Source organism: Muntiacus reevesi, chromosome 3, assembly GCF_963930625.1.
Source record: "Muntiacus reevesi chromosome 3, mMunRee1.1, whole genome shotgun sequence".
Lineage (NCBI taxonomy): Eukaryota > Metazoa > Chordata > Mammalia > Artiodactyla > Cervidae > Muntiacus > Muntiacus reevesi.
The window spans coordinates 126,342,195-126,486,373 of NC_089251.1; the positions used below are offsets into that span (position 1 = coordinate 126,342,195).

Here is a 144,179-nt window from a genome sequence, read left to right on the forward strand (position 1 = left end):
TCAACGCACAATTTCCCCTGTTCTCCCAAGATAGTTTATTCGAGATGGGGAACCCAAACCCCTAGACCAAGGAGTGTTAGCCTTTCTGAGCACTTGTTCTCCCAACCCCAGGACACCAGGCATGTTCTGAGGAGTCTTCTGGAAAGTGTGGTCTGATTCCTAGGAGGTAGACTGTGACAGGTGATGGAGAAATGGCTTAGCCACCACCTGTGGTGTTGGCGAGAGGATGATGGCATCAGAAAAGCCTGATGTAGGACTTCTCTGGTGGTCCAGAGGTTGAGGATCTGTGCTTCCACTGCAGGGGATTCAGGTTCGATCTCTGGTCAGGTAAGTAAAATCCTGCATGCTGTGCAGTGTAAAAGATAAGCCTCATCTCCCTACTTCGGTACTTTTGGGCAGAGGAGCCTGGTGGGTCATGGGGTTCATGGGGGTCACAAGAGTCAGACATGACTTAGCAACTAAATCACCCTTAAAAGGATTTAGTCCAAGTGTTGATTTTATGCATCCTTTCTCCTATCAACCTGTACTTGTGTAATGCGAGAGCTGGCAAAGTCCAATCTCTATTTCTCCTTGTCTTTTTTTTTTTTTTTTTTTAACACAAATGAATTATAAAACCATGGGAGCAAACTAAATGACATATTCTTAAGTCAATACTAAGTAAGGATGTGTGTGCTGTGTCTGGCACATAGAAGGATCATAACTTTTCTATTTTTCTTCCTAATATCCTTTTCTTCCTCACAACCCTCTGTATCCTGTTGTCCCCTAGTATACAACTATCCCCCCCATCACATATTCTGCAACAGTGAAATGGGGATTCAGGTCACTTTTCCCAGCACAAATGTATCCTTCAAATCAGAAACAGTCATTCTGTGCTGTCTACTATGAGCCCACCTTGACTAATGTCAATTAAAACTTTCAAAATCAGAAATATCTTGTCATGTTTCTTCAGTATTTTGTCATTTTCGCTCCCTCTCCCCTTTTCAATCTTAAAGCAATTCTCTTCTCTTCTTCTTCTCAATTTCTTCTCTTTTGTCTGTCTCTGAGGACTTCAATTTTCAGGGTCCTTTCCTGCTTTTTGAGCTCAGAAATCTTCTTTGATTTCCCCTCCCAGAGTGACTTGCCAATCCCTCCAGAGTTCACAGTGCCCCCAGGATCTAACTCCCACCCCCCTGGTCATCCTGCCCAATGAAACCACACTGTTTGCTCTTCTGATACTGCAGCTTCCTCACCAATCAGAGGAGAAGAATGCGCTGCACACCTCCCTTACTTGGAAACGTGACCTTGTTCTGGGGGACATGTGATGATCATTTCTATTACAAGGATGACTCTTATGATCTCATTACACAGGGCAGCAGCCCAGGCTGTCTGAGAACTTCCTCAGCCTGCTGTGGAGATAGAAAACAGGTCTGAGATGCCCCAGGAATTCTCTTTCCACGTGTGCCTTCTTACCTCTGCTGCAGGTTCACACTGTTTCTGTTTTTCTCCCCTCTCAGTTCAGTTCAGTTCAGTCGCTCAGTCGTGTCCGACTCTTTGCGACCCCATGAATCGCAGCACGCCAGGCCTCCCTGTCCATTGCCAACTCCCGGAGTTTACTCAAACTCATGTCCATTGAGTCGGTGATGCCATCCAACCATCTCATCCTCTGTCGTCCCCTTCTCCTCCTGCTTTCAATCTTTCCCAGCATCCTCAAATGAGTCAGTTCTTTGCCTCAGGTGGCCAAAGTATTGATTGGAGTTTCAGCTTCAGCATCAGTCCTTCAATGAATATTCAGGACTGATTTCCTTTAGAAGGGAGAGATCTCCCCTATCAAGTAGCTCCAAAATCTAGTAAGACTTTGCTTTATCAATCATTTTCTGACAAGTGAGAACTGCTCCTTTTTGTTGAGCAGTATGTCCCCTACTGTTCTGAGAAAACCATGGCCCCCTTTCAGACCCCCACGGAGCGCTACCTGCTGTGACCTCTACTGCATCTGCTGGTTCCTTGATCCCAGACCTTCACAGTGGGAGTAGTGGTTCAGTCGCTGAGTTGTGTCCAGCTCTTTGGAGTTTGCTGGGCTCCTCTGTCCGTGGAATTCTCCTGGCAAGAATACTGGAATGGGTTACCATGTCCTTCTCCAGGGGATCTTCCCGATCCAGGGATCAAACCCCATTCTCTTACATTGCAGGAGGATTCTTTACCGACTGAGCTACAGAGCCTTTCTATTAATAATGTATGAAGCCCCTTGAAGACATTCTCTCCTGTATGGTCCTGCTGGTTTTTTCTCATTTATCTCACAAGACTGGGGAAGGATGACTGCTTTGCTAGGGTCTTGGGCTCCTCCTCCGGAGTCCTTCCTCTCCCCTTCTCCTCAGAGTGGTAGCAGATGTGGGAATCATTCAGGAGGGACAAGCATACCTGCCGCATGAAGCAGGGCATGTGTAGTTTGCCCAACTCTTTCCTGCCTGCAAGGAGTTTTCTCCTAGTTAGGGAGCAGGAATGACAGGTCCAGATGACTGGGGCGACCTGGACAGCAAGCACCTGGGTCCCCATTTTCTTTCAAATAAAAATTCTATTTTCGGACCGTGGGCACCGAGAAGATGCTCAAGCTCATGCTGGATTTTTGAGCCAGGGACACCTGGAAATCTCAATCTCCCGACCCCCAACAGTGACATCTACCTTACTCTCAGACGTGGGGTGAGGGATGGCTCCAAGGAAACCTCCCTCTGTTGGTGGCAAGATTCAGTCTCCCTGTTACCCCTTCAATAGTTGGAATGAAGTGTCTTCAGAAAGAGGACAATGGGAAACATCTGGAGGGACTTGCAGCCCCCAAAGTTTCCTCTTTCTAGGTCAGATCACCTCTGCTGGTTCGGTTGCCCAGGCCCCGCCCCTAGTTCTCCAGGACGTCAGAACGCCCAGCCCACTGGCGGTAGTAGCTCCTTAAGCTGTTGTCCACCTACTGGGTTTTTTCACCTTCACCCTTTTCCTTCTTTTAGCAATCACTCCTCCCTACCCTAGTTCTCTGCAGAAATTTACCTCTACTGAGCCTGCCCAGACTTTATCTGTTGAAATAGCAATGCGCCAACCCCATCTCACCCCAGGGTTGCATACCCCTTCTCCTCTCAAGTCCTTGAGCTTCTTCAGAGCTGAGCTGCAAACTTATAGTCAATCTCCTGACAAGTTGCATCTATTTATTTTTTGGTTATTTTCTGGGACTTCACCTCTGCCATGATGACTCTGGTTTGTTTTCGTCACAAGATTAGCCCTAGCCTTTGGAACTGCACGTAGTAGAAGCTCCGTAAGTGTGTGTGTATTGGATGAAAAGTTCTAGGGCGGCTCTGGGAACTCAGCCAGAGGACAAGTCAACCATTCAATGTGTAGAGTAAGATAATCAAAACTGCCCCAGGGAAAGGCTTCAAAGGCCGGGCTTGCAGGCGTCTCCGGCCCTAGGGGACCAGTGAGTAAAGGAACCCACACATTTTAATGAAAAATTTTTTGGAGGGGGGAATGAATGACTGAGACAGTGTGGGACCTGGAGTGTGCACCCGCACATTTAATGAAAATTTTTTCAGAAAGGGGAAGGAATGATTGAGAGACTGCGGGACATGGAGTGTACCCAGCCTCCACACAGAGGAAGCAGCAGGAAAGAAGGCTATGATGCTCCAGAGGGTGCAGCTTAAGCCAGGAGGCTGGTGCTCGCCAGCCACCACATCTCGCACCTCTTGGCCTGGCCAGCGCGACCCAAAGCACGACAGTACATCCCCCTTCTCCTCAGGCCTTCATGCCCCCAGGGCGAAGGCCAGGGCTTGGTAGCTTCAGGTACCGATATCATGAGAAAAGCTGGGATTATGTGGAGAGACATTTGGCCTCCTGGGGAAGCTCTGAAAAACCTGCTGGCCCTGGACGCTGAAGGATGCAAGGGTGGGTGGACCAGTCCTTTAGGGCATCGTAGGCTGAGGGCCCAACCCCCCACGCCAGGCTTGAGGTTGCAAAAACCAAGAGAGGCAGCTAGGAGTGCACCCTACGATCCCTGAGGTCGGATCCTCGCTGTTCCAGCCCAGAGAGGCCACAAAGAGGGCTTGCGTAGCACCCACCTCACCTGCTATGGCCCTGGAAATAATTACCCTATTAGATTTGTGCCCTGAATTGCCCCCTCCCCTTTAATCAGGCAGAATCTCTTTAAGGGGCTCCAGTGGAAGAATCTTACCTCTGATGGTGCAGGTTCAAAGCGCAGAGAGGATGGGACCTGCTTAGCACAGTATTGGAGGGGTGAGGGTGGGGGTGAGAGGAACTCGGACCAAGAGACAGGTCCTGACCATGTTGAGGGGGATGGGCTACAGAGTCCTATCCCAGGACTCTTTCCTGAATGAGCCCAAGGGTCTCTGCCCTCAGAGGAGAGAGTGCTGTAGGGCTACCCGGAAGGAACCTGAATTTGGCGACCCCCATCTCCAGCCAGCTTTCCCACAAGGGACCTGGAGGCTTGGAGTTTTCTATTTCTCAGCCATGGAGTAGAGCCCCCTCCCCAACCCCACCCGCTCCTATGCAAAGCAAACGTCTTCTTGTTACCCACCCCCCACCCCGCAACTGGGGGAGTTGGCCTCCTGGAAGGCTTCTAGGGTCTTCCCGCCACGCCCTTCAGGGCACCTCTCTCGGGGAAGGGGGAACGTCCTTGGGGCCAGTCGACAGGGTTTTCTGCTCTCTATCTCTGTCGCTTCACCCAGGAGTAAATGAACCCCCACCCCACCCTTGGAACACGGCTTAGCCAGTTTCGGGGCTCCGCCGAATGGATTTTAGTCCGGCTGCTCCTGGAAGCATCCGATGGAAGAGAAGGGCGGGCAGTTGTGTGGGGAGGCGGCGGCCAGAAGAAACGGGGGCCGTGCGATGAGTTCGAACGAGTCTGCTTGTGAGTTTGTGTGTGTGTGAACGAACGAGTGCCCAGATGCGAGGAGGACGGGAGCGGGGGACATCGGGGCTCTGTCGGGGCTCCAGGACCCCGGCGCGCAGCCGGCTCTGGGTTCTGGGAGAGGCCTGGTGTAGCCCGGAGGGCTGCGTCTCCTCCGGCCGTCCCTGCAGCGCCAGCCGAGGAAGGGGCGCCCGCGGCGGGCAACGGCGGCTCCTCGGCTCGCTCCCCAGAGGCGCTGTGGGAAGAGATGAGGCATCCCCAGTACTTTCGCTTCGGGCCTGATGGATGCGACCGCACACCGAGGGTTGCGTAATTAATAAAGATTACGACCGTTTTGTCCAAACATCCCTCTTAATTAATGGAGAGGAGGGAGCGAAGGGTGATTCATTGGCATTTGGGAAAGTCCCTCGGCGGTGCGGGCTTTGCGGTGTGGAGGGGGCCGCTGGTATCCAGGCCACCCCCGGACCGAGGCGTTCTCAGTCCGGATCGAAGTGTCCCCCAGCCTGCACCCCCTCACCGCGTCGTCTCGGGGACGTGCTCCCCGGGACTCAACAGCCCCCTTTCTCAGGCCGCAGCCACTCTAGGTCGAGGTGGCCCTCCTCTCCCTCAAAGGATGCGTTTGGGACCTCGCGGGCACGCCTCTCTCTCTCTCCTCCGAGTTCGCTCCCCGCGGCGCCGCCCCATCCCGTCCGGGGAGGACTTCCAGGAGCCGGGATCGCTGATCCCTGGGCTCGGCCGGAGCTGCCGTCGGTGCTTCGCAGGGAGAGGGCTGTAGGAAGGAAAGAAGCCAGTTCCGAATCCCTAAAGCCAAGTGCGCGCAGAAAATGCCGGGAATTCACCCCTGCATGGGAACGTGCGGGTATGAGTGTGTATCACCGTGTAAACACATCTAGAGATGGCTGTTTGTGTGTCTGTGTGGTTAGTATGCCCATATGTGGATTTCTATGTGTCTGTGAGTGTGCGAACCTGTGTGTTAACCTGTGACTGTGTGTGTCCCCGTGGGGGTCTTCTATGTCTGTTTCTAAGTATCTTAGTGGTGCGTTTTGCCAAAATACCGACCCCCTCCCGGCCGACTCTCCACCTGCTACAGCCGGCGGAAAACAGTGCCGCCTCTCTCTCGAGCTTCGCTGCATTAAAACCCTCCAGCTTTAGCCGGAAACTTATTTCCTCCTAGTGGTGGGGGGGGGGGGGGGGCGGGGAGTAGTGTTCCCTCCCAGCAGGGGCTGGGGGCCGGCAGGTGGGGGACGCCGAGTGGCCTCGTGGAGGGCCCAGGAGCCGGGAAGCGGCTTCAAAGGTTTGGGGAATGACTCTTCGGCCTTTATTTATGTCCCTATTAATATAATATCCATCATGTAGATATTGATCTTTATCCTTTAAACTGATACGCTGGGAATCAATTAGCCATGCAGATTACATTTCCTACATATCCAAATGTTAATCTTTCAGACTCTGGGCCAGTGATATATATTTTTGCAGCCAGATAGTATTAGATTTCGTTTAGAAATGAAAAGAAGAAGAAAGGCTTTCCGAAGCTCATTTCTCTTGGGGCTACTTGTCTTAACTCTTGGCCCCAGGCAGGGCGTTGGGGGTCTGGGGGCCAGCATGCCTCTTGCAGGATTTTCCGGGGGTGGGGTGAGGAAGAAAGGCCACTAGGATGACCACTAGGGGACCCGGGACAGTTTTCTGTGACAGGACTCTGGGCAGTCCATTAGCCCTGGGTCTGCACTTCTATCGAACGCTCGCTCCAGCTCAAACTTCTCCTGGCTGCCTCCTTTCCATCACTTTCAGAGTATGAAATGATTAGCTTTCATCTTTTCAGAGATTCCCCTTAGGGTTCTTCTGACTCTAAACTTCTAAATCAAAGATTTTCTTCCATTCCTCAACCCCAAACCCAAGGCTAGATTAACGGTCTGTCTCCAGAAAGAGAAACTTTGTTTAGAAGAGGAAAATAGGTGTTTTCCGGCGGGGAAGGGAAATGGAGAGCAAGTTTAAGACCTAGAAAGGAACTTGGTGTCCGTCCTAGTATCTAGAGATCTGAAGGGCTGAGGTAACCAGTTTTGGTTGTGGTGAATTCCTTTTCTGTTTTTTCTTCTTTCTTCCTCCCTCCTCCTTTCCTTCTCCTCTTCCTCCTCTCCTCCACCTTTGAAAGGAGGGGTGATCAGGCTGTACCCCAGGGTGAGGGATCCCTCCTCCCCTCATGCCAGGGGAGCTTCCAAGGGGTGGAGGTAGTTGGGAGGCAGACTGCAAGCAACCCTCTTCCTAAGAATCTCCCTCTGATCCCTACCCGTGCTCCCCAGGGCTTTAGCCAAATCCCCGAGACTGTTGCGTTTTCTCTGCAACTGTCCCCACCCCTCGACCGGCTTTGAAAACCTAGGGACCGCAAGTCCCAGACTCACTCACAGCGCCACTGCCCTAGGCTCCCGGTACCTCACTGTGGCTCAGCTGGAAACCCTGGGTTTGAACAGCCTGCCAGATATCTCTTGCTCCCTGTGTCACCCGCCTCCCTCTTCTCCCTGTGAAATCCCCCTGGGAGAGAAATTGCTTGTGGGCTTGGAAGGGATTCAGGTCGAGAGGCAGTCACCACTGCCTGCCAGCTTTGCAGAACCAGCTCACCGCGTTGGTGCGGAGTCTGAGAGAGACCTGGCCTGATCAAAGCGAAAGGCCTATTAGTCCACCCTGCTCTGTTCCGATCCTGCCCCAGGACCCCCCACTGACACTGCACACACACACACACACACACACACACACACACACACACACACCTAACACCACACCATCTGAACTCACAGTCCAGGCACCCCCCCTGGTGTGGTCATTTGCTTTTCTTTCAGCTCCCGATGTCAAGGAAACCCCAAGACCTCCTGCTTCCCTCAGCGGTCATGGGCACATTCCCAGCCCTGCTATCGCACCCCACTTCAGACCCCCCACTTGGCCTGTGCATCTCCTCTCTTCCTCAAGACCCAGGCTGCTCCCAATAATACCCCCTTTCCAAGACCTCTCAATCTTTACGTCCACCTACCAGGATCCCTTCACATGGGGTTTGCACCAGCAGAGCAGTTACTGGGACTTTCCCTTCTAAATTTCAACAACACCTCCCACCCAGCCCGCAACACACTCACTCTTTCCTAGTTGGGCAGGACATTTTTTGAAAGTTAAAGAGTAGTATTCTATGAGACTCTTCTCCTGAACTCCCCGCCCCCCCCCCCCCCACACACACACAACAGACTCTGGCATCCTGCCTTCCTTATTTGCATAAAAAATAATTTTTGCAGAACCAAATGAACATGGATAGGAGACCAGTTGCTGTGACATTCATTCTCTCCTTCCCTCACTGCCTTTCAAAAAATACTTTTACGTCTGTCTTCTTTTTCTCCCTTATTTTTCCTTTCCTTTTTTTTTCTTTTCGCACAAGCCATATGTTCTTTATTGAGAACCCATTTTGGGGCAGCTCCCCCAGCTACAGGGGCAAAACCACTGCAGCTGATCCACTCCACGTTTCAGTGAGACGCCCACATTTCCATCTAGTCCCTAAATCCGACCCCAGCCCAACCGATTTTCTGACAAGGGAGAAGAGAGGCGTCACAGCTTTTGACGAAAAACTGCAGGGAGCCTAATGACAGTCGCTAAGTCCGGCTCTGAGATAGGCCTCAGGTTTATTCCTGAGCAATCACCAATCTGGTGTCCGGAAGAAATGCGTGGGCAGGACCTGGCATTTTGATTTCTTCCTGCGGAACATGTCTCAAGAATTGATGGTTTCCCATTGCATTTGCTCAAGCCTTAGGACTACCTCCTGAAACGCCTGAGACCCAGCGGGAGGTCAGATGCCTTCCCCCAGAGGTTACTCCCTCCAGATAAGGCAAAAAAAGATCCGGGTGGCAGGCACCCTCCAGTTCAGGCACATTATTTTATATAGATCATAATTTCCTCTTAAGGCCTGTGTCCAGACAGAATAAGGTCATCGTCTCTCAGAGACCCAAGAAGTCCATAGGTCATGAAAGACTGTGGCCTGGGGCCCACAAGTGTGGGAGCTGTGTTCTGGGTGTCACCTGGCCTGGGGCAGATTTCACTTGACCTGACTGGACTGTGGACCCCTGCATCCAATCCTGCCAGGAGGGAGAGCTTCCTAGGAACTGGGCATTGTCCTCCCCTCCCCTGGAGCTGGGAGGGGAAGCTGCTGTCTATTTCACCTGAAGGGCTTCTGAAACTAGGGGTGCCGGAGGAAGCAGTGGTAAGTCATAATCTTGTTTTGGTTGAATTATCCTACCCTTGTCCTCAAGGCTCCAGTTTCATCTTGCACATGCACAGATAGTGGGGGTGGATACCCTCCTTCACAAAACTGAGCTACAGACTCTCTGGCTGCTTTCTGGATAATTTGTCAGCAGAAATGATGCTGCCTCCCAAACCTGGACTCGGGGCTGCACGGCGCAGGCACTCGTTTTCCAAGTCCACTGCAGGGTCACTCTTTGCCAATGAGTAGAACGGGGACTCGGTGGTCTATAGGTTCCCGGCAGGGGTGGGGCCTGGTGGAGACTCCTTTCCTGCTGCAGGAGTCAAGGGATGGGCTAGCTTTGGCTTCCAGAGAGACTTTGGAAAGAAATAAGGGGAGGCCCAAGCTTTCGAAGACAGGGAAGGAGGGGCTAGAGTGTAGAATCAGGTGCCTTCTTGAGAAACCAGGTGGGAACCAGTAACCACTCTGCCCTCTGGTGACCAGCGCTCACGTGATGGGAGACAGCCTCCCTCCCCCCTGACCCGTCCCCCTCCCCCCGTCTGACTTGACTGCAGTGGGCATCCCTGACCCCGGAGTCTCAACCAACACCGCTGCCCTGGCCCTCCCGAGTCAGACTTCAGGTCTACCAACCTCAGGGAATTTGGACTCTGGGGAATTCGGAAGTGATCCCGCAGCCTTACAGGCCCAAGCACCTGAGGATGTCCTCCAACCCATCTCTCGGTCTTCAGGTTCCTCTAGCTGTTGCCAGGGTGGGGAAGAGTTGAGTTAGCTGGTGGCATATAAACGCCAGAGCGCTCTGGTGGGCGGGGGCGGGGGGAAGTCCAGGAAAGAGAGATCCCTGGGCCACAGGTCCCCACCCCACTCTCTCTGGTTTCCATTTGTACATTTTTATAGCAAGGGGTGGTCGGTTTATGGATGTGCATGCTGGCCGGGCACCTATGGGCATTCAAAATCAATTTCAATCAGCAGTATCCCCATTCAAGGGTTCTGCCGGCTCTACAGTTGCGAGGAGGATGCAAAACCTGGGAGAGTGTCTTTGGCTTCATGCCCCTTCATGGATCCGTGGGCCCTGGGAAGAGAGAACGTCCTGGGAGAGAGTGTTGGGTCCACGGGGAGAGCTTGAAGACCGAGCCCTCGGCTCCGCGACAAATGAGACACAGCCCTGGCCGTTCTTTAAGTTTTTTACACCGTCATTGCCGGTGGTGGGGAGTGGTTCCCCGGTTCCTTTTAACTGCGAGTTGAGTTTGCATTTCTCCCATGAAATGCACTTTGGGTACCTCCCTCCTCCAACAAGAACCAGGGACCCTAGAAGGTGTTCTTGCTGCTCCGCTCAAGCTTTAGTGGCAGAAAATTTGGAAAAAGCCCAGCTCTTGAGAAGTAGCGTAGGAAACAGGACACAGGCTTTGGTGGCCCTCAAGTGTGCAAGAAGGAAGTGAGAACGTTTTCCCCCTGACGAACTGAATCATTTTGTGTAAAACCAAGTTAAACAGGGCTGCATGCTAATCAGCATCCCTCCAGTGTAATGCGAATGCACGGGGCCTCCCCCCTTGGGTGGGTGAGGGGGTGTCCAGACTTTTTCTGGTGTCTCCATTGCCCATCTCCCATTGCTCAGAGGGTCAACCAAACCTTTTGACTTTGGGCTGAGATGAAAGCTGCCGGCTTTTCCCACTTGCGAGTGGAGTTTTAAATAGCCGGCTCCCACACAGTTGAGCAGCTCTACTCCCCCCAACCCCCCATCTTGCCTTCTTAGTTTGACTTAATTAGGGGGTGGAGAGTTGGGGTTGGTGGAGGGGGCTGAGTTCACGTAAAAACTGTCAAATGAGTTGAGGGGGGAAAGGACAAGAGAGGATGGAGAACTCCAACACAGAAAAAAAATCAAAAATCGTAAAAGGAAAAGGGGGAACTTGAAGCCCAGAAGTCATTGTTTCCTTTATTTCAAAGGGAAAAACCTGCCCGATTCTCATCCTTTTGATTGATTAAGGCCCTGAATACCTCGCAGGCCCAGAGTGACAGTCTCTGAATAGACTCGAGCGAATAAAGCGCAGTGCAGAGCGCGGGGCTGGCACTCGGGGGTGTGAAGGAGGCGAGTTCGCTGGCACTTACCAAGTTATAAATAAAAGCCTATGCACAATAGCACCTTCTCTAAGGACAGACAGTCTTTACAACACTCCTGGCGTCATATCCTGCTGGGGACACTTCAGCTCCTAGCCAAGACTTTGCTCCTTTTATTTTTCCAGCAGTTTAGTCTGAATACCATAATAAATTCCTGAGAACAAACGCTGCAGCCGGGCAAAACTTTAACATATAGATGAATCTCTGCCGGAGCATTGGGGGATCTGTACCTCTAGATTTAGAGCTGGGGCTTCTGAGAGGGTTTTTTTTTTTTTTTTTTTTTTTTTTTTTAAATCAAAAAGAGGAGATAATTTTCTTTCTCTTCCCCTTCCCAGGCTTCCGGTAACCAGGACTGGGGCCTCCGGCCACTACCTAAGTAAGCTTCAGTGTCCCGGCTGCCAGACGGTGAAGACAAAAGAACTTATCAGCACATCCTGGACTCTTTCTGGGAGGAACCCCATAGGGAAGACCCTCATAATAAGCCTAGGCCAAGGGGCAGGGGCCAGAGGAAGGAAGACTAAAGAGGTCTGGGTCTCCAATGCCTTCTTATTGGAACTGCGCCCCCTTCATTGGCTTTAAGCCGAGAAAGATCGGCGAGAGGCAGAGCCACAGGTAGAAAACCAGAGACATAAAGACACATAGAGAGACAGAACGAGAGGACGAGTTAGAGACGGAGGCACAGAGATACAGAGAGACGAGGAGACGGAGAAAGAGAAAGTCAAGGAGGGAGACATACATGGAGTGACAGATAGACAAGCACGGATCTCTGATCAGTCTCGGCATCTCCTCCGTACTGTCTCCGCCGGTTTCCCTGGGTCTACCCTTCTTTCCCCAGGTTAGAGGCGCAGCGCGGGTCCCTCTCCGGGCCGGCCGAGGCTTGGGCACCGCCGGGGATGGGAAGAGAAAGTGGCCGCTGTCGCCCAATCAGAGCGTATCTCCGCCACCCGGGACGGTCTCCCCGTCGGCCAATCGCAGCTCAGGGCTCCTGACCAAGCTTTGGGTGAAAGAACTAATAAATGCTCCCGAGCCCAGATCCCCGCACTCGGTGTCGCGACGGGAGGAGACTCAGGCCGGCCACGCTCCCGCCCCCGCCCCCCTCCCCGGCTCGTTGCCGAGCTCCGAGCCCCCTCCCCAGCGCTCCCAGCCGCGGGGCCGCCGGCCCAGACTCGCACCAAACTTTTCCGCCCTGGGCTCGGGATCCTGGACTCCCGGGGCCTCCCTGCCCAACCCCTTTCCCCGGTTCCACCTCGAGCCTCTCTTTGGACGAAGAGCGAGCAGCCCCCCTTCCCCGGGTCCCTCCTTTCTCTCCAGCCTTTTTGGGGAGGGGCTCTCCACGCTCGGGGGAGTTGCCTGGGGTCGCCAGCGCCTGTCTCGTCTATTTCGCCTTCACCTGGATATAATTTCCAAGCGAAGCTGCCCGCAGGATGACCACACTGGCCGGAGCTGTGCCCAGGATGATGCGGCCGGGCCCGGGGCAGAACTACCCGCGCAGCGGGTTCCCGCTGGAAGGTAAGAAAGGGCCTCTGCGCCGCCCAGATCGTGGGTCCGCTGCCAGGCTTCTCCACCCAGCCGGGGTCCCCGCGGGCCCCTTCGGCGCGTCCAGGAGCCCATTCCCGGGGTACCCCCATATCAGGAGGGAACAGTCGGGCGAGATCCCCTCTCGATTTTCTCTGGGTAAACGAAGCGTCCTCTCTCTGTAACTCCTGCCGGAGCTTGGCGGCCAGGCCTGTTCCTGGGCCGGTATGCTTTCGCCTGTTGTTTTGGAAATGCCTTGGTGGGGCAGGGATCAACCGGCTTTTGAGCACCAGCAAGCAACTTCTCAGCATTTTGTGCCCCCGAAGGCATCTCAAAACTACCCCGGCCTTTCCTGCATTCGCTAAACTCTTGTTAATTCTGGAAGGATTTTCTTAGAGGGTGCAAAGTTGTGGTGGCGCATGCCCGTGCAGAATCGTGCTGGGAAATTTTTAGTATTAATTGATTCCTTAATTAGGGCCCCATTTATCTCCAGCTTCATCTGGAAGTTTCCACAACTTGTTTGGGGGACTGCCTTTCAGTTAGTCTGAAGGTTCTGGACTCCAGGGAGGCAGGAGACCTTGCAAGTCCTTTTTAGGACTTTCTAGATAGTTTGCGAGGTTGGGGCGCTCGAGCTGGGATGCTGACTCTGCCGGCGCCTGGGCTTGGCCCTCAGTCTGAAATAGGATGTATTATTAATAATAACCAGAGCACCAGAGGAGGCGAGGGGCCTGTGAGCAGACTGGACTGTTGTCTCTGGCCCGAGGTGTAACAGGTGACTCGAGCTGACACCTGCGGCTTGCTTTCACTTGCTTTGACCTTTGGCTGCGGCACTCCTAGGCCAAAACCCAAAGGGTTGTCAACTCCTCCAAGTCTCTTAGAAAGAAAGACGCCCCAATTAGACAGGGTTTAATGCCAGCCGCAGAAGGCCTGGGTGAACTTCTCTCTGCAGGGAGGCTGTTCCTTCACCAGCCTCCTGGTCTCCCTCCCTCCCCCACCCCTGCAAATTGTCCCCTTTCTTGGGTCCAGAGGGAAGACAGGTTCACTAGAGTGAGTTTATTTTGCCCTGGCTGCTCCTCTCACACAAGATTACATGCCCTTGAACTGCTTAACAGTTTGAACAAGTGTGGTTGAAGTAGGGTCTCAGGTTGGGAGCCTGAATGTAGCAATTTCAGTGCTAAGGCTGTAACATGCGGATTGGCCAGAAGAGTGTGAAACTGGGGTTCCTCTTTTGGGCTGCTCTCCTCTCTCCCCAAATGATCTTCCATTTGTCTCTCTTCTTGCCTTCTGTTCCCAGTGTCCACTCCCCTCGGCCAGGGCCGGGTCAACCAGCTCGGAGGTGTTTTTATCAACGGCAGGCCACTACCCAACCACATCCGCCACAAGATCGTGGAGATGGCCCACCACGGCATCCGGCCCTGCGTCATCTCCCGCCAGCTGCGTGTGTCCCATGGCTGCGTCTCTAAGATCCTATGCAGGTATCAGGAGACCGGCTCCATCCGCCCTGGCGCTATTGGTGGCAGCAAGCCCAAGGTGAGCTTGGCCTGGCCCTGGAGGCCTCCTGCCTGTGGGGCCTGGAGTTAGCGCAGAGTGGGCAGCGGGAAAGGACTACCAGCTGGGAGTTTCTGAGGTGTTTTTTTCCCAAGTCTGGGAAGGTGTGTGTGTATGTGTGTGTGTTGGGGGGGGGGGTGCCGGTGGAGAGAAGGGTCTACAATGCTGTTTGAGTTGGTACTCCTTGGTAAATGCTAAGGAAAAACTCCAGCCTTTTTGCAAAGGAGATAAAGCATTTGTTTTTTTATGCCTCAGAATCCTGAAATTCTCATCAAACTGTTCTACTAGGCAGACACCCAAAGCATGCAAGCTGTCGGTGCTCACCTGTTGCTGGCTTCTTCTCCAAGTATCTCCCCAGCTCCCAGCGACTGCACTGCCCATTCCACATTTAATCCAAGGAGCCACTTTTGGCCTTTGGATGGTTTCGCTCCCAACTCTTCTCCCCAGTTGCCTCCAGTCCCAATTGTCTTCAAGGAATCAAAAGCTAGGGTGATTTGCTTTCTTTGTAATGAGCCGATGACTTGGCTTTTAAAAGGCAGTTTGGTGCTATCCTCAAATTATTTTGGTTCTCCTTACAAAAGGATAGAGAATCACACCGGCTATGACTGAGTGGGAGGGGATTGCCTTCAGCTGTCCTTTTTTCTGGATGTGGGGAAAATCCAATATAATTTTCTGGTTGCCACAGGGCAAAACCAAAAGGAGGGTTCTGGTAAACTGAAAATTTCCAGACAACTGCCTTTCCTTGCATGTCAGCCTGCTTTGCAACCTCTCTAAGAATCTCTGGAAACTCTTTTTCTTGGGGGGTGGGGGGGGGTGGGCAGGAATAAAGAGCCTGTCTTTCCAATTATTCATATTTGCTACCACTCTGACTTTTATTGGAGACTCAACTTTTGTGTTTCATTTTGCTCTTCACTTGAGCTAAAACCTTGAGTTCCTTTGGAAAGGCCCAAGTTACAGATTTAACCTGATTTCTTCAGCTCCTCTTTCAAGCCTGCCTTTTTTAGTTTCATTTTCATGTTGATTAAGAGTAAGGGGTTGCCTTTCTTTATTCCCAGGATCAGAAAGTACACCCCTTCCAAGAGGTCATACCTCTTCTTATTTTATCCCAACTGTGAGAGCTGATGTGGGGAGGAGAGGGTTGGGATGGTTTCCTCTCTGTCCCTTTTTAAAGTACACTGCTCAGAGAGTTGGGGTCCTTTTGCTAACCAGGGGAAACTTGCCATGGGGCGCAAGAAGGAGCATCCCGCCAGGCCCAGAGGTGGTGAGGCTGCCATATCGGGCCCAGAGGACTGGGTACCAACGCCGGTCTGCCGGTTCTCTTAAAGCAGGTGACAACGCCTGACGTGGAGAAGAAAATAGAGGAATACAAAAGAGAGAACCCCGGCATGTTCAGCTGGGAAATTCGAGACAAATTACTCAAGGACGCTGTCTGTGATCGAAACACCGTACCCTCAGGTACCAGGCGCATCTGCGTCTTCCCAAGGCGAGGCGTCAGTCGCTATTACGCGGGCGGGCCATCTGAACCATAATCACCCCCCAGTGATCGATCGGGACGATCGGGAGGCGGTCCCCCCTGGGGCTCTGAGATATTTACGAACTAGACGTTTTATGAGGGAGTGATCACCTGCTTGTCCTGGGGTTGAGAGACCGCCGCTCAGGGCTCCCCAAAGAGGGTTTCCGTCGAAGGGGCAGGGCAGGAAACGCGAGGCGGAGGCCGAGCGTTTATTAATATTGATGTTCCCTTTTAAAGAGAAACAAATGTTTTGGTAACCCTAACCGAAGGGAGATGGGGCCGCGCCAGCCGAGGCTTCTCCGTGCGCGCACGGGAGGGGAGGCTTCGGCAACGGCCGGGAGATTTTTTTTCCGGGAGAGTCCCAGGGACCATCCGGCGCCCCCGGCGGCCAGGGGGAGGCGAAGGAAGAAGAGGGGCGAGCGCAGGGCGAGCGCGAGGGCGCGCGGGTTTGTTTTTAATTAAAAGGAAACTCCCTCCCCACCCCCCACCCGCGAGAACGAGATATTTCAGAGCATGGATTTGTTTACCAGACTGGAATCTGGAAAAAATAAGCGGGGAAGAGTACATTTTCTTTTGATTTTTACAATAGGAAACGATTCTGCAGTTGAAATTTAAACCCTTTATGGTCTCAAAAGAAAAGAAAAAAGTCGAATTGCAGGGGACGGGTCCGCTCTTGTTCTTCCTGCCGTACCGCGAACCGCGGGGCGCAATGCCTTCGGGTTGGGGTGGGGGTGTGCCGGGTGGGCTGGCGGGAGAATTCTCTGAGGCTGGAGATCTAGAGACCTGACTGGAGTCAGGAGGGAGGCTTCCTACTGGGGAGAGAGGACCGGTACGTTGTTCCCGGCCCCTAACCCGGAGGTACGAGCTTTCCAGGCTCCAGTCTCCGTGATCCTAGAAGACGATTATACAATGAGGGGGTGGAGGGAGGTTGAGTGGGAGGGTGAGGAGGGGTGTAGAAGGACATGGATGCCCAAAGATGCAGGAGGGGGCAGAAGCAAACGGTGCAGGGCAGGCCTTTTTCACCCCCACTCCCATTAGGGGCTGGGGAGCCCCTTCCAGCATGGTCCTGCAAATCTCAGTCGTTTGCGCCACCTTCTTCCTCCCGCCTCCAGTGAGTTCCATCAGCCGCATCCTGAGGAGTAAATTCGGGAAAGGCGAAGAGGAGGAGGCCGACCTGGAGAGGAAGGAGGCAGAGGAGAGTGAGAAGAAAGCCAAACACAGCATCGACGGCATCCTGAGCGAGCGAGGTAAGCGGCGGCGCGCTGGGCGGCGCCCTGCGGGCCCTCGCCTCCCGGACTCCGCGCTCTGAGCTTGCAGGCTTCAGGGCTGCGCCTCGCCGGCTCATGTCACGGTCCCTCCTCGCTAGTATCTGCTGCACCCGGGTAAGGGCATTGACGAGAAAGACCCGAGATGCACCTTCATTGAATCAAAAAATCTTCTCTCTCTCTCTTTTCTGTTTTATAAATCTTTGTTCCGCACCACTCACAGCCCCTCGGAATCTAGAACTACAAATTGCGGTCTGGCTGAGGGGCTACCCTCTTGCCCGCAGGCTTGCAGGACTGAATCTGAGCAGTTTGGGGCTTGGGGGGCAGTCTTCGAGCCTCCCGAGGTTAAAGGAACTTTTTGCGCCCTTAGGAAAGGCCCAGACTCTCCAAAGAGCTTTCATGATTGGGGACAGGGGGTAGGCAGGGGGGAGAGGAAGAGAGACTCAAAACTCTTGAAGGCAGTAGGTTCTCAAAGTTTCATCACACTGATTGTGTACGTCGGTGGTTTTCCTTTGTTTTAAATTGGTTTTCAAGTGCGGTAGGGTTTGAACTGTGTGTGTCTGGGAAGAAAAACAAGCCTAAGATCTCGGTTACAAGCCGAGGGGCTCTGGGATCTCGGGTTCGCAGTGTGGGCGCACTTTGTCTTCCCAGGGGTGTCTTCTCCTTGGCTGGGATCTGTCAGCCTCAAGAGAAAACCTCCCCTGTGGAGCCTTAAGTGTAGCCTTGGGGTTTTCTTCAGAGCCCCACGGAAAAAGTCAACCCCGTGGGAGTTGAACGGGGGGATCTCTGGCACGAGGAGAATCTCCGCAGTTCTGCCTCTCAGCACTTTTGGCCTGGGGGATGGTTGCACCTCTTCCAAGGCCCAAAGAGGTGCCCGGCGTCCCGACCCACGCATGGCCTTCCCTTGCTGGGACTGAGACTCCTGAGGCTGAGTGGACTTTTGAGTTGACCTAGAAGGGCAGGCGGTGCTCCAGGTGGGCTTGGAGCGATCACCCACTTGGATCTGAGACCCCCGATGGTGGTGTCCTGGGTAGTACTGTGGGTCAGGAAACTGGCTGCTTCTTTTACTTCCATTGCTCAGCTCCAGCGCAGACCACTGGCCCCCCGTAGCCGGCAGCTTTACAAATCAATACAAAATCTGGACACAACCTCGAAGAGACACAGACATTACAAATCCAAACCATAGATTGTAGGGCTAAACTGATGCCTAGGTGCTCTGGCACACGCAGGCAATCAAGATATAAAAGTCCAGGGCAGGGTGAGCGGAGAAGACACATACCCTGTGGCTTCCCTCCTTTGAAGCAGGGGTCTCACACAGACTCAGTGTAAGCCCTTCTTTTTGGAGGGGTGCCTTTCTGCCCTGGTCATTGAGAGGATGCCTGACTTTTAGTCCCGGTCTAGCTGCTGTATTGGAGGTGCTGGGGAGGGAGGAAGGCGAGAAGCCAGCCAACCCCAAACCCACCGGGACCCTGCAGGCAGTGAACCCAGAGGGAGGCTTGGGAAGGGGGGTGGAGGCGGCCAGGCGTCGCTACTTGTTGCTGGAGGCGCCTGCGCCGAGGCTCCACCGCTCCCTCACCACACCGGCAACCGAGGGCCCAGGAGACAAAACGCCCCAAATGAGCTGGTCAAACATTTGTACAACTTTTCCAGCTTTTACAAAGAAGGCCTTCTCTACACAATCTACACTTGGAGATGAACTTGGGAGACAAAGCCGGGAGAGTCCATTGAAACTCACACTTTAGCTCGGCCCAGACAAAGCTCCCGCTCGCAGCAGCTTGATGTGAACAAAGGAAGGCAACCTTTTTATAATTCAAGGAGAAAAGAAGAGAAAACAGCCCCACAAAGGGCCGAGAATAGACATTATGGGCTTGCAATGAGGGATGAATTATTCAATGAGCCCCAAGAGCTGCTGCGCCAGGAAGTTTTATGGACTCTCCAGCCGTGGAAAAAGTGGCCATTTCACCTACAAAATGTTTCTAGCCTTTCGCGCGTCTAGCAGGGACTGCTGCCATTCAAGGGCAATTGCTACCATTTTTAAAAGCAGAGTATTCTCCCCAGCGGGGCTGAACCGTTGAAAACACACACATACACGCATCTCGGAGGCTGAAGTCTAATTTAATTTGGGGTTGTCAAGCAAGAGGCTGCGTCAGTCTCTTCAGCGCCTCTAGCTCCTTTTCCAGATGAGCCCTGGAGGGCAAGAGGGGCCCAGAGAAAGGACAGAGTGGAGTGGAGTTGGAAGGGAAGTTTAGAAATCTCAAAAAAGAAAAAGATTCCCTGTCGTTTGGGCAGCAAAAGTCGCAGGCTGCCCGGCTCGGAAAAGAGAATGAATGTTGATAAAGGGGTCTGAGCTCCCAGGCGGGCCCGAGGAAGGCCGTTTGAGCGTCCTGAGCAGAGCGGCGCGCACTCTCTGAAGCTTCCAGATTCCTTTTCGGCCTGCCGGCTGTTGCTAACTGGCTCTTCTCGGGTCCCTCTTTCTACTTGTCAGAGACTAGGATATAGGGTGAGAGGCACCCTGAAAGGGGTCAGAACAGCTCTCGTTCTTCTCCTCGGGGTCGCGTTCTTGATGGCCCCATTCACCTTCCCAGCTTTGCGTTGCCCCATCCAAGAAGAGCGTGGCGGACCGACCCGCTGCAAGCGCAGGCCAGTGCGCCCTGGCCCGCGGCAGTCTCTGCGCGCCCCTGCTTGGATCTGCACCTCCAGCTGTTTTGCCAGGGTGGAAGGAGAGGGTTAGGCGGCCAGGAATCCCGCACCCTTCCCAGGACCTTCTTCACTCCTCTTCCTTCCCCTCCCCAGTCGGCACCGAGAGCCGACCGGGCGCAGCCGGAGGAACCCAGCCCCGGTCGCGGCAACTGGGGGGCTGTGGGCACGGCCCGCGCCGCGGCCACTCAATGGGCGCCTCTGTTCCTCCCCCGGCGCGGCGGAGCGGGCCCGCGGGCGCCGCCACAATGGGCACGGCCCCCACTCCTGCGCCCTGAGCCAAAGCGCCGCGCCGCGCCGCCCCCTCCCCTGCGCTCCGGCCGGCTCGAAGCTTAGCTCGACGGGCTGCAGCCGACTCAATTGCCTCCTTTATGTCCTCCTCACTTTCATCTAGACACAGCCCGCCTCCCCCTCCTTCTTCTCTTTTTTCCCCCTTCCTTGCCTGAGGCTCACATTAGTGAAATTTCTGCAACCTCCCCCCATTTTTTTTTTCTTCTTCTTATTTTAAAGAAAGCCCTTAACACAAAAGCGGTGACTAATCAATAGAAACTGCTCCTTCATCAGCTCCTCCCCCCAGCCTCCTCCTCCTCCTCCTCCACCAGCGGCAGGGTGACGCTTTTCCTGTTTGTGAGTTTTGGGAAACATTTTTGCTTTGTGCCGTAATGGAATTAGAGGACAGATGAGGACTGTAAATGGACACGCGACTGCAAGACTCGCGCTTAAATATTTAGATGCAAAGTTACAATTACTGACTTGTTGCAGCAGCTTTGAAGTGGCAGCTCGGGGGTGCAGGGGGAGAGAGGCCAGATTGCCAAATTGATGTTTTGATTGGGGCTGGAGATACACTTTCATAGGACCCTAACCCTTTTTAAGAATCACCAGTGAGCGTGGGAGGTTTGCAACAATTTCAAAGTTTGAGCCAAGAGACCCAAGCATAGGTCGGTTGGAGCTTACCCTTCTTTTATATCGATCCCTTTCAATTTAACATTTATGAAAAGCACTGTTTTGTTTTGTTTTGTTTTATTTGAGAAAGTAAAAGTGACAAGTTTTGCTCGAGTTTGCAAACCTGTGAGCTTTTCTAAAATTAACGAAGACGACGTCATCTTTTCAGCGGGGCATAGGATAAAACAATTCAACACGTACTGAAGTTTTAAAGGTTCTGGAACGATTTCGTTTCCTGTGGGATCATGAACATTTTATCATTAATGGGAGCAGTACTGAAATCGAGGGGAACGAAAGGCAGTTTCGTGTCTCCCCCTCTCCACCCAACCCCACCAGTTAGCAGGGAAGGACTTTTTGGCGCGAGGCAAAGGGCGGGGGGCAGGCGGGGGCGGGGAGGGGGGAAAACTTTCCCACAGATTAAAATCATGAGCTATAAGATCTTAGGTTTGTGGCATCGGAACCTTTATTAAAGTGGACAGCCCGCTTTCCATTTGTCAGAATCACGAGTTTGAACCCCATGTCGTCTCTTGTCTTTGGTGGGTAAATTTCATGTTTTTTGAAGCCCTTAAAATACTCAACAAGGAAATATCACCCATTTAAAAATCTATGGGAAATACCAGAACTTGAGTTAAATTGAAACAGCACGCTGTGTTCTTTTCGAGGAGGTAACGGTAACGATTTTCCCGCTGGACCGATTTGAAAGGAAGCAACCGAGATCAGATTGTAGCTTTCTTTTTCGCTGGTTGGTTTTGTCTGGTTGACTGCTGTCGGCTTACTTTATAGCCTTATTGAAAACATGCAGATTTTCTAATTAATGCTTGAAATTGTATGTTTATTTTGAAGTTTGATTTGCTGGGTGATAGCACCGGAACGGAGACGTTGAGGCTTCAAGTGCGTAATAATTACTGAAGGGTCATTTAAGAGTCCCCAGGGCTATGCAATAAAACCCATCCGCGCGGCGAGGTGGAACCAGCAAGTGCGCCTGGGTTCAAGGGGTGGAATATGCGGAAATTCATCAGGTGAATAGCAGTGTCGCCACCGAACTCAGATTCAACGTTCATGAGTATATGTATTTTGAGAACAACAACAAAAATCCTTCGTAACCATGAGGTTAAGTGTTAACGTACGCAGATAGTCAATAAATGTTAAAAGCCTCAACAACAGCAACAAACAAATGGTGAGAGTTTCCTCAGGGTTGGGGGCAGAGAAGGGTCTGTTTGGTAGGGTCCTGCTCCCAGGTAATTTATTTATGCGGGTAAATAAAGATTAAAGAACCATTAAGAATGTACATATATAACTAACAAGACAGTAAAAGGCAATTAAGCAGTCAGTGTAATGCCTTATCTCACTGGCTGCTCTGGGGTTGTTTTACAACAAGGAATTAAAATCTGAAAAGGAAGTTTTCAGCAGCTCTGGCCAAATATTGATTAAGTAGCTGTTTGTTGATACCATTGTTACGCATTAAAAGGCCAGGATCGCGGCCTCTCAGTGGCCATCTTCCATTGTGAAGGATTCTTAACCACTGAGATCAAAGCGGGATCATTTCAACTTATCTGTCTTGGAAAATCCCCCTTTTCCTCTGAAACCTCTAAGGAGGATTGACCGAATTCTCTTTAAGAAATAGGAACCGAAACCAGTTACATGTCCTAGGTTTGTAGAGAAGAGATTCATGGGGTGTTTTTAATTATCCTATGGTGATTTCTTGTTTAAAACTTAAGCTAAGATGGTGAATTTATCATCAAATAGATTCTCCTTGGCGGGGAGGCGGTGGGAGGCATGGAAGCTAAGATCCCAGTGTCCACTAAATTTCTAAATATGGAAGTTTTACTGAAGTTGCCTTCCAAGCTGGAATGATGTAAAGGCAAGATGTCAGAGTTTTATGTAAAACTAGGTGGGGAATAATTAAATACACAGGAAACTGGGAGTTAGATTAACTGCATTTCCCTACATATGTTTCCACAATTTTTTCTGTTTATGGATGGTTAGATGAGTCCCATGTATATTTTTAAACCTCCTACAATGTAGGAGCAGATATGTGTTTGTTTGTGTGTGTAGTTTGTGCATCGTTAGAGTTTATTTATAAGTTGGTCACTATGAATTATGCTGGCAGTAAACTATACCCAGTTGCACACACACACAGAAAGGTTTATTTGTCCTGTGGCTTACACTTTCTAGAGTCATCAGAATTTGAAGTAACAGCACAGCTTCTCAATTCATACTCAGCACTGCTGTTGAATGCTAGGAAAAATATTTCCCTGAATAATTTTATTACTTTTTTGGACTGTTGATTTTTCGATGAACTGCTAGACTTTTTTGTTTTGTTTTGTTTAAGAATTCAATATATTTGGAAAGATTTTTCTTTTATTATGAGAGCTAAAATTCCTGCAAAGGCTCTTTTGGAAATACCATCTCTGTGCTTAATTTGCAAATTCCAACAAATCACTCTAACTGAGGTTGTGAAATTTATGCCAGATTCGGCTTTGGATATTCAAGTGAGCATCATGGATCTGCCTGTGGGGGGGGGAGGCAGTTTTCTGAAGCCCTTTCTCTGTGTTCATTTCACTACTAAATAATTGTGCTTAGAGACTTATTTTTATTTTATTTTATTTTACTATGTCATTCACTCTTGAGCAAGATGAATCTTGACATACAGAGTCAGAATCATTAGTGAGTATTTTCTAACATTTTCTATTATAATTCCCAATTAATTAATAATCTGTCTGTGCTCAGATATCCTTTGAAATAGTCCCAATCCTTGTGCATTGGGACAACTGCCTGAAATAGATTAAGCTGCAAGTGTGAGTCAGTGCAGATTGATTATGACTGCCTTGTCCTGGGTCCAGATGCAGCACTTGAGAATTCTTTGCTTCATTTTTCACGTATATGTGTATTTCATGTTTCACGTACATGTGGAGTGAAAGTGACTGTCCCCTCTTGGATATCAGGCTATGTGTTCATACACTGCCAGGGGGATGCAGAGTCATCCTCTGAGTGGAGCCTGACCTCAGTACCAAGGCAGAATTACTGACTTTGACAGTGGGCTTATTTTAATTATATCTCAATAAGGTTAGAACAAATATTTGATGTTATTGTTGAAATAAGAAAGTGCTGGCTGCCTTAGCTGGAGAATTGTGATTGAAGAAAGTGAAAGGGAATTTCAGAAGTTGCTATTCTCTTGGAAGATGCACACCAAAGTGGGGACAGAGGATCATCCTCTACTCTGCTGGGAATGGTTTCCTCACCCCATTCGTCCTGCCCTCGGGTGGAGAGTGGCACAGTTCTGCTTTCAGCTTTATGTTGTGGTATTGGGCCAAATGCTAACTCCAATAGTGTTGAACTTTTGCTGGAATGGGGTCATCTCTTTCCTAAGAAAGCATCCTCTCACATTGTCTGTGATGGAATTATGCCCTCAAATGAACAGAATATACTTTCCAGTTTGTATCTGGAACATGTAGTTATCAAAATGCCCGTTAGGATTATAAAACCTTTATTTAAGACAGATGAGTTAGAAGTTTCACCAGTGTCAAAGGGAATTATGAAAACCATGGAAAATAGTTGTTGAAGACAGTTGAGCAATAAAAAGGCTTTATGAATTTTTATCGTCAAATTCAGTTTTTCTTCCTTCCTGATAAAGACCAAGGAGACTGACATAATTTCTGCCACAGAAATGGCCACTTCTCTTCAAAGAAGTAATTGTATCTTAATAAAGGATAATGGTGTAAAATTTAGAATTTGATTTGGTGTACATTTGTCCTAGAAAAAAATTCCTGAGGAAGAGTTTTACCTTAGATGTTGTATATAACAAAGTTCGTAACATTTAAATTTTAGCTGCAGGATTTTAAGTAAAAAAAAAGCAAAACAAAGAACCCCTTCTCTCTGTGGTGAAGCAACTCTATCAAAGTAGGTAGTCTGAGTTTTTACTGCAGTGGCTGGGAAACGAAACTTCCCCAGTAAAACAAATTGGAACTCATGACAGGCAATAGCAAACCAGCCATGTTTGTCTCCCTCAACCCAGTTAGTGATTTCTTGATTCTTATGTACTTTTATTTGGCCAGCTTTACTGTATCTATAATAGTATATTAATATAAACTTTTGATTCTAGGAACCAATTTCCCACTCGTTCTGGATCTGATTCCATTGGATCTGTTTTAAAATAGCTGATCAAAATGCTTTGTGACAAGAGTGGAAGACTCTTCTTGGCGGACTAACATAGGTTTGAGGGAGAGGAAATACCACTGACTTTCAGCATTAAAAATTTTCAGGATCATATTGGAATTCAAATCGCACAGCTAAGGAGGCTTAAGTGGAAATTTAAAAAGATTTTATAATCAGATGGTAGGCATATTTCTGGAAACAACTGCAGAATTCGGTGTGCTTGGCCTTATGTCATTAGATGGAAACAATAAGTATGTTAGGATAGAATAACTAAGAAAGGAAAGTTAATGGCTTTGTGCAATTTACCTTACAACATGGAATTGGTTTTTGTATGCTTTCACAGTCAATATGGTCATGTACAAATTTACATTTTTTACAGAAAGCCTGGCTTATGATTTTTACAAGTACACAGATAAAGGAGAAGTACAGCCACCATACTTATGTCTTTTTTTTTTGGCAAGCTCTAATATAAACTTTAACTTACCCAGTCAATAGGCACTTAGGCATTGTCTGGGGGTATTAGCATAGTTTTTATTTCTTTTATAGGGTTTATCTTAAAACAAAAATCTTATTTTTAAACAGTTATAGACCCCTAGAGTCTATTTTCAAACACATATTAAAAAATTCTTCCAGTATTCAAATATATTATCATGATTGAGAAAATCTTGGCCTCAGGGTGTGTGTGTCTCCCAGTTACCACGGTTGAGCTTAACCTGAACTAAAGAAAATTAATTGGTCCAATTCATTTTATTATATAAAAAAAAAAAAGCAACAGGTTCCTTCTTTCTGAATCCCCACTTGGCTGGTTTCCTGACTGAGGTTCACTAATACAATTGAGTGTTTCTTGTCTGACTTAAACACACCCCAAAGTCCCTTTTCATGTCTTTGCTTGCCTTTAAAAGCATAGCACCCAAGGTAAAAGTAGTCTGTCTTACAGCACTAATTTTGCTCTAAAATTGAGACCAAGCACATTTTGGGTATGATCCCTTGAACTTCAGTTTCGACAACTGGTAAGATGGGGGCATGTTATACCGTACCAATTTCCCAGAGTGATTTAAGAATGAAACGAGAAGGTACAAGTTATACTTATCTCATAGGACAACTCAAAACCTTGTAGGGGGAAAAAACTCTGAACTTGCAGAAAGTGACTAGTCTCCTGGCAGATGGGCTCTGCCCAAGGGCAGATAAAAGCTTAATTCAGGCTTAGGAGCAACAATGAAAACCAATACACATACATGCACACACTCACGCACACCACAAAATCCACTTTCACTGGGTCAGAAAAAATTGAGTTTATAAGAAACTCTTTAATAGAATAGTCTGTATTGATTTAATAGATATGAAAAATAACAACATTCAAAAACCATTTGCTGGGATGTCAAAGATATTTCTTAATTACTTTCTCTCCTGATCTGAAAGTTTATTTTTCTCTCTTCGACTAACTTGGTTGTTGAAAACTCTTCCAAATCAAACTTTGTTTTTTGTGTGTATTTGCACAAGTCTTCCCCCACTCCCCCCATTAAACTGACAAATAAATTGCTTTTTGAAAATGGATCTCATCTATACCTTCTTACTCCTGAAATCCTGGCGCAATCCTTTGTTTGTGTTTGTATAATTCCTCATCATGTCCCTTCTTCAGCCTGCTTCCTTGTTCTAAAATGTCTTTATGGCTCTGCACGTGAGATGGTGTGCGTTCTTAAAGCTTTCTGCATGATTCTTCTTAATCTCTCTCTTTTAAAATTTGAGTTCAGAAATATTAAGGAAATTTTCCAAAATAGCATTTGTTAAGCTGGGGGCAGGGGATACATTTCAATGACCTCGCTATTCAGTTTTACTCTGTCTAGTCCCCAAAGCTGGGGACTTCTATGTGACTGGGGTGCCATGCAAGAGTGAAAAGAAAGTAGCCTGGTTTGTAAGAGCGGGCTGGGGGACGCGGCTGGAGAGCTCCTGCCCGTGTTTCCCCCGCTGGAGCAGCTTGCCAATGCAGCCACTGGAGAGAAGGAAGGTTGTTTTCTTATCCCCGCATGCACTGGGCTGACCTGTCTCTGAAATAGGTCAGGCTGGGGCACCGCCAGTTTATGCAGCTGTCACGGCTTAGGCGTCTCAGCAGGCAGCCCGGCTCCTTGGCCAGTCGGCCCCCAGTGAACTGATAAAAAATTCGCTGGCGAGCCCTGGGCCTTCCTTCTGGACCGTGCTGGCCCCCCGAAGGCTTTTAGAGGCAACAGGACTCCAGGATTATGGGGGCCAACGCTCAGCCTCAAAAGGGAAGCACTCTTTTATTCCAAGGATTGCCCTCTTGTCCATCCGAACACTCAAGTGAAAAATATATGCTTTGTCAGATGGCATTTTAATTTTTAATTGTTTATTTTTTGACTGTACCATGTGGCATGTGGGATCTTTGTTCCCCAACCAGGGATCGAACCCCTAACCCCTGCATCGGAAGCATGAAATCTTAACCACTGGATTACCAGGGAAGTCTCCAGATTTTTAAATCACATTTATTTCTGACGGGGTAAACCCTTTACTCTGTACATAATTCAAAAGATAGAAACGGGTATACAGGGACAAGTTTCCTCTCACCCAAGTCACTCAGTAACGTGACTGTCTTTCTAGAAAGCCTGTATAAACAAGCAATTGTATTTCTTTCTCTCTTAAAAATATTCTCTCCTCCTTTGTTTGCACAAATGGTAGCCCACTGTAGAAACTTTTCTGTGCTTTGCTTCCCCACCCCACCTTCAAATATATCTCTGCCATCACTCCACATCAGAGGCTGAGGGTCTCCTCAGCCTGTTTGTATAGCTACATAGTATTCCATCCTGCTGGCAAATGATGATTTATTTACCAGCATTTAGAGTGTTTCCACATTCTATTTCCACAGTACCATTTGGCACCTATGTGAGTTTATTTGTAATTCCTCTGGGATAGGGACAAAGGGAATGACATTAGTGATTTTGATAGCTTTAGTGGAATTTGGGTTCTGCGTTGAGAACAAATGGTGAAGGAATGTTTAGTCAACATGGAGTGTGTGTGGGTTTGCCTGTGGCCACTTGTACGAGAAAAAAGAGACACTTCTTTCTACCACTGTACACAGGTAGGAACATGGGTTTTGAAATTTCTGCTTGGGAAATTCCTCCAGTATTTTGGTATTTCTTCAAATGGAACATTCTCTAAATCCAAGGAAAGGTTTTGCTTTGACTTATTGGTGCCTCTTTTTATTCTATTTTTATCTACTGTTTATTTCACTTTGCCTCCATTGAAACTAGTACACATATATTAAGCAGTTATTTTTCTTTCTATACTGGAAAAATTATTTGTAGTTTTTAGAATAATTCAGAGACAACTTATTTTGATTATTTAGTTACAAGAGAAATTGTCTCTCAGGGTTACCAAATTAGGTTTGAACTGGTAAGAGAGCAGGTTATGAATAATAAAACGGTCTTCTATTTCTCATTTTGAAAAAGTTCTGGCCTGATTCTCTAGGGTTTTCTTGAGTTTGGTAAAGCCTAGTTTTTAAGTCTATGAACTTTTAGGGGGTATGTATTCATTCCCTTCTAGGCACAAAAGACTTTTTATATTTTTGCACATACCTTGCCTCCCTCAAATCATTTCAGCCTATTTTCCCTTAAATCTGATGCTCAGGAATTCAGTTGTTGATGCTGCTGAGTACCTGGCTTACCTAAGTTGGAAGTTCGAATCTGCAGAATGAGCCAGAAGGAACTGTGTTCCAACTACATGAGAAAAGCATCCCTCTCCAAAGCCCCCTGAGAAAGCTGGAAATGTGAATGCCAATAAATATTTTAATGGCAATATTTCAAGTCATTCCTTCTTAGGACTGGGCCTTTCAGAAAAAGGAGAACAAGTTAAATGTTAAGGATTTATTTTTGAAAATCAAAATCTTGATTTGGTTTTTAAAAATAACAGAAAAACAAACACAGGTCTTCCTTCTTGACTGTTCCTGCATCAGCCCCACAGCATGTAGCAGTCTTCTGCCCGACACAAGGCAGGAAAGTGGGTTTTCCTAACGCTGGAACTTTTGTTTGTGCTTCGATAGAAACTGCTCTCTGGGTGCCTTGGTTCTCTTTCTGCTTCCCCTCCAACTGGCTTATGGAACTCCAAAGGAGTCAGTTGGGGATGTAAACAGGCCTGGCATTTAGAGCATCTGCAAAGAGCTGAGAAGAATCAAAAGCAGCTTTTTTCCCCTCTCCCAGCTCTGTGCGTAATTTGGATTGAATCAGGCCCATAATTTGTCACATCTGATTACTACCTGCAAAAGTATGCAGCCATCCATGTAGGAAGGAGGATCTTGGGAGGGTTAATCCCAACGAGGAAAATTGTTGACCTGTTGTCAGCTTGCTGTGATGCTCTCAACAGAAATTTAGACCATATAAAATCAGTGGTTTTCAGGTCCATGTCAGCAGAGTAACCATACTTTAGATTCTTCACATATCCTCACGCTCTAATCACAGAGGTGAAGAAGGTAGCAGGCTGAGGTGTTCTTTGGGGAATTGGCTTAATATTAGGGAGCAGGGGTTTCGTTGGGAAAGCTGCCCCCTCTGACTTTTAGATTTAAAACTTTTTCAAAAGAGACCCATGAATTCATCTGGAGAAACACTTCAACTTTCCCTTGCAAGAGTCTCAAGTGACTGGGATCTCAGTGCCTGAAATTATTGGATATATTTTGGAAACTTTTAGAACTTATTACATCCTCTCAGACTATTTCTAAGGGGGTAATGATAGCCCATGTCAGGAGGTTGAGCAGATAAATGGGGTCTCTCCCAGTGCATCCTGGGAACTTGCAGTCCTGGATACACAGTGCATCCGGGTCGCCTCACAATACATCCGGGGAACCTGCAAGACGCCAGGGCTGAATAGGATTTGGGAAGCTAACCGGGATGGAAACTTCCCAGGTAGTAGATTTGCCTAGCTTTTATTCCTACAGGACGCATCTGGGGCTCGTGTGCCCGCAACACGTATTTATCAGTGGCCTGTAGAAAAGCAAATTGTGTAGTCTCTTACTAGAAGCCAATGTCTTTGTGGTGACTGGCTTGTGGTGACTGACTAGCCCTGCCAAGCTCGGAAATCTCACTGAAGTTTTGTCTGAAAGAAGAAAGGAAATGAAGGACTGAGGACTTAGCATCAGGTCAGAAACTGTGAAGAACATGGCTGGCTAAGAGTGCAGGGGTGAGGTGGGATGCCTGGTTCGGGGAATTTCTCCCATTCTGTAGGGAATCAGTTCCAGGTAGAGGGCCTGAATGGTAACTCAAGCCCTGGCTTATTTTGGATTTAGCTCCTGGGCTTTTTTTTTTTAATTGGAGAAGGAAATGGCAATCCACTCCAGTGTTCTTGCCTGGAGAATCCCAGGGACAGGGGAGCCTAGTGGTCTGCCATCTATGGGGTTGCACAGAGTTGGGCACGACTGAAGTGACTTAGCAGCAGCCTGGGCTTTTGTCTGAACTTTTTGAGCCTTAACCTCTGTCTTCATCCTGCCTGTGGAAAGTGGGTTTTCTTGGGTCGTCACGAACATAAAGCCCTTTGCGGGCTGGGAAGGCTGCCTCATTTTGTTTTCATCAGAGGTTCCGTAAGTGGATGTGGAAACAAACAAATTGTGTTCAGGTCAAGTACTCATTCCCTGGCACACCTTTGTGTCATGTGGTTTGTCTTTTTAGAAAAATTGAAACCAACAGCCACTGCACAAGCTTTTATTCCCAGTGGAGTCCTAGCAGATACCTTGGGCAGATAAGGAGAGGAACAATTTCCTTCTTACAAAATACAAATGACATAGAGAGCCGAATTTGGTCTTCATTTTGCTGGTTGGCGAACTTTCATCATTTTATTGAATTACTATAATTTAATGTTACTCGTTTAAAAGTAATGATTTTTCCCCTGAAATGAATCCTTTTTATTTATTTACTTTTAAAATTGAAAGCTCAAATTAAATTCATTTGGGAAGACAATGACTATCTTTCACATTGACATTTCTGGTTCCTGGAAAGTCCTTTCAGAAAAACTTTAGAAGATGGTCACTCAGTCCATAGTTTAATAAGAAGTGCTGTTCCTGGAACAAGTTTTTATTTTTTTAAGATCATTTATTTGGCTGCACCATTTCTTAGTTGTGGCATATGGAATCTAGTTGCTTGACCAGGGATCAAACCTGGATCCCCTGCATTGGGAGTTCAGAGTCTTAGCCACTGGACCACCAGGGACGTCCCAAGTTTGGGTTTTTTACAGGGGTGTTTGATAATCTCCCTGCCCTCAATCCTCTGTTCCCAAACTCCTTGAAAATATTTTTGTCACTTGCCTTTCACAAAGGGCTTTACGGGCTGACCTTGGGTAACAAGGGGGAGGTCAGTCTTGGCTGCTGTTCCCTCTCCTTTCCTGTCTCCCTGCCATCCTGCTTCTTTCTGCCTGGTTTACTCTCTGCTTGTGCACCCCGATTCCACACACACACCTACCATTGCTTCTGCTGAGCATTATTTTACTTCATTCACATGAAGACTCAACTCTTACCCTTCCTAAGGATGTTTGCAGTTTCTAAAAGGCCCCTGGGAGCTGGTCTCCTGGCATAGAGGAATGAACCCCCAATGGCAGAATTCCAGGTACCCATGTAGGACAGCTTTTTGGTGGAGGCAAGGGGTAGGTTTCTGATGCCCCTCAGATCACACTCCAGCAGATACCAGCTTCACTGTGAATGGGCAGGATTAGCTCTGCTCCGAGGAAGCTCTTTGCTGTTGAGTGTGGCTTTCCAGGGCATGGTACCCCACTGAGTACCCAGGGGGAGGCAGGGCCAGGTGGGGCTCAAGAGCATCCTCCCCTGCAGGTGGATTTCCGATGCATCCAGGATGCCAGGGAAGGGCCTTGGCTTGTGTCCTTTGGGCTTTCCAGCCAGAAGCAGGGCCAGAGGAAGGACATACAGCATCTGTTCTGGCTTGGAGCCAGGGAGGGCACTTTGGGGCTCATCCTGCCTCTGTGCTCACAACCCTCCCAGGAGGCAGACATCTGATTTGGGTATCCGTGTTTCTAGTGGTGCCTGGATAGTTGTCGGAGGTCAGAGGAAGTGAGGTTCTCCTCCTCAAAACAGGTAGGGCCCAAGTGGCATTTATGATGGATCTACTGGCTCGGAGAGCTTCTGGAAAGTGCTCTGAAACACTTCCAGGAGTCTTCCGGAATGCAAGAGTCTCCTAAAGTCTCAGTGCTGGCATTTTGGAGAGCCTCAGAAACATGTGACTTTGGAGGATGTAAGCCACTAGGGTCCCAGAGGGACCCCTGGCATTTGGTCCACATGTGATATATGGGGTTCAGAAACAGCCTGCTGGGTTTGTTGACTCTGATGATCTTGGCTTACTGCTGAGCCCCCAAAGTTGACACTTAGACTTGATTAATGTTTTGCAAGTATTAGCAACAGTGCATACGAGCACCTAGAAGCAGCCCCCATCTCTCCCAGGCCCTCTCAAGTGGAGGATGAGAGAGGAGTCCTGGGCAGAGGTGGGTTTACCACAGAGCTGATGAACCTTCAGTTCCAGAGCCCTGCACCTGTGTGTGTCGCTTCCAGGGGCTCTCTGAATTATAAAAGCTTCGGGCCCCATGAAACTGCATCTACCCTTGTCCTCGTTCAGTTTAGTGTGGGAAAGGTAGAGGCTACCTGTACATACAGTATAGTCCTGGCACAGCTGTGTTTGAGAGCAACGCAATGATAATAATAATAGTTCTGATACTCAGTTACCCTCCACTTGTATCTTGGCCTTTAAAAGTTTCCAGGATGCTTCATCATTTCTTATGCCTTACCTTGTTTACTCATGGAGCCAAAGTCTGTGTCTAGCGATCCAGAGGCACTGAGAATTTACCCACGCGGCCCTCCTCCTGTACAGTATTCCCAGTGCTTGAGTGGAGACCCTTACAGGGATCACAGACCAGCTCCATCAGTCTGGAGGAACCTCCATCTGCTCACTGCCTATGGGTCAGTGGGTATGACTGTAATTCTGGGGAGGAGGGGGGGCCCGGTGCCCTCAGCTGTAAAGGTGTATTTGGCAATTTTTAGACATTTCTTGTAGGTCTTTACAACTATCACTGTGAACAGGTCTTGTTCCCTCTCTGGACCTCCTTCTCCCTTGCTCTTAAAGATGGGAGCACAGGCTAGGTAAAGATGATGGTCTTTCCCATCCTGGCAGCTTGTGGCAGCTGCGGTCACGTGAAGCTCTTGATAGACTTTGGGGAGGCCCGGGCAGCTGTCTGAGGAGACAGTGGGGCCTCAGGCAGTCAGGGAATCGGGGCAAGGATGGCCCCTCAGCGTCTGAGAAGGTGAGAAGCTCCTGCCTGTTTTCCGTCTCAGGGGAAGGGTAGTGGCGGTGGGGCCTTGTACTGTTCAGCTCGTGGCCACACTGCCTTTTCCCCATCCATGTGGGGAAACGCTTGCTTTCTTGGACCTCCTCTCATAGCTGCAGCTTCCAGATGAGGCTGGAAAGGCCTGGGGGTATTGGCTAGAGAGCTTTGCTTTAAGTTAGAGTTGCTTAAGCAGGACGGTAACTTTCCTTCTTTTACATCATCTGTGCCTCGACATTTTCCCCGACACCCAGAGAGGGACACAGATTTCTGGCAGCCGATGAGGTCAAAGCTAGAAACTGCCTGAGCTTGAGGAGAAAATCAAGACAATGGTGCGTTCACTTCATCGAATTCTGCTGTCATTTCTTAAACTTAAATTAGCAAATTAGCTTCCTCACTCGTAGTTCTCAGAAACTCGATCAGATAAACAAGATTTGTTTTTTTTGTTTGAGTTATAATACACGTCTATACACATAAAATTTAAAAAATCATATTTGAATCAATTAAAAATTTCCATACCAAACATTTGGTGAGGAAACTCAAGATTAAATGGGAGATGGTTCACATCTAAAAACTTCTATCGTTTTTTGAGAACTTTGCTATGAAGCATTTTAGAAACTTGGAGAGGATGTAAGAAGTATTTTTTGTTATATTGAAAACAGTTCAAAGCAAGATGTCCTAGCCTAACAAGAGAAGATTTCAATAAATTTTTCTCCCTCACTTTTTTACTTTTATTTTTGTGGAGGAAAATTATTTTAGAAGTCAACACATATTACTTATCAACTTTTAAATATATATTCTGAAAATAGACAATGGTTCATTCAAATGCTACAGTCCTTAATTACAAAGACCAAATAATAAAATTAAAAATGTAAAATGTGTTGTGAAAAGTTATTTTTTATTTGAGGAATTTTAGAGTATATAAAATAGCCAATCTAATATTTGCACTTATAACTTTTCTTATGTATCTGAAATCTGTGGCTCTAATTTTGTTATAGTTTTCTTTATCTTAAGCAAATAGATTTTGTAAGTGAATATTGCTACAACATATCTACCAATCTTTAAAAATAGAAGCAGAACATTATAAAATGAGAACATCAGGAAGAGAAACTGTACCCCTTTATACATTCAGAATAATAAGTACTACTGTTTACCATATGAAAGAGTTTGTTTCTGTTTTTCTTAGTGATTATACTCAGATCAAATGTATTGCAATTTTGAACTTTGAATCACAAATTAAAATTTTTATTTGATAGGAGAGAAAGTCACTACTTGACCTATAGAAAGAAGAAATCTGATCTCAGCTACTTTTAGTCAACATTAGAATTTTTATTAAGTAACTCCATACAAATCAAAACAATTCAAATTATTGACTCCTATTTCTGTATCCATAAGCAAACTTCTGACTTACATTGCCGCATGAATTCAGTTCCATCAGCTTTGAAGAAGTAGAATTTGTGAGAGTTATGGCATTCGTTTGTTTAACATAGCTTGAATAGCCAGATAACTATAACTTTTAAAACGGCAGGAATTTATAATGCCAAGTTTGGGGTGGTGAGCAGTATTCGATCTGAGTATTTGATTTCTTATACTTTTTTTTTTTTTTTCATGTTTTCTTAGGGAAGTGCTAGTTGAGCTTCGAAGAAGACTTGTTATTCTATTTAACTATATAAAAACATTAAAACATTTTAGGGAATGCAAAAATACATATGCTTCAGGTTAAAATATTGAGACATCTTGGATATTTTAATAACATTTCCACTATAAAGTAGCAAAAGCAGACTTTTTAAAACTTTGTACATGAGGTTACATTTGCTGATTAAAGTAATTTGAACACTTTGGAAGGACACTCAGCTTTCTAGTGGTAAGACTTTTTACTATTTTCCATGCTGCTATTTATTTCTAGAGAAGAGTACGATTATGATCATTTTTGTAACTGTTCAGAGGGACAATTCTTAACAGTCAATGTGAATGCAAATGTATACAAATAAAAGAAAACGAAATCAACAAATGCTAAAACTAAACAGTAAGATGACATCCTATAAAGTAAATATATATGCCATATAATAATATATACATTAAGTATTTATGTTAGTAATACTTAAAGACTGTTGTACAATTCCATTTGAATGTTCGACAGGAAAAATAATCCTTTAGGATTTGGAGAAATTGAAACTGTTGCTATTTGCGAGGAAAGGGACCCAGAGAGGAGAACACTATCTAGGGAAGTGAAAGGCATACTTAAACTTCTTCTTCAGAGGCTAAGAATTTTCTATCTTATATACAGAATGAAGAGTACTTCCTGAAGTTGATTTCTCACATTAAGATTAAAAAGATAATTTCCTAGAAAGTGAAAAACAAAACAAAAGCCCACCAAGCTCCAAATTCACTTGCAGTATGGATGACGGTTTAGATTTGCTTTTGCTTGAATGATGGGAATTTTTTAATGAAGGAAAGTGAACTGAGGAACAAATTCAAGAAATTATAGCACCAACTTTGTTATACTGTGGTTGAATTTCTTTTTACTCTATTATAGTCCCAAGAACTGTCAAATTACCTAAAGAGAACAATGAATTTTTCAACAGAAAACAAAAAGGAAAAAGAAAAAGAAATTACCCAGAGATGTTGCAGCTTACAAAACAGTCACTCCTGCTAGGCTTCGTATAGCTTTAAATGCAATTGACTATTAATTCTATCAGACCTAGTTGACTTAAAAGCTAGGATGGATCAGGAGCTGATTTTTGGCATTCCTTCATTTTCCCACTCTTTTGTTCACTTGACACGCAGCTTTTATACACTGGCTTTGCAAGAACCACTGGCATGATCTCTGAACAATCTGTCGGAGGAGGAAAGGGCTCCTCCAACCAGCAGCCAGAGTTTTAATTAAATACTGTGCATCCCGTCTATCTCAAACAGCTGAAGAAAATGCTGTTGGCATAAAGGTACCAATGAACTTATGTTCTCTGGGGTTAATACGGCAAGGAACCTTCTTGGTGGTTTAAAAAGACCACAAAAAACAGAACTCCAAGCTACCCTCAATCATGTGATTATTATTTTTTAAGTTAAGAAGACCCACACTGAAGCAACAGTGCTGATCTGTGGAGCTCAAGTCAGTATCATGTTGAAAGGGATATGTAGGTTGGAGAAATGATTTTGTTTATTAATTCAGGTTACATGTCCTGCCAGGCTGGCTGGAAGAGAAGGGAAAGAGAGGTGTAACTTTTAAGCACACACTGATTTGTTCTTATTACATAACAAAAGTCTATTTCTTTATCATGTTATCATTCAGTTAATAAAAATTAGCTACAATAACAGCATCAACTTAAAAACCCCTCAAAGTCCAGGGGATTTTCTTTCACAATGAACATGAATACTGTTCAGAAATACAAACAGTCAAAGGATAACTTTAGGTCTGAAAGAGAAACCTGGCAAGGGTAATTGAATAAGCCTGGGTCCCTTGACTGTGTCATGGTGAGGGCAGTCAACATGTCATAATTAGGTTTATTGAGGGCCATTCCAACAATCTGCTCCTATTCTTCCTGCCTTATTGTCCACAGCTAGGCAAATAGCCAAGGGACAAAAGGAATCAAGTGCTGACAAAACATGAAAGAGGAAAAAGATTTAGCTGCTTTTATCAAAGAAACTGAGAAGGACTTTGTGTAAATAAAATAAGTGACTGGCCATCCTGCATTTAGGCAATGCCGTTTTCATTAGAATTAATTCTTGACATATTGGAAGAGTTCCAAGGGAAGGATTTCTACTTCTGACAAGTTTAATTTGTAAATTAAAAACAGTTGGTTAAACATGAGCCTCCATCAACAAAACTTAACCAAAGCCATACACGGCAAAGGGCTAAGCAGGTGAAAAAGAGAATTACTTTGAAAACAAAGTCGTCCCCAAAATTATGCAAATTCTTATTACTTCATAACAAATGTTTCCCATTGAAGCCTACAGCAGGATGTCTGCTCAGGGAGGTTTGTTTAGATCACATTTTCTTCCTCTTTAAGCCTCTTTAGTTGACATAACACTTACTCCTTGCTTGGGCACCGTGCTGCTTCTTGGGAGAAGTGGCAACAAGAACAGAAGAGGTAGATTGACATTTTAAGAGAAGTCACGCTAATACCACTTTTGTAAGTCTCCAGATTTCAGGACAGCCTCCTCTGCTTTTTCTTCAAGGTGAGAGTCCTCTGAGTGTGCTTTCAATTGCTAATAGGGATAAACAGTGGAGACCGCTATGCGATATTTCCTAAACTATTAATAGTCATCATCAGCTCTCAGGTCAGCGCTGTCTGCCTAGAGGCTTGCATGCAAAACCTTCAGCGCTGTTGGTTAAGACTTGGTGACGCGAAGAAAGTGGAAACCTTCGGGAGAGAGATGTAGCTTGCATCTGGACAAGGCTTTAAGTCTAGAAAGCCCCTTTAATACAAAAGCTATTTGTGAAGTTGTAATACCTTTTCTGTTGCATTTTTTCAGCTTGCAAATTAAGGTTCAGATAGGGGTCTTTTCCATGAACCTGAATTTCAGAAGCTGCAAAAGAGAAGGTGACTGGAAAAGAGAACTCTATTGTGAACAATTTGTCCCTTAGGGATACAAATTTTACTTGGATACCAAGTCCCCCTTAGTTTTATTGAGAGTAACAGAGGTGATAAGAAACCTATGACTGGGGTAGCTTCAGTGACTAAGCTGTTTAGATTTAAAAACTTCACATTGCTTTACTTCACCTGACATATTAGAGACTTACATTACTGTATTCCTTGGCACTTGAAATGAGAGTGAAAAAAAATTTTTTTTTCTCATGTCAAAGAGTTATTTAATTCCATCCGATAGTGGATATGAAAGGTTAAAGCCCTGGCGGAATGCAAGACTTCGTGGTGATCATCAGTACCCTTATCATCAGTATCAGTACCAGTATTTGAATGGAGCCTCTCAATGGTTGTATTTGTATGACTGTAGCATCCTGAGGAAGTATTAAAATACATGGTCCCAACAATTTTCTTGTGGCTCATGAAGCTGGATCTGCAGTGTCTTGAAGTTTATTCTACTTGTGGATTTCGGTAAAAAAAAAAAACACAAAAAACCAAAAACCCACACAGTTGGACTGTTGATCTAGTTCTGCACCAGATGTAACTGTGGTTTTTATGAAGGATTTTTTTGTTGTTGTTGTTAAAAGATTTTGCTTGAGGTCCCAGTTCAATCTCTAGCTAGCTGTGTGATGAAGGGAAACTCAGTAGCCATCCCGAGTTGGATTCCTCTGAAGTGAGGCGGACAGTAAGATGCTCTGCTGTCTCCGTTAGTGGCCCTGAATGCATTTCAGGTTCTGAGCAAGTATAAAGAATTATTTGTTTATAATCTACCCATCACTTTTGTATTCAGCGAAACAAGATTTGGTGGCCTGTTTGCCTTAATGTGCTTTCTTAGAGTACAGTTTAACAAGAATTAAGTGGGTCTTCCTGTGGTCAGTCCAGAATACCCTGAAATAATTCTATATCCAGGACATGCGGGGCCTGGTTGCTGGGATGACAGCGCTTTATTGCAGAGCGGCACACTGGTGTACATCTAGTGGAAAAGTGGTATGGGAGAAGCTGCTTTAAAGGCTTGGATTTGTGCAAAATAAGTCTTTTTGATTTCCACATTGTTCCGATGCCCGTTGGCTCATGTCACAAAATTGGAAGGCCCAGCAGGCCAGGAAGGAGTCTCTCTGGAAGGAGTTGGAGATTTTTGCAGATTGGCTGCCTCTCTGACATTTATTTGCTGCCCTTTTCTCACTCTGTTTTGGCAACTCTGAACCAGATGGACAAGCCCATGGAAATGAAGGCCAGTAAAGAGAAGATGCTTTTGATTTCTTCAAAGATAAGGGAGAACGCTTTCTTTCTCTCTTTCTTTTAACATAGCCGTGGCAATTTTTTTTTTTTTTTTTTTTTTTTTTTTTTTTTTGTGCACAGATCAAAACTGGCAAGTCACTTTTGGAGACTGATTGGAACATTTGAACAAGGACTTTCCTTGTTACGTCATTGAGAGTAACATAAACTCTGTTTACCAAGGCATCCACGGGAGAGAAGTGTCCAGGCAGTGGTCCAAATGTTATGTCTCCCAGAAACAAGCCATGTCCTTTGTAGCTGGGCACCAAGAATGTTGTCTGAGTTTCGGCTAGGATGATAATTCACCAGGACTGAAATCCTTCCTTAATCACCAAGCTCTCCAAAAGGAGAGTGATGACGAGCGGAAGCATGGCTTACTGTTTCACTCTGTAATCATTTATGATTTGAGCTGTATTTTACCTTACAATGACCTCTGGTGCTGTGAGTGGATCGTTCTAGACTTGCAGCTACAGTATTACAGGGGCCACCATGAAGACAATGGCCACTAAGTGGTGATTTATCCGAGAGAGTTGGAAAATATGACCTTCGTGCATAAAAAGATGGACAGAGGTGTTTTCCTATTTTAGATGCAAACGACAGTCTCTGTACTGAAAGTGTTCATGAAGAATCAATTATTTAAGCACAAATATTCACTTTGAAAGTAATTGTGTCTTGAGCACTGGGACATATTTTTGAAAGATACTGTTTCTTTTTTGCATTTTAAAGTCATACGCTTGTCCCTCTGTGTTACCCATGGTGCAAAATTTCAGACTGAAAATATTTCATCTCAGGCATGTGACTGAACCTCGTCCTTGGAATTTCAGTGTTGAAATATGGGATTAAAAATGGTGAATGGATTTGCTAATTAGGTGCAGCTTTTTTTTTTTTTTTTAAGGGAAGTAAGGGGGGGTTGTGCAGCTCCTGATTTTCCTCTTATTATTTATTGTATGTTGTCGCTGTCTGTAGACTTTTTCTTTTATTTGTTTACTCTTGTTTGTTTGAACTAATCACTACTTAAGAAAAAGTCCTCTCAGGAGGGACAGCCTCCTCTTCCTGAAGCCTGTAGCTTCGGTGACCGTTCAGGCATAAAAACGTGCTTATCTGCAAATGAATGGTAGCTCTTTGCTTCATTAAAGCCCCTTTCTCTTTTGGCACTCGCATTGTGACCCTTTGATATTAATTCAAAGGGCAATTAAAGAATGCGGCCCATCTTTGAAGTAAGGCATTCAGGGCAGGGGTAGGGATGAACCTGGGCCTCTGATGGACTGTGTGTATTCAACAGGCCTTTTCAAGACAGTTTGAAGTGAGTCAAAGAAAATGGGCAGGAGAAGGTCAAAGAGAAAAAAAGGGCTAAAGAAACAGTCTGTATTTGTTCGGAGTATTAGCCAAGCAAACTGCAAATAGCAACAAAATGAAACAGTTAATAGAGCAGCCAGACAGAGCCATGTCAATCACTTAACTTGAACAGCGTTAGGCGATCGGCGCTGCCTCCACTGTGTTACCTAATTATCTTGGGAAAGGCAGTAACTGGAAGTAATGGTATTGTATTTCTTTCTGCTTACTGCCCAGAAAAGGTGATAAATACTCACTGCTCCATAATTATGCAACATATATACATAAAGGAGTAGGAGGGGGTGGGAGGAGGTGGAAGGGGGCTGCGTTGGGGAGGAGGTCTCATTGAAGTTGTGTTCCTAGTCAGAGGACCAAATATGGCACAAATATGGCATTTTCCAACATAAGCATGCTGGAGAATCACTTAACTCGTTTCATCTGGAGCTGTCTGAAATATGCATGATTTCTCCTTTCACAACCCTTAAAGATAAACACGTTGAGTCATTCAAGAAAAGTTCTTTCGCGGAAAAAAAAAACTTAACCTGCAAAAGCTGTGCTCAAAGAATATGAAGGATTGGGCTGAGCGTTCCGCTGCCTCCGTGGAGACTGAGGGAAGCCGCCCTGGGACCCTTGCTCTTCCCACCGTGCCTGGCTGTTGAGACACTTTCTTGCAAGAAAAGTTCAGAATAAGCCCCTAACCTTAGCAGACGGTCTAGGGGAGGAGGCAGAACTGGAGGACTGACTGGAGGCAGAATGGGTTTCTGTTCCTAGGGTTAGGAAGGATATTTTTGGATTCCACTTTTATGGGGTCATTTTAAAAAACAAAAGAAGAGCATCAACCACACGCTTCTTTGAATGGTGTGAGGAAACTGATTTTAGAAAGATTTCCAACTCCCTCAGGGGTATCTGGGTGAGAGAGGGGGAAACCCCAAGCCCCCCATTGGAATGTCTGCAGATAGGTCGAACTGATTTCCGAATTGCAAAACGCGGCCACCTTTTTAAAGGGGCCACTGAGAACTCTATTCGGATCTTTTGTAACAGGGGCTGTTGCAGATTGCTGTTTGATGTTGGCTTTGTGCATAATGGGTTTTGTTTGGAGGGACAGTAATAGATCTGAAGGGTCTGTTATGCAGCTTTTTGACATACTGTTCCAGAATGTATCTATTAATATAAAAGTTTCTGCCTTTATAAAAAGTCCATTACTGAACTAAGTACTCAATTGCTCCGCATTTTAACACACCAGTCCTGGCACTTGAAAACTGCCTTCTTAAAATCTGGTTTGAAGGTCACCCAGGGTGAATTGTAAACAGAGCTAGGAAAACAAATTATATGGTCAGGTTTTGAATATATTAATAACTTCAGCTATTTAGTAGTGTCAACACATAAATTCTCTCTTGCCTTGTGTAATGTTACATAGATGGAACAGTGTCTGGGGGCCTAAGGGGCATTTCTACTTGGAAACAAAGTTAAAATGGAGAGCAGTAGCTGCTTAAGAAACTGGAATTCGGTGAATTTACAAATTTCCTTAGGTGACCTGCTTGCAGATTCTTTACTACCAGCGAAGCCCAAAAGTAGTACAAGATACCTTAAATAATAATAAAAACTTAGTTAAATAGTAATTGTCAAAAAAGGGGAAACTCAGGCAATAGAGATAGAATAATCTAGGACATTTTCACCAGTAAAAAACTGTGGAAACTTTTCCACTTAGAGAAATTTTTTTCAGACAGATTTTGAAAAATTGTTTCATTTTAGTTTTAAAATTACTCAATTTAGAGCTCAATCTTATGTTTTTCAGGATGATTAAAAATCATGGTATCTGGAAATACTAGGAAATGTCCATCATCTTAGGATGCTGAAAAGCTGACATAACTTTCGGATCAAAATCAGCTCTAGGTGGGAAGAAAGACTCAGGGCAGCTTTGTTATTCTTTGTCTTCTTCCTAACCCTGGGTGATTTGTAGATTTTCACCAACTTTCCCCCTCTAGCCTCTTTCCCCCAGTTTTGTTGCCAGAAGTGAAGGCTGGAGAATAGTGGTGAGGAAGAATAATTTGGGTTCCCCTTTGTCTCCTGTGTTAACCTTGCTCACCCTTCCTGAACTCAGAATCCTGTGCAGTCTCTAGGAGACTGATTTTGAAGACATGATATGTTAAAAATTTTTTTTATTTTTAATTGGAGGATAATTGATTTACAGTATTGTATTGGCTTCTGCCATATAGCACTGTGAATCAGCCATAAGTATACATACATCCCCTCCTTCCTGAACCTCCCCCCAAGCCCCCACCCCATCCTACCCATCTGGGTTGTCACAGACACTGGATTGATCTCCCTGTGTTATACAACAACTTCCTATTAGCTGTCTATTTTACATATGGTAATGTATACCTAGATGTCCACTAACAGATGAATGGATAAAGAAGTTATGGTACATATATACAGTGAGATATTACTTGACCATAAAAAGGAACACATTTGAGTCAGTTCTAGTGAGGTAGATGAACCTAGAACCTGTTACACAGAGCGAAGTAAGTCAGAAAAACAAATTTCACGTATTAATGCATATATATGGAATCTAGAAAAATGGTACTGTTGAACCTGTTTACAGGACAGGAATAGAGACAGGGAGACAGACATAGAGAACAGACTTTTGACACAGCAGGAGGAAGGAGAGGGTGGGAGGAATTGAGAGAAGTTACATTTTATCATTTGCTCTTCCTATACTGTGGAGAATTTGAATTGAAATGGATGAGTCAAGCTTACAGAGCATCAGTTGCAGTTACTGCACTTATAGCCCCTGCTACATTCAGGTTCAATGCCATATCCTTTCATGGGTCTGTAATGCAAAGAACTCCATTCTGTCATCCCCTCGCTGCTTCCTAGAGATACACGAGGAATTCCTAGTATCTGTATGATCTTTTGGATCTCATGGTTTTAATGATTTCCCCCAAATCAGAATTTATCCCTATCCTTGGATCAACAGTCAGTTCTCCAGGGGCCAGACAGGTAATGAGAAAGCAACAACATAAATGTATTCCTATTTTATGTCTAAGGGTACCGAAGTGGGAGACTAACACTGCTTGTAAAGGTGGAGCTGGGCTCGGGATCCAGGTTCATTGGACTCCAGAATTGCCTCACTGTGTAACTGGCTTGTGGCTTCTGGGAAGGCAGGTGATAATAAGGAAGTATTGAGAAGGGGGTCTGTTTTCAGGGAGCATGCCTAGGAACTCTGGCAGCTAGTAGGTCTATGAAATGCGGCCAGTAATAATATTTGCCTTACAAAATTGTGATAAAAACTATGTGAGAAAAAAACTATGAGAGATTATACGGGGATACAAGTACCCCTCAATATAAGTGTCAGATACTGTCTTTGTTAATCTCTTTTGTGGGGCGTGGCTCAGAAGTGAGTTCCCAGGAAGCAAATAAAGCTTCACATAAAGGGCTTTTAGGTCCATGAGCCCCTGAGGGTGCTGGGTGCTGTAGAGTCCTGGGTGGGGACAGGAAATCAGGATGACTTTTTGTGTAAGAATTCCTACTAAACTTCCTTGAGAGGTGAATACAACAGGTAACTCCAGTAATAACTTACGGTAATTTTCCTCCCATTCAACATAAATATTCACTTTATATCTGGCTCTTGTAGTTGGTAAATTTATATTCTTCTTAAGAAGGTCCCCCCAAACCTAGATCAGCTGCTGGTTGTTGCCACAGCCTCTCCAAGGCTGGCCCTTGGAGAGATACCCTCTCCAGGCACCAGTGAGCCAGGTTATGGCGTGAGTGGGAAATGGTTACTTTCCTGATGGGTTAGTTAAGAGTTTGATTTATTCATAGGCATTAACTGAAAATTCTGTCTGTTCTGTCAGATTCTGTGTGCATGCACTAAGTTGTCAAAACCACTGTCCTACTCTGGAATTGTCTGAAGTATAGTTAGCTTAATGTTCTAATTCCCAGTATCCTGAGAGAGATGGAGGAAAAATCTTGCTGTCCGTATGAAGACTCCATAGGAGGCTGACTCAAAACAACTGGGAAGGTATAGAACCTAGGGGATTAGAAGTCATTTTAAAGCAAGAGTAACAGATCCTGTATGAATAAGGAGATACCAGCACTTGTTCAGAAACCAATTCAGGCTGTTTTATGAGAAATATACAACAATCAGCACCAACCAACTACACTTTTTAAAGTCCAGGGCACCAAGGAAATGCAGGGAAGGTTCATCTGGCCATCTCCAGGTTCAGAGATGCTTCCCAGAAGAGAAGATGTCAGAGCCAAGCATTAGAGGATGACCAGGAGTTGACCAGCACAAGAACTAGAGGAAAGGTGTTACAGGCAGAGGGAACAGCATGGGCGACAAAGGCATGGAGCAGTGAGACCCATAGTGAACCTGGGGACTGGCAAGCAGCTGAAGGCAACAAGGAGTCCTGTCACATTCACTCTCTTAAAAGGCAAAATCAGCACCCCCTTCCATCTTTCTGCTGTTGAAAGTGACCAAGTGATAACACAACCCCATTCTCAAAAGGCTGGATAGATTGCTTTCTCCCTACCCGCAGCTTTACTGAGATATAATTCACATATAACATGGTGTGAGTTTAAGATGTTCAGTGTGTTGATTTGATACACTTGTATGTTGCAGAGTGATTACCAGAACATACACTTGTAACTTCATGTTAGCTAATGCCTGCGTCATATCACATAATGAGTATTTCTTCTTTTGCGGTGAGAACATTGAAGGTCTACTCTCTTAGCAACTTTCAAGTATATATTTCAGTATGATTAACTATAATCACTGCTGGACATTAGGTTTCCAGAACTTATTCTTATAAATGGAAGTTTGTACCCTTTGACCAAGATCTCCCTTTCCCCCCCACATTACAGCCCCTGCTAACTACCATTTGGGTCTCTGTTTCTAGGAGTTTGCTTTTTTTAGATTCCACATATAACGGAGAGATCACACAGTACTTGTCTTTCTCTACCTGACTTATTTCACTTAGCATGATGCTTTCAAGTGTCCATCCATATCAAAATATGTCTCTTTAACATTTATTGTTAAGTGTTGTTTGAAAAGAAAATGGATTTCATACACTTCAGTTCTTTTTTTTTTTTTTTAATGGGACAAAAGTTTTCTCTCTATAAGTGACTACTTTGAGGAGCTTTTTTTTTTTAATAGAACAAAAAAAGTCTCCCACTCTGAGTGACCACTTTGGCGAGCATTTTTGGGAAGAACAGAGCCTGCTGTACGGAAGTGAGGTCCTTGGGAATTTAACAGCCTAACTCAAACTCTTCCTTCACACTTGAACAATCAAGGAGGTGATCTGAGCTTGGAGTTATAAACTCTTATTTTTTTTTCTAGATTCCTTCTTTTTGTGACTTAAATTTATATTTTGAAACAGTCATATAGTAAAATAGACTTTAGCTTTTTTTTGTACTGAGGTGAAATTCATGCAAACCATTTTAAAGTGAACAATTCAGTGGCATTTAGTATGTTTACAATGTAATGCAACCACCAATTCTGCCTAGTTGTAAAACATTTCATCACCCCGAAAAGAGACCCTGTACCCAGTAAGTGGTTGCTCCCTGTTTCCTTCCTCCCCCAGCAACTTCCAGTGTGTTCTGTCTCTGTAGATTTAAGTATTCTGATTATTTAATATAAGCAGAATCATATGACCTTTTATGTCTGTCTTCTGTCACTTAGCATCATGTTTCAGAGGTTCATTTACACTGTAGCCTGTGTCAGAACTTCATTCCTTTTTATGGCTGAATAATACTCCATTTGTATGCATGAACCACTGCTTGTTTATCTAATCACCCACTGGTGGGCCTTTGGGCTGTTCCCACCTCTTGTATGAATAGTACTTCTGTGAACTTGTATATACATACGTTTATTCCTTTTTAAAATTTTAACAGATGTATATATTCATGTAACATCCATCATAATCAGTATACAGTATAGTTCCATCATCCCCCCAAATCCCTTCATGCTCTCCCTTTGAATGGACACCCTCCTCCCACTCCCAGCTCCTGGCAACCACTGGTATGTTCTCCAGTTCTGTCCTTTTAAGAGATATCTTATAAATGGAATCATACAGTATTTAACTATTTCAGACTGGTTTCTTTTACTCAGTATAATTATTCTGAGATTAATCCAAGCCATTGAATGTATCAATATTTCATTTCTTTTTAAAAAATTGACATATTCATTTTATTTTAGTTTGGAATTAGTATTTAGTTTTAAGTATTTAGTTTATTTAGTTTGGAGTTGATTAGCAGTGTTGTGTTAGTTTCAGGTATATAGCTAAAGTGATTCAGTTATACATGTATATATTCTTTTTAAAATTTTTTCCTGTTTAGGCTATTATAGAATATTGAGCAGAGTTCCCTGTGCCATACAGTGGGTCTTTGTTGGTTATTTTTATTATTTATTTTTGGTTATTTTTAATATAGCAGTGCATACATGTCCATCTCAAATTCCCAATTCATCCTTCCCCTTCCCCCCCTAGTACGCATAAGTTTGTTCTCTAAATCTGTGAATCTGTTTCTGTTTTGTAAATAAGTTCATTCATATCATTTTTTAGATTCTGCATATAAGCAATATCATATGATAGTTGTCTTTCTTTCTTTTTTTTTTTTTTTGATATTTGTCTTTCTCTTTCTCTGTCTGGCTCTGATTTACTTCACTTATTATGGGTAACTGCCAGGTCCATCCACAGTGCTGCAAATGGCATTATTTCATTCTTTTTAATGGCTGAGTAGTACCCCATTGTACGTATGTGCCACACCTCCTTTATCCATTCACTGAGGCTGCTTTCATGCCTTGGCGACCACTGTAGCCAAGCACTGTAATGAACATGGGGATGCATGTGTCCTTTCGAACCACATTGATGAATACTATCCTACTGACTGGTTGTGCTACAGTTTGTTTATTTATTTACTTGTTGAGGAACATTTAGATTATGTCCAGTTTTTGTTCATTATGAATAGAGCTGGCATACATGTTTGTGTAAAAGCTTTGTTTGAACACAAAATTTCATTTCTATTGAGTAAATGTCTGGGAGTGGGATTGTTCGGTTATATATTAAATGTATGTTTAACTTGATAAGAAACTGCCAAACCGTTTTCTACAATGGCTATACCATTCTGCATTCTACCAGCAATGGATAAGAGGTCTGGCTGCTCTGTGTTGGTTCTAGCCTTGATATTGTCAGTATTTAAAATTTTACCTATTCTGAATAGATGTCTAGAGATATCTAATCATGGTTTAATTCACATTTCCCTAATGACTAATGATACTGAACACCTTTGAATGTGTTTATTTATCATCCATATATTCTCTTGGGTGAAATATCTGTTTAAGTGTTTTGCTCATTTTAAAATTATGTTGTTTTCTTATTGTTAAATTTTGAGAGTTCTTGTTATTCTGGAATCAACGCCTTTGTCGAATATGTGATTTGCTCTCGATCTTAGCTTGTTTGTTCATTCTCCGACAGTGTCTTTTGCAGAGCAGAATACTTTGATTTCACTGAAATTGTTTGTCAATTTAAAATTTTATGGTTGTGCTTTTTAGTATGATGTGTAAGAATCTTGTGCATAGCCCTGGTTATGAAGATTTTCTCCTATAAATCAGATTTTGCATTTAGGCCTGTGGTCCACTTTCAGTTAATGTTTGCATGTGGTTTTATATTTAGGGCAAAGGTTATTTGTTTTTGTACACGGATGTCCAAATGTTTCAACACCATTTATTGAAAAGATTATTCTTTCTCTATTGAATTGTATTTGCACTTTTGTCAAAATCAACTGGTGGTGTTTGTGTGGGTCTCTTTCTGAACTCTCTATTCTGTTCCATTGATTTATAAGCCAGTTCCTTTGCCAGTACCACAATGTCTTCATCACTATAGTTTTGTAGTAATTCTTTAAATTCAGTGATATGATTCCTCCAAACTTCTTTTTCAAAATTTCTTTTAGCTATTCTAATGATTTTCTACATACACTTTCACTATAGCTAATCTTATAGCTATGAAAATTCCTCCTGGGAGCAAATTATCTTTTTGAAAGGCGTTTGTTTTGTTTTTGAATAGTTTTGGAAATGAGAGTGAAAATAAGTCTATTTCTGTTTCACGCAAAATTAATGAAATTATCAAATTGGAGATTTCATTCTATTACAGATTCTTCCTGTATGTAAAGTGCTCAGTTTTAGTGAAATGGTTGGCTCTAAGTCAGAGAAATTGAGTAGAGTCATGTCTACATGAGAGATAAACTTTGAATCACCACATATGTTTAACCTGTTTTTTGAATTGGTCACGCAACACTCAGAATCAGTCTCAGTCTCAAGGAAGGCATACGTAAAACATTTAATGTATGTTCATGAAGAACAGGTCAACCTGCCCTTGGCTTGTGTATCATTTATTTAATTTATACAGTTTTAGGCCTTTGGGTCCTTTCAAAACATTTGCAAATGTGCAGCATTATAGGGTTTCCAGGCAAGTGTTTTTCCCATGAATTAAAAACTAGAACACGAGAAACTCAGGAAGGGACGTAGAAGGTAGGAAGTTTTGCTTTCTTTTTCTGCTTTGAAGGAAGAGAGAAATTCATCCCCTGCCCCACTTTAGAAGAGAATTCTTAGAAAGATGTCATAACCTTCTTGGCATCTTTTCCTTAGAGTCTAGAACTTCATTGCAAAATTCCAGTGAACTTTGACTGTCATGTCCTTCTGTTTTATACAGAATGACATGCATGCCAGGTATTAATGTGTTTGTCCTATCCATTTTCTGACACTTAGAATAAAATGAACATTTAATACTTACAAAGTCAATGTGAGCATTATGAAAGTGAGCTTAAAATATAACTAAGGATTCAACAAGTAAATGTCAAATTGGGCAGAGGTTGCCCTGATGCTGTTGGTTTTTTGAGGGATGCTGTTAAAATCAATTATCTTGAAACTCTTGGCAGCTCATTATGTGCATACCAGGTCTGCCAAAATAGTTCAGTTTGTTGATCTAAATTTTGGAAGCTTTGGGCTAAAGTCTGCTTATTTCAAGTTACTCTTTAAAAACTGTATATTGAGATGAATATCCAAGGTTAAAGTTTATCAGTTAAGCAATTTTAGAAATTTTACATTGAGAAGTGAAGGATGTGACTACTTGAGTTCATTCTAATCATACCAAGTCTAGGTGGCTCTTGGTAATGCTCTCTTACATTGAGAGCATCATTTTTAAATTTTATGTTTCCAGAAATACTTTTATCATTCCTCAACCAAGACCTTATGGTGTTGAAACATAGCTACAGGTAAATGAACATTAGTTTGTTGATTTCTTAGTTAAAGAATAGATAGGCATGTAGTTCAGTGAAACTAATACAGTTCAGCAAATAATTATAATGCTTTATTTCTCTGCGGTTCTTTTACATGTAGTCCTTGTTTGCTACTTCATATTGTGATGTGCTGCAGAATGGCATGGCTTTCCCCACCTGAGAGATGAAAGTGAGCCTCAGAGAAGAGTTGATCTGAAGTCACTGAGCTAGGAGTACATAGCAGAATCAGCCTGAGAACCTCATTCTCCTGAGGCCATTTTACTTTTAGGTAAAACAAATTCTTATCATATATCTGTGAGAAAAAGGAGAGGATGACTCCAGAGTACTGCAGTTCAGATTCTGTGGCAAAAGCTATTTGATATTTTTTGAATCTTTCCATTAAAACTAAAAGGACAAAATTGCTGAATTCTGTAGCACCAGCTCTGGCTTTGAAGTATTCTAAAAAACATAGGCATTTGTATTTTTCTTTCTCTAAACACAATCAGTCTTACTTCCCAGGGAAATTTCTCTGTTTGGACTAGTAGTTATAAACCCTTGTATTTTGATATTCTTAATAGATGTTGATTGGTATAATGCTATGCCAGGTCTTTATATTTGATATATCACATAGTACCTGCAAAGTGCTTATTTTGTACTTCTTTTGGTCTTAACCTTTTGATCTAGATATAAAACAGGCAGAAGCAATGTAATTCCTGCCTTTAATGTAATATGATGCCAGGAATCAGGAATGTCCATTTTAGAATGTGTCGGGAAGTGGGGAGTGGGCTTATTCAACAATGATGTTGTGTTGGATACATTGTTTGGTTGCGGCCTTGTTTGTCTGCTTGTGCACAGGTGTGAGTGTTCATTTAGAAGCAGTAAGAATAGATTCTTCCTTTCCCAATAAGCCATTCTTGGAAGGGAGATCTCAGCAACTGTAGATGAGATAAAATATAGAATAAATTAGGTTTAGGAAAATTTAAAACTTGAAGATTAATTTTTTTTAAAGAAGGAACCCATTGAGGTGCAAATCTACAGGAAGAATTTTTCTCAATCTAGTTTCCTTGTTGAGGCCAGTTTAGTGGCTCACTTCACAGAATGCCTCAGGGTTTGAGATTTTTATAGTGTGTATAAAATCAGTGCCATGCACTCAATCCCAGATCTGACCCAAGAGAATAAGACCAAGGGGGAAAATATCTCAGCATTACCAATAAGAGAACTACTTTTTTTTTTTTTTTTTTTTTTTTTAAGAACTCAATTGCAGATCCACACTTCAGAAAGATATGGTCAGTACCCAGTAAAACTCAGATTAAAAAGAATCCTCCATCTGCCCCAAATATTCTCTAATTGCAAACAATATGCAAGGGTTAGGAATCAAGTCCAAAGGTTAAAGGTTCTTGCTGGCAAGTGAAAGAGGGAGGAAAGAGGTATATTGATACATGTCAGTTTCCAGATTCTGGGGTCAAGCTATTGTGCCTAAAGGAACAAGGCATCTTCAGAAAAAGTGTGATTATCAAACAACAGGTCAAAGTTTATCTCTAGGTCAATGAAAAGGGTGGGGGGAGGGTCACCATTCAGATTCTGAATATAAGCTTTGTATTTAAATTTATGACAAGGTATTCAATATTTTACAAAATTAACCTATTTGGTTTGTTAAATGTCATTTAATAATGAAATCAGAAAAATTGTTCTCACTTTTAATACATATGAAGTAATTATAATAATAGCCTCACATACCTTATATAATTTAATCCTCAAAAGAGTGCTGTGAGGTATATATTATTATTCCCACTTTGTAGATGAAATAATTGAAACGCTTCTTCTAAGGTCATTTATGTTAAGAGTCACTCAGTTGTGTCTGACTTTTTGCGACCCCATGGACTATAGCCTGCCAGTTTCCTCTGCCTGTGGGGTTCTCCAGGCAAGAACACCGGAGTGGGTAACCATTCCCTTCTCCAGGGGATCTTCCCAACTCAGGGATGGAACCCAGGTCTCCTGCATTGCAGGCAGAATCTTTACTGTCTGAGACACCAGGGAAACCCCAAGGTCATAGGGGCATGTAGATATACTGTTCTTTCCGCCACTGTAGTTCTCCCTGAAAAACTGAATGGTGTGATATGATTTAGTCCTAATTTGATTCATCATAAAATATAAATGTTCTTGAGTGCACTTGGTTTTAGGATGGGAAAATGTCTCTCAAATATTCCTCTTCCTTGAAGCAGTTCTTTTTTTCTTCTCATTTCCCCAGAAGGGTTTGCTGTCCATGTCGGTCCAAAGCCCCTTTTGTCCTCTGCCTGGACGTTGCCCGGCCAGTCCTGGCGGTGACTCTGAGCCGGGACCGTACAGGCCACCGGCAGCAGCGGCGGCCGGCACCAGCAATGAAATCGGCGCAGGGCTGCAAGGACACACAAGCTTTCGGAGGCCCGGCCTCCCGACGTCTGCGCTGCTCTCAGATGCTAATGGCCCTTCGCTCCTCAGCAGCCCTTCTTGTTTGGGTTAGAAAAATATTTTGGGAGGGCAGTGGACCAGTGATTACAGTCAATCTGATCAGCATTCATAAAGATCAACCAAAACAGTTAGTGGATAACGATTATTTTTTTTCTTCACTAAAGGAAGGATGTTTTTGAACCAATATCTGGGAAATAGACAGTTTCCTAGTGGAAGCTGCTGAGAGCAGGCATCTCCATAATTAGGGTAGTAAAACCTCCAATAGTAATTAAAACAATTCACAAACTAAGCTGGTTTTAATTTTTCTGGTAACTGCAGAGGCAGAGAGCAATTGTTCTAGCAAATTACTAATGCTTAAAACATAAAAGCCTATTATTAATTGGCTGTTTAGTTATATCAGTAACAAGCAAAGGGAAACAGTGTACACCTTGAATTACCATGACCTCATAGCATCAGTAGTCAGGCAGAGAGTGTAAGGAATTAGATATTATCTGAAGGTCTAAAAATGCTGAGCCCTTTAGTCAACAAACTTTTGCGTGTGTGTGTCCTGGTTAAGAAAGAGAAAGCACATGTAGACAAATGAAGCAAAATATATATCTACATGGAAGTTTTTTTTTTTTTTTCCCCCCAATTTGGTAGTTTTTCCTCACCAAAAAAAAAAAAAAAAAAGAGAGCCTGTGTTATGGTGTACCTGTGTGTGTCCATTCTGTGAATATTTTCTAGATTTAACCAGCAGGCCATACCTAATATTCAACTATCAGTAGTTATTTATACTGCTTCCAATTGGCCTCATTAAACGAAACTACCTCACAATTGGAGAGCCCACTTCCCTCTTGCAGACTGAACAAGTTTAGAGCGGTGTGGCCACATCTGTACCTTTCAAGGTGGAGTCCGTCTAGGGAACGTGCACCATTTCACAATGGAGAGAGCACCAATCCATCAAATTCCACGCCTGCTTTCCGAGGTGGAGCCGAGTTACCTCATTGAAGCCCAACTTAAAGAGTTCTGTATTCATATTCACTTTCTGATTTTTTAGGAAAAGGAAATTTAAAAGATAATTCGTTTAAACAGGGCCGTTGCATACAGTATTTAATTTTGTATTCATGAGAAAAATGAGACTCCAGGGTACTAGTAAAGAAAAGTTAATTCCTTGCAGTAGAGAAATCAAAGCGCAGTTTCCGAGTCTCCCGGGCAGAGGGCTTGGAGGAGGTTAGGGGGTCTTTGTGCCCGGGGGATTGTCTCAGTGGGAGTGGAGAGGGAGAGGGAGAGATCAGGAAGTGCCTGCCTGGGTCCGAGCCCGAGGGATCAAGGAGGGCCCGCAGGGGGCTCTGAGAAGGAGGCCAGCATTAGCTGCCCGAGGAGGTCCTGCTCGGATCAAGGCATCTTCCAGGCGACGGTGAGCAAAGTCGTCGGGGGCTGGCTGCAGGGCAAGAATGGTTTTCTGTGAGCAGAGAAAAGTCCTTCGTGGAAACTCCGAAACCACTTAAGAGCAGTGCCTCCTGGAATGTGATTGATTCCCGCACACTCCTAATCCCAGAAGGAAGGAAAAAAAAGAAAGCCCAGGGGCTCAGAGGCTTCCCAGGACAGGGTCGGGCTCAAACCACGGAGAAGAAGTTGCTTATTCTCAAGGTAGGATCTCACAACCACCAGCAAAGAATGTCATCGACTGGCTTTGTCATTGCTGCTCAAGGCTGGAACTTTCCTTAAGGGTACTTGTGCGCCTTGTGAGACCCCAGGGTCCGATCAGCTCTCAGCAGAGTTCTGGGGCGCTCCTGTTGGGTTCTTTATGTGTAATCAGAAATTCCATCATCACAACCCCATGCAAAATAGGAATTATTGCCCCTGTTTTACACTTGAGTTCCCTGGGGTGGCAGCAGGGGAGGTTAAATAACCACTGGCAGCCACACTAGCAGTTCCAGGATTTAACTCCATGCGCGTTTTACCCTGAAACCTAGCCCGGTGGTCCGACCTCACAGAAACTAAGAGTCATACATACGGAGCGTGAGTTAATACTTTTAAAAAAATTCTCAGGACTTTGACCAAGTGCTAGATAAGTGTTAATATTATAATTGATTTCTGGGCTTCTTGCATAAGAGAGTATTTCTGGAACCATCTTCAAGTGATTTTGATCGTGCATATGTAGAGTGGAGTCAGAAATCATCATTTTTAACAAACGTCTCAGGTGATTCTGATGCTTATACTGGTAGATGACTTGCATGATGTCCCCACTTCACTTGATCTTAGCCAAAAGGCCGAGAAGCGACGATGTCCCCGTTTAATAGCAGTGCTAAGACTTTATCTGGAGTAAGAAGAGGCAACCCACTCCAGTATTCTTGCCTGGAAAACTCCATGGACAGAGGAGCCTGGTGGGCCACAGTTCATGGGGTTGCAGAGTCAGACACAACTGAGCGATTGAGCATTAAGGCTTAATTACCTAATGGGCCTCTCCAGCTAGGAGGTCCTTCTCCTATCTTCCTTGACCATATTTAGGCAGGGCAGACACTTCCTATCTCATAACCTCAAGAGTAGGTTCCTATCACACAAGCTAACTCATTTTTAGTATTAAAATCAGATCCCATGACGTACATATTTGAACACCACACATTCCCTCTTTCCCCAGTGAAATTTGTGAGTTTGACCACTGAACAAAATCTCTAATACTGTTAATGTTGCAACTTGCCCAACTGGCTAAGTTGAGAATAGGAAGTTTAATAGTAAATCTTAAGTATATGATAAACACATGTTGATATAAACTGAGATGTTTGATATGCATTCACTGTAAAGTGACATGAAAATAATATGAAAAAAGATCTCAGATATCCAAGTGGTCTCAGCCAGTCACAATACTTTCTTACATCCTAAATACATGGCCTTGATGGAGACATAAATTTGAGGGCAGACCCTGAGATGGGCCTCAGAGATACCTTTGTGATAAATTAATACTCTGAGACTATGGGAAACCCAGATTTCCAAAGGTCTTCAGGGATATCTAAGAGACCCTGACTTCAGACCTTCTGAGTAACCGTATATGTCTGAAGTACTGACAGTACTTATGGTGGGGGGGATGTATGTCAGAAGAGACAAACATATTTCAGTACAACAAAATTGAAATGTAAGGTGAGAAAAGACTGACAAAATATAAAGTGAAGAAATACAGTGACAGCTACTCACCACACACCACCCCCCAAACCAGGCAAATAATATATCCACCGAACACCAAGTGGGATTAGAAGTCCAACTATTATTTGGTAGACCATCTAATATGTCTGACTGAAAACTTAAAGTGAAACTCCAATAAAAAAATTTGCAATTGACATTTCCTGGAGGTTGGATGTCAGATTCTTAAAAATTTGCTATTTGCTAAACTCAGTTTGTTCTGTTCACTTTTCTGCATGTACTGCTTTGCACAGACCTGGGCTTAGAGTAGGCACTAAATAAACATTTGGTGAATAAATAAATGAGGAATTAGAGAAAAATTTTGTGATGAGGTTATTTAAAATTTCAGTCTCTTTTTCTTGGAAAGGAAAACATATGTCCAAACGTGTGTATGGGTAGATTATGTCCTGTTATCTGACTCTGGTTATATCTTTGCCAACTTGTTTTATTGCTATTTCTGGTGGTGCATCATTTAGGGTTATTTGTATAAATAAGGCCTTGATTAGCATTAAAATTTGGATCCTGAATCACAGCCTAGAATGTCTTTAGTGTTTGAGAAAGTTAGCACGCTAATGTAAACCAGGGTACATAGTTTATACTTGAAAATGATAACTTGTATTTTACATTTCTACAGTCCTCTACATTTTTCAAGGTTTATTCACACTTCTGTAAATCTGTTCTTTACAATCACCTATGGATTTTTTATGACTCCTTAACAGATGGTATATCTAAGAATGATACAATTTAGGCAACCTTTAATCCAACTGAACGCCTGGGTTGAGAATATAATCCTAGAGGTAGAATGCTAGTTCTTTCTTTTATGTTATTTTTAACTTCCTTGTTTACCAAATAGGTAAATTTGCTGCCTTGGTAGTGGCCACTTTGATAAAAACGATGAGAGTGGTGTGTGGGGCATCAGGGCATAGGACTGGGGAGTCAGGCGACAAGTATGGTTCTAGCATTTCTGCAGGTGTAGATGGTGGCTTGTGTCAGAGGTCACTGAGTTCATGGCATGGAGCTCCAAGACAATCTGAGACTCTAAAGTCAAAGCCAAGGTGAATATTAAGCTAAAGTCACCATAGCAGCAAGACTTGAGACCACCTGGGAAACTGTTGTCCAATTAAAAAAATTTCTCTGTTTTCTATCTCCTCATAAATGGAGTAATAACTTTGGTTTTGGGTGTAATTAATTCATGAACTAGGTTTGGCACTCAACTCTGTCAAGCTAAGTAACATCACATGGACCTGGGCTCTCGTGGGAAAAAAAGTCTGCTGCAACTCTGGCTTCATTCATGCCTGGAGATGGGGGAACGACAGCAGTAGGAGACAGGATGAGGAGCCCTCCACCCACAGTGCGGAGGGAGTGGGACTTGAATCATGCTGTGGAAAAATGAGAGTGTGGGTTTTATATTTTGCCTACCCCTGGGTAATGAGAGTGGTGGTGGGCTTGGATTGTAATAGGGCATGTGAAGAAGAAATTTGACACAGAATTCATAAACATGAGCATCTGTATGAGAAAATTAGTATATCGAACCTATTTCCACTCCGTACTACTTAAGTAACTCTTTTTGTGCCTCAGATTTTTCACCCATAAAGTGCAGAATAGTCTTAATTTGCAGATTAGATGAACAAAAGAAAGTAAAAATGTTTCCCACAGTACTTGGAGCATAGTAAGTACTCATAAAATGTTGGCTATTGCGTAGATCAGGTACTGTTGTATAGACCTTTATCTAATAAAGGATTGTATAGTGAATATTTTTGGTTCTGCGGACTACTGGTCTCTGTCACAACTACTCTGTTTACCTTTGTAGCATGTAGCCATGTGCTCTGTGCTAAGTCACTTCAGTCATTTCTGACTCTTTGTGACCCTACTGTAGCCCTCCAGGTTCCTCTGTCCGTGGGAGCCATTTTCTTCTCCAAGCATGTAGCCATAAAAATACATAAACGAATAGATGTGGGTATATGCCAATAAAGTTTGTTTATGGACACTAATATTTCATTTATTTTCTTGGACTCCAAAATCACTGTAGATGGTGACTGCAGCCATGAAATTAAAAGACACTTGCTCCTTGGAAGAAAAGCTATGACAAACCTAGACAGCATATTAAAAAGCAGAGACATTACTTTGCCGACAAGGTCCACATAGTCAAAGCTATGGCTTTTCCAGTAGTCATGTATGGATGTGAGTTGAACCATAAAGAAAGCTGAGTGCTGAAGAATTGATGCTTTTGAACTGTGGTATTGGAGAAGACTCTTGAGAGTCCCTTGGACTGCAAGAAGATCCAACCAGTCAATCCTAAAGGAAATCAATCCTGAATATTCACTGGAAGAACTGATGCTGAGGCTGAAGCTCTAATACTTTTGGCCACCTGATGGGGAAAACTGATTCTTTAGAAAAGACCCTGATGCTGGGAAACATTGAAGGCAGGAGGAGAAGGGTATGACAGAGAATGAGATGGTTGGATGGCATCACTGACTCGATGGAGATGAGTTTGAGCAAGCTTCGGGAGTTGGTGATGGACATGGAAGGCTGGCGTGCTGTGGTTCATGGGGTCTCAAAGTGTCACACAGGACTGAGTGACTGAACTGAATATTTCATTTAGTTTTCATGCACTGATGTTATTCATCTTATAATTTTGTTCAACTATTTAAGAGTATAAACACCACCCCTAGATCACAGGACACGCAAGGACAGGCAGTGGGTCATGTTTGTCTGACCTCTGCTGTAGACCTTCACATCTTCAGTTTGGAAGTCTTGTTTGCCTAGTGAGCTTCCCTGGTGGCCCAGATGGTAAAGAATCTGCTTGTGATGCGGGAGACCTGGGTTGGATCCCTGGGTTGGGAAGATCCCTTGGAGGAGGGCATGGCAACTCGCTCCAGTATTCTTGCCTGGAGAATCCCCATGGACAGAGGAGCCTGGCGGGCTACAGCCTGTGGGGTTGCACAGAGCTGGACATGAGTGAACGACTGAGCACAGTACGGCGCAGGGCCACGTCTCTGCTTGTGGAGATGCCCATTATTAGAGTTCTGTTGGCCACTTCTGGTTCTGCTGCAGGGCATGTGATGGGATGTCAGCAGTCCTTCCTCATTCACCGGAGACTGGTTATATCCACCACGTGGAACACTTCTAGCAGACAACTGAAGTGATGGACTAAGTGGTCCTTTAAATGCAAACATGCATTTCTTGGGTAGGGACATGTCCCAGGTTCCCAAGATGTTTCTTTAAGGTTTGAAAACAAAGCAAAATGGCTTTCTGCACTTGCCATGAGTTTCTCTGCACTCTCCATGACCTTATAACTCAGTTATCCTAGTTTATAGAATGGGTTTTGCTCATAGGCAGAGGAAGTGGCTGCCTCTGAAGGGTTATTTTACCGGGATTGAGGAAGAAACCCTATGTCCCTGGAAGACTCGAGGAAGTTCACAATCATGAGTATTGGTTGACTTGCCTGTCCCTGCTGTTTGGGGGGTAAACTGGGCTTCATTGCTGTTGTTTAGGGATGTTTGCACTATATTCATGGTAAGAAGTATAGAAAGAGAGTGTCTTTCTTTTGTTCACTGCACTTAAGGACTCTGGTGTTGTCAGGGGTTCATGAGCAAAAGTAGATTTACAGTGAAGCCAACTTCAGAACCCTTCTTCCAAATCCTTGCAAAGGAACCCCAAACTGTGTCATGTGGTTTTGCAATTTTGTGAAATATGCAAAAATAACCTAGTTTTGTGCGTTTTTTTTTTTTTTTTTTTTTAAAGAACTCTGCCCTTCTAAACTATAAAAGCTTCAGACCCCACAAAACATGGATCTGCTTCAGATTCTGTATTTGCAGGCTGGGACTGACCTACACCTTTTTAGAAGGTGAGAAGAAAAACACCTTTGTTGGTAGATGAGGATTCTGGGGTTTGTGAGTAAATCTTCCTTAGAGCCTCAGACTGAAGAAAATGTAAAAGATTTTCTTAGGGAAAGGGGCATGAAACTGGAATGACATTGTTGGTGTTTTTCTGTGTTCCCCACCCCACTACCCCCAGAAAAAAAGAAAAATCAGGATGTTTGAGAAAAAGAAGGGCAGGTATCTTAAGCTGATCAGAAAAGAACCTCATGTACTCACATTTTTTAATGCTTCATATATTGTCTAATTTGATACTGGCTGATAATGTTTAGTGCTGCATTATCTGCTATAATAATGATGATGATATGCTGGTAATGATGATGATAAAAACACATATGTTATATGACTGTTACCATTTACAAAACACTTTCACATACTTTCTCTCATTGGTAACCACTGAAGCCAAGAAAGCATCTCTTTATTTATGGTCTTTGGATGCCTCCAGAATTAACTGGGATCCTGTGAAAGATTGAGATAGAATGGTCTCTATGCTCTTTTTAATTATCCTCTACTTGCGCACATGTGTGCCCAGGTGTTCCGTGGTGTTTGTCTCTCTGTGACCCCATGGACTGCAGCCCACCAGGCTCCTGTCTCAGTGGAATTTCCCTGGTGAGACTACTGGAGTGGGTTGCCATTTCCTTCTCCAGGGATCTTCCTGACCCAGGGACTGAATCCACATCCCCTGCATTAGAGGCAGATTCTTTACTACTGAGACACTAGGGAAGAACCTATTCTTTCCTTATTTTGTGATAAAAACCATGACACCCGTCAGTTTCTCTTCTTTTGTGAATTCTTCAGCATTGGGACAGTCACAAAGCTGTTTGCTTCTCTTCAAGTGGCTTCTAATTTTTGCTTGCAAAACTACTCAACTGGCAAGCAAAGAACTCAGTTCCTTCAAAACCTACTCTTAGCAAGGCAGTGTTTGAATTCATCAGCTTTGTCTGTAAAAACATACTGCTGACCTCTGACTGTTTGACCTTTTAAATGAAAACGCACCACTGGGACACATAATTAAATTTATACACATTCAAGGATGTGCTCAATCAGAGAAATGTGTGGTTGTGAAACAGTTGATCAGGAAGTTTAGTCAGTAGTTCAGTTAAGAAGGAAAAGCTCTGGCAGAATGGAAAAGATGAGGTGCTTTTGAGTGCAGAGAAAGGAGGGGTGTATAGGATTGGAAGGTTCAGGGAAGGTTTGTGGAACGGGGTTTTGAGTCCTTTGACATGGGCAGAAAGGGCATTCTAGGTAGAACAGATCGTGAGTTAAGGAGGAAAGGTCAAGATATGGCCAATCCTTGGTTCATTTTGGCAAGTACATGGGATTCAGGGAAGTAGGTTTGTTTCAGTCAAATGAAACCTTTAAACTCCATTCAGTGACTCTTTGCAGATACTCATGTACACATTCAATTTCATGTTAATGAATAGTTTTCAAGTTTTTAAAGCTGATTTACTCAGGAATATATGAATCATTATTTCTTATAAAAATTGGTTATTAGTGCTTGGTATTTGAATATTCACGTTACTTGAGCAAAGAAATTTGAGAATGATATGAAGAAATAGATGATCTAGAAATCATTTAATGCATTTTTAGAGAGAAGACTGGTGATTATCTTCTTAATTCTGACACTTCATTGGCTTCCTGAGACTTTGGGTCCTTTTAAACACTCTGAGTATCATCTTCATTTGAAAAACAAGAATAATTTAGAATTTGAAGATCTAGATTTGAGATTTAACTCTGCCACTAAAAAGGCAAATTATGATAGATGGATCATTTCATCCATTTGAAGCTCAGTTATTATTTTATATGTAAGGTAAAGCATGGTCTGGTGATTTTTAAAGTGATTTCCAGCTTTTAAATTTCTGTTTTCAGCAGCACATTTTAATACAAAACAGGAGCATCTCTGGGCTTCGCACGTGGCTCAGTGGTAAAGAATCCACCTGCCAAGCAGGAGATGCAGGTTTGATCCCTGAGTCAGGAAGATCCCCTGGAGAAGAAAATGGCAAACCATTCTAGTATCCTTGCCTGGAAAATCCCATGGGCCATGGAGAGAGGAGCCTGATGGGCTACAGTCCTTGAAATCATAAAGATTCAGACAGTGCTGACTGGGTGACTGAGCATGCACATACACATGAATGTCTCTAGCAAATAATTGAAAAAATATTTTAAACAATATTCCTGATTTTTTCCCCCTGTAGTTTACATGATTAGTTACTTGGAACATCACCTTCCTGTATCAGTTGGTTTTCTTCTGTAGCCACTGTCTCTCTTCATGCCCATCTTATACGCAGACATTCACACACGGATCATGCTCTGGCTTCTTCTACCAGGAAGAAGAAAGCATTTTAAGGGCAACCTCTTACTTAATTGAATCATGATTAGAGATGGGGATGAGGATTTGGGAGGATGGTTAGTAAGGACAACCATCTCTGATGTCTCAGACTTTCTTAAAACTGTGGTTTATTTATTATGAGTATGGAGAGATGTATGAGAGTGGCTCCTGTCCTTGTTTGAATTAATTATGTCACTGCTTTATGTGAATGCAATGTGAGTACATGTCATTTATCAATCTTCATATATAGAGATGGGCAGATGCTTGTATTTGTATATTCAAATATATATACAAGTGTAGATGAGCAGATTGGAAGCACCCTATGTAATCTCAGAACTGAATTGAAATTTTCATGTATCAGCAATACTACCAAACAGCTTTGTTGTTATTAATAAAACAACAGAGATAAATGCATTTGAATACTTGCTGGAGGAAAGAATTTTACTTACTTTTTAATTGTGTAGCTAATCAAGAGAAAGGTTTTAAAAACTTATATTTTGTTAATAATATACACGGAACAAAAGAATGGAAAGAAACACCATAAAGGAGTTTGACTAATTCATCTCTGTCTTGATCCATCTATCCATCCATGCATCCATCCATCCACCCACTCATTTATATAATCTATTCCCTAATTTAAAGTCAATAGTGATTATTTTGAATTCTGGAACTATAGTTGTTTTTTATTTTTATATACTGCTCAAATTTTAGTTTGTAATGTGTTTTTATAATGTAAAGACAAGAACACACAACAAAATAAGAAATGTATTTTGTCCAGGAAACACTTCTCAGGAATAAATTTAGAATTGGGTGATGAGGAGTAGGGCTTCAGTTTGAACTAAATTGGCAACATAGTTTTTAGATGTTTGCATAATACTGACATGTCAATGGGATGATTTCCGGTTGCATTATTGGTTGGTGTGGGTAGGAAGGATGAGTAGGACTATCTTTGGTCCATCCAGGTCATCCAGGGTCCTTAATTTATTCAAACCTGCCAAAGATAAAGACACATATTTAGACCCTTAGCCCCCACCCCTCAGAACAGGCATTCCTAACTCAATAAGACTTGTCATCAGAGCCATTGGAGAAAGGAGTGCCTGGGGTCAACCCTCTAATTCTGAAATCACTTATTGTGTTATTACTCTTCTTTGTAAGAAAGGGGACCCTCTTCTCTTCTCTTCTTTTCTCTTCTCTCCTCCCCTCCCTTACTCTGTCCTACCTAGTACTTCCATCCTTTCCCTTTCAGCTCTGCAAGATAATTCCTGGAAAGAAAATGTCCAGAGGAAATGCAGTTGCCCGACAATTCACCTGGAAGCCTGCTTTTAAAGGAGTTCTTCATTTTATTTCTCATGGAGATGGAAGTCTGACCTATTCACATTGGCCAGGGGCACTAAAATGAGCAGATAGAGAATTGCTCAAAACTATACTTCATTTTACCTATGTAGATTCATATCAGTGGACAAAAATGAAGAAGAGAATTTGCCCTTGGAAATTCTTCCCCACGGAAACCAAAATGAATGTTGGCACAGAGTGGAGGCCATGTACTTCATTTATTTTAGACTGTTTGCTGGATGTTTGTTAAGCTCAGCCCTTTTGCTTAAGCCCTGAGGTATTTGGGAGCACAGATTTATTTACTGTCATAGCTACCTTAATCTTTGATTCTGCAGCACAGATGCATGTCTTGGGCCAGGAGGAGTAGAGTGCCCTGGGTTACATTTTAGATATTTTTAAAATTAATTTTTATCAGAGTACAGTTGCGTTACAGTGCTGTATTAGTTTCTACTGAATCGCAAAATGAATCGGCCATACCTATACATATATGCCCTCTCTTTTGGATTTCCATCCCATTCAGGTCCCTGTAGAGTTTTTGTGCTAAATAGTAGGTTCTCATTCAGAGCTGAACATCCTTTTAAAGCAGATACATATATACTAGCTGATTGTGGGCAGGATCTTCAGAAGAGGAAGCAGATGGGAGATTGGATGATGATCTTATTTCACAAAGTCAGGAAATTCTATGAACATCTTCAAACTTTTGGTGATCATTTTTCTCCCTCAGTCTTAGAACATAGCATTTTTCTCATGCTAAGTTTTTTTTCTTAATGCCCGGTGGGGTTTGGATAACATGAAGGTGCAGGTATGCAGAGGGCTACCTGTTCGGAGGCTCTATTGTGCATTGGGAGCAGTTGTGTGCTTTGCAAACTCTTCTTTCTTTAAAAACCAGTCTTTGAAGCAGGTGTTTAAAAAACCACATTTACTAATGAAAGAACTGAATCAGAGGCTTAAGCAGCTGGCCCCAAATCAGAGAGGAAGTGGCCAGGTGGGCGTTTGAAGTAGATTGACTTTTCTCTAGAACTGGAAGTCTTTTTCCATGGCTTTTTTTTTTTGCCCACTTTGTTTGCTCCAACCTTTGGTATCATCTCTTCTTAACTCAGTGGTGACTGTTGCTTAGATGTAAAGAGAAACTTTCATAAACCAGCCATCCCTAACAAACTAAGGATAGTGATAAATCATTCACATTATCTGCTTAATCATCTAGACTGGCTTGCCAGTTCCTCCTGGGGTTTTGGTGGGATAGGACACCAATCTGGAAACCAACCTTCCAAGCCTGAGCATCATACCTTTGCAGGATGAAGGAGAGAACCCCCACTCTCTTCTTCATTATCCCTTTCGTCCCAGCCTCTGGCAAAGTACTGCTTGCACAGTAGGTTTCCCATGAGTGCTTTCTGATGGTGACCTTGATGTTGCTACTAATGCTTTTGCCAGTGAGAATTAAGCTCAGCCTCCCTCTTTTGCCTCCAGGAAAAGTTTCCTCTTTCGTTTATATTCAGTTATTACCTCTTCCTATCTTCCAACAAGCAGTAATTGACCCAGATAAGATTTGGATTTTCAAAACAAGCTTCCTGCACTGTCTCTTTTCTTAGTTATGGAACCCGACAGAAAACGAAAAGCAAAAAAACAATCTTGAAATGCCATATGGGAGGTGTCACTTAAAGCTTTTATGTATTAATTTGATCTTTATATTAAAGATCACAGGCGCACACAATCTATGGCTCCGTTATTTAGTAAATAATGTATCTGGGTTTTTCAGTCTTGAGAGACCACTTAATCTTTCTGTTGCCCCGGGGCATGGCTGAATTACCTTCCTGAATTACTGATACAGGATTTGGATTCAGTGGAAAGAGCACTGGAGTGGGAGTTAAGTGATTGAAGTTTTACTTTCTGAGTTTAAGCACCATACTTGCATCCTCAGTGCCAAGGACAATATCAGCCAAATCTTGGGCTTTCAGTAAATGTTTACTGAAAGATGTGTGATTTGAGGCAACCGCCCTTGCTCTCTCTGAGCTTCAGCTGCAGAATGAAAGGATTGTCCTAAAGTTTCCTCCGATGATTCTGCAATTCTGTAAGTGTTTTGTTCTGTATTTCAAGTCTCTTAGTCATTTATCTTCTTACCTCCTTTGGTAGATTTCTGGCACCAAAAGTGCAGTATTTAACTTTCTTCTTAAACCTGCCTTTCTTCTCTTTTCCAAACATCTCCAGCCATGCTAATTCTGACAAAGTTTGGTTGTTTAGGTTTTGTGTATCTCTAGGTTGTCTTGTCTTAATAAGGGTGGCAAAAGAGTTCTTTTGTTTTCTGCCCTCTGAAAGGCTCTCTGTGTAACTTGTCACCTCTTTTATATATTCAACCTTAGTTTATTTGTTGACTTTTAAATGACCAATGCACACAATAGCAAAAATATTCAGTCATGGAAAATAAAGGCAGAGTGATTCTTTGTCAATTGTGTTTTATTTAAAGCTCTGTAAATATGGCTAAGGTTTGGGTTTCATAGGCAGAATTCTTTCTTAGTAACTGCACGTAACATAATTTCACATAGAGCAACCACCATGGAAAATATCACTCACCTTTTATGGCCATGTTTTTACAATGAATTTATAGGGTTGACTGTGACCAGGAAGAAAAAATGTGTTGATATCGGCCAGTCTTTTTCTCAGCCCACCTCACTGGTTGAACCAACTTACTCCTCAAAAGACAATGCTAATAAAAGCGTATATTTGATATATAAGATCTAATATTTAGACAGCTTCTCTTAGTTCTCATTGATCAGGTAGGTTACAGGACTCTTGAGATCTCATTTTTTCTCATCTATAAAATGGGGATGACAGCACTCATATAGGGTTTCGGGAACTTTGAAAGAATATGCACATAAAGAATGCCAGAAGCAGAGGTTGGCTATCTTAAGCTGTCAGCAAATCAGTGAATTGCAGCTTTTTAAAAATATCCTTATTATTATTATTGAGTTGGTTTTGTCCAGAACGTTGAAGAAACAATCACAAGAAGGTCTTTGAGAGATCCATGTCCTGCCTCTAGTTAACCAGTTTACACAGAAATGATTTCAGAATTAAATTGTTCTACATGGCAGTGGATGAACCACATTTGGACCAAAAAATGTGGTTTCAATTCAGATGCAGGAACAGAAACATAAGCTAAATCTCCTCATAAAGCGAGTGTTTTGTGACATGGTTTTTCTTTCCCTATTAAAGAAATATTTTTCCATAGGAGGAAAGGAAGGTGAGTATGTTTGGGGAGTGAAAGGGCTGGACACAATTATTTCTTAAACTGATATCACTGGTGATATTAATGGTAAGCAACCCAGAATGAGAGCATTTCTAATATTCTACAATTCTGAATGAATAAGGTGTAAGTGAAAGAAAGAGATATAATTACCGTAGGGAACACAATCTTCTGTTTCATTGGGTTTATTTATTTATTTTTTCATTCATGACATCTTAGAAATGCATAGTTAACCCTGAGAGATGAAAAATGCCTATTCTTTCGAATTGTTTGCTGTGTCCTGCTTTTCTTTCCTGAGTCAATTCTGTTGAATACTTAAGAGTTGTCACATTTTTAGTAAGTAATAACTGTGTCAAGCTGTGATGACAAAATATCCCAACATAACTGTTAATAAGCATTGTCATTTTAAGCATGAAACAGTTTAGCCAATGATTTATCTCTTATAATGCAGCACTTGGGGCAGCTGTATGATTTGTCTCTTTAGCAAGTCAAGTAATTTCTTTAACAAAATGTTAAGCACAGATGGGCCATAAGCTGTCAGTTAACTATTATTGTGTCTGCATCTGCTTGCTTTGAATGCACTGTTTTATGTATTCAGTCAGTTACTTAGCTGCAGCTCGGTGAAAAGCTGAACCTACTCTGATTGGCAAATAAAATGTTCATTTGTCTCTTCTTCCTATTGTTTTGTTTTGGTAACACATGTCAGCAGCTCAATTACCCAGTTCATTAACAGCTCCCAAAGGACATGATGGCCAGCCCGTGATAAGAGGGCAATTGTGGCACATATGGTCAATAATGGCCTCTCTCTTGGCGATTGTAAATAAAAGTCACTTGGCCCTTTTCCTTTCACCAGAACTACTGTTTTCCTGTTCCCCTTCACTGTGCAAATTACCTTTCTCTGCCCCCTGCAATCCAATCCCAGTGAAGCAAAACCCAGTTTACTGTTTTTTGAGGCTCAGAGACTTCAGCAGAGAGGGAGCGCTGGTTCTTAATTTTAATTATGACTGACTTTTAAGCTCTTGAGGGAGGAAAGTTCTTATCAAGGGAGACTATTCTTAGAAAGCTGTTAGCTGATTAATTAGTTAACTAATCAGTTTTCTTAATTGAATAGCAACACATTTTCTTGGGGCTTTTATCTCTTTTCCTCTTTGAAATACTCTGGTGGCTGAAATACTCTGGTTACCACAGAATTTAAAGCAGCAATTTATTAATAAAACAAAAATGTGCCAGTAGAAATCATTTGCAGGGGGCAGATAGGTGTGACTTCATCTTTGCTCCATGAGAGAGATTCATTTCCTTACAGAATTCTTGTTCCAGGTAAGTCTCAAAGGGTTTAAGAAGCCACTGGGTTCATCTGAGTCACTGTCAGAGTCCCCCCAAACTAGTAAGGCTGTCTTTTTCCTTTTTATACCTTTGGAAGGAGATGCTGAAACAGTTCCTTTGGGGTTTTGTGGTTCCCTTAAGCAAAATGTTGCTTGTGTCAGGGGAAAAGAAAGGGCAGAAGCCTGTTTTTACTTCAACATATCAACGAATACAAAATAATCGTTTCTAAAGCTCCTAAAAATAATCACTAGCAGGGCTGAGATGGATGACAGAGAAATAAAGCTTTTTTTTCTAGCTGTGTTTCTACAAAAGAGGCCTTTAAGGGACTCGTGGTCAGGTGGCGGCTGTGAGAAGAGAGCTCCATCCCCAATACGCTTCCTTAGTGTAAAGCGGTGGAGACCTCACGCGCACGTGAAATTCGGTCTTATTGGAGCCTCAGGATGGGGGGCTGGGGGGGTGGGGGGGGTCTCGGGGGCCATGAAGCTCAATGCTTCGGGGGCAACTCGGCTGTACCGCCAGCCTCTGCTCCGCAGCCCTTATCGTACACGAGCACCCAATGGTGCAAGCTGTCCTTTTCAAGCCACTCCCGGGGCCGGAGCGCGCGCGGCCCTCCCGGGCTGCCCCCGCGGCCGGCCACATTCATAACCAATCTGTACTCTCCTCCCAGGGCAGCGGGGACTCCGGGAGTTGTTGAGTGTCAGGGTTTATTTGTGCTATTTTGATTAGCACCAACCTGGCAGGAGCTTATTTTCCTCCTAATGACCCCGTGCTGTGAGAAGGCAGCTTCCGAGGGAAGGGCTTGGGTCAGAGGGGAGGGGGCCGGCGTTACGTTTCTGCAGCCCCAAGTGGGGGTGCGGGGCGCTGCTGGGCGGGAGCAGGGTAGGTGGAGGGCTGCAGGGTCTTAATTATATTGAGAGTTTCTGGAGGAACCTTTCCGAGAAGGCCCAGAATATTCTTCCCATAAACTGTCCTGCCTTTTTTTTTTTTTTTTTTTTTTTTGCAATTGCTAAAGATTCTCGGGCTGGCTGGCACATTTTGCGGGAGAAATTGTAGTGGCCATAAAAGCAAAACAAGACCCCTACCCGCCCACCTCCTCCACGAGGCCGCTGATCAGGTTATAAACCAAACCATCTTTCCTAGTTTATCAACGAGCACAGAATTACTCAAATTCTAGTTCTGAATTAGGAATTCTGGAAAGTTTGAAAATTTTTTTAGGCCACACACACTGGCTAGATCTAGATACCTTAGGATTTTGTTGTAAAACGTTGGTTTGTTCTTTTCAGCGGAATTTTTTTTTCTCTCGACGTATATACAGTTTTAAACATTAAATAAAATCGCCGATTACTTTTTAGCTTGTGAATTAATGTGGAAGAGAAGCTTCCAGGTGCTGAAGTCTCTCAACCGGCTTGGATTAACCCCTACTGTGCGTCCATTTCAAGCTCCCCCTCCTCCCGCCTCTGGAAAAAAAAAAAAAGGACCCAACCTCCCCTTTCTCATCCACTCCGGCTTTCTTTGTGTCTGCTGCTCCCTGCCAGGCAGGTGTCAGAGCCCTGAATGAGGGTAAACGCTCGGCTGATGGATTCCACAGATGGAGCGTGGAAATTGGTAGAATAGGCCTCGGCCACAGGCCATTTCTGGGGATCCAACAAAAGCCTCCAAATAAGTCAACAAAAATCCCAAAGATCACAAAGGGAAAATGTCATTTGTCATTTATTCTGGGGCTGTGAGGGAATATCAGACTCTTCCTGGCTTTCACCCGAGTAAACACGAGAGAGGTCATTCACATCTCTCTCAGTGTAAAAGGACCACTTCAGATCAGAAAACAGTTAGTTGCCCCGTTGTCTCCTCCTGTGTTGAATAGTGAAACTCACAAACACACGAGACATTCTACGATTGGATGCCGAGTAAGTGCATCCAACTTCAAGTTGACCCGTTGAGGACCTCATGGGATATACCTCTGAAATACCGTACAGTGTGGAACACAGGGTGAAACCACCTCGTGGGGCTCTCAGGAACCGTTTTTATTTTTCTCTTGTTCTTTCATCAGTGAAACACAGATTTGAGGATCGGTGCTGACAGGTTTAACTCCAAAAGGTTAGTACAGACACGGGGACCGTGTGATTCAGTCTGAGGCCGTCTTAGAAGAAATGACCGATGACCAAGGAAGTTCAGCCTCAAAACCTGCAGGGAGAGGGTCCCTCACCTCCTCCCATGTCTGTAAATCGCGTTGTGTTATATCAGGGGCAAACATAGAGTTTAAATGGTTGTCATGTTTTGACTCTTTAATTATTCAAATGAAAGGTCTTGCTGAGAAGAAAGACAGTGTGCCAAATGCACTCTTGTGACTTATTTTGTTTCTCCATTTTTTGCCTGTCTCCTATCTCTGAATTATACTGGTCTGGAAACCAGTAATTATAGAATCCCACGTGACTAAATCCCTATAAAATTGAGGTAAGATCTCATGTATAATAGCGTTAACTAGGATGAAATATTTCCTGAGGCTACAGAAGAGGTCACAAGGGGTTAAGGGACAAAGACATACTCTCTAATTCTGTAATTCCTTCTTTAATTAAACTTCATGGTCGGTCCGCTGGTGGTAAGACTTTTGCCTTCTCCTCCCAGTTTGTTTCTGAAGGAAGAATTTGTAATCCTGTGGGGTATGATTGTTGCCTATGCTTGACCTTTTTTATTTTTTTAAGCTGAAAATATCCATTTTCCCAAGGTTGGTTTTGGGAGTTAGTGTGAGATCATTGGGATAACTAAAATTTTTGCTCCTAACACTTAGAATTAGCTTGACATAGAAAAAGAAGTGAAGTTCTTTCAAAATTAAGAATAAAACACAAGGTTGAAGTACTTAGGCACTTGGTGAAAGGTGACATTTTCCGAGGGATCACACTGAGGTTTCTGCTGAATAACTTGTGAATATCCCAACAGATTTCAAATTTTTATTCCTGTCCTTTTTGTCTTAAAAGAATTTGAGGTTACCTTATAGCTCTTGATATCCTTTCATCAGGGTGCCTTTAATGTAAAAAAAAGAGAAGGCTTTAATACAGATATGAACTGAGTGATCAGTTCAACTGCTTGTGATCAATATTTTCCAGCTTGACCCTGGATCTTAGGACCAAGGGTCTATGATGATTATTAATGGAGACTGCAAATGATGATTCAATATCTTGGAAAATTGATTAGTTTCCTAGTGCTTTATTTGAATATACAAAGAACTCAGTGAATATTTGTTGACTTAAATTCACTTGATTTATCAATTTCCCAGTTGAATTTAATTCAACAAATATTTATCAAATTCTTTGTATATTCAAAGTATGGGGGCTTCCCTGGTAGCTCAGTTGGTAAAGAATCTGCCTGCAGTGCAGGAGATCTGGGTTCAATCCCTGGATTGGGAAGATCCCCTGGAGAAAGGAATGGCAACCCTCTCCCTGCAGAATTCCCTGGACAGAGGAGCCTAGCAGGCTGTATGTAGTCCATGGGGTTGCAAAGAGTCAGACATGACTGAATGACTAACATTTTCACACTTTCACTTTCAAACTGTTGTATTTCTGTCGATTTTTGCTTGAGTCTAAGTTTTGAAAATTTGAGACAAATGAGAATAGTGGTGGCAATCAGCTAAATGATTTGTACTGGAATTCCTGATTTCGTGTGTTTCTGGTATTCCTCTTCAAAAGGACTGTGTGTGTGTGTGTGTGTGTGTGTGTGTGTGTGTGTCTGTGAGAGAGAGAGAGAGAGAGAGACAGAGAGAGAGAGAGAAAGGAATGCAACACCTATTTAGGATGTTCCAGGCTAGAAGGGAGAGTTCTCTGAAGTCCTATAAACCTGGGTCAATCCTAGTTTCCCAGCTGTGTGACCTGAATAACCTCTCTGAGTCTTTCCATTTCCTGTGCAATGGGGTGAGTATTTACTTTACAGGATTTTTGTTTAGTTGCATAAGGAAAGGAGAGAAATTCTCAACCTCTTGGTAAGATTTGTTCCAGGTTCGTTGGTGACATTGAGTTAAACTAACGCATAAATCAGAGAATGGATTGTGAAGAGGTTTTGGTAATAGGGTCAAAACTTTCAATGTCTGATAACATGGATTCGGATAAAATCTGAGAATTTTTATGCAATTTAAAATAATAAAATTTCCACTTAAAAAACTATATTATGTATCAATACAGATTTTCTTGTGAGAACCATTCTGGAATTTCAAGCTGTGGGACAGTATCTCTAATGAATGATAAAACAAACTTTGTGAAGGCAGGTGTAGAATGTGATAGAGCAACTTAAATGTATTAACATCTCCCTTCAGTATTAAGGCCAGACAGTAGAAGTAGACTGAAAAAATTATATTTAATCTAGTTGCTATATCCTGGCAATTTACGAACATTTAGATAAACATCTTGTTAATGCTGCTTGTAGTTTCAAAGTCATAGCTTAAGTATTCTACACAGAAAAAAATATATAATTTCTTTCTGTCAAGCTGTCTGAAAAAAAAAATCTTGTTTTTACTTTGCTGTAATATTTAGCAAGGTTAGAAACTTGGTGTCTAGTATCTAATTTGTTCCAGTTTTGGACAAAGTTAAATATGTAAACTAGAACTTCAGTGGAATGATTTAATTTGTGCTATCAAAATGGGATTTAAGTTTTAGACTTGTTTTTGGTAAAACTGGTTCAAGTTTAGGACATTATTGCAAACCATATTCTGTGTGACTAATATATTTTAATTCTGTTGAGTGATACAAGAAATGGTAGTATTTCTGTCTTTAGAAAGAGCTAGTATTTCTTAGCTTGCAGATTAATCTAGGGTGGTTCTCTGAACATTTTTAAAAGCCCACATCCCTCTGGAATTCACAGATGGGGAAAAGTTAGAATTAGCTTGTAAGAATGTGGCTTCACAGTGTCAAAAATGATCAGTTTGTTCGGGTAATTTTCCAGCAGAAAAATCAGGCAAATTGTTTCCTCAGTGCCTTTGAAATTATGCTGTTTGGAATTTTTCCTAGTTAGATGGAACCTTTGGATTGCTTTTGAATAAATAGTCTAGAAATAAAAGTAGTAATTTGCTAACTTGTTAAAGAAAAATTTATTTTTGGTGGTGAAGGCTGTCCTATTGAACTCTTAGATATTCTGAGTCTTTTTCATCACTGGCTGTTGATAGTTCCTCACCTTTTTTTTTTTCTTTTTTTAAAAAATCACAATCCTCTTTGAATTGATAATTATTCCTCAGAAAAAATTCAATTGCATTCAAATGCTTGCAACAATTTTCAAGCAATTTTTAAGGATTCAAAACCTCCACCCTCAAAGCTCATCTAAATGGTGGGTGACTCGTAAGAGCAGAATTTCCACTTTAAAGATCTAAAATGATGGCAGAGAAGTCAATTTTAGTTCAAAACTTAATTTTTCTCCTGTACTTCTAGCCATTCAGCATGTATTTATTGAGCACGTATTATGTTTCAGCAGTAGTTCTAGCAATGAACAAGGCAAAGGAAGGGACTTGAGCTCACAGAGTTTATATTCTGGGGGGGGGTAGAGGTGGGTGGGTATTAATTGTTAAGTTGAAACAGTGGTCTTGATCCTCAGACTTAACTCTGGCTGGTTCTTGTACATCTAAGCAGCCATTTTTCTCCAGAAACTAGGGATGATTTTGATTAATTGACCTGACAGTGCATGGCACATCATATTTACTTGGGAGGATTTAATAGCTCCAGAGACTCCCAAAGGAAACATGAAAATTTCCACATACTATTATCCTAATGGGATCAGAGTAAGAGAAAGTGCAAGCAAAGATTTAAAGTTCTCACAGGCAGAGGAGAGATTTAGGTCAGTTCTTAAATGCTATCGAGTTTTTTACCTGAATTCACATTAGACAAAAAGTCAAGGCAACAAAAACTGAAAGCATGGAAGGAATACATTTTATAAAAATTTATTTTCTTCTTAGGGGGATGAGTAATTTGTTTCTTGAGTATATTGTTTATAATTGAAAAAAGTACAAGTAGGGGCAATTTTTTGGATAAATTGTGGTGGAAAATATTTTATATACTCGGGAATTTTACAGGGGAAGCAAATAACTAGTCTGGAATATTCTGTAGAGATGGTTCTCAAAGTGTCAGTCCAGGATCAGTAAAATCAGCATCAGCCACCAGGGAATGTCTTAGAAATGTGACTTCTCAGAGCCCACTCGGTACCAAAGAAATCAGAGGAAGGGACAGCCATCTGAGTTTTAACAAGTTTATCCAGTGATTCTGATGCTCCAGAGGTTTGAGAACCACTGCCCTACAATTATGCACAAATTATTATCCTTTTAATTTGGTTCACATTTATTAAAGGTAGACACATGTAAGTTGTATTGGCTGCTTTTTAAGTTTAGCACGCAGTGCACAACATATTTCTTAGCAAGTTAATGTTGTTTGTTGTTCAGTTGCTAAGTTGAGTCCGACTCTTTGCGACCCCATGGACTGCAGCTTGCAGTCAGCATGTTAATACTCCTGTAAATATTCCCATACTTAAAGAAAGCCTATTTTTCTTTCTTTCAGTTAGTGCTAAAATATCCTATAATATGATTTACATTAAATTAGACCATTTTATATTAAATTAGATAACATAATTGAAAAACCAAGCATAATGGCCAACATACAGTAGGGCATTATATAATTACCTTTTGCTTTTATGTACCAGAGTTGGTTTTCTTTAATTTGTCATATATATTATTAATGTACTTTCTTAATTTCACAGTATTTGAATGTGAATAAAATGTGGAAGTATTAAAATAATAGAAAACTTAGAATTATATTTATGAGTTCTTTTGTATGGGTACTTTTTTGGGGCAAATTATAGCTCATTCTGAAGTTGAATGAAATTTAAAATTTCATTTAAATTTAAAATTTCCATGGGGCAGAATTAAGTTTGAGCTCAAGAGAGAAGAAAATTGGTATTGTAGGAGATACTGCATTTTAAGATCGCTTCTAGCACCCCTTGCATTTCCCCAAGTCCTCCGACCTGAGGGGGCAAGTGAATTACCTTGACACTGTCTGCTCAGTCATGTCCAGCTGTTTGCAACTCCATGAACTGTAGCCCGCCAGGCTCCTCTGTCCATGGAATTTTCCAGCCTAGAATACTGGAGTGGGTTGCCATTTCCTCCTCCAGGGAATCTTCCTGACCCAGAAATCAATTCCATGTCTTTTTCATCTCCTGCATTGGCAGGTGGATTCTTTACCACTGTGCCACCTGGGAAGCCCTTTAGTAATCTACAATTTTCTGGCTGGCAGCATATGTAGACCGCTTCCCCAGAGGATCCCCCAGTTGTTTGGGGAGTTTTCTGAGTGCATTTGGATATGTTCCGGAGCTCGGTGGCTCCAGCTCCTGCGCTGTGCTCAGAGTTTATGGCCTGACAGCCTCTGCCACTGCCCTGAGCTCCAGGCCTCTGAGAGAGGAGCTGCTCTCCTACTGAGAGCCCTTGTGTGATGCGTTCTCAAACCGCAGCACCTGCTGCTGGCCAACAGGTGCTTGGTTACACTTACATCTCACACACACCAAACTGCATCATGAATACGCATTTCTACTTAATTTCCCAGCTCCCCCTCCTCTTTCTTAGGCACCTGCATTCTCAATTTGGAAGGTCTTCTTCCCTGAGCATGCTCATACACAGGCAAATTCAAGCTTTGGTAGTGGGGGCTGCAGCAAGGCTGGGGCTCCAGGGCCATGTGACCTATCCAGTCACCCAGGGCCCCCTGTGCAGAGAAGGGCCCTGTGCTTAGCTTTACACTCTGTTGTTGCCATCTTGAAATTCATCATTAACTTTCGAACACAGGGTTCTGCATTTTCATTTTTGCACTGCGTTCCTCAAGTTAGAGTACTGGTATCACTCTATTTTTTTTTTTTAACTTGGCTGGTGGATTGCTTACTGGTTTATCCACTAAGTCTCTCAGTCATATCTGATTTTTTGTGACCCCATGGGCTGTATAGGCTGCCAGGCTTCCCTGTCCATGGGATTCCCCAGGCAAGAATACTGGACTGGGTTGCCATTCCCTTCTCCAGGGGATCTTCCTGACCCAGGGATCGAACCCATCTTCTGCACTGCAGGCAGATTCTTTACCGTCAGTTTATGCCTCAAATTAGGCAGCAGTTCTGAGCAGCTGCCTATCCATTCAGCAGAGATCCAGACTCTGAATCTCTGTTCAGAACAATTTACTAGACTATGCCTGCTTCTTCCTGCATCTGTTCTTGAGACTTACATTAACAACATCTAAACTCCCCTTAAAGCACTTCCTAATATCTGGTCATGAGATAGTAAATATAACATGGTTTTTCTTATAAGGAGCAGTATAGTCCACAAATTTATAGGAATGCTGTGATACTTTACTGTTATTGCTTCTTTAGATACAAAGTCAGTTTTGGAATATTTATTTTTAAAAATCACTCTTTAACAAATTTTCTCCTGGTCTAAGAGCTGGTGAAAATTTATCAGGAACCAAATTAAATGTGATTCATTTATTGGACAAGAACCGAGTATCCATTAAATGCTAAGGGTGAGGGCCAGAAAAAATAGAGGCCTATCCTTGCTTTTTGAGAGTTCGTAATGGACTTACAATGACAGATGCAAAGAGCAATTGTTTCTGCCTAGGGGAGCCTGGAAATGGGGTTGGGGAAGAGATTAAATACTATTTAATGTAATTCTGCAAGGAGGGACTTGGTGTCCATGGGAGGACTTTGGCAGTGTACTTTAGACTAGGATTTGAGTCATTATATCTTGGTCAGACTCCCCGCCCCCACCATGTGTTGGCCCCATCAAGCAGCTTTCAGGATCTCAGATGCCTGACCAGGGATCAAACACGGGCCCTGGCAGTGACTGTCCAGAATCCTAACCATTAGGCTAGCAGGGAACTCCCCCGACTTGTTTGCTGGCACACATGAGATCACTTCTTTTTTCCTGTGCTTTTTAGCCTCGGCACCGCAATCAGATGAAGGCTCTGACATCGACTCTGAACCAGACTTGCCCCTCAAGAGGAAACAGCGCCGGAGCCGCACCACCTTCACAGCCGAACAGCTTGAAGAGCTGGAGCGGGCTTTTGAGAGAACCCACTACCCTGACATTTACACCAGGGAGGAACTGGCCCAGAGGGCAAGGCTTACGGAGGCCCGAGTACAGGTACCGACATCCCAACATCCCGTCCTGTGTAAACCCAGACAGGGAACAGGAGCATCTTCTTCTCTAGGGCGTATTTCCAACCAAGAAGGTCAATACGTTAGGAATGGTCCTTCATGGTGAATGGTCGCCTCTCACATTATAAAGTTCTCCCTTTCTGATTTCTTTCCTTTACGTTTGCCTTGTCATGATAGCAATATCATGACCTCTTTTTCATTTTATTTGCACTTGTGTGGTCCAACCACCTCCGGCCACTGCTCCTCCCCTCCCCCCGCCCCCCTGCCCCCCTCGTCTCTGCCCCCTCACCCGCCCCTGCCCCCTTCCTCAAGGTATGTCTGTGGGGTACAGCAACATTTTACTATGCTAACCAGTAAGTCAGAAAATGTCCTTTTTCCTCTTAATAGTTTGGTAAATCCAATTATTGATATGATGGCTATATTTGGCTTCTTTTCTGTCACATTGTTTGATCCGAGTATTTTATATGTATAGGTTTAAAACTGTTTTAAACTATTTAATTAGCTTTCTATTCTTAGTATATTTTGTATTTATGAACATGTATGTTCTTATTTTAGACTTTGTTGTTATGAGGAGACTGTGTTAATAATTGTATCAAATGTAACAGAGAAGAATGTCAATTCGTGTTCCTCACGCATCATTTCAGGGATCCTTGTTATGTACCAGGGATGGCATAGATTTTGGGGGTGGTACATGGACAACAATGAAGTTTTGAGTGGTGGTTGTGTGCCAGGCACTGTTCTAGATGCTTTGTATGGATTAACTCATTTACTTATCATTAAAACCCTAGGTTGGTACTATGAATATCCCCAATTTATAGATGAGGAAACTGAGACTCAGAGCATTTAAGTAACTACCGAAAGTCATGTAGCTAGTAAGTGATCATGGTAATTGGATTCCTTTCCAATTTATTTCCTTTCCGTAGCCATTCAAGCATGAAGAAGTGCAAAGTTGTATAAGGTAAAATCCTTTCCTTTAAGTCTAGAAGCTTTTCAAGTAGCTGTATTATTTTAAGAACATGTAAAATTACCTTTTCTACTTAGAAGTGTCCTGAATCCTGGAGAAAGGCTACTTTGGTGTAATTTGTTTCTATTGAGTGATAGAATAATGTTTCATTATGAATGATGAACAGTCTCCCCAAGGTAGAAAAGCACTGCTGGAAAGAATCCAAGTGCCTCAGGGTATCCTGGAATTCTTTACTGGCCCAGGAGTTGAAGTCACTTTATCCGGAAATGTCATGTTATTCCCAGATACTTGACTTTCATAGTCAGAGTGAGACTGAGGACTCAGCAGCAAACTAGGCAGTTGATGTGGTCTCTAGATTGATTGACACCTTCCCCTATGCATCTAACTATCTCTCCCATCACAGATTGTTCTGGAATAGCTTCTTATAGTCTGCAGAGCCAAGTCAGATTGCTTTTCTCAGCTTGACTTTCTATCTGATCGTCACAGTGCTAGGAAAGTCTTAGGAACACTAAGATGAATGAAGACAAATTTCTCAAGGAACTAGTGTTAAATGGGGTAATAAGGTAAACACACAAATAATTTGAAAGCAAAGCTGATATGATAAGTGTTTTGAGAGAAATGAAGTGCAGTGAGAGCTGAGAGGAGGAAAGGTGTGAGATCTTGTTGGGGTAAACAAGGGGGGCTCATGAAGAAGGGAGGGTTCAGATGGACTTTTTTTTCAGATGGACTTCTGGGTCTAGATAGATATTCATTGGGCAGGGCAGGTGGGAGAGCATTTTAGTAACAGAATAATGAGCAGAAGCACAGAGGGCTGGACGCACACGAGTTACATGTCAGATGAACTTTCATTTTCACTCTAGTCATGTTGAGGAAACAGTGAATAGTTCAGTTTGGTTAAATGGAGGGAGTGGTAGGGTGGCAGGAAGGAAGCTGATTGGAAATCTGTTTGCTTTCTTTGTATGCTGTTTTTGTTCAGTCACTAAGTTTTGTCTGACTCTTTGCAACCCCATGAACTACAGCATGCCAGTTCTTCACTAGCTCCTGGAGTTTGCTCAAATTCACTTTCATTGAATCAGAGACGCCATCCAACCATCTCATCCTCTGTTGCCCCCTTCTCCTCTTGCCTTCAATTTTTCCCAGCATCAGGGTCTTTTCTTAGAGTTTATTTTTTGGTACTTAGGAAATGTGCATTCTTACCTTCAGTTATTATTCTGGGTAGAATATGATTCTATCAGGCATAACATATAGAGAGGTGTGTCAATTCTTGTTATTCACTCATCACTTCAGGGGTCCTTGTTATGTACCAGGCACTCTGTGGACTGTAGGGGTGGTGCATAAACAATAGTGAAATTTTGAGTGCTTACATACATTTGGTGGAGAGCTTGGGTTTCAGGCAAGGCAGCTAAACTTGATGCAAAGGCCATTGAAGGTGGTGGGCATGAAATAGGTCAGCGGCAATGGGAATGGAAAGGAGAGAACTGCTGTGGAAGGTGGAATGTAGGCATCTGATTGTGTGAGCTGGAGGTGCATGCAGCGAAGAGTCCCAGATATGCTGGGATTTATAGCACAAATGTTTTACAGCTGGACCTATTCAATCCCTGTATTTAGTACATTGGGATATAGTGCTCCTTCCCAGAAATGACAACTTCTAACCACAAACTGGGCTTCCCTGGTGGCTCAGATGGTAAAGAATCTGCCTGCTATACAGGAGACCTGAATTCGATTCCTGGGTTGGGAAGATCGCCTGGCGAAAGAAAGGAATGGTAACCCACTCCAGTACTCTTGCCTGGAGAATCCCATGGACAGAGGAGCCTGGCAGATTACAGTCCATGGTGTCTCAAAGGGTCATATATGACTGAATGACTAACACTTTTTCAATGACAAATCATGATGTATATATATATCGCATATTATTTATAATAACATATACTCATATATCATATTTATATAGCATATATAATGTATAATATCATAATATATATTATTTATAGTAACATATACAGTATACATATTATAATTATATAACAATGCTACATGTATTATTTACATCAAATCTGTTTGCTTTTATTATAGTTCTGTGATCACTATATGTGAAGTTGAGGTTTAAATGTGAAGTTGAGGTCCATTCATTCTTCCTTTCTTTCGGCAAACCTTTATTGAGTGCCCTCTATATCCCAGGGTCTGATCCCTGTCCCCCCAGGCTGGTCAAGCCCACATACTGGGTCTGCGCTTAAGACAGACTGGAGGTCAGTTCTGACCTCAGAGTCAAAAAATAAACATTGGATTTAAAGAACTCAAACAAAGAGAGTGATGGAAAACTGAGAAGACTGTTCCCTGTTCCTCTGCCTCCTTGTTGCGTTCGCCCAAGACACGTATGTGGGGACAGAGTTCATCTCAACCGCATGCAGCTTGTACAGGGCCGGGCACTCGAATCTGGTTCAGGAAATGTGAAGGAGAGTAAGAGTGGCCCATTAACTTCCAGAGGACAAGGGATCAAACCGATAAAGAGTGGTTCATATTTTTCTGTACAGTGACCTCCTTTCCGAAGCGGGGCCCTCATTAACCTAACAGCTGTCCTAATGTGGCTTTAACCCGGTGACTCTTTACATTCCTTATGGCTTCATTAGTTCCCTTGAGACGCATCATGTCTTGCACCACAGCTATGATCTACAGCCTAACAAATTCCCTACAACACCCGGCATATGGATCTTTTACTTAACCCAGCAGGAAAAAGAAGGGAGTAGTTAATCACTGATTAAAATGCCAGAACAAAATCCTTTAGTTTTTAGAAGGATCTGGGAAAGCAGTCGCAGCGTCAGTTTGGTTTGAGTGATAGCCAGAGAGTGTGTTAGTTTAATTTGGGGCACCTGGGAAAACCCAACACCAAACCAAAAAAAAAAAAGTAAAACCCAAATGTGTCTACATTCCCCTCCCTCCGTGGAAGAAAATTTCTAAGCTCTTGTGGATAAAGATGAGATTAAAGCTTTAATAACTTAGACCTTTATCAGTATTTGAAAAAATTTATTTGGACAGTAACTATGTTATATTTATCAGGGCTGAATATGAGTACACAGTCTAAGAATTACTGTACAGCAAAGACTTAATTCGCTTAACTCACTTTCCTGGTAGCTGTTATTATGAAAATAATTGCAAAAACTACAATTTTGTAAGGAGTGACTTGAAAACACTTATGATGTGTAAAAGTTTTAGTAAATATTCCATCCAAGAACTGTACGAAGCAGGCAAGTATTCTTGCCACCCAGGTAATGGAAGACAGGAAAGAAAACTGCTTGTGGAAAAAAGGATTTAGCTAGGAATCAGAAGATGTGGGTTTTGGTCTCAGCTTTACCCAAAGGGTTTTGTCGAGCAAGTCACTTAATTTTGCTCTAATCCTACTGGGCTTCATTTTTTCTAATTTTATTTTAAAAATATGGGATTTAGATCAGATGGTCTTAGGCTGAGTCGGTGAATGACTGGGATAATCATGAATGGACTTCAGGAGACCTGGGAAATTTGACATGTGTACACAGATGTTCTGCTTTTGCCTGTGTGTGTGTGCACACAAGTGTCAGATAGGGAGAGGGATGCTAGCTGTCCTCATATTCTTACAAATCACCACCCCTTGCTCATTTCATTAACTGAAACCCCCTAAGATGCGTGATCTCTCAGGACGCTTCTTGCATTGATAATTTGGGATTCTCATGGAAGCCCAATGATGGTTCATGTCCATGTATGACAAAACCCACTACAATATTGTAAAGTAATTAGCCTCCAACTAATAAAAATAAATGAAAAAAAAATAAAAGCATTTCAAACTAAAAAAAAGAAAACCAATGATGGTTTAAAACCATCTAACAGATCTTTGTAGTTCAGAAGGTATGAAATATTTGGCCCCGAACTCCATAATGAAGCAAAAATGTGGTCATCCTACCAATCTGTGCCACAGTTTGCTCTTGTGATATATAAAGTTGTGTATGCCCTCATGTGTGATATTCACAGGAAGATGGCATTTCTTCTTGTCAGTCTTGTCAACCCGTCCTCTCCCCATCCTGCTCTTCACACAGTGGTCTAGGCTGGGTAGCAGCCGTGGTAGGAGGGCTGGGCGAGTGGAGTAAGAAGTTCCAGGGAACCAGCAGCTTGTTCTGAGTTTACCTACTTGGAAAGTACTGTAATTGGCACTTTAGTATCAGCTCTGGTAGTTAATGAAACATTTTGTAATCTTGTTGTAAATTCTAAGGGTTAATGATTACACTCTCTTCCCATTTTTCAAACTGTATTTGAAATAACCCATCTGGAATAAAGTAGGTTAGATTGCTTTTGAGGACCACACCAAAAATGTGAACCAGTAATTTATTGAGAGCAAAATTAGGCTTACACCATGGGACAATTAGCACTAATCCATGAAACTTGGAAGCAATTTGGACCTAAGCCTCCGTTCAAGCCAGACTGGCTTTCAATTATTTGAGGTGTTATTTGGGCACTTTCCTGCTTGCTCAGGAGCATGAAAGGCTTTGGCTATAGACAGAACTCAGAAAACAAAGTAAGGCTTTAATTCTTGGATTTCTCAATGTGACATTTTTACTTAATAACTAACATTTACTGAACACACTATCTTTTTTTTTATAGTATTCTTTTACCAGCTTTGTTTATATTGTCTCATTTAATTGTTTATGTTATCTCATTTAATCCTGTGAAGGAGTGTTTTATTTCTCCCATTTAATAGATGAGAAAGCAGAGGCCCACAGATGTTAAGCAAATTTTTCAAGGTTACAGAGGTAGTAAGGGACAGGAAAAGCTGAAATTCAACTCTTGCCTGCATTGCTCCCATGTGAATGAAAAGCATGACTGTATTTTTAAAAATCCTGAGTTTGTTTTTTCCAGCTTTTATTGCTGAGAATAAATTGGTGACTTATTTTATTCAGGAAGAGGAAAATTTGTAAAAACCTATTCTTTTGTGATTATCTTTTTTCCCTAGTTATTGTGATATTATAGGGATCTTTCAATCAATTTCAGTTTTGCTTCAAAAAAATCATTGGATGTTATATTACTCCAGAATGGACCTGAAGATCATTTCCAAAAGCATGAAGAGAGACATACAGGCAGGGAAAGACTGAGGGAGCAGGTGAAATTGAACCAGGTTCAGTTCATCAAATGAAATAAAAACCTGCTGCAAGGGAAGGTTCTGCTGTTGTGTGATATTGTACAGGCAATTATAAGCAACTGTGCCTGATAGGAGTTATCCACTGATATATGCCTCCTGCCCCACTTCCTTACTATGCGAAATGTGATGTGAAAGGCCAGGTAATGCTGGGGAGAGTGAAATCACACTGAATTAGAGATTGTAAAGTGACATTTAACAGGAAGGTAGCAGACATTGAGATGGAAAAGACTGAAGGCAAAAGGAGAAGGGGGCAGCAGAGGAGGAGATTGTTAGATAGCATCACCAACTCAATGGACATAAATCTGAGCAAACTCTGGGAGATAGTAAAGGACAAAGGAGCCTGGCAGGCTACAGGCCATGGAGTCTCAAAGAGTCAGACATGACTTACTGACTGAACAGCCACAACCACAAGCTGACTTTGTAAACTCGTTCTTTGTGCCCTACTGGCTAAGAAATTGGTGGAACACTCATGTTCTCCTCTAGAACCTCAAAGGCCAGTTTGTTGCTATTGCTACTCTTTTCAAAATGAAGAAAAGTTTTCTAGTCATTGTGAAAACTGAATCATAAATACCTTCTACCGATTTTGGGACTTCCCTGGTAGCTCAGGTGGTAAAGAATCTCCCTGCGATGCCGGAGACCTGGGTTCGATCCCTGGGTTGGGAAGATCACCTGGAGAAGGGAATGGCAACCCACTCCAGTATTCTTGCCTGGAGAATTCCATGGACAGAGCACCCTGGTGTGCTATAGTCCATGGGGTTGCAAAGAGTCAGACATGACTGAGCGACTCACACTTTTACTTTCCACCCATTTTAAGTTATTTTATTCAGCCTTATGAACTTACACGTGTCATCCAGTAGATTATTCCTTGATTGTCTGTTAGGAATTAGGTGATATAATATTGGAAGAGTTAGGTAGGACTTCTGAGTGCCAGGGGAATGTCTTTCAGTCACAGATGGGGTAATAACAGCACCCCAGAATCATTGTGCTTAAAATGAAGCACTTGGGTACTTAAAGTGAAGGTGATTTCAAGGGCACCTTTTTTCTATTAAAAATAGATGTGTGTTTTATGAGTTTCAAAGCCTAAAGAAGGCAAGGACCATTTCCCAGTTTGCATCTTCAGTGTATTTTTACTTTAGCACCGCTTCTGGCAGCTTCGCTGCTTCTTGGAGATGCAGAGCTGCCCGGGCAAGATGATAGAAAACTCTGGTTAGCTGGCCAGAGATAGGCAGCTCAGTCCTCAAGAAGCCCTGGTTCTCTCAGAAATAGCCGTCTGGATTTTTTTACTCTGAATTTAAACAACATTTAAATTCCTTCCTTTGGGAAACTCTTAAACCTCCTGTTAAAGGTTTGTTTTTCAGTAAAGATTTGCTTTCCAATTATTCCTCGTCTTTTACAGTAGTTATAATATATACTATATGGTAAATATAAGAACTTATAAATCCACCTCCTGGTGGGTTTATTCCATGTCATCAATGTTTACTTGTATCATTGTGGAAAAATGAAACAAAACCAAACAACCTTGTACCCCTAGCCTTTTGGGTTTAATCTTTTGAAGAGATTTGTAGAAAGTCATGATGTTCCTTCTAATTTATTATCTGAATGAAGACATTTTTGATTTTAAAAAATTGGGTTATGGAGGAGTTAGCATGAACATAAATCAAAAGTAGGTTGGGATTGATGGAGTAACCAGGCAGAGCCCACCCACTGGATAAATCGAATTTGGTTTACTTATCTAAAGGTTACAGCAGGAAGTTGGCCTAGAGAGATTGGAGACACGCTCTGATAATGTCAGAAGGGCAAGCTTCTGAGATCTTCATAATGAATCTCACCCGTAGGTTTGGTGACAGTAAGTCTGAAGGAGTGAAGTCACATCATAACTTTTGGAAATTCAACTCTCCTCCCTGCCTAGGCAGCTGAAGATGCACTGCACATGGGTTGGTCAAGATAGGTGTGGGGACCCTTCACTTGAGCCAGATGTGCCTCATTGATCTTGAGGTTATATACTATAAAATATGACCACAGTGCATGGGATAGTACAGTACACTCTGGCATGAATACAACCCTCATTCCTTACCCTCAGCCTCCTCAGGCTAACCAGCTTGTTACAAACACTCCTGAAAACAGTTTTTTTGCCCTGATGCCTCTGGGAGTCATGGTAACAGACACTTCGACTTCCAGTGAGAAAACACAATTGATCCAGAACCGAAATTGAATGCCGTTCCTGGTTCTATTATCCCAGGTGGCAATTTATTAAGTTAAGTAAAACTCTAATTCAATTATATATCAACTTGAGAAAATATTGACTTACCTTCTTTTCCTGTTGGATACTTAAGGAGTATTAAATGTTAGTGTTCTGAGGAAGTTCAAACAGCTTTCCTTACCAGTATCTTGCAGCATGGCTAGAGAAGACCAGACTCCTTTTCAGACAGATGCTTGAGTGAATAGCAAAAGTTTAAGCAAAAAAAAAAAAAAAAAGTTTAAGCAGATGCCTTGGTAAAGTATTTATTAAACTGGGCTTTCTTGTTTAAGAAAGGAGGGAGGGAGACATTCCTCTCTCCACTCTTAAAAATTTTGTGACTTGAGGTTTACAATTAAGTTGCTTAAGTGTTAACTTTATTTTGTGGGGAAATCAAGTCATCTTTTCTCAAGCATGCTGGTCTCTTGTATCATCTCTTCCGTCTGGACTGACCACTTTTTGAAATCACATCCAAGCTTAAAATGAGTTGACATTCTGTCTCTCATAAAAAGTTTTCCTGATTCTCTGCATTTCCAAACATGGAACTTCTACCTCTAGTGAGCAATTAGTTTGGTGCCCTTGATTGCTCTGTGAATTCCTTGAAGACAAGACAGTAAGCTCCTTGAACCCAGGGATCCTATCTTATCTACTCCTTTTTCCCTCTGATAAAAAGATACATGCTTGCAGCTGTTAGGGAGAGAAATCATAAAACAAACTCATTTTGTAAGGGATCTTCATAGATAAAATGCTTTCTTTTCTTGAAGTATCTCTTCAACGTTTATTTCTATTAAGGTCAGTATAATGTCCCACATTTTGGAAGAGACGGTAAACAATAGCTCCACTTATCCTTCTGGTCAATTTATAAGACTTTTCAGGAGCTGTGCACATAATGTTCATAGAAATACAGAGACATTGATAAGACTATGGAATACAAGGGTTAGTGCAGTAGGCAAGGCCAAATTAGGACACATGTCGTGGAGGGGGCCATGGAGACTCCTGGATGCTCCCTAAAGTGCTGTAGTACATGATGGTGGGGGGGGGTGCTGATGGTGATGACACCCCTGCTCAGCCATCCCCCCCATAGTGACCCCAGAGTTCATGGGGGCCCTTGCCAGACCTCGAAAAGCCCTTGAAGTTCCTCTACTGACCCCTGACATCTAACTCTGCTTTCTCCCCTGACAATACAAGCCAGAAGGTAGAGGACTCTTGTGTCTACTTGCCCTGTCAGTAAGGGGCCTTTAATCTGTTTTAGCATGAAAAATTCATTAAGAATGTACTATTATTTCATCAGTGAAATTCTCAAATTTTAAATTAAATCCATAGGTCTGGTTTAGCAACCGCCGTGCAAGATGGAGGAAGCAGGCTGGGGCCAATCAACTGATGGCTTTCAACCATCTCATTCCGGGGGGATTCCCTCCCACAGCCATGCCAACCCTGCCAACGTACCAGCTGTCGGAGACCTCTTACCAGCCCACAGCTATTCCACAAGGTATGGAGGAAGGGAGTCACGGGGTTAAAACGTAATTCCGGTCTTGTTCCCTGCTGCTTACTTTATATGGTGAAATCTTCTGTGATGTCCCTGTGACTGTTTGTATGTTACATTATATCGGGTTGTCCTGAAAGTACCTGTCACCTTTCAGAAACATAGTTTGTTCTATGACATGTCTGAATCTCTCTAGTTAAGCTGTGTTGTAATATAATATTGTTTCAGGATTTTAAAACAAAACCAAACAATGAACCAAAACAATCTCCCAAAATAAGCATGCAATTGGCTGTTCCTTTGTTAAAACCTCTACATTTGTACTCCAGTCTGCAATTAACTGACGTTCTGATGGCTCCTCACTGGGGTAGGAATTGAGAGTAGGTAAACTTTGATAAAGTCCTTCTATGTTAGAGCATGGGCTTCCCAGGTGCCTCAGTGCTAAAGAATCTGCCTGCCACTCATGAGACATGGGTTCGATTCCTGGGTCAGGAAGATCCCCTGGAGAAGGAAGTGGCAACCCACTCCAGTAGTCTTGCCTGGGAAATCCCATGGACAGAAAAGCCTGGCAGGCTCCAGTCCACAGGGTTGCAAAAAGTCAGACACAGCTTAGCAACAGCAGCAAAATGTTAGTGCATAGAGGTAAATGGGATAAATAAGAAGACTAAATTATTTTGGATTACAAAAGATAGCATTGCGGGCATTTGAAACTATACTATCACACTAATGTTTAGGTGTTTTGGAAGTTTATTTGATAAGAAATTTAAGACGCAGTTCTTACGTTGGTTAATCTTTATGTTGATTAGTAACATTCACTACTAATATAGGTGTGTTCTCACTGTTAATGTGATTTCTGAATTCCTGTTCTGGTTAAGTGTTCCTTGGAAGTCTATAAATAAACTATGTACTTGTACATATGTGCGGAAGAGATGTGGCTCTATTTGTATGTGGTTCTATACTTACGTATCAAGAAGTGCAGTATGAAATTTACATTTGCTTGACCAGTGGATATGCCGATGGCTCGGTGGCTGCGAGCTTTTGCACTGGACCTTCTCTGCCGGCCTGCAAAGGCGATTTATGGCCGATAACCTTCTTCCTTGCAGCCGTGTCGGACCCCAGCAGCACCGTCCACAGACCTCAGCCGCTTCCTCCGAGCACTGCACACCAAAGCACTCTTCCTTCCAACCCGGACAGCGGCTCTGCCTACTGCCTTCCCAGCACCAGGCATGGATTTTCCAGCTATACAGACAGCTTCGTGCCTCCATCCGGGCCCTCCAACCCCATGAACCCCGCCATCGGCAATGGCCTTTCACCTCAGGTCAGTCCCGTGTTTCCAGACAGACGAGCTGCTGTATACCAGAACCAAATAGTCAATTCCCCGAGGCAGTCATATAATGAATTGCCAGCTTTAAACCATAATATATTCTTTATACAAGCCACATGATTTCAGTTTTCTGGTTTCCTTTCTCTCCACCCTTCTTACGGCCTGTATCAAAAGTTAGAGCTTAGACTTAAAATTCAAGCGACTTTTTTCATAATCGGGGAGATTTTCTGTTTATACTTAGTTGTCAAGGCATCATCTTCTCCACATGTAGTAGCTCTCGGTTTTGGTTAAGAAGTTCACACACATTTTTTAAAATGGTATTTGGTCAGCTGATAGGGTTGTGAGCAAGAACGCTTAATAAGAAAACACCACAGCTTTCCTATAATTTCAGAGAGAAGGTTAACAAGTTGTGTGGAGAATGACCCATCTGATGGCTGCAGAACTCTGGGATAAATGAGTTATAAATGCAAAAATTAGGAGAATTACTGCTCCTTGGGAATATATAGAAATTTGAATGTTGTAATTGTTTTTCTAATTTGCATTGGACTATGAGCTTTTCTTGAGAGATTATATTAATAAATTGCCTTGATAATTGCATGTCAGAGGGTTGGTTAAATTTCCTACATGTGGCATCTGTCTGGGGTTGACATTATTAGCAGTTGTTTAAATACAGATCACTTGATTTTATTAGAGAGCACTTGGCCCAGGTGGCGAGGAGAGCTGCCCGCTAAATTTGGAGAAATGTCACGAAGGGGTTGCAATCTATAATTGCAATCAAGAATCTCTTCAGGGCTGAGAGTGAGAGTTTTAACAGCTTTATCTTTTCTTAACCCCCTTTTTCCTCTTGGTGGTTAGAAAAACAGAGAGAAGCTCAGAATGACACAAATGAAAAGTGAAAAGACAATTATACTCAATTACACACTAATCACTGACTATCACCACTGCCTAAACACCAAGAGGGCATTCTAATAGGCAGAAAATGAGATTTTAATGGCACAAAGGGTGGCCAAAAGAAGGACTCATATATCTTTGCCTTCTTCGTTTTCTTCAACTTGTGGTTTGCGTCTTGGGAGTGGAGTTCCTGGGCTCTGCACAACGGTGATAACTCTGAGCAGCTGAAAAGTTCAAAGCTGTTGCAGTTGAAAAGAATGAATAGCAAAGGCAATGAAATAAACATTTCTGCCTAAAGGCAAAAGTTCATAAATCCTTTTTTGTAACAGTAAATGTAATTAAGTTTCATAGATTCCTATAGCACATCCTGGGATAAAAACTAAGAGGTGGCTTTAAACCTCCGCTGCAAAATAGCAACATGAAAACAATAGATGTGCTTCCTACAGGACTTTAATAGACTTAATTTCAAGTACTGGCATTTGTGACTGTGGTTTTGCATGAAAATCGTGGGCTTATATTAATAGATTCAAGTTTAAAGGCCTGCATTTAAAGCATAGAAGCTTCTCCCACAGTTTACAAGTAACATCAGAAGTAGTTGTTGTCTCTGCAGTTTAAAATGTAAGTAGTTTGGGGCCACAGAAAAGTTTTTTATGAACATGATTCGGTTGAGAGTTTGCAGAAAAGTAAACTTCAACTCTGTAAGGCAAGACCCAGGATTCTCTTGGCATTTGTCAGTGGTCGAGTATAATAAAAATGACACGAATCTGTATTCTCAAGACACTGAAGCTGCTATTGTCTTGTATTATAGATGTCTACTTTTGTATGTTATAACACATGTATTATGCTGTGTTATTTAAGTGGAGGTACTAGCACTTGACTTTGAAACTGTTAGTCCTTGATTTCAAGAAGACTGACTGTGATTCTAGAGTTAGCAGTAGGGCAAGAATGATTCCATTATCAAGCAATGGAAAATTCCACAGGCAACTTCTCCTGTGTTTCTTTACAATACTCTTATACATTATGTTAACTCCTTACTGGATATTGCGGATATGCAGAGTGTTTTGCATTTCTACCATACATTTCCTCCTCAAACCACCACTTGTGTTAGTTACTGTAGCATCTCTAGTGAGTTAGAAGAGAGATGAATAATATGAAGTTCCTCCTTATTTCCTTAGGCAAAAATTGGAGAAAAATAGCTGAGTGAATCAACATCTTGCCAGAGGTATCTACAAAATAGATGGAATAGGAGCATTAGGAGAATTGGGAATTAGGACTCAGATTTCTATAGCCTTTGAGACTGACCACTTCTCAGGAATGCCTGTATTAAAGCAAAGAGGGATGTGTCCACTGTTTTTGGTTGTTTGTCTGTCTTTATTAAAAATATCATAGGGATTTCCCTGGCAGTCCAGTGGTTAAGACTCTGCTTTCCAATGCTAGGGGGTGTGAGTTTGATCCCTGGCCAGGGAACTAGATCTGCCATGACATGGGCAGTGACCAAAGAACCAAGAGGGAGGGGATGTGTGTATCCATAGAGCCAGTTCACTTTGTAGTACAGAGGAAACTAACACAACATTATAATGCAATTATACGCCAATAAAAAAGTTAAAAAAAAAATTGTAAAGAAAATTGAAGAAAAGAGTCCACATTTAACAGCTGGTTTACCTGTTATCTAAAGAAAAGGGTAAAGAATGGTGATGGCCAAGTCTTTTTACTTGTTATAGGGAAGTGCTTATTAATATATTGGATCATATAATATTAAATATGGGGAACTTCCGTGGTAGTGCAGTGGTTAAGACTTTGCCTTCCATTGCAGGAGTGCAGTTTAATCCCTGGTTGCTAAGACCCCACATGCCTCAGGGTCAAAAAATCAAAACAGAAGCAATATTGTAACAAATTCAATATTGTAACAAATTCACTAAAAATAGTCTGCATCAAAAAAAAAAAAAATCTTGAACAAATCCTGCAACTGCCATTTTTCCTCTTCTCCAACTCTTGTACTTCCTAATTCTGTCTGGAAGTCTGGTATGCAGACAAATCGACTGAAGCTCAGAGAACTTGTGGCCATAGCACTGATAGTGAGAGAGCTAGGACTAGACAGAATTCCTGGCTCCTCGTCTAGAACCTCATTACTTATAGCACCCAGTTGGGTGGAGAGAAGACAGATTAAAAAAAAAAAATAAAGGTGGGGACTTTATTCATGTTTTAAAATCATTTTATAGAGGCTAGTTTTCTAAACTTTTGGATTGGGGTTAATTAACACTCTTTGCTAATGCACTCTTTACATGTTTTTTTGCTTTATGCATTTTTCTTATCAATCTTTTAACTTCCCCTAGTAATTAAAAGTATGTTATGGTTATTGTAGAAAATGGGAAAAAAATTTTTTTTTTAAGATTTCCTTCCTCTGGAGTAGGAAAAATTCCCCTGGGCAGCCACTGCTAATATTTTTGCATTTTGCCTTCCAGCTTTTTTTGGGTGTTATGCTTTAAAAGTACATATATAATTGAGATAGTATGTATGTACTACATCATAAAATATGTAAGCTTCCATTTTGCCTTTTCCCTGCCTTTACACTTCATCATAGGTCTTTTCTTATCTATTAATTTAAATGAAGTTGGATCTAAAGTTTTTTGAGTCATTATGATCAGTTCATTGCAGATCTCTTTACTAGATGCCATTTTACTTGTGCATTTTATTTGATTTTTTTCCTAGCGGCATTGATGTTGATGTATCATTTGCCCTTCAGACTTGGAAATCATGTGTTAGAATGTGTGTGAACTATTGTTAAGTCAGCTTTCTAGTTAATGGAATTAATAGACACCTTTATGATAAGCAAATTATTCCTTACAGTTTGTGTGTGGGATTTAGTTGATTTTCCTCTGGGGCCTTTAACATATCTATCTACTCCCTCAAACAGAGGTTCTTTTAAGGCTTGGCATCAGAGCCATGAGTCAAAGGGTGTTTCTTAGATGCCTGCAGTGCTTTCCTCTGAGAAATTCTCAGCTTTAGGAGGGATGGGTGTGAAGCAGTGACTCAGGAAAAGGACACTGTCCAGTTGGTCAGATGAGAGTAGCAACAGATTGACAAATACGTGTGACATTCTGAATCTCAGAATTCTGGTCAAAACTTTTAGAGACATTGGTCATAGCCTTCCTCAAGTTGCTAAAAGTGCCTTACTGAATTGTTGGCAAGTGTATTTTGTTCTGAGGGACTCCATAACTATCCATTTTATTTATGGAAAAGTTGAGGCCAGTGTAACACAGTCAGAGTCACGGGCAGAGGTAAAAGCCAAGTCTGTCTCCCTTCCAGGCTTTTTTGGCTGTGCTGGGTCTTCGTTATGGCACACAGGCTTTCCTAGTTGCGGTGTGTGGGCTTCACTAGTTTCAGTGCGTGGGATTCTCCAGCTGTGGCGTGCAGGCTTCTCTGGTTATGGCTCACGGCGTTAGTTGCCCCGTGGTGCACGATATTAGTTCCCTGCGCAGTGATCGAACCCACGTCCCCTGCATTGGATGGCGGATTCTTTACCACTGGACCCCCAGAGAAGTCTCTCTTCCAGTTTTACTAGTTCTTTAATAAGCCAAATTACACATTTAATTTGCCAAAGAGGCATGATGTTGTCGAAAGTTTTTCATGGGGTCCAGCACAGATTTTCCAGCGGGGAGAATGGAAAGGCTTCACAGATGAATCACTGGGCTTCACGCTCCCTCCAAAGCTGGATTTGTTGACACCTTGAGATTCTCAGTGTTGGGTGGAAGGAGAATAGCATAATTCCCTTGAAATTTTCTTCTGTCTTGGAATTTCTACGTAACCGTTTTAGAAGATGAGGCTTTTATAACAAATGACAAAATACCCCCTGAGAAGAAAACCGTTCAACTCACTGTACCCTGCGGTAGTGCCCTCTTTTGAAAAGTTATGTGTTCTTGGTGTGGGGACACCACAGAAGGAAAACGGGGAAATAGAGACCATGCATTTTCCCTCCAAGCCCAACTGGTGTGTTCCCAACACCTTCCTGCATGTGCAGCGGAGAAAAAGGAGCGCCGACTTGGAATATGGAGCCAAGCAAATACAACCAGATGCTTGAGACGTGAGGCTAATTAACATTTGGCCCATGTTCTTCTAATTAACTTTCCTTTGCAAGAAATACTACCCTGACTGCTCCCCCACCTCCAAAACACACATAGCCAAACCTCCAAAACAAGGCCAGTAAAATGAACAAAACTTATATCATTTCAAACCACCCCCCCTCCCCGACCCAAATCCTACAAAACGCCACAGTTTTTGGTGACAGCTTCTAATGCTTTCTTGAGTGAAATACAGTATCAGTGGGTTACAGGTTTCTAGGAAGCTTTTTTTGTTGTTGTTGTTATGTAGTATACAAAAATGGGCCAACTTGGCTGCATTTAGAGTTCATCAACCATTGCAAATGATTCTTCAAATGTTTTGGGTTTGGTAAAACCTAAAACACATTTTGCCAAGCACTTTTCCTCCTTAATTTTTCAAACTGTGTATTTTAGGGAAAATTTGATCCATATGGTTTTGATTCATTTACTCTTATATCATTGACATTTTTTTTTTCCTATGGAGCCATTTGATATCCAAGAAGCTTTCTGAGCCTTTGCTGTGTTCATTTTAAGCATTTTCTTCCTTAAAAAGAGGAAGTCCTCTTTGCAACCTCAGAGGCTATAAATTTTGAGTGCTGTCTCAATTCAGCAATACTTAAAAATACATTTGGTATAAATCTGTATTATTATGAACATATTTTATGTTAGAACAGATGGAGTGATTTTTGTTTCTGGTTTTATGAGTGAAACCAATGATAAAATAAGAAAATAGGCTTAAATTACAAAAAAAGTTTTGTTTTAGACAACGTTTAACTGTTATTAATAAATCCCCACGGTAAGATCTACGCTCACAGACCTCACTGCAAATTTTGTCCAGGTCTTGGGTAAGATGTAATTGAATAACCAGTACACCTGTCCTATTTCATGGATAATCTACTGAGGAAAGAAAAAATTTCTCATAAAGGTTTGTGTACCAGGCTTCAACATGCTTGAATGTTTGCTCACCACTCAGCACCTCAGGAACAAAGAGTAGGTCTGCAGATCTCATCAAGTTTTATGGACTGTTCCTCTGTTAAGTCTGGTTGAATCATCAGTTTTGTGGGGATGAGATGCTGTCTCTGAAACAGAACCAAGAAAGAGTGGATAGATCTTTATACTAACGAGATTGTGGTTAATGGCAGAAGACGCCAGGATCAACTTTTGTTGTTCACATTTTACAAAAGGAACCCTTTAACTTCACCACCCATCCAGTTGCTTTTAAAGAATAATATTAAAATTGAGATTATTAGTGTGTAATGTATGTAAATTGCATATTTGGTGTCAGCTACGCCTGTTAGGCAGCTTCTCCATTTCATGCATATATGTATTAGACTGTCGTGGTCCCATTTCAAATCAGATTTCAATTGCTCAGCACAGTTTCTTTTGACAAACATTTGTTAATCCTGAAACTTATTAGGGAGATGCATTTTAGTGTTAATATGTATACACCAAACTCAAGACTGCTTTTGATTTTGCTTGTCATTTCTTGGACCACAGTGTTCCTAATTATCTCAAATTCCTTAGCTGCAAAGCAAGATGAAGGATCTGTATCCTTCGAAGGTGTAAGGGTTTACTACAGATCAGTTTGTTATGTGAATGGGCTACTGTCCTTAAGAATGATTGTGATGGATACTCTTCTGTTTCCTATAGAAAGAATATCCCTTTCATTATGGCATGGCAATTCCTTGACCTTCTTTTGTACTGTTGATGCATGTGAAAGCAGTAAGACTTACCCTCGTGGCAGCTCCTGTTTCAGGAGAGCTATTTTTCTGGACATTTTGGGCACACATCCAGAAGCTACTTGATGCCAGGCCATTTGTTCTGTCCATTTCACACGCGAGTTTGCAGATCCTCTACCCTCAACTTACCTTTATCATCGTGAAGGAGCAGGCAAGCAGGTGGCCTGCCACCAACTCATTTCCCAACAGAGGCACTTCTTTTCCTTTCTTCCTTTCTTTTTCTTTTTTTTTTTTTTTTTTTACAATTTCCAGAGATTCATCTGTGGACAGAAAAGAGTGCTTTTGATTAAAGAGATTGGTTGGGTGTCAAACAAAGCCTGGAGAGAGAAAGTGGCAGTGCTCTCTGAAGCTTCAGCCTCTTTCTGTTTCATTTCTAAAGCAATTCATGAGGTGCAGAAGCCTTACATGTTTATGAAGGCTCAAGGATGTTTATGATCATCAATAAGCCCATTTCAGCTACACCAGAGTAGCCGCTGACCATTTGCAGGTTTCCATTTTGCCATATTAGGTTTTCAAGATGTCCTGCTTGGTGGTGAAAACATTGCTGCTAATCCATTTGTTGAATCAAGGCAGGCTGTAATTGACATGGTGCCTTTGGTTTTTCTCCGAAGACTGTGGTTGCTACCCTTAAAGAGTATGAGGAGAGCGCTGGTTTATATCAGTTCTAGCCATGGCCTCTTGCCTTAGTTATACAGAGTTGAAGAATTGTGAGAGAAACAAGTCCTTGGCCAAAGTCTCCTTTTTTAAGAAAAGAAAGGAGCAGCAGCCTCCAATGACTGAATCTTAACTCATGTCACTGAAATGAGCCACGAGAAAACCTTTCTTGCTGAATTAAAATTTTGTGTGTGTGTGAATTATATTGATTTAAATAGAAATTCTGCCAGCTACTTTCTCTTGTACATTGAACAAATCAAATGTAACAACCCTATGGTTTTTAGGCCCATTTGAATTCCGTTAGCCATTGAGGAGAAAAAATTGAGTGTGATTGCTTGGTCTGTAACTAAGCTACTAGAATAAAAAGTTTTTCTTTGTAATCAGTAAAACATAGGAGAGCCGCGCTGGATTCTAGTGTGAGGCCAATGGTCTGAATCAACCCTTTATATGTGGTTGGAATGCAATGTAAAGCTTTTAATTTATTACTGCATTCGCAAAACAGCAATATCTACAGAAATCTGAATACTTGCATATTTATTCAATTAGAGGCTGAATGTATGCTTTGTACTGCAGACGCAGAAGACTGGATTCAGTCATTAGTTGTGTACTAGTTTTTGTTGTTTCTTCTTCTTCTTCTTTTTTTTTTAAAGAATCTGTTTCTGCAAAACAGTCTGGGTTTCATCAGAGGTGTGTATGTTTCAATGTGTAGTATAATATTTAAAAATTACTCTTGACATTTAGCTAGAGTTCAGTGAACTAGAGTTTCTGAGATTAGTGATTGTATTGTCTCTACTGATCAATGGAAAAGATGATAAATTTGGGAGACCCTTTGAAACAGTGCATTTTATAGAATCAAAGGGTTTAGGGAATATTTCTTAGCTGCAAGAGGACTGGGCAGGCAGTCCTCAGCACCAAACTAATGAAGGATGCAGGCATTATTTAAAGAAATAACCATCTTTCACCGCCCCTCCCCCCCATGAAATACTGATGTCTCATTTTGCACTGCTTGCAGTAAAAAATCTAATTAGATAGTTACAGATTAAAGAAACACTCTGTATCACTTTTTGGCCTTTTGGCTAAGATGAAGTGTTAGAATCCTCAAAAGCAATGACCCTCTATATGTACAATTCCACAGGAAAATTTCCAGTTCAATGTCAACCCTTTTGTGATGATTCTAGGCAGAATTTCTTTAGTCTCTGTTGATGCCACAGTAGTGTGTTCATACCTTGTTAAAACACATACCACACTGTATTATGATATATCCATCCCCCCTCAGAGCATGAGCTTCTAGAGGCATGATACTAGGTTGTAATCATCTTTGAATGCCTAGAAACCAAACAGGGTCTCATAATAAAGGCTTGTTCCCAAAGTGGGCTCTGTGGAATGGTGGTTTGGGGAAAAAAGATTTTGAATCACAAATCTGGTAAAATATTTCAAATTATATCCCTTTATCTTTCAGAGTCCCAGTGCATATTAGCCTACTAAAGGCTCTGACAAATCTTGCAGTATAAAAACATGTTTAACTTGGCATTCTCTGATTTGACTATGGATCCCTTTTGTTGAGTGTCAGACCACTAAATTTTGAGGAACATTTTCTAGGAAGTGCTGAACGAAAGCAGTGGAGAGTAGAGACCCAACTCATGATTTGTCCGTTTCTAGAATTGTTCTTTACATCTTTTCACTAGTGACTGTTTCTTCTGTTAGCGTCTGATATTATCTTCTGCTTGAATACATTGTCATCCTTTGTAGGTGACCTGAGGGAGAAATGGGGTAGTTTTTAGAAAAGAAGCTATAAACTGCTTAATAATATCAATAGGTATGAAAAGGAGTAAAAACAGAGAATTCCTGTTTAGTGAATTGACGGCCACGTGGGTGTAACTCATTGATCTAAGCAGGAAAGCCAAAGTCAAAAGCACTAGATTGCAATATTGACAGCCAGTTACTAGCTCTGTGTCTTGGGGCCAGCTGCTTAAACTATCTCATCTTCTGTTCCATTCTCTTGTTAAACTTGGAAGGCATTGAAAAAGAATCACCCTATAGAGCTATGCTGAGAAGCATAGTACTTAAAAGAACTAAATGCATTTTGGTAAAGAGATAATACTGTTTGTTGCAACAGAGCTTTCGTTATTGTTTACTTAAAAAAAATCATGTGGGCCTCTGACAAAAAAACATACTTTTGTTTGTCTCTGATGAAGAAGGCAAATGTGGAAGCTGAATACCATCAAAGGAAAAGCAGTTTCTTGGTGACTGGGGTATTTTCAGTTATTTTACTTAGACATTTTAAAGGCCCAAGAACTCATAGTGGTGTCCATTCAGAATGCAGTCATTGTAATTAATATACCTGGGAATGATACTGCCCCAAAATACATTGTACAAAAATTGGTTTTGTTTGAGTAATTCAGGTCACCTGTGGCTTCCCAGGTGGCTCAGTGGTAAAGAATCTGCCTGTGAATGCAGAAGACTCAGGAGATGTGGATTCGATCCCTGGGTTGGGACGATCCCCTAGAGGAGGAAATGGCAACCCACTCCAGTGTTCTTGTCAGGAATTCCATGGACAGTGGAGCCTGGCAGGCTATAGTCCATGGGGTCTCAAAGAGTTGGATGTGACTCAGTGACTGAGCTTGCACTATAATGAAAACAAGAGGCAACCATCCTTCATTACATGGGGCTAAGAGTAGGGATGGGCCAAGGTTGTCTTATTGTTTCCTATTCTTATTCTTGTTTTGATTTATTGAAATGTAATACTGACATTCCCAGGTGGCGCTAGTGGTAAAGAACCTGCCTGCAAATGTAGGAGACCCAAGAGACGCAGGTTTAATCCCTGGGTGGGAAAGAATCCCTGGAGAAGGAAATGGCAATCCACTCTAGTATTCTTGCCTTGAGACTCCCATGAACAGAGGAGCCTGGTGGGCTACAGCCCATAGGGTTGCAAAGAGTTGGATACAACTGAAGTGACTTAGCAAGCAAGCAGTAATGACATGAACTCATTTTTAAAAAATCAGTGGTTCTGCTTCTGTGATACTAGATACCTCAAAGGCAGGAGAATCTGATGAACTATACTTCTCTCTCACCAGCAAAGGAGAAAGTTAGCTAAAACAAGAAGTACAATAGAAAGGTTTTAGAAAGTAAGGGACAACCTCAAGTAATTTTGAGTTAACTGACTGGGCAGTATTCTTTCTGTCACTAAATTACAAAGATTCTATTTTGTCAGGATCTGTGGGAGCAGAGTTCATTTCTGTAGATAAAAGAACTATCTATGTACATGGGCTCTGAATCTTGCCAGCTACTTCAGGTTGCCTGGGCAATAGGAGACATAGACCCTGCCTATTATGATCAAGGACACAAATAAGTTTAGTGGTGAAAGGTGAAAAAGCATCACTATGTCATTATTGGTCATGTCTTTGGCATTGTGAAGGTGGGGGATAAAGTAGGTAGAATTTTAGCTTACTGGAAGCTTCTGGTTCTTAGAAGACTGCGTTCTCAGATGTTGTCCCATATGTATACATTTGTTACAAGTTTCCAAGCATTTTAAATGAAAGTTTATTCTGCCTTAACACAAAAACCTGTGAAACAGGCCAGAAAACTCTTCCTGAAGCGTAAGTTCATTCTCAGACTTTTATGAGCTCTGCTTTCCCATGGTGAATAGAGATAGTTTCCCTGATAACTACTTGTTAAATCAGTATCACTTGATCTTTTCAGTTGGCTCTTTTCTCTGTCCTGAGGACATATCTTCCTTCACAGGAAGAGAAGGTAGGAAGGTCCTTTTCTGTAGTCTTCAAGCATTTAGTAGATGGAGTCTTATGACATGGGCTTTGGGCAACCACAAAAATATTTGCCTACATCACACATGGTCTGGAAGAAAGAAGAAATTTCGTTGTTGAGCTGGGCAACTTTTTCCTCCCTTGGTAGCCTGGAGCGTCTGCCTTCCAAGTTTGTGGGGGAACTGGAGATGTAGTATAACCGAGCATCCTTCTGCTTCAGAGGGGGCGGTGTTGAGGCCCTTCTTTCTAAAAGGTAATGTGGATGCTAAGTTATTGTAAGGTTGTATGCGAATCTCAAACAGAACTGGGCAGTTAGGATTCAGTAAGGTGTGCGTCTACAAATGGTTATTAGGGTGAATCAGCCCTGCATGTCCTTGAATGCAGGCATAGTTTATAGGCAATTAGAATTTTAAATGCCATTTCATTGAAGGACTGTGGAATGCCCAGGTGTAGAGCTTCTCCCTGTCTATATTTGGTGTCTTAAGTCTCAAAAGGTCAATTAATATTTAGCAAACGTGTCCAGAAGTAGTCATGAAATTAAACCAAGATATATGCTTGATTTTCCACAGTCATGTTTTTAAGACAGGTTTTTGAAACAGTGATCGGTTTGAGTACTTACTCTTCAGAGGGCTACTGTGGTTGGTGAGAAATTTCCTGAAAGGAGAAAAGTTAACAGCAGGTAATGTCATTCCTTCGAGAAAGAGTTGGAGACTCTCTGTGCTAAGTGATGAATGAGGGTATCTGACCCACATGTGTTTTACATTAGAATGGAACATTGCCCTGACATCGTTAGGAGCATTTGTCAAGATTCCCTGGACAGAGCTTCTGTAAATTACATGCTGCAAATGTGTCAGGGTCAGATAAGAGGATATCATTAACTCCCTCAAGTTTACTCAGGGCTCTGTCAGTCCATCTTAATATGCTAACGGCCCACAATTTTCCTTGAGCCCTTTTGCTGTATTTTTCATTCATAGAAGAAAAAATATGTATGCTACACCCTCCCCTCCCCCCAATATCACACATGTTCTTTTCTCATAAATCATATTAATTGTAGACATGGTCACAAAGCATATTAAATGCAGGCATGCGTAAATGAATTAAAACATATGAGAATTTTATTACAGCCCATGGTGGGTCTAACATAGTCAAATAGCAATTGTATTAACCATAAGTGTTCATTTAGGTGAAATGAGCTTTTTCTTAATGGGCTTTATTTTATTGATAATAGATGGACACGATATGATTGTCCATCATTGTCTAGAAATACACACTATGTGTATGTGTGTGTATATATGTCTCTTGCAAGCCGTTTCTGTGTTAATTTTCTGCCTAGATTTATATTTGAGTCATCAGTGTCTAAAGAAGTCTCTGTTGCTATCCATTTGACAGTGAGGGTCTATTGAGAAAGAAGTATTCTAAAGAACTGATGAAAGAAAAATCATTCTGTAACTGGCCACAGAGTTGGAGATTGAAGCACATGTAACACTTAAAGGTTTAACTTATACAGTACTTACAGTGCTCTTTTCAAATAAATCTTGGAAATGTATGCGCCATATGAACCACACTTGTCTGGCACTCATACTTTTTCATCATGCATGAAACAGAGCTACTTAAAAATGTTAGTTAAGGATTAACATTAAAGAAAAATATTGAGTTGGCCAAAAATTTCATTTGAGTTTTTCTGTTTGGGTTTTTAAGCATACAGAAAAACCCAGACAAACTTTTTGTCCAACGCAAAAAGTATGTATTTGGCTGGACATTTTACATGCATTGGTTTTCTTTCTGGTTAGGCAGAGGTCAGCCATGCCCTTCCCTAACTCTGGGTGGGTGAGAAGGTCACCATCCTTACCTTAAGAGAAACTTCTGCCTTAAGGCAACTTCCTTCTTACAGCTTTCAAACAGAGAGGGCAAAAAAAATTTAATTATTTAGATGCTAATCAACTGCAGGATAATTCCTAAGGCATTTGAATCTGAAGACAACATTTTCAGGAAAGTCTCCACTGTTCAAGTTTAGGTTTAGGTATAACCTTAAAAATATAGTTGCTGAAATTGAACCATCAGATAACTTCAGTAGCACCTATATTGGAAAATACACTTGCATAATAAACATTTGGATTTTTTGTCTGGTTCTGGAAATAAATTATATCCAGATTTAAAAAATTTAAAATCATTAGATTTTTAAGAAAAGTGTAGAAACTATTTTTTTTAAAAAATACCTCTTTGTATCATACAAAGTTGTAACTCACAGTGGTTTTCTAAAATGCCACTAAATGTGTATTACACTAAATGTGTATTAGTAAATGCTAAATCAGAAAAGCATCTGATTACTTAAGAGCAGAAAAGAAAATAAAGACATGAATCAGGATTCCTGCTAAGGGAAAAAAGAAGTGCCTGGACTACACCATAATATGCTAAAATAAATCATTTTAGATTTCTGATAAGCTCTAAGCACTTTTAACTGATGGCAAAATCATAACACGTAAGCCAAGACAAATATTTTCCAGACACATTGTTCTAAATGTAAATCTTAATTTGGCTCATAGTTTTTTTTTATCTTTTATATTTAATCTTACAATGGGAAAATTAATTCAAGAAATATGGCATGAAGCAATTGTGAAGTTAGTTTTTCCTGAACCATATAATCTTCCAATCAAGATATAAACAACCTATTTGGAATTCTGAAACTTGAGAATGAGTTTAAAAGGATCTTCAAAAAAGCCTCTAATAATGGGAATGACTAAGGAACCGGCAGAAATCCCGGTTCACGATTCTAAGGTTTGAATTTATTTTTAAAGGTTGTCCATAAAACAATTTAGAAATGACATCTGGGAAATATTTACCAATATATTTAATAGGTTTTTTTTAGATGCTTCACCTTAGAATTGTACTCAACTAAAAGTTAGAAAAAAAAAAATCTTCCTCCTATCTCCCTTCCCAAGGAGACAGACAGATATCTTTATAAAAGGAATAATTTTCTTGTTCATTGCAGTTCCTGGACTTATCTGACATTTAATAAAAATAAGACTGGTGTTCAGTTGACAGAACTAAGTAGCCCCCCCTTTTTTTTCCCTTTGAAATTATTTGTGAAAACCAGGCAGTTGTGTTTGTCCTATCTCAAATTAAAAAATAAAATCAGGCAAAAATGGCCTGTAGTAGAAATAACTTACTGATAGCGTATGAGGGAAAAACCCCACTGTGCAACCAGGGAAGATTTTATTTTAGACTTTGAATTACAATTCGCTGTAGGAAAAGCACATATGAAAAGAGATCCTGACAATATTCTTTAAAATATGACTGGAAGACATTCTGTGACTATATTGGGGGAATTCTAAGAAGTTTGTTTACCAACTTTGTGCAGCAAAAAGAAATTTCCATAGCTTCCCTTGAACCACATGGAATAGCAAAATTGCTTTCAAAGAACGTACATAAAAATGTAATGGGACCCTTCCATAGAGACTTGAGGTTTTAAATTATGTTAGGGGAAAGTAATACATTTTGTATTGATATAGTTATTTTTCTTTCCTAACACAAATTTCCTTTTTGATTTTTAAATAAGTTTTTAAAATGGTGTATATACATCTCACGCTTTCTCAGCATGAAACATTGAAATTAATTGTGTTAGTTATCATCATTCATTAGCTTCCATTTTAGAGCAAATGTAGGGTCATATTAGTGCTTCTTTCTCCATGCTTATATAATTCCTGAGAAAGAAGTCATGGTTACAAGTGTGACTATATTAGTGGAAAGAAAAACTCATGGGAGACTGTCTGTCTCTTGGGCTTGCTCAGGGAAGTCAAAGGGATAAAGGGTCTTCCGGTCCTCTTTATTTCCTCACATTAGCCTCTGCAAGTATTGGGCTGCTGAGCTAAGGGCAGCTGCTAATACAGGAGCTGTCACTAGCTTCCAGTGTGTGACATTGGTGATAGCCACAGAAAGACCCAACAAGCATCCTTCCTGTTCATTCACACAGTAGGCTCGCCTCCTGATTGGATCAGGACCCAGGATGTCTTCAGGATACTGTGCCCTGGCATCTTTAAGGGGCTCTCTTTCTCTTGCCCTAGAATATGGCCTTGGAGATAGTACCATATCTTCTCCATCAAGGTCTTCCTGTCCTAAGGTATTTTCTAATTCAGCAACTGCAAGAAGTTGCTACATAAACAGCATAAGCTGAATTTTGCTTATTGGAAGGACTCATTTCTTCTCTTTTAGGGTCTTCATGTATTTTTCCCCATGGACAAAGTTATTGCTGCCTTCAAAGTTTTGCAAACAAGAAATATATGGCAAAGGATTAAAAAAGTTGATCACAAAAATGTACATATAGCTCATGGGAGAGTGGGTATGTTTTGAATAAAATTCTGCTCTTACTCTTCAACTGTAATGGTACATATAGTATTCCATTTCTTCCTTAAAGTGATATACCACTACCAGAATTTCAAATAGTAGCTTCATGAAGAACACTACTAAAAATATACTTCTTTTTTACCCAGTAAAATATACAGTAACACTGTATATTTTTCTTCTCTGATTTGATATAGTTACAAGGTTGCTTTTCCTAAGTGCTTTTTGAAAAAAACTTAGCACAGATTATTTACACAGTAAAATATTTGTGCCCTGTGTGAAAATCCCCTTTCATTAAAAATGTCATACTTTAAAAAATTTTTTATTTTTTATTGGGGTATAGTTGATTAACAATGTTGTGTTAGTTTCAGATGTATAGCAAAATTATTCAGGTATACCTATAGCTATATTTATTCTTTTAAAAATTCTTTTCCTATTTAGGTTATTACAGTGTATTGATCTCTACAGCAGGTCTGTGTTGGTTATATATTTTAAATATAGCAGTGTGTATATATCAATCCCAAACTTTCAGTCTATCCCTGCCTGCCCACACTTCCCTTCTAGTAACTGTAAGTTCATTCTCTAAGTCTGCAAGTCTATTTCTATTTTGTAAATAAGTTCACTGTATCATTTTTTAAGATTCTTTGTATCATCTGATACTTGTCTTTCTCTGACTTACTTCACTTAGTATGATAATCTCCAGATCTATCCATGTTGCTGCAAATGACATTATTTCATTCTTTTTAATGGTTGAGTAATATTCCTTTGTATATATGTACCACATTTTCTTTATCTGTTCATCTGTCCATGCACATTTAAGTTGCTTCCATACCTTGGCTATTGTAAATAGTGCTGCAATGAAGACTGGGGTGCATGTATCTTCTTGAACTATGGTTTTCTCTGGATATATGTCCAGGAGTAGGATTGCTGTTTTTTATTTTATTTTATTTTTTTGGATTGCTGCTTTTTAAAGGAATCTCCATACTGTTCTCCATAGTGGCTGCACCAGTTTACATCCCCATCCACAGTGTAGGAGGGTTCCCCCAAAATGGTACATTTTTAATATTTTTATTTTCCTTATCCACTCTTGTCCATTAGGGTGGTATACAGAGAGGTACTTCTGATTTGAAAGGAGTGTGTTTGGTACTGAGCAACTTCTATTTTAAAGACTTTTTTCTTCTAATAGACATTAGTAATTTCGGCTGAAAAAAAATTTAATAAATTAGTATATCAACTGACTTTTATAAATTTTCCTAATATATACCATGAAATCACCTACATGAGCTCAAAGAAAGGCAAAAAAAAGTATAGGTGGAAGAACATTCAGGAAATAAATGCATTTTGCATTATGTTTAGGTTTTTTTAAATGAGAAAATGCAGTAATCAACTTACTGTAAATAGCATTATATGAGAGCCCAAGTTCTGGTGACTTCCATCCACATAGAGCTGGGAATCCTATTGATTCTTTCTTTACTTTGTGACTCTCATTTTCCATAATTCCCAAGAAAATAGAACTATGCTCTGAAACATATAATTATTCTTTTGAATATAATTTTAGAAATTTTGAAAAATCTGAAACTCGAAAAAATTTTGATCCCTTGGAATGCCTTTTAAAATTTGGGAACAGAGGTGTTGCTTGCCGTACACTGGCCTCCCTTCCCATCCGCTCACACATCTTACCGAAGAACTCAAGTGAAGGGAGAACAAGGAAATGGAGAACAGAGACTTGGGGGTGTGGGGAAGTGGGAGGTGAGGAGGATCATGACTTGTTAAAATGGAGGAAGAAAGAGTAACCCATAGAAGGTGGTGAACAGATTCTCTTTTGTTTTCTTACCCATCCCCCCCTTTTTTGGTCTTTTGGGGCTAATTGAAGATGGATCAGTTTAAAGCTTTGTTTCAAGAAGATTTTGTTTAGCTATGAGGATTATGCAAACCCTTCCCAAAGGGGATTGTGGCCTCACTGGTTTTGGAATCTGATTTAGGAAGCTTTCTGGAATGCGAGATTCACCCCTCCCTCCTGCCTCACTGCTGCACCTCCATCCAGGATTCTGTGACCTGAATTACCTTAGTAGGTAACAGAGGCCTCCAGTCAAGGTTGAGTTCCATTACTGCCCTCTCGTCTTGCTTTTATTTCTGCATTTTCATCTCCATGTGCCTCAGACTTCCTAAAATACAGCGGGACTAGGATGGAAGTATTGTGCCGTGGTGGGCCCCTGCATTGAAATACTTTGTGAGCAGGTGAAGCTCTTTACCCAGCCATCTATTTCTTCTGCGATTGCTTTTTGAGGCCTGCCACCGACTTGTACGAAGTTGAGAAAAATCACTTCCTCTCTTGGGTGGCAGTTTTCCAGCTGCAAAATTAATTATCCACTTGCTTCCATCACAGGGTGCTGTAAGGGTCAGCGAGCCTGAGTTTGTGAAACTCGTCACCGTGCTAATCAGAAAGTTGTTCTGTTATTACAGTTTTGTTTTTTTAAAAGTTCGCTTGCTCTCCAGGGTTATTTAAAAAGCCAAACAGACTTCTTATAATATGTTTGCATTTCAGGCTTTTTTTTTTTTGACACTTCTTATGAAAATGTAATTTTGGAGAAGAAAGGATTAGGTAATGGAAGAAGTTATTTGAAGCATGATTTGCCTAATAAGTGCTAAGAACTCTGTTAGAGGCTGAGAATATAAGAATCAGTAGTTCACTCCTCTCAGAACTCTCACAATTCAAAGTAGGTGACCAAGTACGAATTTCATAGTAAGAAGGATGGAGAAAATACAAGGGAATGTCAGAGAAGGAGTACTTTATTTCTAACTACTGAAGGATGGCCAACATAGGGAGAGTAATTTTCCTGAGAGAGAACTCTATGAAAAAAGACAGAGATCTCAAAATACACAAAAAGAATTTGATTTAGATTCACTTAAAAATAATACAAGCAAATACCTGTTTGAAATGACATGTGACACTCCCAGTTGTAACATGGTTAAACATTATTCAAAATGAACAGTTACAATTTCTCCCTCCTTCCATCCTTCTGTTCCTGTGTCCCTCCTTCCGTGAATTTCCAGCCTGATCTTATCACTAGGGATGTGGTATCTGCTCTCTCCCACCCTCTCTCCTTCTTTCTGAAACTGCAGTCTGATGTTATCACTGGGCATGATGTAATAGCTCTGCCACTTTGAATTGAGGTTACCCTCTTTGGGACGGCTCTCTCACAGCAGATTTCCAAAGAAATCAAACTTGGCCTCTTCCAGTTATCCCTTCAGCTACAGGCTAGGGTCTGGTCCTCCCTGCATTCTTACTTCTTCCTCATCTGCCTGTTTATTTTAGGTAATGGGACTTCTGACCAACCACGGCGGGGTACCCCATCAACCCCAGACTGACTACGCGCTCTCGCCTCTCACTGGGGGCCTGGAACCTACCACCACGGTGTCGGCCAGCTGCAGCCAGAGACTGGACCACATGAAGAGCTTGGACAGTCTGCCGACCTCTCAGTCTTATTGTCCACCCACCTATAGCACCACGGGCTACAGTATGGACCCTGTCACGGGCTACCAATATGGGCAGTATGGACAAAGTAAGCCTTGGACTTTCTAGGGAGTGATTATTCCTGGAAGAGTGAAACACTTTAACTCTTCCTGGAGAAAGGGGAGCTGCCAACATGATTAAGCCTTCCATCCCGGTATCAATTTTGTGGCAAAGCCAGCAGGTTGTTCCAGCAAGGGCTTCCTTGTATAATTATTTTCTTAACTGATGTCAACAACCTCTTGTGGTTATTAATTGCTGAGACGTGAAAGCTGATTGCCACTAGGTAAAACACAAGTGTTGGCCCAAATGAAATAACCCCTGGCATTAGAAACACATGTTTTTAATGAGGTCAGCTCAAGGATCATATGGGGTATAATCCCCAGGACACAGAGTTCTGTCAAACTTGTCTCAGGAATAAAAATATTAGTCTCAATCCTTTGATACCCCGGTATTAAATATGACATTGTCAGCCTGTAGCTGATTTTGCCCCTTGCTGTGAATTGTCCCAGCCTGACCTGAAAAGCTGCATGTGTTTCCTTACAGGTGCCTTTCATTATCTCAAGCCAGATATCGCATAAGTGAACTGTCCACTTGGAGTGTAAACTGGCCCTGTTTCCGGTCTCCACAGCCTAGACATGAAGAATCTTCTCAGAAAAAAAAAAATTACCCTCTTGGGGGGTCAGTCTCGACAGGAGACAAAGCAGAATGATTGATTTTCTTTCTCCAGTAGTTGGTTTCAAATTCTTTTGAACGTGTCGAACAAAAGCAGTGGAGAAAAGGAAGATCCGGAACAATAAAAGACAAATGCAACATTTTAAGGCAATGATTTAACATGGCTATATTTCAGATATCCCAACTCTAGTGCAGATGATCAAGGAGCTAAAACATTCCACTTGTGTGTGTGTGTGTGTGTGTGTGTGTGTGATTTATTTCAACTGGTTCGGGTAAGCAGAACGTTCTGAAAACTTAGTCGGAGAAGAAAGTAGAACAAGTTGGACGTCCGATGCTGACACTTCTGCAACTTTAAAACTACTTGCTCCATGAAGCAGGAACGGAGGAGTCTTTGACACACTGGAAATGGATATAAAAATAATGCCACCGTTTTTAGGAAGTTAGACTAGATGTAAAGATCCCCCCAATAAATTATTTGTTATCTTACCCTCATCTCTAATTCGGTTGTTGACACATGTCCTGGGTGGACACATCTTGCTAACAGGATGGGGGGGACGGGAATCCAGGAGAAAAGCTTGTTTTCTTTCTCAGTGTGGAAGAGGTGTGTGACATTTGCCCATTTTATTTTCGTTCGGACGCTAACCTGGGGTGGGGGGTGGGGTGAAGAAGTGGTGCGCATTCCCCCAGCTGCTTATCAGAGTGCAATACTGTGTACCTCACGGATGCTTTGGCAAAGGCCAGGGCCCTAGAAACAGAAGCAGAATTCTATTTTTGCAGGTGCTTTATTTTTTGCAGCCCATGATTCATTGTGGTAGAATGCAGTGACGTTTGCCATTTGCTGGATGACCAACACCCGGCTTGCTTCTTTTGATGAGAAAACATGTTCGAGAGTAATCCTTTTTAAATGACTACGTTTACATTCTTCTCTTTTCTATGAAAGGCAGGGCAGCAATACCAATGTCCGTGTTGGCTCTCATGTACTTTTAAATTATACAATAATATCCAATATGGAAAGGTGATAGGAACTGAGGTTTACATATGCTTGTGTGGTGACATTTTAGAATGTCAATAAATTTGTTTTTTGAGGTGTTCAGAAGAACAGGACGGTGGAAGGCAGTGTTATTTATTTCTTTCTATTCTTGGAACCATGAATGAGATAGGCACAAATACATTCCTTTTAGAGTTAAGAGCTATGATGTAGTGAGTTAGTGAGATTAGACATAGTACTGAGTTTAGTTCCTACGTTGGTCTTAGAGGGTGATGGATCGAGAGAAGAGTTATCTTCGTGTTGAAGCCTCAACCAACAACGATGTGTTGTAAAAATGTCTTTCCTGTAAAAAAGTGCAGTAAATATTTACTATTTATAATGAATAAACAGTTATGAAAACTTTCCCAACACTGATTTTTTGGGGGGAACTGGTGAATGCAGTATTAATAACAACGTGGAAATGTAGAACCATCAAAGTTTATGCTTCACTTCTATTCTAATGCCTTTTAGATTAAACCAGCAGTCCCCACACTTTTGGGGACCGGGGATTGGTTTCATGGAAGACAAGTTTTCCATGGGCCGGGTAGGCAGAGGGCATGGTTTTGGGATGATTCTCTTAAGGAGCGCACAACCTGTATACCTTGCTTGCTCAGTTCACTGTTGGGTCCATGCTCCTATGAGAATCTAATGCCATCACTGATCTGAAAGGAGGTGGAACTTAGTCATGTGAGCCACGGGGAGCGGCTATGATACAGAGAAGCTTCGCTCGCTGGCCTTTCACTCACCTCCCACCATGAGGCCTGGATCTTAACAGTCCGTGGTCTGGGGCTTAGGGACCCCTGGGTTAGACTATCACATGGACATATAAGGTCACACAACCCACACCTGTGTTTTCTTGATGAAGCTTGGTTGAAAACATTTTTAAGGACTGAAGTTTGTATTTTAATAGGTGTGGAATCTCTTCGTAGACAATCCCTTCGAGGCCAGCTTCCTATCCCCCTGGTTCTCTCACAAGCTATCAGCTCCCTTCATAGTCACTTGGAAGTGTGTTTTCCCTCAGAGAATGTCATTCCATTTTCATTGTCAGCAGTCATGTCCACTGAGATTTTTATCGAAAGCTCTCATATTTTGTTCTGTTTTGGAAGCTTGTTTTACTCTTCATGAAAATGCATTACTGCCTATTTTATTCATTCTTCTTCCCTCCCTCCCTTCCTCCTCTTCTGCTGTTCTCCCCCCTCCCTTTCCTCTTCTTTTCCCTCTCTCTGTTCCTTCAACACTTTATTTAAACACTTATTTAACGAGAGTCTAAATGTGCCAGGCATGTACTTGGCCTTGGTGTTACAGCAGTAATTCTAACCTCGTGGGTGAGACAGATAGCAAATACATGGCTGTAGTAAAGCATGAGGACTCTCTATTGGCGAAATGATCATAATACTCTTTGAAGCTCTTACTTGTGTTTATTCCTCCCAACATCTTATTTGAGGCAGGTGATGTCATTAGCATTCTTCTTTTAGGTAAGGTCACCCAATGGCAGAGCTGGGATGTAAACCCAGGCAATCCAACTTCAGAGCCTGTGAGCTTCAGCTCATTCTCTCCGCTTCCCCAAGGCTAGCCCGGTGTGAGAAAACCTTATAATAAAGGAATACCATCGAATTTGGGCTCCTGCATTGCAGGCAGATTCTTTACATCTGAGTCACCAGAGAAGCTACAACAGCCGTGTATGGCTATTTAAACTAGTAATTGAAAGTAAATAAAATTCAGATTCCAGTTGCACTAGCCACATCCCCAGTGTGTGAAGGCCACGTGTGGCCAGAAGCTTCCGCATTGGGCGATAATAAAAAACATCCCGCCATCATAGAAAGTTCCGTTGTTCAGCACTGATCTAAAAGCACCTGCGTGTGTTCTAAGTTGCTTCAGTCATGTCCAACTGTAGCCCACTAGTCTCCACTGTCCATAGTATTCTCCAGGCAGGGATACTGGAGAAGGTTGCCATGTTCTTCTCCAGGGAATCTCCTGACCTAGGGATTGAACCCACGTCTCGTACGTCTCCTGCATTGACAGGCAGGTTCTTTACCACTAGTGCCACCTGAGAACAAAGCACCTGAGCTCACTGTTAAAAACTCCAAGGACTCACAGTACTGCAGATAAAGATGTCCAAATTCTTTAAATGCCTTAAGGTCTTTTAAGTGGACACTCATCCTTCCAAGTCAGTATGTTTCCCCTTTTCTGACAATCATTTATTCCAAAAATAATACAAGGAGAGGAAGATAATCTTTACTGAATGCCTACTTTTGTAATCTAGCTTAATCTTCACAAAATCCTGTGAGATGGCCATTATAAGCCCCAATTTATAGATAAACAGACTGAGGTCCAGAATTGTTCATTAGTTTGGGTGAGGTCACACACCATCAGAAATAGAAGAAGCAGACTTTGACTTCCATTCAATCTGGTGGTGGAACTCTTTATTACTATATCTCTGCAAATCCTGCTTGCAGTACTCACTTCATTACGTCAATCTACCCTCATGCCAAACTCAAGTTGAAAACAAAGTATTTAAAGGAAAAATCATTCACTCCCAACACACGAGAGAAATGCTACCAGGCCGTGGGATTACTCAATAGAAACTGATCTTACATATCACTTTCTGATCTTTCTACCCTCCTGATCTCAGAACTTGCCATATGTTGCTCATACCTCTTTTTGATACTTCTTTATGCCCTTCTCTTATTTCTACATGTCTCTGAGATCTGTTACTCTGCTGTATTTCTTATGTTGAAAGTCTCTATAGATCATTTTCCCCTGACTTCTTTTGGTATCTAATCCATCTCCAGGGTATTGGAGCTCTGACTTCCCCCAGTCCTAAACCCTAGTTGGGGTCTCTACTCTTACCCTCTGTGACAGGCAGCCCTCAGGACTTTGAACTCTCAGCATTCAGCTGAGTTCAAACTTGACTTTGTATGAAGGGCTTCCCCTTTGTCTGTGTAGTTATACACTTTGATCTAAAAACCTTAAATGTAAGAACTGAAATTTAGAGCTTGAAATTATTAAATAGTGGAGTATGAATGTTAACTGCTGAGTTGTTTCTTGACAGCAATTTTCCTAGAAACTGACACATTTTGCGCCTGCTATGGAAACAAACATATTGCTTTAGGCTTTTAATTAGCCCAATTTGAAAGTGCGTGTTCACACACACTTAGATATTTGGAGAACATCCTTTGTTAGAAGGGATCTTCATTAGTGTTGGCATACAGAACCAGTGTAACTGACCAGGTCACTGGTTGTGAATTTAGAAAGAGACTTAAATGGGGGTGGGATGGATTAGTTAATGCCCTTTGTGTACATGCCATGGATGAATCACTCCTCAAACTGTATAATTGCTGCATGGAACCAGAACCGAGATCTCTTTGGAAGGAAATCCATTTTGGGGGTGAAGATTTGGGCCTCAACCATTCTGAGAATCTGGTTTTTTGGTGTTTAATCATTTATGAGTAAGGAGCATGCTAAGTCGCTTCAGTTGTGTCGGATTCTTTGAGACCCTATAGGCTGTAGCCCGCCAGGTTCCTCTGCCCATGGGGTTCCTCAGGCAAGAATACTGGAGAGGGTTGCCATCCCCTCCTCCAGGGAATCTTTCTGACCCAGAGATACAACGTGCATCTCTTGGGTCTTCTGCATTGGCAAGGGAGTTCTTTACTACTAGCGCCACCTGGGAGTAAGGAGAGCTGTCATCAACCATCAACAAGTGACAAGTGGCAATACTTATGCAAGGAGACCCAGAGGCCTTGGACAAGCACTCATGGATCTTCAATCAGTGTTAGATGGTATGTATGAGAAGACAGGAATAAAGAACTTGATTTAGGGTTCTTGCCAAATGCCAGTGATATAAGCTAGTTCTATCTTTTTCATAGACCCACTCCTTGGTCTTTCTGATAGGTACCCAAGTACCTAGTCCCACGTGTGACCCCAAATGAGTACTCAGTGCCTGCCTGTTGAATAAATAAATGAATGAAGAGTGTCTCAAAGTATCCCAATGTGATCTTCTGAAGAAGGATCTCCACCTCAAGGGTGTGTGAATTATAGCGCTAATGGAATCAGGGACAGGCTTTATTCAGGACAAAGTGCACCTTCTAAAACACTTTCTACTTAAATAAGGAAAGTAAGGAAGAATATAGACATATTGGTGGGTGGATGAGGAGACCACAAAGTTGCAGGAGTTCACCTCTGCTGCTTCTGTGTTCTCTGAAGCTGAGCACAGCGGGAGGAGGCAAACATTTAAAACAGCCTCAGTGGAACAGTGAGGGACCTGTCATGGGACACAGACAGGATGCGGAGCCACCTTGAGCACCCAGGAGAGGGCAGGATGACTTTGTTCAGCTGCGCTTGGTGGCTCACGCACGGGGAATGAGTGGGCTGGAGACTGGACTGGTTCTTTTAGGGGGATTTGCAGCATCGCCAGTTAGGAATGAGTGGTGGAAAGTTTGCTGGAGGGGATGGAAGAGGCTAAGTCTTGCAGGGCCTTGAAGGCCGTTGTAAGAGCTTCCTCCTTGTACCTATGAGACTGCTAGACTAGGATTTTTTTTTTTTAATTGAGGTATAATTGATTTGCAGCTGTGTTAGTTTCTGCTGTACAGTGAAGTAAATCGCCATATGTATATTTATCTCCCCTCCCCCCGGAACCTCCCTTCCCTAGGTCATCACAGAGCCCCGAGCTGAGCTCCCTGCGCGAGTTCCCTGTGAAATAGCTGTTTTACACGTGGTAGTATTTTAAAGCAGGGGGAAATACAACCAGACATACATTGATGGAAAGATCATTTTGGAAAGCTGCCTTTTGGTGCCGGGGATGAAAACTGAAATGGGATCCACTACACACCAGAGAAGAGATGACATCTCTGCCTAGAGATTTCAGAGATACATAGAAAAGGGACCCTAAGCTCCTAGACTTGACAGGGTTACAAAGTATAGGGGACAATCTTCTGAGAAAACTGTTCTTCCATGCCTTTGCATCCTCATGTCTTTAAGAATGACATACTGCTCTAAAAGTAGTTTTCTGGAGGCAGTGTAGCCTAATGCTATATAGATTTTAAGAACGGTAGACCTAAGTTTTAAATTCTCCATGGGCAATTAAAAAATTTGTGCTACTAATAAGTCATCTAGTTTCTCCAAACTAATTTAAATTACTCTAAAGAACAAAAAATGGTGATGATTTCTTTATTGGACTCTATAGAGGGTTAAATGGTATCTTGAATATGCCTGGCAGATGGTGGGCAATGCATAAATCTTAGCTATTGATATTATTAGTTAATCACCTTGGTCATAATATGCAGATTATAAAATGTGCATATTTTTTAACTTGCACAATAACATAGCCAAGTTGCTAAAATAATGAGGAATTATTTTTAATGACTATGAATAGAGAAGTCAGAAAATAGTTCTTTTTTGTGAATATAACTTATTGAGCAGACATAGTCATAGTTTCTTTTTTTCTTTGCCATATATGGTCATGGTTTTTAAATGATTCTCTCTTACCACTGAGAGTTCCCCAATTAATGGGATTGAGGTCACAAACAAGAAAATAATAAGCTGACCTCTGCTCCAAAGAATTCTTACTGATGATGGCTCATTTATCAGGGCAATGTTTGTCATGGTAAAACAGGTCTGTTTCTAAGATGCAAAGGAAGGACAGTAGAGGTCGGTCAGAGACAGTGGTCTCCAATACATGTCTATACACAGAGGGCTATCTCACTGCAAGACTGATACTTAACAGTGTATGATGGCAGTGGGGAGCAGTTATTGGGGATATCAGGGTTTTGGGGGGAGAAGCATTTCTAGTTCTTTTGGGTTTGGATTTTACAGGAATGTGTATCTGTCAGGGGAGAAAGTGTGAGTAGATTTTTGCAGGCACAAGTCTGAGGACTTTTAACCTCATGATCCGGGGGAGGAGGTGGATTACTGTTTGACTACCTAAGTGGTGGTTCCCATCTGTCTTCTTTGCTGCAAGAGCCCCAACTTCTTTCAGTTGTGCGGCAGTCAGGTACTGGGCTCAGTAGAACCCAGTGAAATCCAGGGCGTAGATGGAGAGGGAAGAATCACTGGGTTCTAGCAATACCACTGACACACTCTTGAGATGAGAGTAAGGCAAATGCTCAATATTATGCCAACAGTTAGAATGTGAACTGGGAGCCATTGAGATCTGAGTTCTAACCCTTTTCTTCATTTATTTGGTAAACACTTTTTGAGAGTCTTCTGCCAGCCAGGAATTGTTTTATTGTCTGTGATGTTTTGCTCAACAAATAGTGACTCCTGACTTCAGAAGCACATGTAGGGAAGGTAGATCTACAGGAATAAAGAAGTAAACATATAGGGCTTCCCTTGTAGTCCGGTGGTTAAGAATCCATTTCTGTCAAGGCAGGGGACACTGGTCGGGGAAGATCCCACATACCACAGAGCAATGGAGCCCAATCGCTGCAACTACTGAAGCCCACGCACCCTAGATCCCACGCTCTGAAACAAGAGATGCCACCACAATGAGAAGCCCGCACACCACAACTAGAGAGTAGCCCCCTCTCGCCACAACTAGAGAAAGCCCACACACAGCAAGAGACCAAGTGCAGCCAAAATAAATAAATAAATGAAAGAAGAAGCAAACATATAATTAGAAATCGTGCTGAATGTTGGGAAGGAAAAGAATAAGATGCAAAGAGAGATTAACGGGATCGACTTAGACTGAGCCTTTAGGGAAGGCCTGGCAGAAAAGGAGAAACAGTGACTCTTGGGAAGGGAACAGTGAAATTTTCTAAATAGAGGGAACAGCAATTGTGATGGCCTGGGTTTGAGAATGAACTTTGCTTGTTTGAGGTACTGAAATTAGGTACCTGGTATGCAGAGCAGAAAAATGAGGCTGGCCTGGGCTGGGTCATGCCAGGGCCCCTATAGGCCACAGTAAGGGGCTTGGATTTGATTCTGTATGCAGTGAAGGGACTGAGGACTTTCAAGCAGAGGAAGGGCATTATCTAATTTTCATCCTTCATGGAGGATGTGTTGGAGGGATGCAGGACTGGAGATCCTGGGAGGTAACATAGTGAGACTCGACCTGCACGTGTTGTCCTGGAAAGAGTATGGCTGTGAATACTTAGATGTGGATTTGAATACTGATTCAATCTCTTATGATTATTTACTTATTCCCTCCAAGCAATAACTTCTCTGAGCTGCCATTTTCAAACTTAAGTGAATAAGAATTCATAGGATAGTGAGATTAGTTGAGTTAATTCTATGTGTTTCAACACAAACTGTTGCATCTTCCAAGAAATGTTAATTCTCTTTCCGTCCCCACTGGGAGTAGATAAAGGACCTGATACTCTACTTCTTAGTGAAGATGTGTGTGTGTGTGTGTGTGTGTGTGTGTGTGTGTGTGTGTGTGTGTGTGTGGCATTGAGGCCAATGGGTTGATGAAAGTAAAACAGGGAAAAGATATTACTGCTTTCCTTACTTGGTCTATTATACACATGTGTCTCAGTTGCTCAGCTGTGTCCAACATTTTTGTGGCCCCAGGGGCTGCAGCCCACCAGGCTTCTCTATCCATGGAATTTTCCAGGCAAGAATACTGGAGTGGGTTGCCATTTCCTCCTCCAGGGGATCTTCCCAACCCAGGGATCAAACCTGTGTCTCTTGGATCTCCTATATTGGCAGGTGGATTCTTTACCACTGTGCCACCTGGGAAGCCCCTGGTCTGTTAAAGGGCTAGCAATGTCTGTTAGTATTCACAACATTAAAAATTATGTTTTCATTGTAAAAATACTAATGGCCCATTAAAAAAATTAGAAACCATAGAAAAGTAGAAAGATTAAAAAATAAAGCAAAAAAAAAAATAAAGCTCATTTAAATTAATAGAAATAGAAATAGAAAGTAAAAGTCGCTCAGTTGTGTCTGACTCTTTGCAACCCCACAGACTATACAGTCAATGGTATTCTCCAGGCCAGAATACTGGAGTAGGTAGTCGTTCCCTTCTCCAGGGGATCTTCCCAACCCAGGCATTGAACCCAAGTCTCCCACATTGTAGGCAGATTGTTTACCAGATGAGCCTCCAGGGAAGCCTGAAGTCCAAAGAATTGATGCTTTTGAACTGTGGTGTTGGAGAAGACTCTTAAGAGTCCCTTGGACTGCAAGGAGATCCAACCAGTCAATCGCAAAGGAAATCAATCCTGAATATCCATTGGAAGGACTAACGCTGAAGCTCCAATACTTTGGCCACCTGATGTGAAGAACTGACTCATTTGAAAAGATCCTGATGGCTGGGAAAGATTTTGAAGGCAGGAGGAGAAGGGGACAACAGAGGATGAGATGGTTGGATGGTATCACCGACTCAATGGACATAAGTTTGAGCAGCTTTGGGAGTTGGTGATGGACAGGGACTGGCGTGCTGCAATCCACGGGGTCACAGAGAGTTGGGCATGACTGAGCAACTGAACTGAACTTAACTAAGAGAAACAGAAGCCAAACATAACCACTGGTAATATGCTGGTTTTATTAGCCTCTTTGCACTGAGGATAATATGGCAGACAGTGTTTACTTGTTAGGGAGGCTGAAACAAAATTGAGATATTTGTGAAAGTTTTAAAAATTTTGGATGAAAGATTCTACAGAAATATAATGCCCTGTAGTTTCATTGCCACTTTCAGAATTATTGTAAAGATTTAAATTTTGGGGTTCTCTTTTGGACTGGTCAGTATTTCAGGGCCTCAAGCCTTGTTTCAATATTAGGGAAAGCAGACATCTTGAGGAAGAGAACTCTGGTATCTCATAAATTATTATATAGCAGCTAAATGGATATTATGCCTTGTAAATCATTTATTTCATTTAAGAAAAAGTGTTGACTATGGCAACCTGAGGATCTGATGCCCTACTGCTCCAGAGGTGAATTGGAATTAATTCATTTTTGTAATGATAAGCAGTTAAATTGTATTTCTGACAGCTGGTAACTGGAAGATTTTCAAGCACAAAAAAGGAATTGGCTGAGTTACTACACACACACAGCATTGCATAAAACCCCATTGTCTAAGTGACCAATATCACACCACAGGAAATCAGCACTTGGGCGTAAATGTCTTCCAGTCTTTGGAAATACAGTGTATATTATCCTGTTACTCAGTCTGTGTCATGAAATATGAAAATAGTTCAGCAAAGACACATCCCACTTGACCTTTGCAGAATGATTTAATAAAGTTAGCTTGATACAAAAATATGAAAGAGGAATTGCTGATAAAAGCAGACTTGTGGCTTCCTTCTTTCAGATCCTCCTTTCTTTGGAAACACTTCACAGGCTTTATTAACTCTTTAATGCTGTTGTAATTGGTGGCATTTGTCCCTGAGGCCATGTTACCAGCCCTGGAGTTGGGTTCCATTAGAGCAGAGATTCCCCATCTCCTACGTTTTCATCCCCTTTCAGCACTCATCTTGATATCTTTGTCTACATAATTAGGCAAATATGTTTTCAATTGTTTTTACGTGTGTACACATTTCACCCCTTTTACGGCTATCTTGATTGGTGTTTTATGGGATACATTTTCATTGGTGGCCTCCTCTGCTTCGAGAGGTGCCAACGTTGACTTCTGCATCCACTTAGGACTCTATCGCTTCCATCTGCAGGTGTAACTGAATCTGGTCCTTCACTTTCCCAATAAGGGCTGTCCTTCCCAGGCTTTCTCACTGACGTCTCTATCACCCCATCTTTCCATTTCCTGTTATTTATTTATTTTATGGTGTTATTCTGATTTGAAATGAAATGCAGAGAAAATTTGGAGACTACAAAGACGTTGAAAAGAAAACTTCCTTGTGGATTTAGAGCTGTCATCACAACGGCAACCATCAGCTGACGTGGTTTCTTCCCAGAGGCCATTGGGACCTCCCAGTAACACTATGCAGTTTATTTTCATCCAAGGGTACCCATTACCTGATATTTTCTTGCTCACTCATTTGTTTGTGTAAATTGTGACGGTACGGATTTTGTCTCTCCTACATAATGGTACTTCTCCTGTGCCTATGATGGCCTGGGATATATTCGGCCCTCAATAAATATTTGCCTAATTTAATAAATGAACTGATTTATATTTTCAAACACGTCTTTTTTTCCTCTCTCTCTTAAACATCTAAAAATACTAAAAAGAACTAATGTAATTATTAGGTTTACATCAGCATTTCTTTCTGATGTTGTATCAGCCAGGAGAAGCTGGACAATGCTGCCCATCACAATCTCAAATCTTCATGACTGAAGAAAATGAAGATTTATTTCTAACTTTCTCTACATGTCCAATGAGCTCTGCTCATCGTGGTCACTTGGGAGCCCTGACTGATGGAAGTTTTATCTTTGTACATGTTTTCTACAAACATGGGGCAGGAGAAAGGCCAGGATAAGTTGAACATTGGCTGTTACAACTTCTGCTCCGTTGAGACACATTTTATATCTGCTCACATTTAATTGACCAAAGCAAGCCATGCAGCCTAACCTCAAAAAAGGTGGAGGAAAGAAATTACTCTAACTAGAGCTCTTGTGATGATAATGTGGGTTAATATCACATTTGGTAGATGATGAAAAGTAATTCCGTGTCTTACCCTAGACTCCCAATCCTTCATTCCAGCCTCTCCACTATTTACAGGCTCTGGTATATCGTGCTCAAAAATTTTCTCTTCATATGAAAATATATGTAATGTGTATATAGATGTATGCATGCATCCTTTTTTGGGTACTCAAGAATATTCAATAAACACTATTCTGTCTTTTCTTTTCTTGATCATTGGATTGTTTTATTTCTACATATTTTTAAAGATCTTTCTCTATACATCATATAGTTCTCTTGCATTAATGGCCATTGCTGTATGTACCACACTTCACTTAGTTCACTTCAGTTCAGTTGCTCAGTCCCGTCCGACTCTTTGCAACCCCATGGACTGCAGCACACCAGGCTTCCCTGTCCATCACCAACTCCTGGAGCTTGCTCAAACTCATTTCATTTAATCACTTCCCTTTTGATGGTAGGAGGTTTCAAAAAAAAAAAAAAAAAATCACCTCCTTCGACAACTGTGCTAACAGCACACTTTGATGAAGCTACTGTGATATATTGTAATGAGAACAAGCCTCTCTTGGCTTTAGAAAGATCTTGTTTGCAACCCCAAATCCCATTGATTACCTGGATAGGCAACTCATCAAGCCTCATGCATCTTGGTTTTTTCAGTTACGAAAAGGAGATATTAACACATCCTTTACAGTGCTCTTGTGAGAAGTAAATGGGATAATTTCTTGTAACCTTTCAATATTGAAGCCTTTCAATAAAAATTTTGTGTGACTGTTTCATCACTGAACTTGAATTTAAAGGATTATTCATACGGAATCTTACTATAATAGTAGGTAGCAGTTAGTAAGCACTCAAATGTATAAAACCATAGAGATTTTCTCATTCACTTTTTCTATTTTATTGTATAAACCCTGAATTTTTTGGCCCAATCTTAAATAGTTTTCATTTATTTTATTAAAAACGTATCTATTAACTTAAGTCCATTTCTGATCAAGAGCAGACAGAATTGCATAGCTTGTTACATGAACTCATAATTATCTAGCACGTCCATGCTATGTAATCTGGGGTTTCAGTCCATTAGTAAGTATGTCTTATAACTGTGCAGTCCACGTGGTTTCAATAGAAATGTACATTAATTCTATGGACCCAATTAACAATTCAGAAAATCCTGCCCTCAAAGTCTTCCTTCTGTTTCATAGCATTACTATTAGCCAGGGGTCGCAAAGAGTCAGACACAACTGAGCCACTAATGCACACACTACCAACCATCTAAATTGTGGTTCCACCTGAATTTACACATTCACCAGAGTGACGCACTTCACTTCTGGTCATAATTCATTAGCCAGAGCAAATCCTTTGGTCCTTCTCACTTCAAACATAACCTGTCTGAAGGCGAACTCTTTATTCTCCTTTGGTTACAGGCTGAGTCTATCTACAGTAGAATAGATTCTATCTATTCTGCTCCTCATCTAAGTAAACAGCATCACTATTCACCTGGTTCATCATGCCCCCAAATTGGGAGTCACTTTGACTTCTCTTTTTCTCTCATGCTGCACATCCAAATTATCAGTACATTGTAGTAGCTTTAAAAGTATATCTCAAATCTAATCACCTCTTAATATTTCTGTTGTCAACAATTTACTGTAGTCATTGGTTTCTCTCAGGACCTGGACCACTACCTCAACACCTTCCAAATGTGATCTTTGTTTCCACTCTTAGCACTCCGCCCTAGTCTGTTTTCCAAACAGCAGCCACAGGGATTATTTTAAATGCAGGTCAACTCTAGTGACATTCTCTCAACCTAGACATTGTTCTCAACCTAGAACAAAGTTCAGTGCTTTTCAAACTGGTTTGTAATCTCTCTCTGTGTGTGTCTGTTTCTGTATGATACATATTTCTAAACCTATGCTATTTTTTGATGCAGATGATTTTTTCTTACTTCGAGTTGCAATAGAAAAAAAAAACATAAACTCAATTTTCTAGTCTGGCTTCTGGATCTCTTTGCAACCTCTTGTTCTAATTCTCCCATTAATTCAACCCTAATCACACTGTCCTTATTGCTATTTCTTAGCACTTCAAGCACCCATTACCTCAGGACCTTTGCATTTGCTGTTTATTTGTGTTGGATCATTAATCATCCAGATATACAGCAGCTTTAGTTTCCTTTAGAAACTAAACCTACTTAGAAACCCTCCTTCCATTTTCTTTGTCATTTTCAGAAGCCGAAAGGCTGGTTTAAAAAGTAAGATTCTAGGAGAAAGGATCTAAAAAAATGGATAAGGAGCAAAGCTAATATATTTTTCTTATGATCATCTATTAGTATATGTATATAAGATTCTATACTTTTCATAACCAAACTAGAAAGAGGCACCTCTATAAAAAGTCTAGAATCTGCCTATCTCCCGCCAGCTCCCCAAATTAACAGTATTTTTCCACTTATTCCTTTAGTTCAGTTCAGTTCAACTGCTCAGTCGTGTCTGAACCGCAGCACGCCAGGCCGCCCTGTCCATCACCAACTCCCGGAGTCCACCCAAATCCATGTCCATTGAGTCGGTGATGCCACCCAACCATCTCATCCTCTGTCATCCTCTTCTCCTGCCCTCAATCTTTCCCAGCATCAGGGTCTTTTCAAATGAGTCAGCTCTTCTCATCAGATGGCCAAAGTATTGGAGTTTCAGCTTCAACATCAGTCCTTCCAATGAACACCCAGGCCTGATCTCCTTACCTTCTTTTCTTAGCTTGGTCATGGCTCCCACCCCAACGGCCCCACCGAAGTGCAGACGAGAGAGGGTGACAGCGGGAGGTAAAGTAGCTATTGTGGCTCCTGACCTAAGCTGTTTGTTTATAGTGACCCCACCTCAGAAGCAGTGTGCTCCTTTTGACCACTGACAAAGAGGGCAATTAATATAAAACTCATGTGCTTTTCTGGACTGTAATTCTGTACTACCTGCCTTTAAGAGAACTTTGAATAAAATTAAACATATGGGGGAGTTTGGAAAATTTTCACATAGTTCATTCATAAAAGAGAAGGGGAAAGTGCTCCTGCTTTAAGTCCCATTCAGTTGTGTTGCTGGAATATATGCCTCCAAGTGTTTGAGAAAGAATATATGAAATACATCATTAGAGCACCTAAATGCCATAAACAGTTGTTTAAATAATTCCACCAAATGATTATAATTTAAATCTGTATTTTTATTGGAATTCAGTTGGCATTGGGGTAATAGAACACCTTTTCAATTTTGTCTCTTCATCCTGGCTTCTCTTTCATGATTGACTAGTTCTCTGTTTTATCTTCTAGAGCTTCTAAATTACTTAGTTGTTGTATTTTTCAAGCAAGTAGTATTTGGCAATTAGGATTTGGTGGTTAAGAAATCTTTAGTTTTGGGTTAACGGAAGTTAAAGGAGCAGCAACAGCAACCAAAAAAATCAAAGGAAATATGTGGACCAGGAAAAACATAATGAAAAAACTTCCAATGAATTCACCAGAACCAAAATCAACTAGTCTAATACCTACACATATTTAATGATAAACTAAATACTCCATTTTAAGAAGTTCAAATCAATTTGATAAAATTGATTAATACAATCTGAAATACTTTCTATATTTTAAAGTAAATTTAAGTGATTAACTCCTGATATCAAAATGATGTAATAAAAAAGCCAAAAGGTAATAAGATACAAAGACCACTATTAAATGACTCTACATGGCAGTGTTGGCTACCTGGTTTCACTGTATCAGAGATTTCAACTCAGAACCTAGGGCACTGATCAAATAAAAATCAAGAAACAAAAGGGGATTTCATGACATTATTGTTGACTATGTTCTCTTTGCCTGAGATTTTTTGTTTGTTTGTTTGTTTGATGAGAAAATGAAGAATTTGATTCTCGAAGGCAGTGGGGGTGTTGCACAAAGCATGGAACTACAATGCTATCACTTCTATTCTGATCTTGCTCAAGTTCATCAGGGAAATTAACCTTGGCAGCTTATTCAGTGACTAAATCTTGATATTTTTCTGGCTTAATTCATAACATAACTGTAAGCTATTGCTCCATGTTTATATTTCCCATCCATTTCTCACATTTCCAAAGCATGCTGATATGTGATCCAGGCAGTTTAGCTACCATAATTGGCATTTTTCTTGGGCCAAAAGGAAACAAATTCCTTATCCTCCATACTTTTTTAATTTCTGAAAAACAACAAGTAACATGGTTAATCCTCTTTTTGATCTTTTCTCCTTTTGAATTTTCCCTTATAGTCTTTCTCTCTTTTAATCTTTTACTCTCTTTTTAATCTTCTCATTTTGCCCCACCCCTTTTATTTGACTTCTCGTTATGTACTCTTTTAAAAGAATTGGTCCAGTCTATGGAAATGGGTCTTCAGAGGCTGTTCAAAGAACCATTATCCGCAGTTAGAGGCCCTACTATTTCTCTAAAGAATTTCATTGCAACACTTGCCAAGATGTCTCAACAGACTATCTTTCACAGTATTAATAGCACATAAATCTTGTGGACAAAATGATGCTTAATGAAATTATTTTCTTGTGATGAAACGTTAAAATATATTCGATTTTTCACCTTCCAAATATACATGTAAGACAAAAGGTTATCCTAACAACTCAGAAAAATTGGGCATTCACAAGTCACTTGGCTTTTTCAATCAGGAACATCCATATACATCTTTAATTTCTGTTAGACCACTTTGGTGACAACAGATGGTGCAGAAGGGCAGTTTAGTTTCAAATGAAGCACTGTTGTATTAATCTTTACTTTCTTACACAATTTTGAAACTCACATAGCAGTGACATTGTTTATGCATAAGGTACACTTTTAACAGTAGCCAAGAGTTTGGAAAGGAAGGAATGAAAGTTTGGGAACTTAAAAATATATAGGCCTTCCTCCTAACTTGAAAGACATATTTAGAATGAGTTGCCTATTTCTCTTATAAGGCACATTTTCAAAACACACTCATAAGATGTTTGGCTGCTAGTCTACTATTACACCTTTCCCTTTCATCTTTCTTTTTACTACAAACCCTTAATGACAAATGCAGGCAGGCCAGTGATACTGATATACCGCGAGCTTAGCATGTGAATTAGTCATCAGACAATCAGTTCAGGGGTCAGGCTTAGAGAAACAGTGCAAAGTTTGCAAAATGCAGGTCAGCAGAGGTGCTCTCCACTTCAAAGGGGGCGTGCTTGGCCACGAGAACTCGGATCCCAGGCAGAAACAGCTGGGATTGTCGTTTGTCCAGAGATGGAAGGCTTGTGTGTGTTTGAGCGTGTTTGTGGCCAAGATTGGGTTTCACTACTTTGTAGAACAACAATTTACTTTAGGAGGCTGTGCTGATAAAACACAATAGGAAGTTGGTGTGCACAGAAGCCCAGGTCACTAATATCAAGCAAGGGGACTGATCTGGGGCAAACCACACAAAAAGATATCTGAAACGTCCCCATGTGGGATTTGCTCAGGATTTCAGTTTCCGAGAAATTTATAAAAGCATTTCCTTTCCTCGGGAGTAAAGTGAGAAACCCGTTTTGTTTGTATAGGAACTGAAGAGAAAACACGAAAATTTGAACCTATTCTGAAGATTTTAGAATTTGCTTTTTCTACCTTATTTTGTTCACGGGCAAATAAAAGAAAGAAAAAGTTTGATTCAGACTTTTGTTTGAAGAAAGTATATAGGAAAACCAATTTGTCCTTTTCCACTTCAGTTTATTTTTCTTAGGAAAAATAAAAAAACGGAAGTCAAGTCAGCATGTTACCCTAATGTTAAAACTTAATTTAATTAAAGTTGTAATGAATTTGTATTCAGTCTGTAAGTGCATTTTAGTTTCAATTTTAAAAAAGATTTCTTCTCAGTGTCCTTATGGTTTTAGGGCAGCTCATCCAGAACTCAGCAAGTAGAGAAGTCACTAACTTCAGAGGAGGAAATGTACAGGATGCTAGTTTGACCTCAAGCTGGTGTTACCGTTTTTCATTTTTGAGAAAAACTACAGTGTGAATCAAGAGAACTGGGTTCTTGCATCTCTCAGGGTTTTTCAACTACTGGAAAGAAAACTGGAAAGCGAAGTAAAAAATGCTACAGAAGAGAAAAAAAAAATCCAAAATCCAAACCATATGACAATGCCTATTTCTTCATTTTCTTTGTCATGTTGGTTTACTCTTTCTTGGCATTAACTGTCTTGTTGGGTTATGGTTTCTCCAAGAAAGCCATTTCAAAGAAAGATCTTTACCAGGAGTTCAATGAGAGTGAGCCCTGAAACAAGAATGTGACCCGTCAATGGTGGAGAAGCATTACTTTGAAGACGAAAAGTCTTCTTTGAACACTGAAACCAGGATACTGTGCTAAATACTCGTAGAAGGCTCCTATCTTAGGGGGGCTGTAGACACCTTATTCAGCTAATTCCAGCCTGATAAGCCAAATTATTGCCTGAATGCGGAAAAAGACTGACTTTCTAAAAAAAACAACAGCAACAACAACCCCCCCCCAAAAAGCCCCTGATTTATTTGCAAAAGAATTTTCAAGAGGAGGTATAACTTATAAAGCTTTTCTGTCTTCTTATAAATCAGTATTATCATGCCACTAATTCATCACGGCGCATCAGTAATGGAATGTTTTGGACTGTATTGTTTTAAGTTATAGGCAGAAAAAGAAGAAAAAACCAGCTCGACTCAAGTATGGTGAATAGTTTGAAGGAATTTGTTACCTATGATATTATCTGGTGATAAAGCCCATGAATTTCTGGTTTCATTGGAAATTAACTCTGGGAGTACAAGCAGTATAGCAGAACATGCTTTACCCTTTTTCATGAACTAATACCACTGAATATGGGAATATATCAATTCCCTCCATGCCCCCGCCCCCACTCACTACTCAGCTGAGTTCATATGCAATGGGAAAATTATTAGCACAACATCTGCAGAACATAATTACACTGCTGTTTTATATCCTTTTACTGGAAAGCTAGGAGTTGAAAGCTGACATTTTTTCTTTCCATGACTTGAAAACATTCATAAATCTTATAACACAAGTGTGCCTCTGATTTTCCTTGGTAGCCACTAATGGTCATTTATTTCTGCAGGGCTATTTCCATGAATATTTTTTTAAAGTATATTTTTAATACTGATTAAATTAATGCAAAAGTACAGTGTATTTAATATGCATTTATTTTCGATGTGTCAGATTATCTAACTCTTTTTGTCAATTTCTTTGACATTGTAGATTGATTTATAAACCTTTTGCATTTGTTTTGAACATCTGAAATTTCAGGTTTCCCAGCTGGCACAGGGGTAAAGAACCGGCCTGCCAATGCAGGTGATGCAGGAGATTCCTGGGTTGGTCAGGGAATGGCACTCTTGAGAGGATTATAAGAATAGTAATAATATCATCTATATTAACAAACATTATGTTGCGAACATTGTAAGTAAATAAGGGTGGTTGCCATTGTCTACAAGTGCATCACAATGATTGTGTTGTGGCCAACTGAGCGTTTCCTATGTGACAGGCACACATCTAGGAGCTGGGGATGTAGGGAGGGGCAAAAAAAGTACTTACCTTCATGGAGATTACCTTTTAGGAGAAGAGACAGACAATAAATAAATGAGAGGTTAAGGAAACATGGAAAGGAGAAAAATAAAGCAAGATAAGTGATGAAGGTTGGGGGTGCTGTTTTAGGGAAGGGGTTAGACCCAGTATGTCTGAATGGGTGATTTAAGCTTTGGTGATATTGAGATTTGAATGACAAGAAAGAGTTAGCTATGTGATGATCTGGGGGAAGAAGATTCTAGGCAAAGGGACCAGAAAGTGTGAAGGCAATGTTAAGAGGAAGAGCTGGGCATGTTGTTTTAGTTTTGTTTTGCTTAACTGTTTTTATTTAAAAAAATTAGAGATCTTCCTGTCACCACTTCTTCCCAGCACAGTTAAGTTTTATTTATAGCAATTACAATACAATTACAACCAATAAATCAAGAAGGGTTGGCGGAGGGTGCTTATGGCTTCAAATTTAAAAGGGGAGGAGGGGGCACTTCAAACAAAGTAAAAAACTACCTAAATTTTAAGAGTAATTGCCAGTACAACTGTCAGATTGGCATTCTATTTCCTGCCATCTAATCAGTAATCAGTGCAGACACAGGTGATGAAGGGTCCCAAAACAAGGTATACAGAGGAAGTAATTTACAACCACAGAAGTTGTTACTCTGTAAACCCCTGCCCCTCACCCAACTGGGTCTTTTTTAAAAGACTTTTTTTTATATGGACCGTTTTTAAAGCCTTTATTGAATTTGTTACAATATCGCTCCTGTTTTTTTTGTTTTTTTTCTGGCCACAAGGCATGCAGATCTTAGCTTCCTGACCAGGGATGGAACCCACACCCCTATCATTGGAAGGTGAAGTGTTAACCATGGTCTGCTAGGGAAGTCCTGGGTCTTTTTTTCTCATGCTTTTGCAGTAACTCCTTATGTAGCATTTTTAAAACTTCTATTTCTTTTAAAAGGCTTTTGGGTGGCATTTCAAAGTCCTCTGCATTCACCTTCAGTTTCTTGCAAGGTCTGATGCGTGTTAGGAGGTTCAGCTGTTTGCAGCTTCCCACATCAGCCTCAACTACACCTAGGTTCTCTGAGCTACATGGGTGGGATGTGAAGTCTTGATTTACAATCCTTTTCACCATCTCAAAAGAAAGAATACATTTGTCATAAGTGGCCTGTTCAAATCCCAACCAGTGCAAAAATAATCACAGATTGTGTCTCTGGCACATCCGGTGCTTAGAGCTTCTGCATAGATTCAACATGGTAACCTCCTCCCCTGCAGCATTCTAGGGCATGCAAGGGTCAAGAAAGATAAATACCCTCTGGAAGTGGTCACAAAAAGGCAAGATGGTTGTCTGAGAGGAGGCCTTACAAATAGCTGAGAAAAGAAGAGAAGCGAAAGGGAAAGGAGAAAAGGAAAGATATACCATTTAAATACAGAGTGCCTAAGAATAGCAAGGAGCAATAAGAAATCCTTCCTCAGTGATCAATGCAAAGAAATAGAGGAAAACAACAGAATGGGAAAGAATAGAGATCTCTTCAAGAAAATTAGAGATACCAAGGGAACATTTCATGCAAAGATGGGCTCAATAAAGGACAGAAATGGTATGGACCTAACAGAAGCAGAAGATATTAAGAAGAGGTGGCAAGAATACAAAGAAGAACTAGACAAAAAAGATCTTCATGACCCAGATAACCACAATGGTGTGATCACTCACCTAGAGGCAGACATCCTGGAATGTGAAGTCAAGTGGGCCTTAGGAAGCATCACTATGAACAAAGCTAGTGGAGGTGATGGAATTCCAGTAGAGTTATCTCAAATCCTAAAAGATGATGCTGTGAAAGTGCTGCACTCAATATGCCAGTGAATTTAGAAAACTCAGCAGTGGCCACAGGACTGGAAAAGGTCAGTTTTCATTCCAATCCTCAAGAAAAGCAATGTCAAAGAATGCTCAAACTACCACACAATTGCCCTCATCTCACACTTTAGCAAAGTAATGTTCAAAATTCTCCAAGCCAGGCTTCAACAGTACGTGAACTGTGAACTTCCAGATGTTCAAGCTAGATTTAGAAAAGTCAGAGAAACCAGAGATCAAATTTCCAACATCAGTTGGATCATTGAAAAAGCAAGAGAGTTCCAGAAAAACATCTACTTCTGCTTTATTGACTACGCCAAAGCCTTTGACTGTGTGGATCACAACAAATTGTGGAACATTTTTAAAGAGATGGGAATACCAGGCCATCTTACCTGCCTCCTGAGAAATCTGTATGCAGGTCAAGAAGCAACAGTTAGAATTGGACATGGAACAACAGACTGGTTCCAAATTGGGAAAGGATTTGTCACTCTGCTTATTTAACTTATATGCAGAGTACATTATGAGAAATTCCGGGCTGAATGAAGCACAACCTGGAATCAAGATTGCCAGGAGAAATATCAATAACCTCAGATATGTAGATGACACCACCCTTATGGCTGAAAGCAAAGAACTAAAGAACCTCTTGATAAAAGTGAAAGAGAAGAGTGGAAAATGTTGGCTTAAAACTCAACATTCAGAGAACTAAGATGATGGCATCCGGTCCCATCACTTCATGCAAATAGATGAGGAAACAACAGAAACAGTGAGAGATTTTATTTTTTGGGGCTCCAAAATCACTGCAGATGGTGATTGTAGCCATGAAATTAAAAGATGCTTGCTCCTTGGGAGAAAAGCTGTCATCAGTCTAGACAGCATATTAAAAAGCAGAGCCATTACTTTGCTACAAAGGTCTGTCTAGTCAAGTCTATAGTTTTTCCAGTAGCCATGAAAGGATATGAGAGTTGGACTCTAAAGAAAGCTGAACGCCGAAGAACTAATGCTTTTGAACTGTGGTGTTGGAGAAGACTCTTGAGAGTCCCTTGGACTGCAGGAGATCCAACCAGTCCATCCTAAAGGAGAACAGTCCTGCATATTCATTGGAAGGACTGATGCTGAAGCTGTAACTCCAATACTTTGGCCACCTGATGTGAAGAGCTGACTCATTGGAAAAGACCCTGATGCTGAGGAAGATTGAAGGCAGGAGGAGACGGGTACAACAGAGGATGAGATGGTTGGATGGCATCACCGACTCGATGGACTTGAGCTTGAGCAAGCTTCAGGAGGTGGTGATGGACAGGGAGGCCTGGTGTGCTGCAGTCCATGGTGTCGCAAAGAGTCGGACAGGACTGAGTAAACTGAAGTAGTCACAGAAGAAAATCACCCCACCACACAGTCAGCATGTTTTCCCTGTGGTTGAGAAGCATTATAAAAGAGACTTTAGCTTCCTCTAAACTTTATCATTATATTCACCAAAACCACCACTCTGCATCAGGTGGCCAAAGTATTGGAGCTTCAGCATCAGTCCTTCCAACGAATATTCAGGGTTGATTTCCTTTAGGATTCACTGGTTTGATCTCTTTGCTTTAGAGTCCAGGGGACTCTGAAGAGTCTTCTCCAGCACCACAGTTCAAAAGCATGCACAGCAAGGGATGGCAGTGAGACAGGCTGGGACCTCCAGCTGCAGTGCTGCAACGCTTCTACCTGGACACACCTTTCCTCCAGCAACAAAACACAAAGAAACTATATGGAACTAAAAATAACTGCGTGCATGTGCAGTTGGGGCAAATTCTGGACAAAAGATAGAAAAACACTGAAAAACCCCTACTGCCACTTTGGAACAGCCAGGAGCACAGACAGGGCGTTGGGAGCAAAAGCAGGGTCTCCTGCACTCAACAACACCAGAGGGTTGGGCAAACCACTTACGCCACCCCTCCTCCGGAGCCCTGGACACACCCCTACCCTCATCCCATATAAGGACATCCCCCCACAAGCTCAACCCCGCCTCAGTGAGCAAGGGAACCTATTGTTTGTTCTCACTTTCCTCTGCTGTAGCAGGAACCCCACTAAAGCCTGGTCTGAATTTCTTGTCTGGTTTCTAGTCAATTACTATTTTTTTTTTTTTTGGTGTGTGTGTGTGTGTGTCAATTTCTATTGATTGGGGAAGGCAAAGCACCCTGGACAGTATCAGCAGGGCTGTAACAAGACAGTTTCATTTCCCTACAAAATGAAGTGAAAGTGAAAGTCACTCAGTCATGTCCGACTCTTTGCGACCCCATAGACTGTAGCCTGCCAGGCTCCTCTGTCCATGGAGTTCTCCAGGCAGGAATACTGGATTGGGTAGCCATTCCCTTTTCTAGGGGATCTTCCTGACCCAGGGATGGAACCCAGGTTGCCTCCATTGCAGCCAGATTCTTTTAATGTCTGAGCCACCCGGGAACCCCTTCCCAGGTGGCACAAGTGGCAAAGAATCTGCCTGTCTACGCAGCTTTCCTGGACTTTAGACAGAAACTGGGTTCAGAAAGCTTTTCAACTTCACAGAACGCCTTCTCCTTTTGTTTTTCACATGTTCAATAAAATGGCAGTTTGTTTTCTGAGATTTCCTGGCTGTTCTTCCTTGCATCCCTTGTCATCTGAACCATCTCTTTTCTTCATCTCCGTTGTCCCAGTTCTATTCAATTTTGTTTTTCTTCTAGTAGTTTCTCTTCAGGCTGGACCTCCGTTCTGGAAGTTAGCCCAAGGGCCAGTCGTGTGGGTTCACAGGGGCTACCCTGCCCCAACCTCTTCAAGACTCCTTGGAAAACTCCTTCTTTGAATCCACTGCTGGGATAGCCATGACCCTTTCAAGCTGTGGACTTCAAATGGACCCTTCACATTTCCCAGGGAAATCTGTCTACTTTTGTGTTATTTTCCTCTTCTCAGATTTATCAGATGCCCTGATGCTTCCCTGTGCTTACATCTATTCAGAACCAATAACATACAGATCTAGACTAGGCCTTTGGCAATTTGGCCCCATCCACTTATATTTTGGGGTATAAGACAGCTTTTTCACATAATTTAGTTTTTCTCTTGTTTCTTTTCTTTTAAAAAATGTTTATTTAGTGCATTGGCTGGGAATGTTCTGTTTTTAACTGAGGTGAAATTCATATAACATGAAATTAACTACTTGAAAGTAAGTGTACATTTCAATGTCATTTAGTACACTCACCGTGTTGGGCAACGATTGCTGCTATCTACTTCCAAGACATTTTCATCACTCCAAAAGAAAATCCCATAGCCATGAAGCAATCTTTCCCTGTTCTCCCAGGGCGCCAACCTCTGGCAACCAGCAATTTGCCTTCTATCTCTGTAAGTTTACCTATTTTGGACATTTCGTATGAATGGAATCATACACTACGTGACCTTTTGTGTCTGGCTTCTTTCACCGAGCATAATGTTTTCAAGGTTCATCCACTTTGTAGCATGCACTTTTACTGCATTTCTTTTCATGGAATATGCAGATACATATCATGATTTATTTACTCATTCATCCTTGTCACTTAGTTTTATTGAAATGCCTGTGAAGTTTTGATTTTGCTTTCTAGTTGCTCTGTAGTTTTTGTGTAGGGATTCAGGAAGATCCCCAAACTGCTGCTGTTATTTTAACCATTTCTCTAGAATCCTATGGGGCTTTACTTGAGGTTTTAAATGCCTGCATCAGATATTATTAAAAATAAAAGGAATAGCATTTGGTGGCACATGAAAGGAAAAGTTCACAAAATCCTGCTGAGGTCCTGGTGCTCTCCTTTTCTTTATTCGTTTTGAGGCTGATTGTCAAGCTTTCCTTTGAATTTCATGAGTCTGTATCTTTATTTCCACCACCACCACTTCCATTAATTTTAACCAGTTTGGGTGGGTATCTGTCATTTGCAGCCCAGCAGGCCATGACCATCACCCCTTACCCCAGTCTAGGATTTGTGCTTCTTCTGCAATTTTCCCGGGGTCAATTCCTTCTTGGGAACAATAGCAGCAATACCTCTCAGTGCGTGATTTTCTCCAGTTGACATGTTCTTTAGCAACCTTCTAAAGTAACAGATGACTTTCATACATACTTTGTATGTATGAACATACATATCTTTCTTCTGATTTTATGTTTGGTTGTCTCCTCCGCTGCTCCCTGGCTTTGATTGGATTTGTTAGATGCCAAACCAGAGACAGTAATTCTTAAGCAACTGATTTATTGAGGCAGTGCTTTCAAGTGGACACTGCCAGGGAGTAAGTGTAGCAGACTGAGATGGGAGACAGGCAGAATGTGATTTTAGCTGAAGCCCAGCCTCAGTTTGACCCCACCTGGACCTCTGGGGCGTGAAAGACACCAAGAGTTGTCCCACCTTGAGAAAGGGAGGCGGACCTTTGGTTTGGGATTCTACCAACTTAGCATATTCTTTGTGACTGCACGGACGGAAGCCTGACAGGCTCCTCTGTCTGTGGAATTTTCCAGGCAAGAATACTGGAGTGGGTTGCCATTCCCTTTTTCAGAGGATCTTCCCAACCCAGGGATCGAACCCTGGTCTCCTGCATTGCAGGCAGACTCTTTACCATCTAAGCCACCAGGGAAATTGCCTCTTCTCTAGATAGGGGTTATTTGATGGAGAAGGGTTCAGCACTGAACTGTTAGCCCTCATCTCAACTAGTTGGGGAGCACCACTTCAGTAATGAGGATGTTGGTGGAGGACCAGTTGTGTCTACTACACTTTTGTCTAGCTTGACACATCAAGAAATTTTTCTTTCCTCTACATATGTTTATCTGTATCTATAAATTCCATGTTCATATAACACATGTAAAGATATACCTATGAATCTTTGTATTCATGTATATGTTGTGCACTTGTATATTTGTATGGTTATAAATACATGCCTTTTAATTTTGGTGCTTTTCCCATTCTCCTTTTAGTCTATTTAGACAAACTTGTAGTACAGAAGTGTCATCAGATACAGGCTTGATGATGGTGTGAGGCAGAGATTTGTCCACCGGGAATAGGGTCTGGCAACTCCAGTGACTTCTAGGAAGATGCTGCCATGAGAACTGGTACATAAATGGCTGAGGGAGGGCAGTGGGATGGGGGGAGGTCTTCCCAGGAAGGGTGAGGAGTTGAGGGGTTCCTTGGGAAGGTTTAGCACTGCTACCTGTGAGTGTGGAATCAAAAGGGAACAAGAAGTGGCCATTTATATACATAGGTCACTTGTAAGTTGAATTTTCTGTAAGAGGCAGTTGTGTGTTTTGGAAATTTGTGGTATCTCATATTCTGAGGCTTAAGCAGAAAGATATTCTTTCGGTTGTGGTGTGGGGTAAATGTGGAGGCAGGAGGAGCAGGGAGGGAGGGAGTAATTAATGTCTCAAGGTCAATTTCATCTTTACAATTTGTGGTTCTGTGGCTTCTCTTTGATTTTGTTTCTTTCTGTAGTAAAACTTGTTATAGAAGCAATGGTGTTATGGAGACTCTTTTATGAGAACTTCAAGTCAGTGTAAGGCACCATTAAAGGTCTTTTGACAGTTTACATTATTTAGTTCAAATGTGTATTTTGAATTTTTGTGGTGAGAAATTACACATATTTGCCTTTTTAAAGAGATGTATGGGTTGCTTATGACATGTTAAGCCCCCCAAAACTGTTTAAACACTTGGATGTATTAATAAATTATCTGTAACTATCTACATATAGAACTGAACATTCCCTATCCAAATGGGTGAAAAGGACGGGGGGAAAGGCAAAGACATTGCTGTTTTTCGTTTTCTACTTTTTAAGAATTATCAAAACCTCTTTGTTTCTTTTCCCAGCATGGACCCCGCAGGCAGAAGTGGAGGGTAATTTTAGGACTGGATGATACATAAGGGGGCCAAAACCCCGGAGGTCATGACCTATGGCTTCTATAAGTGAAGAGTTTCTATTTTGGGAGAGCAGTGTTTGCAATGTTCTCTTATTATCTGCAGATCTCACAGTGAGGAGTGTAATAATTGGCACTCAACCTCATTTTCCTACTGACTTTCTGAGGAACACAAGACAAGTCCATCTGGTATAGCCTTTCTCTTTCTACACTTCTGCACTCCTGCTTCTCTCATATTCTGACATATTTTAGGATATTTTGCTAATATATATCAATATAATGTATATATACATTATACATAATATAATGTGTGTGTATATATATATATGTATGTGTGTGTATATAAGCAAATGGTGTGTGTATACACATACCATTTCACTGGAGACTGCTACAAATTTCTAGCTCATTTTGGTGGTCCCTTTTTTTCCCCACTTGGTGTAGATCCTGAGTTTTGAATTTCCAGCAAGAACCTTGTTTGGATTATAAGGATCTTGATAAAGGACTTTGTCTCTGTAATTATTCTTCCGTTCAGGCTTCAGAGCTCCAAAATTGTAACTTTCTGGCTATTGGGCAAGAGCTGTCTTCCCTCACAGAAGATTCAGCTCATGTTTTTCTTTAATAGACTTTTAATGTTTGAAGCTGGTTGAAATAAAGAGCTTTCATCATTTAAGAAATGTCAACAGTCCAAATGTCTTAATCCAGCATGAAACTGAAGTAGAGTGTACTTTTTAAGTGCTCTTGGGAAAAGGTGACATTTGAAATAAATAAGTGAAATAAATTAGAGGATGATGGCCTCCTGAGCCTCAATAGAGGTTCCTGGAAGTTAACTTTTAACCATGTGATATGAGATAGCTTCTTTCCAAAGAATGGGTCCATTTAGGCAACAAGGCAACCCTGTTTCCCACGACTAGAAAACACTACGCAATATTTTTGATCACATGGTTTCATAAATATGTTTCACGCCTAAGTGTGTGGGACTGGAATGGGTATTTAAAGTTTCCTTAGTTTAAAACTACTAAGGCATCAGTTCGGTTCAGTTGCTCAGTCATGTCCTACTCTTTGCGTCCCCATGGACTGCAGCACGCCAGGCCTCCCTGTCCATCACCAACTCCTGGAGTTTACCCACACTCATCTCCATTAAGTCGGTGATACCAAGTCACAGAACTTGTTTTTTCCTGTGGTTTAAGAAGTGTTCTGAAGCCCCTTTATGCTCTCCCATTGCAAAGCAGACGTGCTCCTCAGTGAGGAGCTTGTAGTTCATGGTAACCACCTGCTGGGGACACAAAGTCACAAGGCAGATTCTCCGACAGCAGATTTTTTTCTATGAAGGGGTAGAGAATAAACATTTTAATTTTTCAGGCTAGCAGGCAAAATCAGGGATATTATGTAGGTACTGATGTCACAAGACAGAAACATTTTCCATAGATTTTTTAACTGGCAAGATTAAGAATATAATAATCATAATACTCACTGTGTATAATTTTTGTAATGCAGGCTCACTAATGAATGTATTTTTTTTGGGGGGGAATAGCATTTCATCTCTGGGCTTCCCTGGTGGATCAGTTGGTAAAGAATCTGCTTGCAATGCAGGAGATGTGGGTTCTATCCCTGGATTGAGAAGATGCCCTGGAGAAAAAAAATGGCAATCCACTCCAGCATTCTTGCCTGAAAAATTCCATGAAGAGATGAGCCTGGCAAGCTACAGTCCCCATATGGGTGTGCAAGGGTTGGATACAACTTAGCAACTAAACCACCACTACTGCTGCTGCTGCTGCTGCTAAGTCGCTTCAGTCATGTCCGATTCTGTGCCACCCCATAGACGGCAGCCCACTAGGCTCCTCTGTCCCTGGGATTCTCCAGGCAAGAATACTAGAGTGGGTTGCCATTCCCTTCTCCAATGCATGAAAATGAAAAGTGAAAGTGAAGTCACTCAGTCGTGCCTGACTCTTAGCGACTCCATGGACTGCAGCCTACCAGGCTCCTCCATCCATGGGATTTTCCAGGCAAGAGTACTGGAGTGGGGTGCCATTGCCTTCTCCGAAACCATCACTACAACTGAACATTTCATTAATTGGGGCTCAAAGTTAGCAGTTCATCATCGAATCATTTGTAAATGTTCATTTGTAGGACCTCTTCTTGACCGAGGGGGTCATATGCAAACAGGTGGCGGTGGGATTTGGTCTTCTGGTGTTTCACCAAGGAACCCATCCTAGGCACTTCTTTCTAAGTGCTGTGTTTGTTTGTTTCTGCTTTCTGAAGAGGCATAACAAAAGTAGAGAAATATACATGTTTAAAAGCGTGTATGTATGAAGGAAAATTCTAAATCGTCTCCAATTCCTTTTTGTTTTTTAATTCAAAACACACAGTTCCTTGTGTATCTGCTCACAGTGATACATTCTAGCCCCCTTCTTTTCCAGTGAGTGTTAATCCCAGTTCACCCTTTGGCTAGGTGTGGCCTTCGGTTGCAGATAATATTAAGTGTCTTTCTCAACATTTCCAATTGCCTGACCCACATCAGGTGGTGGGGATACAGTGGCAAGCAGGGGTGACAGGTCCTTACTCTTAGGAACTTGTGTTTCAGTGGACAACTGGCCAGTCAACGTTGGCTGTTGGCATCTACCAGCGAGCCATGACTAGGTTCAGCACTCCATTCTCAACATCATATTTAGTTCCTGCAATAACCCCTTGATGTCCTATTTTCATTCGCATTTTACAGACTGGAAGTAGAACTTTAAGGTAATGGCTAAGGATAACTGGGGTACTTGGTCTGTGTAAGACTTGGATCTAAGTGCCTCACATACATTTTCTCATTAAAACCCAACTCTTATGTGGCTGGTGGGCTTCCCAGGTGGCACTATAAAGAATTCACCTGTCAATACAGACGACCGAGAGACGTGAGTTTGATCCCTGGGTCAGGAAGATCCCCTGGAGGACAGCATGGCAACCCACTCCAGTATGGAGAATCCCATGGATAGACGAGACTGGGGAACCATGGTCCATAGGGTCACAAACAGTCCAAAATAACTGAACATGCATGCAAGGCATGTGTTTGGTATTACTGTCCTCATTTTATAGACAAAAAGAGGCAAAAAGAAGTAGGGAGCTGCCCAGAGTTGCTCAGTTGATCAGAGATAGAGCTGGGATCAAACCCAGGCAGTCTGTGCCCTAGCATCTAAGCACTCAACATCCTGCTTTTTCAATCTTAGAAAGATTCTGTTACTTGCCCAGGATCACACAAGTAGTAAATGGCAAAACTGAACTTTGAGCTAGAGGAGACTGACTTCAGAATTTTTTCAGTCACTCCCTGTATGCAATGATTCCCATTTTCCAGTTTGTCACTGGGATTGATTCTTCATTCATGAACGAGTTCCTTCCAAGATAAAGGGATGGGGAGTGGGTCTAGTTCACTAGGAGATAAACACAGACAGCAAGGATGACAGAGTCCCATTTCTACGGTTTCTGGATTGACAGAGAGAGAACCACAAAAAATGGATGCTCCATGGATCCTGAGCTTGACTCAGGGAAGCTTGACTGACCTGCTTATTCTTTCCATTTGTTGTTGATCTTGGACAAATCATTTAACTTCTCTGATTTTCAATGTCTTTACCTCTAAAATGCAGCTAATAAAACATTCGTGAAAAGGAATGTAATGAGTAGTGTTTAAAACCTTCTCATCTTCTGTGATGCTTCGTTTTCTATGTCATCTTAGCTAGGCTGTTACCCTGAGATTTTGTTGTTGTTGGAGTTTAATTGCTTTATAATGTGTTAGTTTCTACTGTACCACAAAGTGAATTAGCTCGATATATACACATATCCCCTCACTCTTGGACCTCCCAAGCCGAACTCCCTTTGGTAAAGAGCAGCTTCCCACTATCTTTTTTATTAGGTTGGGGTAAATGCGGCTTTGCATTGTTGAACTTTGCTGTTTGATACTGGAATGCATTCTTAAATAAATGTGGTTATGTTATACACTATTTTAATGTGCATTTATCCTTTTATTTTCTTTGTTAATGACTTATTACTAGCTGTGTATTTTATATTTATTTTAGACTACGGAAATCATGTTAAATAAGAAGCTAATTTAAGCAATCATCTTATTCAAGTTCAAAATGGGTCGTAAAGCAGTGGAGCTAACTCACGCCATCAACAATGCATTTGGCCCAGGGACTGCTAATGAATATACAGTGTAGCGGTGCTTCAAGGGGTTTTGCAATGGAGACGAGAGGCTTGAAGATGAGGTACATGATGGCAGGCCACTGCAAGTTGTTAACTGAGAGCTTCATCAGAACTCAGTGTTGACCATTTCATGGTCCTCAGGCACTTGAAGCAAGCTGGAATGGTGAAAAAAGCTTGATGAGTGGGTGCCTCATGAGTGACTGAAAGTTGCTCAGTCACGTCCAACTCTTTGCGAACTTATGGACTATAGTCCGCCAGGCTCCTCTATCCATGGGATTCTCCAGGCAAGAATACTGGAGCGGAACCCCGTTCTCTTCTCCGGTGGATCTTCCTGACCCAGGGGTTGAAATCAGGTATCCTGCATTGCAGGCCAATTCTTTACCGTCTGAGCCACCAGGGAAGCCCTAGAGTGCCTCATAAGTCGACCAAAAAAAAAAAAAAAAAAAAAAACAAAAACCACACCCGTCATTTTGAAGTGTCATTATCTCAGTCTATGCAACAATAAAGAACCATTTCTTGATTCGATTGTGATGTGTGACAAAAAGTGGATTTTATGTGACAACCAACAATGACCAGCTCAGTGGCTGGACTAAGAAGTTCTAAGGCACTTCCCAAAGCCAAACTTGCACCAAAAATGGTCACGGTCACTGTTTGGTGGTCTGCTGCCTTTCTGATCCACTACAGCTTTCTGAATCCTCGCAAAAGCATTACATCTGAGAAGTATACTCAGCAAATCAATAAGATGCACCAAAAACTGCAAGGCCTGCAGCCAGCGTCGGTCAACAGAAAGGGCCCAATTCATTTCCACGACAATGCCCTACTGCGCATCACACAATCAACACTTCAAAAACTGAATGAATTGGGCTACGAAGCTTCAGCCACCATATTCACCTTAGCTCTCGCCAACTGACTACCACTTCTTCAATCATCTCAACAACTTTTTGCAGGGAAAACGCTTCCACAACCAGCAGGAGGCAGAGCATCGTTTCTGAGAGTTCGCCAAATTCCGAGGCACAGAATTTTATGCTACAGGAATAAACAAATTTATTTCTCATTGACCTTTGTAAAGGAGACCACCTTTGATAATGCATGCAGGCTTCTTTAAATCAGTTGAAGGCCTTAAAGGCAAAAACTGAGGTTTCCTGGAGAAGGAGAAATTCTCTTAGCAGCATCAACTCCTGCCTAAATTTCCAGCTTGCCTATCTGCTCTACTTAGTTACGTCTCAGAAGGACCTTGTATGTGGTCACTAGGTAACTACAGCTATCAATGTCCTACGGCCTGCAGAAAATCTTTGAATTTCAGAGGTATAAATAATTGAAATATCCGCATTTTATTTTATATATTGACACATTTCAGGCCTGTAAAATAAAAGTACTACCTTTGAATTTCATTCCAATTATAACTTGTATTCACAACACAATTTTCTTTGAGCTGCACTGCTATGGCAAAATACAGATAGACTTCCATCATCATAAAGCCCGGCTGATGTGCTGATTAAAGGAAAATGGCATGGTGAATTGAAAGATGTTTTAACTACTGTATCTAATTACAAAGAAGAACATGTTACTTACCAAAATTCAAATGTGTTCTATAATAAAAACAAGGGCAATTAACAATCAAACAGGCAACTGCTTTCTTGACAGGCAGATGACACAGAACAGGACTAAGAAAATGCAGAAAGTCTTTGCTTGAAGAGGAAAACTGAGATTTTCCTTCAAATTGTAAGGTAAGATCCCCAAAGCAGATGACTTTGTGGTTATAAGGCCAGGAAGGCTCTCAGGAAGCATTGGAATTGCTAAGTTTGGTTCTGCGTTCCTGAAGCAAAGTCCAATTTATTTCTAAAATGGGGGGAAATATGTATTTACAAGTTTCTCAAGATATTGGATGCAAAAGACACTTTATTTCCTTGTAATTTTGCTTGGAGATAAACTAGTATAAATGCCTATTTTAATATATATATTTCTTTATAGTATTATCCTTTAGATAGTTTAAGTTCAGAATTTCATAGTCTTGCCTTCTGACTAGCCCATAGCATTCTGTCTGGTTAAAGAAGTTAACATCCATGAATTAACATGAATGCTAAGAATGATAAGTTTTAGAAAAGTTAAAAATTTCCTAATAAAGCCAATTCTTTTCTTTTTCAGGTGAGTATATGTGATGTGATCTCTTTTTCCTGGACGTATAGCTGCTACTTACCCTGACAACTAATCTTAGTAAGTCTGAGAATGGGCTAATGGGTTTATTATTGTCAACCAAGGGGATGGATCTTTTATACTCAATCTTTGGTCTCGGGCACAAGGAGTGCATATGATAGCTTAGAGATAGGAATATTTTCTGACCCAGAGGCCCTGGTTTTCAAGCTGTAACATGCACAAGAATCACCTGAAGAGCTTGCTAGAAATGCAAAATCTTGAGCTGCACCTTTAGAGATTATGAATCAGCAGTTCTGGGGTGAAATTCAAGAATTTTAATTTTTAACAAGCACCCTAGGTGACCCAGAGGCAGATAGGTCATGGACCACATTTTAAGAAATATTCATTGGAGTGGGTTATCTACCTCTCCTTTTTTTTTAAAAGCTAAACTCCTAGTAGTAATATTATTTGTAACTTTATTTACAAATAATTTTATTTGTAAATAAAATAACTATTCATAAATTACCTAAAATTACATATTGCTTTTTTATGTACACACATTCTGTCCATCATAAAACATTTATAATAATGGAAGTTAAACATTTTAGGATGCTCTCAAGATGAAACAAATTATATTTTACAGATTTTTGAGCCTTATCTTATTCATTATTCTATATAGTTTACTCTTTTTGCTCTCACTGGCATTATTATTAACATATTTAATTCAGTTAATACTAATTATGTTTTAATGAGAGCCATGTGATCACACATGCTCTATTATTTTGAAAATATGGTAACTATATCATGAAACAGTTATCTAAAAATCATCTCAAAGTACAGTTTATTTTGACCCTTGGTTATAACAGATTTCATAGTTGGAAGACAAACCTTTCAAAGATGCACAGATTCAAATGAAAACATACATCTATGGCTGGGCTTTCTAAACTATGATATTCATTTTTAGATTCCATCCACCCATCATGTAATATTTTTGTTGAAATTTGGCTGATAAATATCTGTATTCTCTGATGTCATTTAATGTTTTTCAAATTAATAAAAAAATTGCTGAATTTTTACATTTTAAGCAAACTTTTAAAAAACTCTGAAGTTTCTCATTTGGAAGATTTCAGATCAGGTTAGAAAGCTCTCTTCCAGGTTTGAGTACATAAATCTTAATATTCTTAGTGGCATATTTTTTTTTTCCTTCCACAAGTCATGTAACAATGAAAATATTTTTAAACTTTTGCTTTCAAATGCTTAAAATTCATAGCTTGAATTATTCTCTAAAAGCAACAGCATTACCCATTTATTATTGAACTGTCACCTTCACTTTGAAAGAACAGATGAAAATTAAATATGTACATTTACATTCTCCAGGGGATCTTCCTGACCCAGGGATTAAACTCAGGCTTTCTGCATTGTAGGCAGATTCTTTACCATCTGAGCCAGCTGCAAAGTCCATGCACATAGACAGGTAGACAGAAATACATAGAGATAATATGATATAAATCCGCTAGGTAACATGCAACTGAGAATTACTGGTTATCACAGACAATGTTGACAAATTTGGAACATTTGTGTTGTAGTAAAATATATATATAACTTTTTTTAAACTGAGAAACTCAAAATTACTTAATTAAGGGACAACGAGGAAACCTCTGTGGTACCAAAGTTTTTCACTGTTACTCTGTCTCATGAAAAGCATGATGAACATTCTGTTATAGGAAAGTGTTAATTTTTGGGAAAGAAGGCACTTGAAAGGCTTCCTCGGGAACTTGGTGTGCATCTGACTTTCACTTTGTTGCAATAGTTTTGAGTGGGGTGGGGTCCGAGTTTCAAGCATACTAATATCCCTGTAATCTTGGTCCAAAATGATGTGTTTGTGCCAGAAAAGCATTCTTCTCTTTCATTATCATACAAGAAACCTCAAAAATGACTTCAAAACCTTTCCCATTAAGTTTCAGAGACATTTTGTAAAGCCCCGATTGAGTATTAAGTGTCTTTAAAAATTGTCGAAAAGAAGTCACAGTTTGGATTTCTTGTTCTTGATGCTTAGGTTTTAAATTGCCTTCTTAATCATTGTGACTGAAATACATTATCAAATAATATCTCAGGGCTCATCAGATACATTGAGGGTAAAGGCATTGATGAATATAGGGGATAAAAACTCATACTTCAGAGTTTTGACTGTGTCCCGTTTTGCTGGCGGTCCTCTCATCAGATCCAATTAGACTGTCATTATTTTTATTGATGTGATTCCAAAGAGCTTTTACTGGGGACAGGAGAAGTCTCAGCTCTGCCTTTTATTTTCTTTCATTGTTCCCTTGTATTTCATTATTTGTGTTATCTTCAATGCATACTCCTGTTTTGTTTTTTGCCAGACTCTTTTTAATCCACTTGTCCATTTTGTTAAAACCGGATAATGTCACTCCTAAAACAGCTTAGTCTTGCAAGTATAAACTGCAGACTTTTCTAGTCTGCTGCATGTGAAGGTCAGAGCACAGGTGTTACCTGCAAGTCCCACTGGGTTAGGAAGCTTCTGTTCCTCCCTCAGGTTACCCTATGTGGCATACGGACTAGTGCCAACCTGTATATTAAATATTAGCAAAGCATCATTTATCTGTTTTAATATTACAAGCTATAAGTAGTACCTATCTCTTTTTTAATATTACAATCTCTAATATTACAAACTACAATGTCTGAAGTTGTTTTCCTCCACCTCAGTCATCACTTCGAGCATCCCTTTGGGTGCACAGTACCACTCCTTTGACATGACAACTGGAGAGGATAACTGGGGCAAGTGCTCACAGATGCAGGACAGACGGATACAGATGTTCAACCCTGATCCTCTGGGATGTATCCCCAAGTGGTGAGGCCCTTCTGAGATATATACAACAAAGCATGCTACACTTACTCCACATATGTGTGTGTGCGTGTGTGTGCACATGCATGGTTCTATCTTCCTAGTCGTTTTGATAAAAGAAGCATGTATTCTATATTCCTTGCAAGGTTGCAGATTATTATAAACTACCTAAGTTAGACAACTTATCCAAAGAACTATACTGGCATGACTATGATTTAAAGATAACATATAAAAAATATGAAGAAAATGACTGTTAAGGCCTTAGTACTGATGGTATTTTATATAGTCCTCATCCTTCCCAGATATACAGAAGCATATGTTCCGTGAAGGCAGACTCATGTGTCTTATTCACTGCACTGTCCCACCTCACAGAGATGATCACTTTTATTCACTCAGTAAAATTTGTTGAATTAATGAATGAAAGAATAAACAGCCCATGCTTCATGTACTTACTCCTTTCCTGGCTTCACATTATTTTCTTACCCTTGTTTTCCTTTTGCACTGATTTACTTGTGCATTTATTTCATCTTGTTTATTTCATACATATTTATAAGCTTCCTTGAATCAACTAATAAATGATAGAAATGGAAACAATTATAGGTATCCTTTAACGAGTGAGTGCTAAGTGTTTTGCTCAGTACCTCATAGACAGTTGCTTATTTAATTCTCACACAGTCCCGTGGAGTAGGGACAACTAGTTCAATTTTATAGCAAGAATTAAGTTTGGAAAAATTATATCACTCGCTCAAATTCACACTGGGATGAATCTGATGTTCTGGGATTTAAATTCTGATCTATTTATTTCCAGATCTTATGTTTTTAGCATGTTTACAATTGATGAACATGAGATTTGTTAAAAACTGCTAATAATAGTTAGTCTTTGATTGTTTGCAAATCCATGTTTCT

The 144,179-nt window shown here is 41.7% G+C and overlaps 1 protein-coding gene across 2 annotated transcripts; it reads left to right on the forward strand.

Moving 5' to 3' along the window:
- Positions 1-12,630: 12,630 nt before the first annotated feature.
- On the forward strand, positions 12,631-107,218 carry PAX3 (paired box 3). 2 transcript variants are annotated; one of them, XM_065927637.1, is made up of 9 exons: positions 12,631-12,728; positions 14,029-14,264; positions 15,608-15,737; positions 16,908-17,042; positions 76,262-76,467; positions 86,166-86,331; positions 87,426-87,640; positions 106,443-106,689; positions 107,184-107,218. In XM_065927637.1, the coding sequence occupies exons 1-9, from the start codon at positions 12,644-12,646 to the stop codon at positions 107,216-107,218; spliced, it is 1,455 nt and encodes a 484-aa protein (XP_065783709.1). In that variant the 5' UTR covers positions 12,631-12,643. The 2 variants fall into 2 exon arrangements, with proteins under 2 accessions (XP_065783709.1, XP_065783710.1); XM_065927638.1 differs by having other exon boundaries at positions 15,611-15,737.
- Positions 107,219-144,179: the final 36,961 nt, after the last annotated feature.

Coding starts and splice junctions, on each gene's coding strand:
- PAX3 (XM_065927637.1), top strand. CDS start 12,644: ATGACCACACTGGCCGGAGCTGTGCCCAGGATGATGCGGCCGGGCCCG. Junction 14,265..15,607: donor TTGGTGGCAGCAAGCCCAAG/GTGAGCTTGGCC, acceptor GTTCTCTTAAAG/CAGGTGACAACGCCTGACGT. Junction 15,738..16,907: donor TCGAAACACCGTACCCTCAG/GTACCAGGCGCA, acceptor TCCCGCCTCCAG/TGAGTTCCATCAGCCGCATC.